The following is a 144179-nucleotide window of genomic DNA, read 5'->3' on the forward strand; positions in this document are numbered from 1 at the left end:
TCGTCTTAGGTAGGGGGGGCACAAGGGGGGCACAGGGTTTCACAGGGGGGCCTCGCCCCCCCCCCCAGGTCCCCTCCTAGAGACGCCTCTGCCTTTACATAGCTTTTTATTTCCTCTTTTCATTTTCGTATTATCGCAATAATAGCTCAGATCGTGCAAAAATAAAACAGGAGCTTTTTCATTTCTGAAAAGTCTCTGCTGCAAAGCACCATGGGAAAAAACAGCTATAATCTTGGGAGAAGGGGGCACCTCGTTCTCGTCAAATATTTAACAAACTACTGGACGAATAACCCCAGACCCTGCCTTGAAACCAAGTCAACGCTCTGTGCCCAAGTTCTTTCTTATTTGGTCCAGTTCCGTCCAGAAGTTTTTGCCCTGCATCGCACAAGCTTTTTTGGGCACTGCGCTGCTCTGGATGCCCAACTTTGCCAATCTGGCAGCATTGGACATGGTTTACACGCTTTGAGACCACTATTGTGGTGAGCTGGTGTAATATAAAAAGCATAATAATAATAATAATAATAATGAAAATGTCACTGAGTTTCACATTCAGGAAATGTTAGTTGGAGAAAGTTAGGAAAACAGAATGTAGCGTGTTTTCTATGATTTCAACTTGTAGGTAAAAAACACAAGATTTGGAGTTTTAATTGTTCTCAGTATTCACAAGCTCACTCACACACACGCGGTCACACACACACTCACTCACACACACACACACATGCACTCACACACTCACGCACTCACACACACACACACACACACACGTGCTAACACACACGCGGTCACACACACTCACTCACACACACGCGGTCACACACACAGGCACACACACGCTTGCTCACACACACACATGTGCTCACGCACACACACACACACACACATGCTCACTCACACACACACACACTCACACACACATGCACTCACACACTCACGCACTCACACACTCACACACTCACACACACATGCACTCACACACACACTCCCACACGTGCTAACACACACGCGGTCACACACACGCACTCACTCACACACACGTGCTCACACACACTCACACACTCACTCACTCACTCACACACACACACACACACGTGCTCACACACTCACATGGATACGGCAAGCCTAGGGAAACTAAGGTGCATACTAAAATCAAATAAACCGATTTTCACAGGTTCCCCACAAGCATGCATTTGGTTTCTTTTTGTGGGCTGCACATTAAATACTGGATTGTGAATATTTAATGAATTCCCTCAACACTGTGAAGAAGGCAGACTACTCCCAAGAACACCCCCCCCCCCCAGGAGTGGAGGTAATGCACAAGACTTAAAAGCTGACAAAATAGACACTAGGTCATGTACTCCCCTCCCCTTAAGCGAGCCCCCGCCCCCATTCCCTGCCTGAACACACTGGCAGCATACATGTACTGCAAAGAGCCACTTGCTATGGGAGGGCTAGCTCGCAGCCCACTGGCCCCTGGGGCCCAGTGAGGGGTCTCCGCCTGGCTTCACCTCTTGCTAGTAGGCCCAGATCCAGGCCAGCACCGTGCGAGTGACTCATCCTCCCCAAATGTACTGCGCTTTCTGGCTGGACGCACTTAAACCACAAACCCTACATTCCTCCCCCGTGCCAGTGTAAAAAGAAACACCCTGGCACCTGCAACATTCCCTTTCCGTGCACAGCAGCACTTCCCCCGTGGCTTTAAACTGAAAAAGGAAGTGCAGGTGTTCACCAAGCTACGAAGCCAGATCTTACAGCGCTGGCGCCTTGGGCCCAGGCCCCTTTTAGGCCCACCCTGTGTGCAGGCAATGCCCAGTGAGATTAAATGATGTGCCAAGGAGCACACACTTTGGGAAAGCAGCGTATCTGAGATCCTTTCACACAATCCTCCAGTTTGTTGTTATGCATTGTGTTGAGAAAGTTTGAACATTTATATTAAATGGGACTTTCCTGTTTGCGTATCTAACTAGCCGATATCGTAGCTGTAAACTAAGCTTTAGAAAGCGAGATTTATAATTGCTCGCTTGCATTGCCTAATTAGAAATTCGGTAGGTCCGTCACTGTTCCAATTACTTCAACATTTACATATTAGAACAGGCGCTGCTAATAACAAAGAAACATCTTTAAAAAGAATTTCCCAGGCTTTCCAAATCTATCCCTGCTCCATCCAAGGACACTAATGGTAACCTGCAAAGCCCGCTTAGGGAAGCAGTGTTCCCGGGAACAGTGGATGCATGTTTGTCCCTCTTTTCTTCTGCAGGGTGGGGGGTCCTGAAGGAGACATTATGGGCACTGTGGCTGGTGGAGAGAGGAGGAGGGAGAGGGCGCTGCTTTCCCCAGCACAGGCTGCAGAAGCTTAGTCCTTTAAGTTGAAATAAAGTGAAATTAAAAGCTTTAATTTTCATCTCGCAACACAGTTGAGTACCAGTACTCTCTTTCAGGCATCGAAAAGTGCAGATACTCAAATGTTCAAAAATAAGAAGTGCAGGTACTGGGGACTGGATACTCGGCTCTTTCTTACTGCATCCTGCCTCTCATGCAGACTGCGGCTGCAGTCAGCAAGTCCCGCCAGCCCCCTGCTGCTGCAGAGGCAGCCCCTAGCAGCAGCCATTGCACTCCACGTGACACAGCTATGACCTTCACACTGTGCAGCAGGTGTCCTAAATCTACAGGACCATTGCGAACATGCAAGCATGCTTACTGGCAGCGTACATGCGGTTGGTGTCTGTAAAGACCGGAGGGGGGTGTCTGTACTCCTGCTCTATATATGGCAGAAGAGAAGCACAGAGGACCCCAGCCAAGATTCTCTATTTGGTAAAACGTTGACGAGCAATCAAGGCTTAGCTCTCAGGAGGTGATGCGGGCTGGTTCTTAAGTGCAGTGTAGTCCCCAAGCCCCCACAAAGGAATGTCCACACACTGTATTAGAAAAAACACAGTCTTTATATAATTAAGGTTCAAGGTTATATACACAATCACAATAACTCACTTTGTGCTCAGTTAATCTACAGTGGCAAATATATACAAGTTCTACGTGGTACCCCAATTACTATCAGATTCATAAAAGTGCATCAGCTGTACTTAGTTTAAATGTCACACAAATCACTTAATAAAGGGAACCAACAACAGACATAGGAGGAAAGAAGTTGGTTAGAACAACTGGCAGAATACTGGCCCCGTTATCTAGACACAGGTCTGTGTGGAGATCCCCCCACCTGGGCAACCTGTAAATAAAGAAATATCGTACAAGCCCAGTCCATATATTGTTCACAAGAGTCTTGTTTCCTTCTAAATAGTCCTACAACCCCAATGTACCTGGAATAGAAGAGTTCGACGTCGGGTCGTCGACAGGTCCATCTTGAGTGGCTCCCTTTACAGCAGGAGCCACGGATCACTGAGATCCCACGAGGAAAAAAGATTGAACACGGTTGTTGCAGCAGCAGCTTCGGTTCTTGCGGTGCTCGTTGACGATCGGTCAAATACGTCCTGCATGCTGAGGCATGTGGTGCACCTCGACGACGAGTGTTCGATGCTGCAAAGAGTTACTGAAGAACTTTGGCCCAACAAGGGCGTCGAGTCGTCCGGCATCTCTGTGGTCTTCGGGTGGCGGGAAACCCACCGGTGGATTCTCCTCGGTGGTCGACGACCTTGACTTTCTCCGGCAGGAAAAAAGCAGTCGACGTTGATGGCCAAGGGAGTCCTTGGATCAAATGTTCTTAGGCAAAGGGAGCACAGCGGCTCCGGTCGGCGACGGCGGTCGGTGATGGTGGACGGCTGTCAGGTACTTCTCTTCATTCTCCTAGGCAGTCCCCTTCTCCGGTCGGCAGCCTGTCGTAGGTCTGTCTACCAGGGAGCTTTGGCAAAGATCAGCTGGTGCACGATGGTCCCTCGTAGCTCGGGCGAGGTCTCCTTACCAGGTCCTCTCTTGGATCAGTGCTTGGTGACAGGACAGCTTTCAGATCAACGAAGTAGAGCAACAGCATCAGTTTCAATGTCAGATTCAACTTCATCTTCTGAATGATTTCTAGCAGTGAGAGGCCCCCAGATATACTGTTCATCTCACATTAATTCTGCTGGGTCACATTCAGGCAACCAATCCCTCAGAAGGGCATTCAGGCCATTCTTCTCCCTCCAGACACTCACAACACAGAATGTGTATTGGGACAAGTACCCAGCCATTCAGCACTCCACACTGCATTCATGCCGGTTTTGGGCAGGGCTGTCTCAGTCATTGTGTCAAACACCAGATACTAGACACCCATGACACAGAATGTGAATTCATTACACACTCCATTCACCCAGGTCCCACCCCACGGGCGTACCCACAACATACAGTCATTGGGAAGGCTCCAGCCGGTCTGGCCTAGACTTCCCCATAACACCATACATGGAACATATACCCAATAGCCAGTCAGGGGGAAGGGACAGAGTCAGGGCTTCCCGGGACTTTGGCAAAAGCAAGGTAACAGGCAATAGAAAGCAAGAGACCACAGGGACCATCTTGTTTCCTATCAGGAATCCACTGATTCCAATGACAGGGCCTGGGTATCCCAAAATGGAGGATGCGCAGGGCACCTGTCAATTCAGAACAGAGCTGCCACCAGCCCGTACCCTGCTCTGTGGGCCACACATGGTGCCCAAGAACATACACTAGGAGTAAAGGGTCATACTCCCACCCATGGGTGCCATAAGGGTATCCCGGGGGGTCTGTTCACCAAACCAAATACAGGAAGAGCCGCACCGCCAGGAGTCCCACGTGAACTCCTGCGCGGAAAACAAGTCAGAACACATGATAAAAAGCAATAAAGGACAAGGATTCAGAGGCCCTGTCCCTCCGATACATTTCCTGCATCACAGTGTCAGCGCAAGTTCAGTGAGTAACGGATGGCCTCATTAGTGAGGCCATGTGTGATGCAGGCAGCAACGCATGGGCTATACTGCGTCATTTCCCCAAGACCCTACTTTGGATGGATTTACAGGACGCAACCTCAGCAGCAGTGCCATGAAAACTGTGCTTCGTAAATGTTGTGTTTGTTTTCAGAAAATCACCATGCCACGGTCTGCCATTAGATCAATTTTACATCTGTTTTATCAAGTGCATTTGTGAATATTGCGACAAGTAACATAATCTGAGGTATACGCAGGTCCCCCTCATTGATGGCTATCAGTGGGGTGCAGTCTGGCCCCCTTCCGATTAGATCTGTGGAGCATGTTTTGAAAAGACCATCCATGTTACCATGGGTTTAAACATGCATGAAAAATCCCTTCTACCGGCCTAGGAGCGCTTGGGAGCCTTGGCTCATCCGTAAGGGGAGATGGTGGTGGGTCGGTGCCCCGCCTATCACCCATTATAGGCCACCAGCCCCTGTGCAAGAGCAGAATGGGCAATTTCAGCCACAGTACACAGAGGACGTACGTAGGGGGCGGGAGCATATGTGCAAATAGCATGCTCTGCAGCTTAGGTCCACACATGCAACATGCAATAGCAGAAGCGCTCTGGGCAAGGCCCCGTTTTAAGTGGAGAGCCCCCCAAGAGGAATTCAGCAAACTCGCCGCCTGCGGGCAGCATCTGCAAGCTTCGCAACAGTAAAACGATGGCCAACACTTTCAGTGGGTTCTTTTGTGCTGCAACCACAACCCTCCCTTTTAAGAAATCTTTTCTGTGGATTCCATAGGTTTGTCCCAGGCCAGGTTAGTCATTATGCCCCAGACTTATCTCCCAGGACTGCAATGGGTTTTTAATTATCTACCATTTCACAGAATTCAATATGCATGGCCTTTGCTCATGTCCGATTGGAGCTTTGCCTTTGTCTAAGCCACACAAACCCACTTTGCCGCCACGTGACCCCGATTGTGGGTCCATGGCCCATAGTCAAAGCCAGTGGCCCCTGCGCCCAATTCATGGCCTCCGCCGTACCCTAGACCCTATACATCCAGCCAAAGTGATCCCTCGGCCTGCCTTGAGGCCAGAATCAGTGGCTACTTCGCCACCAAGACAGGTCTGTGGTCCACTGGACAGGCCACCATGCCAGGGCCGTGGCCCGCCGAGGCCCCTAGAATGGGCAGCTCAGCGGCTACTGCACCCCTAGTGAGAGAGCGGGCAGCAGTGTGATGGAGGCTAGACATCGCCAAAGTGCCACACCCCCTAAGTGTACAAGGGCCAGTTTGAAATGAAATATGTTCTGAAAACCACACAAAAGCACCCACAGCCCGAATTCCTCCACATGCGAAAAAAGCAATGATAAGTCAGTACATGCAGAGTGAACACAGAGGGCGGCATGGCATGAAAAGCCGCCCGGAAAATGCACACAAAGACCCTCAGCCCCAAAACACACACACACCACACGCACACGCACAGTGGGGATGGAGGGGCACATTGAAATATACCAAAAATGAGAAATATTCCACGAGCCAAGCGAGATGCTTTGTCATATCCAATGCTAAGTAGGGCTGTTGTGCGTGCACAGAAGGGACTGGGGGACAAATAAATACATACAAACGTCCAGTGAAATGAAAACTGTTCTGCGAAATACACAAGCGAGATGGCCAGCCGCACCCAACAATCAAGATCACCACAGCGCATGCCCAGCATGGCCAGAGCAACAAAACACATGACAAACAGACTGTGGAATGAAACATGTTCCACAAAACGCACAAGGGGATTGTGCCGGCACAGCACGTTGCAGGGCCCCTGCAAACACACAATAGGGTCGAAGAAGACTGCTCCCCGAAATGCAAACAATGACATGCAGTAGGGTTGTCGAGCGTGTGCCGTAGGTACTGAGGGGCAAACCACACACAAATATACACTTCCCTCAACACACACCTCTTCAGTCATGCACAGAATGTTCAGAGGATCACAAGAAAATGGAAAACATTCTGCAAAATGAAACATATTTTATTAAAGACACAGGGTAAGAGTTCCACAAATACAGGAAGTACATCCCATGAAATGGAGAATGTTCTGGTAATTGAAGAAAATGGCCCACAGCACCCAACACGCAGCAGAGCGGCCGCACACACGCAGACGGGCCAAATAGACACAATGAAAATGAAAAACATACCATGAAATTAAAAAAGATCCACCGAGCACTGAAGATGAGTGGTTTCAACCAACACACAGAGGGGCGCCCAACAAGAGCAGTAGAGTCGGGGCAGGGTCGGACTGGGACAAGAAATAGGCCCGGTCACCCAAATAAAAGTGGCCCACCCCTCGCCTCACGACCCTTGACCTCTGATGGCATCACCAGAAGTGATGTCATTTGACCCCCACCCCAAAGTGACATCACGAGAAGCGATGAAACACGACTTTATTTATTTATTTTTTACATTTATAAAGCGCTCACACAGCCCGTGGGCATCGAGGCGCTGTTACAGGAATTGGGTTTTTCTTTCCTTCTTAGTTGCGTATTTTTTTATTTTTTCATAGTTACCTATTTATAACACGCTTAAACAGCCAGAGGTTTCTAAGCGCGTACCCGGGGATCGAACCTGTGTTGCTTCGTGTTGTCTTGCTTCCAAGACGCGCATGCTGCCGCTGAGCCATTCTCCCGGAATGCACGACCTTTCACTCCTTGACAAAACAGGAAGTGACATCAAATAGCACTGTTCCTAAGTACACTAAATTACTGTGAATCCAAGCAGATGTCCAAGGCCAAATGATTTGCTATTGTATAGCACTTATACATACAATATTACCCAACCTGTGTTGCACTCATTTATCAACTTAAGAAGGATGAAAGGCTTTTTGAAAAAAAAAGAAAATAGAAAAAACGTTTTTTTCAATTTTTTTTAAATAAAAAAAATGTTTCAAACCAGCCCAGGCATGGCCAGAAACCAGCCCCCACTTTCCAGGGACGATTTTGGCCCAGCCACGGGCCGAAAGGCTGAGGGGCCAATCCGACCCTGTGTCGGGGGAGCAAAATTAAGTATACTGCAGAAATGGAAAGAGGCATTGCTAGACTTCCAGGATATCTTTTCAGTAGACTCAAATGACTGTGGACGCACAGCTAATCATTCAACCACCATAACCATGGACCCAGCGATGACTCCCGTATTTGTTAAACAATACTGCTTACCTCTCACGCCCATGGAGTCACTCAAGGAAATTATTAAGAACTAAGAATCCCTTGGGATACTAAAACCCAACGGCCAATAGAGACTATGTGCAGAACTGAGGGAGTTGAACAAATGGTTCCACGTGTCAATATGGCCACTTGCCTACATCAATCAAGGGCTGGTACAGATCCAAGGGTGAAAAGTATGCACAGCTATTGATTTGACCAACAGCTACTGGACAGTACTCGTGAGTAGGGAAGACCAATACAAGCTGGCCTTTACTTTTGGGGGGCAGCAATATACATGTACCAGAACCCCCTTTGTATGCATAAACTCTGGCAATGAATTCAACATCTTCCTACATAAGGCCATGCCCGATTTGGATGAAAGGGGAAACCGGGCCTATGAGGATGATGTTTTGATCAAGAGCTCAACTGTGGGGGAAGATATAGCAGAAATCTGCCATGCTCTTACCCAGTTGCAGAAAGCCGGAGCAAAACTGTCCTTCCAGAAGAAACAGTGGTGTTAGACCTGAGTGTACTTCTTAGGGCATGAAATTACCCCTGAGGGTATTAACACTCAGATGAAAAAGGGGCAAGCCTTATTGAAATTAAAATACCCTACTACACTGAGAGAATTGAGAAGCCTTCTTGGACTCACTAATTATAGACAAAAGTTCATTAAAGACTACGCAGAGGTCCCTCGGCCCTTGAGCCATTTATCAATGGCCAAAGTGAAGTGGGAGTAGGGTCCAGAACAATCCGAGGCAGTTAAACGACTGAAAATAAGCATTTGCCAAGCTCATTGTTTGGCTTACCCCATAAAGAACAAGGAGGTGTTCTTGGAGACAGGATTTTCTGATACTTGCCTAACAGCAGCATTGTATCAAAAGCACAACAAGGTCAACAAAGTCATCTTGTACGCAGGAAAAATGTTGTCCTCTGTGAAGGAAAAATGTAATGAATACGAAAAGGCACTGCTGGCAACAGTGTGGGTGTTGAAAAACGACCACCCATTCATCCAGGGGAAGCACATGATTGTAGAGACTCTACAAAGTGACAGAATCCGGACGGGGAACATTAGTAATTCCAGAATTACTTCCTGGATTCTGTCCTTGCTCGGCTTTCCTATGGAGGTAAGATATGGCCAAAACAAGACGAGTCCCCTAGCGCAAAGATTGGCAGACTTGCATGATTGTGCTCAAGAAAACTCAAGGACGAAAGTATAATGACCAACAACAATATGGAGGTCTACTTAACTTCTCTGCACAAGGTCTATGAAGAAGACACGTGTCAGGGGATACCCACAGTTTATGTGGATGGGTGCTCCTACCATGTTGGTAATAATGGGGAAAAAGAACTAGTGGCTGGCATTGGGAATTGTACCCTGGAACCCTCTGCTAGGTACAAAATAGGACCCCAAAGTAGTCAGCTGGCAGAGTTGATGACCGTATATCAAGCAGTCCTCACTGCAGTACACCACCCACCAACTCAAAGAACTGGTCATAATCACTGACTCCGATTATGTCAGGCATGGGTTCGTGGAGCACCTGATTAACTGGAAGAATCGAGGCATGCTTTGTGCCAACAATAAACCCTAAAGCATGCCAAACTGATCCAGTCAATTGACGATCTGGTGACCTCCAATGAGATGACCATCTATTGGAAGAAGATAAGAGGTCATTCCAAGATAGAGTGGCCAGGTAAGACTGGGAGTGACCTGTCTGACCATCTGGTTAAAACCACAGCTCTGCAGAAGGATTTCATAGACATGTAATCCCTGTGGGGTGAAATCCAAGTCACTGCTGTCACCAGGTCACACACACATGCCAACAGTGAACTCTCGAGTGCCTAGTTGAGTAAAGATATCCAGGATGCAGATTTGATCACTGCACAAAAAGAGGACCCGATTAATGGAAAATGTTATCAACACATTGAAGACCCTGTGAGTTTTTCTCTAACAGAATCAGATTATACTGGTAAAGAGGATCTCTGGGTGTTGATATGGTTTTTCAAGATGTTCCGGATCCAAGACTGTTTGCGGGTACGGAGATCCCTATCTGGATGTGAGCAATAGGTGGTACCTACCTCATTCTGGAGCCTGATGTTGAATCGCTCCCATGACACAGCCAATGCTGGTCATAGGGGGTTTCATACAACATTGGGAATCTTGCATGAGGTTGCATGCTGGCCACACATGGGCCAGGACCTCGACATTTATCTAAATGGTTGTCTTGTGTGTGCTCAATTTCAAGCCAGTTCTCTAACACACAGAGCTGCCCTATAGAAAAGGAGAATGAGAATGCCTTGGTCATATTTGCAAGTTGATTTCATCGGCCAGTGATTCACTTCTCTAGAGGAATCAAGTACATGTTGACTATAAATAGTTTACAAAGTTGGTAGAATGTCTTCCTGCCTGAAATTGGCAGAGGCAGCTGCCGCGCTAATGATCGACCACATCGTCTCTCATTTTGGCCCCCACAAAGGACCGAGGAAGTCATTTTATCAGTGAGGTGATGAGGAAGATGTGGGAGATTCTAGGGGTTTAAAAGAAAACTCCACATTGCGCACCACACGGCCTCGAGCGTGGGTGTTGAGATATACAAGACAATTTTGCACAAATTGAAGAAGTTCTTGGCAGACTCTGGTCCCAGTTGGGAAATCCGATTACCGCTTGTCCTGGTGGCTATTAGCTCTATCTCATCTTCTGCAACTAAAATTTCTCCATTTGAGCTTATCACTGGATGAAAAATGGTGTTACCTCAGCATCTGCTTTATATAACTCTGGAGCAGACTCTGATAAATGCGTCCATAACTGATGAGTTCATTGAAAATGTAAGCAAGCGCCTCCAGCACGCCTCCGCTAATGGCCAGCGCAATGTACACAAGATGGCTGAAGGAATGAAAACAAACTAAGATCTAAAGACCACAAAAAAGCAGTATGAGGTAGGTGACAATGTTTACCTGTATACTTTTCCGAGGCATCAGACCAAGGAACGAAAATTCCTTCCGTCTGAACGTGGTAGCTTAAAATCTCACCTGTGGCCTATATGACCCACATTCCAAAAGTAGAACAGACGGAGGAGAAATGGGTCCATATCAATCAGTTGAAAAGCTGTCATCCCAGGAAAGCTTTAAGACTGATTGAGGAGCCCAATGAAACTCAGGCAGTGGAACCATTTGAGTAAGGAAAGGTACGAATGAAAACCCTGGATGGAAACTCAAATATATATACAGGGAGTCATTCAATTAATGCTCATCAAAAATGTTTTAAAAAATGTTTTTGAAATTGTCTAATTGAAAACATGATAAATGTCTCATCATTTTATGAAATGCCTTGTACATCATATACAATGTTGTTTCTCAAATTCTATGTGATATTTTCCGGGGAAATTAAATGTTGCACAAAATATTTAACCTCTCTTTTTACTCCTATTTAGAATGATGCCTCTCCTTCCAGCCTGGGGAACCGGAGTATTGGAGTCCAAGGAGGACCCCAGAGACTCGGGAAAGGAACCAAGAAAAGAAAAAAAAGAGAAGGAGGGATTCCATGACCATACCCCGGAAACGCAAACACACGGAGGTGGAGGCCAGAGTGTCCATTCCCTAAGGAAGGAAAATGGGCAAGACGTGTTCCATGGAAAAAATGAACAATGAGAAAAAAACCACTCTCCCCTGCTCTTTCCCATGAGTAATCAGGATGAAGAGCCAGGGGGAGAGGGGAGTCTGGATTTAATGACAGCCAGGATCACAAGACCTGAAAGGCCCAGTTAGGCCTCGAATGTGCTGAAATACATTCTTCTTATGGAAAGGCACACTGGCAGAATGAAAAGCCAGCCTCAAAACGCCAACACTGTGAATGTGCCGAGCGAATTCAAATGCATACTTCTGCAGTTGAAACAAGGAATATGCGAAAAATAGAATTAGACTAAGGAACTGGAAAAGGCACATTGTGAACTGATAGATAAAAGGCAGCATTTCACTGACAAATGCCACACATAAAATGCTGTGTACACTATATTCGAGAGGGATACACCTATTCCAAAGGCCCCTGCAAGTGGTTGATAAGGTCAAAAAAGTTCAAGGACGATTCTACATGAAAAGCAGGACTTTGCAAACACTGAAACTACAATGTATATAAGTGTGTGCTTTTTTCCGCTGGAAATAAAGACATGGAGAAAAATGTTCCCTTGCCAAAATGAACATATCATGATGCGGGCTCTGAATAGTTATGGTTAGATGCAAGTTATTAAAAATAGATAAACGGCTTTGCATGAAAATAAATGACACACATTAAAAAGGCAACATTTTCTTTCAGATGCAATCTATAAAAGGCGTTATAGACCCAGGAAATGTATGACTGTAAGTTGTGATTTCCTGAGAAGGAGTCAGTTGCTAAGCAGAACACTCAAGCAGGGATCATAGATGTTTATTGGGGGCCTGGTCTCGGAGATATACAGCAGGATGACCATTAGCCTTGAGAGAACAAAACCTAATGGATTCATTCTGGCTTGAATCAACAATGACGCTGCAGAGCCTGGGGGAGTATTGTAAGAGAACTGAAACCTATATTGTGGAATGAAAGTAAGTATGTGCATATATGTTTGAACATTTCCATTAGTTTAAATGGAGTATCATGGTTGGTCATTTTCTCAGCAAAGATATGTCGCACAAAGGCCATTCTGGTGTCATTTTAAACCAATTATGGTGATGTCATTTGTATGTAAATAAAATTTTTGTAAACAAAATCGAAAAAGGTGTTTATAGCTTCCCTAAAACTTTGATGAAGCCGAAAGTTGTGGAACTGGTGACCTATTAAATTAGATATCTGGGTAGACAATTTCACATTCCTAACCATTATCATTTTTTTTTTAAACTGCGAAAATGTTTTCTTTGTACCTGCAACACCAACACCTGGCACATCTGCACAAAACCTAAAAAAAATGCAAGTCACACAAAACAATGCTCTAAGACCAGCCCTAAGCATCCCAAAAAGGGAGCACATCTCCCAAGCCAGAAAAGAAGCCCACTGGTTACCAATAAAAGAACGTATACTATTCAAATCCATGGCCATCGCCCACAGATGCCTCTCTGCCAATGTTCCACCCTATCTTTCTGAAAGAATCACCCTTAATACATCCACTAGACCCACCAGGTCACACATGACTAACCAGAGATATGTACCCACATTCAAAAGAAGTAAAGCCGGAGAATCCAGCTTTCAACAGTTAGCACCCAAAAACTGGAACGTACTCCCCACCGCCTTAAGGAACGAAAAATCATAACATGCCTTCCTTAGACTACTCAAAACCACGCTGTTCAACTAAGCCCTCCACCCCACCCCACCCTATCTATCCTACTGTATCTCACAACTGTATGTAAATAAGCACAACTGTATGTAAGTATGCAAATATGCTCTGCATTGTATCTATATATACACCATGTATGCTTGTAACAAGTAAGGCTGCTTTCAGCGCCATAATGCCCCTGGGCAGATGTGTGTTATACAAATCCAAATAAATAAAATAAATAAATAAAATAAATAAACATCTTGCCGACATGGGAGTCATGTTGATAAATCCACCATGATTAGACAAATGGGAATATATATAGGGTGTTTATTTGTAAATTGCGAGGTTTTGTCATGTAGTGACATTTTAGGTGAAAATCTGAAAAGTGTAAATGGTAACTCTGGTGGGTGTATTCATTCTTCCCAGGATTTCAGTTCCAGAACTCTAAGAGCCTATCGGCAGAGAGGGGTGCAGCTTGGGGAGCAGTGGGCTGTAAGGTGTCCAATGAAAATGCAAGGCTAATAAGTTAACACCTCCTGATTTTAATATTTCGAAGGTATGGCTCCGAGGGTAAAAGGTGGCTGCGCCAGCCAGAGAGGGAGAGACTTGCTAAAAATCATCTCGGTGAAATACTGAAAGAAGGTGGCCAAATGGAACCTTGCCAGGACAGCTGCCTGAATATCATCTGGGTGCAAGGAATTAATGAATAAGATTGCTGCAGGATTATTTTTAGCTGGGAGACAGCAATTGGGAAATACTGGAGCTGACGGGGCCCTATGACTAAGGAGAGCCAAATAGAGGGATGGATGCTGGTGGCCATCTTTGACTGAAGTGCCTGGCCAGATCCCTGTGCTTCCCTAAAAGAGGAGCCCGGCTGACATCCCCGAGCACCAAAAACAGAGGTTTCCAATGTAAGTAGCTTGTCCAAACGAAATCAAGTATGTGTGGAATCTGCTTGACTTAATATTTTCCCCTTAATGGTGGGTGGGGGGGCAAACTGAGTAGACACGTAGCATATTTTACTGAATGACAATTTAATGAACTCCCATATAGATTGACGCAGCGAGAGCTCGGGGGAGTTGAAACCTCCACCCACTTTCCTAACAGTAATTCAAGTTATAGGGATTCATTCCGAGTCTGGCGGTAACCCTGCCGGTGCTACCGGTGGGTGGCCATCGTACTCGGAATCATTTACCGTCGCCTGACCTCCCGGTGCCACTGCTCATTAGGAAGTCAGGCACCAGTATATTTGCTAATCCCCATTCCCATAGAGTCCTATAGGACTCCTATAGGACTCTCTGGGAGTGGGGGCATGGAATCACTGGCAGCATTGCTAGCGGTGCCTGTGCTTCCATGAAGGGTTGGCCTACCATGATTGCTGCGCCCGGCAGGGTCAGACCTGTTGGACACAGCAGCCATGCAAGGCAAACACGTAGTTTGCCAGTCCAGAAACAAGGGTGTCGGTGAGCTTACCGGCACCCTTTTTTCCAGACCGCGAAACTTAGAATTAGGCCATAGTCTGTTTATGTAATTGGGTACACATATTTCTCCTGTCAACCCCAGACTTCCCTAAAGGAAATGGGTGTCCTTGTCCAACCTTACTATCACCACTTCCCAGAACTGCCCTTTCAGCAGAGGGGTGCAGGGGTGCAGAATATAATTGAAGCCTCGGATTTTGATGCTGGGGCGAGAAGTGCTTTGCCAAGTGAAAGCAAGTGTAATTCTCCATTGAAAAATGCACACTCTTTCCTGAGAGTGGGTAAGTGACCCTGATCACAGAAAGATTTTGTATTTGGGGGTGAAGTAGGAAGGAGGATTCTATCAATCCAGCATATTCTCAAAGGTCTTTGTGACTTCAAAACTGCTAGCATTTTCAAGGGTGCAGGGACATTAAACATGCAAAGTGCTGCATGTAAAATTCTTTTGCAAAACGAAAATGTGCAGTTGTTTTAAATCTAACCTTATCAAGAAGAGCTTATGCTTGTGTGGAGTAATGCTCCAAGGTATTATTTAATTTTGAGATAGAAGGGGTCCACGGGCAAAAGTGAAATTTAAAAGTAACATCCCCAATCTACAGTTTTGCATTGAAGCTTTGTTTTGTGCCACAGACAAGGTGGTGTGTGCATCGTTTGGTGCAAATATTCATTGAACCTATAATTTGAATAAATATATATTCTTCTCTTCCCAAGGCCTGGTTCGTGGCTCATTGTTGGCAGAGGGGGAAGGTTCTACATGAATATACATGAGTCATCGATGTATCAATAGAGGAGCGATGAAGGAGCATGAGGTGAGAAAAAAGGAAGCTGTGGGATGTGGTCAGAATGAGGGAGGAAGGAGAGGTTTTTTCCGGTAAAAGATGAAGACATGCAAGTAGAAGAGGAGGTGAGAGGGAATATCTGGAGCGCTAAGTAGGAGGTGAGGAAAGGTTAGGAGGGGCAAAGAAGAAGCCAGATGAGGAGAGCGAGGAGAATGAGGCTAAGAAGGACCCAGAAGAAGAAAAGAAGAGGAAAAGGAGGAGAAACAAGAGACTGAAGGAGGTCAGAAGCAGACTGAAGACGAGGTGGATGAAGAGACACACGATACGTTGAAGGAGCATGACTGTAGGGGTGCATGCATGAGTGCACAGTGAGGCCTTGAGGAGCTGAGGAACTGAGAGAGGGAGGGACTAGGCGGCGAGGAAGAATCCCCCTCCGGCACCCCACCCTTGCAATCTGTAGAGAGATGGCAGGCAAGGGTGGGGTGCTGGGAATTAGAGCCACGCCCCTGAAAAGGGTACGAGGCAAAATACTATAAACACAACTTTTAGGAAACGCCTGGTTACCTGCTCATTTGCTCTGAGTCTTCGTCAGACTCCACTACACCCTAACGTTTAGTGCTGCATGCGAGTACCAAGGGGGGAGCGGTACCCAGAACCAGCCCAGGAGACAGGGGATGCAGGGTTAGAGGGGGACCCAGAACCAGTCAAGGAGACAGGGGGATGCAGGGTTAGAGGGGACCCAGAACCAGCCAAGGAGACAGGGGGCTGCAGGGTTAGACGGGGGACCCAGAACCAGCCCAGGAGACAGGGGGCTGCAGGGTTAAACGGTAGGTCCAGAACCAACTCAGGAGACAGGGGGATGCAGGTTTGACGGGGGACCCAGAACCAACCCAGGAGACAGGGAATACAGGGTTAGGCGGTAGACCCAGAATGAGCCCAGGAGACAGGGGATACAGGGTTAGATGGGGACCCAGAACCAGGCAAGAAGACAAGGGGATGCAGGGTAACACTGGTACTCAGAACCAGCCCAAGAGACACAGGGATGCAGGGTTGGACGGTGGACCCAGAACCAGCCCAGGTAACAGGGTATGACGGGTTAGACGGTGAATCTGTAAGCAGCCCAGGAGACAGGGGATGTAGGGTTAGAGGGGGGACCCAGAACCAGCCCCGGAGACAGGGGATGCAGGGTTAGAGGGGACCCGGAACCAGTCAAGGAGACAGGGGGATGCAAGGTTAGAGGGGGACCCAGAACCAGCCAATGAGTCAGGGGGCTGCAGGGCTAGACGGGGGACCCAGAACCAGCCTAGGAGACAGGGAATGCAGGGTTAAGTGGTGGGCCCAGAATGAGCCCAGGAGACAGGGGATGCAGGGTTAGATGGGGACCCAGAACCAGGCAAGGAGACAGGGGGATGCAGGGTTAAACCGGGACACAGAACCAGCCCAGGAGATGGGGATGCCAGGTTAGAGGGGACCCACAACTAGCCCAGGAGACAGGGGGTGCAGGATTTGAAATGACCCAGAACCAGCCCAGAAGATACGGGGGTGCAGGGTTAGAGGGGGGGGCAAAACAAGCCCAGGAAACAGGGGGATGTAGGGTTAGAGGGGGACCAGAACCACCCAAGGAAACAGGGGGGTGCAGGATTAGAGGGAGACCCAGAACCAGCCCAGGAGACACAGGAATGCAGGGTTAGAGGGGCACCCAGAACCAGCCCAGGAGACAGGGGGATGCAGTGTTTGGGACCCAGAACCAGCCCAGGAGACAGGGTGTTGCAGGGTGAGACAGGGGACCCAGAACCAGCCAAGGAGACAGGGGGCTGCAGGGTTAGACGGGGAACCCAGAAACAGGCAAGGAGACAGGGGGATGCAGGGTAAGACGGGGGACCCAGAATCAGGCCAGGAGACAGGGTGTTGCAGGGTGAGACAGGGGACCCAGAACCAGCCAAGGAGACAGGGGGCTGCAGGATTAGAGGGAGACCGAGAACCAGCCCAGGAGACACAGGAATGCAGGGTTAGAGGGGGACCCAGAACCAGCCCAGGAGACAGAGGGCTGCAGTGTTGGGGACCCAGAACCAGCCCATGAGACAGGGGGATGCAGTGTTGGGGACCCAGAACCAGCCCAGGAGACAGGGTGTTGCAGGGTGAGACAGGGGACCCAGAACCAGCCAAGGAGACAGGGGGAAGCAGGGTTAGACGGGGGACCCAGAACCAGCCCAGGAGACAGGGGGATGCAGGGTTAGACAGTGCACCCAGAACCAGCCCAGGAGACAGGGTGTTGCAGGGTGAGACGGGGACCCAGATCCAGCCAAGGAGACAGGGGGATACAGGGTTTGTTTGTTTGTTTATTTTATTTATATAGCGCTCCAGACCCGGAGGTAAGAGGGCGCATAGGTAGGCGGTTACAGAATACATTTTGCAGGTTCTACAACAAGTTCAAAGTACATTTTACAAGTTATACATCACATTTAAAATACAGGGCAAGAATGTCAAGTGGAGGAAGGAGAAGGAGGGATAAGGGAGAGAAGTGTTAGTTTTTATTCAGTAGCCATGAGATGACGTGTTTTCTGAATTATTGAAAGGTAGAGATGGATTTGATGTTCAATGGTAAAGTGTTCAACAGTTGGAAGGCAAGGACAGTGAAGCTAGTTCCTCCAGCTCTTTGTAGAGTGAATCTGGGCACCACTAGGCACAGGGTGCTAGTGGATCTTGTGGTTTTCGTGGCAGGGTTCAAGGTAAGCTTGTTGGTGAGATAAGGGGGGGCTTGGTGGTTCAAGGCTTTATATGTGAGGCAGATCGTTTTTAGGTCGATTTGTTGTTGTATGGAGAGCCATTTGCATGATTTTCTAATGGTAGAGATATGCTCTCACCTGGGAATGTTTAATGTCGCTCGTAAAGCGTTGTTTTGGAGTACCTGCAGTTTGTTGATTATGGATTGGTTAGCACCTAGATAAAGACTGTTGCAATAGTCCAGTTTGGACTGTATAAGGGCCCTAGCCAGTGTGAGGCAACTATTGTAGGACAAGAAAGGTCTACACGCTCTGATCAGCTTGCCTGTGTATGCAGTGGCTGAGGCAGTCATGTTAATTTGTTTAGAGAGGTTGGTGTTGGCATCAAAGTCGAAACCTAGAGTTTTTACGCTTTTAACAATGGGAATAGTGTTTTCATCGATGATACTAGTGTAATTAGGGCTGAGTTTCAGGAGGTTGTTGGGAGAGCCGACAAGGAGGAGTTTGGTTTTCTCATCGTTCAGGCAGAGGCCGTGTGTGGCCATCCATGCCTGAATGATGGTGAAGATATCGTTGATCTGGGTGACATCGGCATTGTAGTTACCTGATAAGGTCAGGAATATCTGGGTGTCATCTGCATAATTGGTGTAGGTGACCCCAGATGGTCCAGTGTGTCAAAGAGAGGCTTTCTAAATATGTTATACAAAGTGGGTGAAACACAGGAGCCTTGTGGGACGCCATAGGTGATGGGGTTAGGGTCAGCTGCCGCTGCAGGTGAGAAGACCCTCATGGTTCTGTTAGTGAGGAAGGATTGAATCCACGTGACAGCAGAGGAGGAGAAGTGAGCTGCTGATGATAGGTGGTTGCAGAGGATTTTGTGGTCAACCAGGTCGAAGGCTGCTTAGAGGTCTAACAGAAGTAGGATGGCGGCACTGCCTTTATCTTCAAGTTCATCAATCTGACTTTTGAGGTCGACAAGGCCGTTTCAGTTCCATGTTGCGGTCTAAAGCCAGATTGACGAATTCCCAGTAGTTGGTTGGTCTCTAGGTAATCTTGAATTTGCAGTTAAGCAACTCTATCTAGGATTTTTTAGCAGGAATGGGATGGTGGTGATGGGTCTGTAGTTAGTGGGTATGGCTGGGTCTAATGTTTGTTTTTTAGAAGTGGGAGAACCCAAGATTCTTTCAGATTACTTGGTACTGAGTTGCTAGAGAATGATACGTTTATACGTTTGGTGATGAAATGGGAAAGATCTCTGGCTGCATCTTTTATAGTCTGGGTCGGGCAGCTATCTCCTTTACAGTTGGAAGGTTTCAGAGAGGCTATCATTTTTTTTACTTCTGGTATAGTTACCTTCTTGAATGTGAAGCCTGAATTGGTGTTGGTGGTAGGATGAGTGCTGGTGCTGGAGGCCTTGCTAAAAGTAAGTTGTTGTCATTTGGTTTGGAGCCCTATGATTTTGTTGGCTAGGGCATTCTGGATGCTAGTGCACCAAGGTTTGTCCTTCGTACAGGTATCTACTGGCGGATTAGGGTTTTCTAATTCCTTTAGAATGTTGAATACTTCTCTGGTGCTGGAACCTGCCTGGTTTAACCTAATGTTGTAGGCTTTTTTCTTAGCACGTATTATCTCACTTTTATATAAGGACGTGGTGTTAATGAGATTCGTTTTATTTTCAGTGGAAGGTGTCGTTTTCCAGAGTGTTTCTAGTTTGGCTTTCTTTTTCCTTAATAGCTTGAGTTTGGGGGTGTACCAAGAGTTCAAGTGTGCTCTCGGTTTACCTTTGCGCATTTTCAGTGGGGCGATAGTGTCAATGGCTTTGGCCATGGAGTCATTATAGGTGCTGACCAGTAAATTCAGGCCGGAGGTGCGTTAAGAGTGGGAAGTACCAAGGGCATTAGTGAATCGACCGTAATGTTGCGCTTATTCCTGGTAGGACAGGCTGGTACAATGGGGGATTTTTTTGCTTCTAGGTTATTGATATTAATATCTAGTGAGATGAGATAATGATCAGTCCATGTGAGAGGTGGGGCAACCTTACAGGTGATGTTACAATTTAGCACAGAAACCCAGTCGATAATTCTGCCTTTCTGATGAGTGGGTTGAGCGCTAAGTTGTATGAAGCCATGCTCAGCCAAGGCGTTGGCTAGGGAGGAAGCTGGAAGGTCGTTGGGGTCATTGTACCCAAGGTTAAAGTCTCCAAGGATGATGGTTTGTGCTGATGGTTTAGAATTCTCAGCTATTAGAGAAGTGATATCTTCTTCAAAGGAGCCGGGATGACCTGGGGGCCTATATATTAGGTGAATGGCGATTGTACTTTTGGGAGAAGTCTACAGCTTGATTGTGAGATGTTCACAAGATTTTAGCGGGGAGGAGGTGACTGATCTAAGGTCAAGTGAGGATTTAAAGATGATAGCTACGCCTCCTCCACGAGCATTGGATCTATCAGCTCTGAGGATGGAATAGTTGTCAGGGATAGCTAGGGTTAAATATGGTCCTGCTGCCTCATGTAGCCAGGTTTCTGTTATGGCTAGGAGGTCAAGGGTGTTGGTCAGGATGATATCAGTGCTCTCTGTGGGATGGGCCCCAAGGGACCTGACATTTAGAAGAGCTCCTTTTAATTGGAGTGGATTGGAGTTGTTGGAGGTAGTGCTATTTCTATTGGTTTTAGTAGAGGGTTTGGCTGATGGGTTACTATTCATAGGGGGGAGTCTAGTGCCTAGTCTAATGTTACGGTCTGTGAGGTTCGGGTTGGCAGTGACTATGTTGCCAAGGTGATTAGTTCTAGAAGACTTAGAGATAGGTTTGGGGTGAATGGGATTGGTGCCACCAACCTGGCACAGTAGGCTAGGTCTAGGCTGGTGACATGAGGTTTTGTCAGTATCAGTAATGAGGTTGGCTAAAGTGTCACCGAGGTGGTCACTGGTAGTGTTGTTTTGGCAGTAGCTAGGTGGGAAGGGTGGTGTAGTGGGCAGGAACGGTGTGGGGCAAGGAATGGGGAAGTGTCTTGGGCATGCGGGTTTGACAAGGCCATTGTTGAAAACTGTGTAGTTGTTTCCCTTGCAAGGTATACTATCTGGCATGACACAAAACAGGAACATGATGAGGGTGAGCCAGGTAAGCATGGTAGGGATCTGTTGGTGTGCAGTTGTGGTGTTTAACTTAAAGGTTGGGTTAGAATGCGCACAATGGGCAGATTCGATTACGGCAGGGGTGCATAAAAATAGGCAGATTCAATTTGGCTAGAGTGCATGCAACTAGAGTAGTATAGTACAGCAACAAACGACCATAGGACCAGGCTAGTACAGTGCAGCAACAAGCGACCACAGGGCCAGGCTGGTACAGTGCAGCAACAAAAGGTCATAGGGCCATAGTACAGTACAGCAACAAATGACCATAGGGCCAGGCTGGTAAAGTGCACTAACAAAAGGTCATAGGGCCAGGCTATTATAGTGCAATATCAGAGGCTAGTATAGTACATCATTGAAGACCATATGGGCAGGGCTTGTACAAAGTGGCGACATACAGAGTGCATTACTTGTGCAGGAATATGTTGAAAATGCAGTAGGCAGGCATGAACAACAACAATGCAATGCAATTGTCATAAAGGGCATTGACTTAATTAACCGACAACTCAGCACTCTGAGGTATGATGGGCCCTACACAGATAGTCTAATTTCAGTCATTCAAGCACAAGCTTTGAGTTAGTTCAGAGGATCTGTGTTGCCATAGTTTGGATAGAGTGAGTCAAGGGCATAGCATATAATCATGCATGGTTAAATAGCATGCGTATTGTTCCGTAATTATTGGATCTGGGCACAAAGTTAAGCGAATGTGGGGGACAACAGTACTTATGGTTGCTTAGCTCACTGGCTGCCTTACGTATTGGGATAAATCCAGATTATCCACGGTGCCCACGGGCGAACAGGGGCGAACAGGGGCAAACAGGGTCTGTTTCTGGCCTTTTCGTGGCCAATTGAGCTTCTCAGTTGCTAGGCAACATGAGTAGCCTCAGTTTCATCCCGAGTTGCGCCTGCCATTTTAGATTCAGGCGAGGCTGCAACCAGGAAGTCAGGCGTATTTTCTTTGTGTAAACCGGTGAACGAGGGATAATCACGGCCGTAGCACAATGAGATAGGCCAAGGCAAATGCTGCCACTGAAGAAAATCTCAGCGACGAAGCTGAGCTGTGCAGTGCAGGGTGATGGTCATCTGGAGTGTATGCTGCATGGGAAGGCCTGTTGGTGCGCAGCTCACGGTCGCTATAGACTCTGGTCTGCTGGGCCTTCTGTTGGTGCGGTGGGGGCTCCTGCCCTCTCCACTGAGGCGATCGTGTAAGTGAGGGTGAGACGGGGGACCCAGAACCAGCCCAGGAGACAGGGGGATGCAGGGTTAGACGGTGCACCAGAAGCAGCCCAGGAGACAGGGTGTTGCAGGGTGAGACGGGGACCCAGAACCTGCCCAGGAGATAAGATGTTGCAGGTTGGAACAGGGGACCCAGAACCAGCCCAGGAGACAGGGTGTTGCAGGGTTAGACGGGGACCCAGAACCTGCCCAGGAGATAGGATGTTGCAGGGTGAGGCAGAGGACCCAGAACCAGCCAAGGAGACAGGGGGATGCAGGGTGAGACGGGGACCCAGAACCAGCCCAGGAGACAGGATGTTGCAGGGTGAGACGGGGACCCAGAACCTGCCCAGGAGATAGGATGTTGCAGGTTGGAACAGGGGACCCAGAACCAGCCCAGGAGACAGGGTGTTGCAGGGTTAGACGGGGACCCAGAACCTGCCCAGGAGATAGGATGTTGCAGGCTGAGGCAGGGGACCCAGAACCAGCCAAGGAGACAGGGGGATGCAGGGTGAGACGGGGACCCAGAACCAGCCCAGGAGACAGGATGTTGCAGGGTGAGACGGGGACCCACAACCTGCCCAGGAGATAGGCTGTTGCAGGTTGGAACAGGGGACCCAGAACCAGCCCAGGAGACAGGGTGTTGCAGGGTTAGACGGGGACCCAGAACCTGCCCAGGAGATAGGATGTTGCAGGGTGAGACAGGGGACCCAGAACCAGCCAAGGAGACAGGGGGATGCAGGGTGAGACGGGGACCCAGAACCAGCCCAGGAGACAGGATGTTGCAGGGTGAGATGGGGACCCAGAACCTGCCCAGGAGATAGGATGTTGCAGGTTGAGACAGGGGACCCAGAACCAGCCCAGGAGACAGGGTGTTTCAGGGTTAGACGGGGACCCAGAACCTGCCCAGGAGATAGGATGTTGCAGGGTGAGACAGGGGACCCAGAACCAGCCAAGGAGACAGGGGGATGCAGGGTGAGAAGGGGACCCAGAACCAGCCCAGGAGACAGGATGTTGCAGGTGAGACGGGGACCCAGAACAAGCCCAGGAGATAGGATGTTGCAGGGTGAGACAAGGGACCCAGAACCAACCCAGGAGACAGTGTGTTGCAGGGTTAGACGGTGCACCCAGAACCAGCCCAGGAGACAGGGTGTTGCAGGGTGAGACGGAGACCCACAACAAGCCCAGGAGATAGGATGCTGCAGGGTGAGACAGGGGACCCAGAACCAGCCTAGGAGACAGGGTGTTGCAGGGTTAGACGGTGCGCCCAGAACCAGCCCAGGAGACAGGGTGTTGCAGGGTGAGATGGGGACCCAGAACCAGCCCAGGGGATAGGATGTTAAAGGGTGAGACAGGGGACCCAAAACCAGCCAAGGAGACAGATGGCTGAAGCATTAGTTGAGGGACCGGAAGAGATCTGATCAAATCACACAAGCACCAGGGGCTCTTCTCTGTTAGTGGGGAGCATTCGACCCCTCTGGGTTGTGGATGTAGCTGTGCTTGGCTGATCCCCGACTACCCAGAGAAACTACACATACCTGAACAACTGTCCAGACACCCAAGGGGACCTCTCAAAACTGGCTTCCCCTCTATTCGGAGGAGATAGATCCCTTCACTCCAAGGTTCATCCTTCTGGAACTCTCCACCATTGTCAGCACTTTGGGTAGAACCATAAAGGACTGTGCACAGTCTGGGCTTCAACTAGCATCGCAGTGTGACTTCTTCCCAATTCCCTTTGTCACATCTTCCTGCTACATCCCCTCCCAATTGATGAAAGGGCTTTGGAGCAGCTGAGATGGCAGTGCATGCGCTGCACGTTACCAAGAGGTGCACGTGCGCTGCCGCCATCTTCTCTGGCAGCCACGCCTAGAGGTACTGCTCAAGGCTTGTTTTCGGTGGCGACCTGGATGTTATTGTTTGCCAACCTGTTATGTCTGTTCTCTATTTTTCGCATTTTGCTGGATTAGAAGAACTCTTTCTTCCCTCTGCCATTCTGTGGTGTGCACAATCTACTTTGGTTGACCACGAGGAACAGTCTGGAAGAACACACAATAGTGTCCTCCCTGGTGCACACAAGTAACCTCTATTGTTCTGCCAAACAACAGCACTACAGCTAACTTCCGGGATCACGTGTCACCAAATTTTATATCTACAAATTTGAAAGGCATTCCATTTTTTGGTTGTCAAACTAGAACCATACTTCGTGGCAAAATTAATGGAGTTTAATGTTTAGGCAAAAGGCAGCGATGGTTTTGAGTCCAGAGCTGGATAAAACGGGTAAGAAAAAAACAGTTTCGTATGCGTGCATCCATGGTGCGAGGCAGGGTAGCCGATTTATGAATTTCCCGGGGGATGCCCAACTATAGGAAGTGACATCACCAGCAGTTATATGACCGCATTTGCACGTAGTCGCCAACTTGGTGCAAGAGGGCTGAAGGGGCGAAGAACAGTGGAAACATTGGCTAGCATGTACTGCATATACTAAAGTCAAGTAAGAAGGAGTTTTCAGCCTTCCAGTTGCATTCCAGTAAGACATCACTGCCCCTACTCCACCCCTCTATAATCATCCAGGTTGTAGTAGCCCTCAAAAGGCAGAGCAACACAAGTAGGATGGGAGAACGAAATCCCATCCCATCCTGTGAGTGTGTCAATCCTCAGAGCAATGACTCTGTGTGTGCCTCCTACCTTGGAGCACAATCTCACTAATTTGGTGCAGATCTCGCAAGTGGGAGCATGGGAATCCCATGCGTGTGTGTGGGCTTCAGTCCCCAGATCATATGCTCACTTCTTCAGTGAGCAACTCTGGCAAAGGCTCTTTGGGCAAGCATTCAGGATGGGTCTCACACCTTTAAACGGTGTGATATATTGAGTGGGCACATCATTCATTGGAGCATAGTATCACCCGTTGCTGGTAATCTCACAACTGAACGTACAGTTTCACTCTTGGTCATTTCAGAGACCCCATATATATTGATAGAGTCAGTCTCCCATCTGGGAAGACAATTATATTTCTGTTAAAACACTCTGAATTCTCATTTCAGTTTTCTCGATCTATAGATCCATACCATATTAATTCATTGTGTTTGCAGGGGTGATAACTTGTGTCTGAGACAGCTCATTCATTCAGGAGAGATAAAGGGATAACAACACCCTGTTTGTGGGATCAGGCTCATTTTGCCCAATTGCCCCTCACTGCAGAATGAGTGAGCAGGTTTTAAGACTCTGCTGATTCTGCTATCCTACAGGCTGGAGCCTTCTATCCCTTGCCCCATCACGGCTTCCAACATTCTGAGTGCATCTTATGTAAAGCAAGCAGCTCGGGACATGCCTGTTGCCAATTCAATGTAGCCAGATCTACTATTTAGATACTGGGAGAGTGCCACAAACCCACATTGGTGGTGAAGAAGCACTCAACATACAGAACACAATGGTATAGTGTTGCAGTCCTGCGGAGAATTGACAATTCGGTCTGTTTAAATGTAAAGCAGAGTGGCTGAGAAGTACACGCACTGTGCCATTAAAAATAAAGCAGCTGTGGTGGGTGGAAGTGCTGCTTCGGTGGCATCAAGAGTATGCAATTCCCTGCAGGTAGTGTTGGTAATTTCCTATTGAAGTATAGCAGCCCTATTGAGAAGTGCCATTAAAGGTGAAGCTGTCCAGTGGGCTGGATCAGTGCTGCCCCATAAAAGGTGTAGAAGCCTCTGTGAGAAGTGGCAATACTGTCCCAATGGGTGAGAAGTGGAGTATTTTCACATTAACTATGCTTAAGCACTTTGGGTTATCGAACAGTGCTGCTACATTCTGAGTAATTCCATCCCTTTAAATATATTAGCTCTTGTATAACCACGACAGTGTTCAGTTATTCTGATGATGATGAAGATGATGTCAGACTTGCTCAATAGTTCTGGTTTTGTATCATTAAATGTACTTAAGCTCTTCAGAGTCTCGGGAGGATAGCTCAGGGGCAACATGCTCACCTTGGAAGCAAGACGACATGGAACAGCACAGGTTCAATCCCTCGGTCTGCGAAACACAGGTTCGATCCCTCGGTCCGCGCTTAGAAACCTCTGGATATTACGCGCATTATAAATAACCAATTAAAGTAAAAATAAATAAATCTGCTGAGAAGTGCTGTGGCCTTGTCAATAAGAGTGTAGTAGCTCAACTGAGAAGTGCTGATGTTGTCTCATCAAAAGTATAGCAGTCCCATTAAGATGAACTAGCATTGCCTCAACAAAAGCATAGTATTACAATTATAGAAGCCCTGTTTAGCGAGCTAACTGTAATAAAGAGGCACACTGAAATGGAGGTGAGTAACAGCTTTATTCGAGGCCCAGTGGTCACAGTGGAAGCACCAACTGGCGAGGCACTCTCAAATGGAATATACATGCACGAGGTTCTAAAGAGACTCGTGCATGTATTACCATAACATCTCCCCCACCTGAGGCAAAAAGAAAAAAGAAAAACAGGGGGGGAAAAAACAGGAAAGTGAAAGGGGAAAAAAGGGGGGTCAAGTGGGAGAGGCAGAGGGAAGATGGGTAAACTGGGGTACATTAGTAATAGACATAGTGATTGTTGAAGTTTTGGATGATTTTGCGGTTCCTTCTGGACATTCTTCCAGTGGGGACTCCTTGATGCACGGAGTGAGGTCTATTATTGTCCACATGTTCACGGAGGGATTCTCTTAGGGAATGTGAGGTGTGTTGTGATGGTCTGTCAGGACTGTTGTCCTTAGATATGCTGGTCTCTTGGATGTCTTTTGTTACTTTTATGAGATCATCTCCAGACCATCTCTTTCCATCATCGAGGATGACAGACTTCCCATGACAACTCACAACTCTCTGTGGTGGTCTGAAGATGGATTCACCCTTGAGAGTTTTCTTCGGTTCTTTGACACATACCCAGTCTCCTTCACGAACCATCATCTCTTTTAACCATGTCTGGAGTCGTATTGTCTTTTGTATTTTGCTTGTTTTTCTCTTACTGTCTTTTGAAGTAGATCCATGTTCACCCTTGCTTCTCCCGTGTATAAGAACATCCACGCTGGTCTAAATCGGTTGGTTGCAACCCTACCTCGCATGAGGGTGAAGGGCTCTATGTTTGTGGTGGTGTGTGGGGTTGTTCTATATGCATGTAAAGCTTCTTTGAGGGTTTCTCTCCACGGGAGGTTGTTGGCCGTGGCCAGTTGAACTACGCTCTTCACGAGCCTGTTCATGCTTTCCACAAGTCTGTTGGAAATTGGATGGTACAAAGATGTTGTTATGTGGCTGATGGACCTTTTCTTGAGGAATTCCCCAAATTCCATAGACATGAACTGAGACCCGTTGTCCGAAACCACTTCCTTGGGGTCTCCCTCCCTGTTGAAGATCTCTGTCAGGAAATCTGTGACTTTCTTTGAGGTCACATTGTCCTCAGCTATTCCCCATTCTGTCCATTTAGAGGTGTAATCGACAAGTACTATGATATATACTTTGACTGTTTCGAGGTTCTCGAATGGACCCATGATGTCGGTTGCCAGTTTAGACCACACATGTTTGGGAGGTTCAATAGGCTGTAAGGGGGTCTTTCTTAAGATCTTGGACTTGTCACTCATGGCACACGTGGAGCAATTTTTGACCAGTTCTTCTGCTTCTTTCCACATTCCTGGCCACCAATAGTTGTTTCTCAACTTGTTTTTCGTCAAGCTCCTTCCTAGGTGACCTTCGTGTGCCAGATGGAGTACTTTTTTTCTGAGTTGGGTGGGTGGGATTACTCGATCGCCTCTGAAGATATGCTCATCGTCCATGGATAACTCTTCCTTGAAGGGAATGAAGGTAGTTAAAGCCTCTCCCGTTTCCACCCAGTCATTAGCTATCGCTTCCCTGATTTCTCGCTGTTCCGGATCAGTATTGGCATTAATTTCCCATTCATCTCTCGAGATGGCAGGGTTTACGACAGCTATGATGTCTTCATCTGGAGATGCAATCTCAGTGTCGATGTTGGTCGATAATCTGGAAAGACAATCTGCTACTTGGTTTTGTGGACCAGGAGTATAGCATAGTTGGAGGTTGTATTGCATGATGTCGAGGAACCAACGTCTTATTCTCGGTGATATAAGGTGAGGGGTTTTGGACTGAAGGACATTTACTAGAGGTTTATGGTCTGTTTTCAGTATGACGGGTAAGCCCCAAATTAGGTTCCTGAAATGCTGAAGAATCCACCTCAGACCCAGAGCTTCTCTCTCAATGGTGGAATAGTTTAGTTCGGCTCCCCTCAGTACTCTCGATGCGAATGCGATCGTCACGATGTTCTTATCTTGTTGCTGTTCCAGGATACCACCCAGTCCGGTTTTACTTGCATCTACGGATATGATGGTTTTGGCTTTACAATCGAACATTCCTAAGGCTGGAGCTTGGTTAATTTGGAATTTGATTTCTTCGAATTCGTTCTTACATTCAGTGGACCATATGAATTTGGCTGCCTTCTTCAAGATGTTCCTCCTATTTTTGGTCTTATCAGCATAGTTGTTTATAAACTTGGAGTAGTATTCTGTCATCCCGAGGAAACTCCTTAATTGGTCTTTACTTTGAGGCTCGGCGATATTCATTATGGTGTCCATGAGTTTCCTCTTGGGGCTGATGCCGTTGGCGTCGATGGAATGGCCCAGGTATGAAACTCGGTTGCACTTTATGTTGCATTTCTCTAATTTGAGTGTGAGCCCACTTTTTTGTATGATCTGTAGGACACCCACAAGTTTTGCGTTGTGCTCTTCTTCTGTACCGGCTGATATGAGGATATCATCTTGGAAGCAGTGTATGCCATCAAGTCCTCCAAATAGATGTGACATATTTTGCAGGTTTCATGGTCGATAGGAGTTCAATTATATTGGGAAGTGGGTGTCTGTCAACCCATATGTTTTTGTTTAGGTCTCTCAAGTCGACGCACATTCTTATGGAATCGTCCGTTTTTTTTACTAAGACAATAGGGGCAAGCCATTCTGAACTCTCGATGGGCTGTATGATATTTTCATCGCAGAGGTGATTAAGTTCTTTCTTCAACGCCTCTTTTGTTCCAAAGGGAATACTGCGGACTCGGTGGGCCACTGGGACAGCACCTCTTTTGAGGATTATTCTGTGTTGGAAACCTTTTAGGAGTCCAATCTTGTCGCAGAACACCTTGGGGAATTGTTTTGCTAGATTAGATTTGATGTCCATATCATTATTGAGCACACTCAGCACGGGGATTTCTTCTCCAGGGTGTATTCTTACTCGAAGGGCGGCTTGTTCTTCCCATCCCACAACGGAGGAGCCATCTTTGGCTACAAAGAGTTTGCAATATGTTTCTCTGTCATGGAACTTGAGGTTCACCCACACATATCCCATTATCTCGATGGGTGTTTTTCCATAACCGGTAGCTCTTACACAAGTGCTTCACAGGTCATGTATCTTGCCAGAGAGTACACTCAAAAAGGTCTTGAGATCCACGATGGTGTAGGGGGGGCCAGTGTCTACCATTACGGGTAATGATATGCCGTTGATTTGCATTTTGACCCAGGGACCGTTGCTCTGTTGTTGGGATGTTATAGTGAGTATTTGTACCGTTTGTTGCATTGGACTGATAGATAACATGTCATTGTGCTCTTGGTTGCTTTCAATGACTCTCACAGAGGACGGTCTGATGAAAGGTCGCCTGGTGAGATTGCCATATCTGGTTGTCTTTCCCCGTGTGTTCTTGCAGACTTTGGCAAAGTGTCCAATCTGGATGCACTTATAACACTCCATAGCGATTGCGGGGCATTCTTTGTCCGGATTTGCATGCTTGTACCATCCGCACCACTGGCAGCGCGTTGGATTCTGGGAGTTGTATGGCCTCGCTCTGTTTGAGCCAAATTTCGAACCCCTTGATGGCGGAGCCTTTCTTACTGCTGCTACTAGAGGCTCGTAAGGTTCGGACTCAGGGCTGACACATTTGATCTCCACACTGGTTGTGTGGTCACGTCTTTCCCTCATGCATCGATCTCCCAATTCCATGCTCCTTGCTATCTCCGTGGCTTGGTCCAGGGTGGGATTTTTGGTTTGCCACAATTTATGTTGGATGCGTGGATCAGCCACATTCAGCACCAATTGGTCTCTCAAATACTCATCACAGACACCTGTGAAACTGCAGGTTGACATAAGCGCCCTGAGGGACGCTATGTATGAATCAATAGACTCGCCTTTGAGCTGCTTTCTGGAAAAGAACCTGTATCTTTCCAGTACTACGTTGGTCTTGTTGCCAAAATGACTGGTGAGTTTGGCCAATGCTATGTCAAACTTGCGGTTGCCATCTCCTCCTATGTTGCCGGGTTCGGGAAGGGTCCTGAAAAGTCTCAGTGCTTCTGCCCCTATACAGTTCACGAGGGTCGCCTCCTTGAGGTCATCATTGAATTTGCTGCCCCCAATGGCTCTGAGGTAGATGTGGAATCCATCGATCCATTGTTCCCATGGGCAGGTTGTGCTCCCAGGGCATGGAAGAAACTTGGTGGGAGGCGGAACGCCCTGCATGGTGGTGTGCCTGATTCTATGTTGTAAGTGTGGGGAATGGCGTTGAGTGGCACCAGTTGCTCTAGTGTAGGCAGAGGTTTTCAGTACTGTTGGCAGTTAGCAAGGAGGCGCTGGGATACAGTCTTTATAGAATTGCTTGCATGGCAGGGTGGGACCCGATTCAGAGAATGCCCAGGTGTATCTGTACTGCAGAGTCTTTAGGCTTCAGTGTATGGATGGTCCTTAGTACAGATTGTGACCTCACAATGGGCTGGGAGCACAGGTTGGCTGGTTCAGGGAAGACCTGATGGAATGTTCAGTTGTGATGTCACAATGGACCAAGATAGTGAGTGATTAGTCCCGGAAAGTCAGAGTAGCCATTGAGAGAATGAAGACTGCTAATGCTGTGTGTGTGTTGCTGGGCAACAGCTAGCAGCTTTTGAAAATGATGCAGGGTTCTGCTCAGGGCAGCGGTGAGGGTTTTACACAAAAAAATGCCAGCAAAAGGAAAGCGCACGTTTCACCTCGTCCGTTTTACACATAAAATGCCAAATGAAAGGAAAGTGTAAGTTTCACTTCGTCCTCCCCCCTCCTCTGACCTGATAGATGGACAGCTCCTGCTGTCTGAAGCACTTTTGGAGTAGGGCAGGAGTGCAATGTGCGCCGCTCTGAACTCCCAGCGGGGAGGAGCGGCACCCTTTACAGTGTAGAACTGAAGGTGGGGGGAAAGGATGTCGAGGCCTCTCTTGACAGCGCCGGCAGCGGCCTGCCTGTCAGCTGTCAGCAGAAGTCGGCGGCAGCGAAAGGGGGGGGGGCTGTGCTCGCAGTCAGGTGGCATGATACGCTCCCGGGGGCCTCGGGGTACGGTGCCTCGTCGCCATTGTAATAAAGAGGCACACTGAAATGGAGGCGAGTAAGAGCTTTATTCGAGGCCCCCGGGGTAGTCACAGTGGAAGCACCAACTGGCGAGGCACTCTCAAATGGAATATACATGCACGAGGTTCTAAAGAGACTCGTGCATGTATTACCATAACACTAACTGAGGAGTACCAGCATTGCCCCAATTCAAATATGGCAGCTCTAGTAGAAAATAGATTACACAGCCCTGTTGAGAAGTGCTGTTACTGTCTCTTTAAAAATATAGAAGCCCATTAGCTCTGCACCATAAGGCCCTGCAAGTACTGTCCCATTGGATGCTATTCCACTGAACACGGTCAACAGTATGGCAAGGTCCACACTGGGTTCTATGTGACAATTCTGCATTTTGAAGAACAAATACAAAAAAGACCAATTTATTTCAGTCGATTTGTGTGGTCTTCAAAAGGCCGAATTATCACATTTTACTGCCCGCCCACCTGCTAAACCCCCCAATGTGATCCCACCTAACTCCACACTCCCACCCTCTCCCACACTTTTACCTTCCTTACAATTCAGGGGAGTTACCTCCCTCAAAGCCTCCGTTCCCCGCCCATAGCATAGCATTCACCCTCACCACGTACACACTCAGAGAAATGCAAACAGTCTCATTTGCCCTCTCCCTGCCACCTCCCTCCGCAGATGCAATGCAAGAGAGGTGCACAGCTGTACAAATACATCCAACTCAAAAAGATTTTTAGAAATTGAGGTACAGACTTGCTTTGCATCTGTGCCTCCATTTCTAAAAATCGTTTTGGGTTGGGTGTACCTCTACATCTGTACACCCCTCTAAACAAGAGGGGTGCACAGATGTACAAATGCATCTAACCCAAAAAGATGTTTAGAAATTGAGGGACAGACTTGCTTTGCCATTGTGCCTCCATTCCTAAAAATCGTTTTGGGCTGGATGTACCTCTACATCTGCGCACGCGGGTTCACAGATATAGAAGTATACCCAACCGAAAACGTTTTTTAGAAATTGAGGGACAGATGCAAAACAAGAGACTCTTGCTTTGCATCTATCCCTCAATCTTTAAACATAGTTTTTTCCCCGGCTTTTACCCGGCCCGCCAGAGAGAGACACAGTATGGATGGAACAAAGGGCCATCCATACTGCGTCTCTTAACTCTGGCCCGGGGTGGCCTCAGCCCCGACTTCATTCTGCCGGCAGGTGCCGGGCCCCGGAGCACCCACATACTCGGCGTGCCTGGTGCGAGGCAGTGTATGTATGTATGTATGCGTGTATGTGTGCACGCGGGCAGTATCTGTGTTTACAGTGAAAGTGTTCCTATGAATGAGAGTTCAGCGTGGATGGTGTGTACGGGTGTGAGTGCGCAAGTGAATGAGAGTGCAGCGTGGATGGTGTGTACGGGTGTGAGTGTCCGTCTAAATGGTTGTGAGAGAAACTATGAGTGCATGACTGGTTGGTGAATGAGCAGGTGCGTATTTGTGCACGGAGAATGGACATTTTCTCACAGTGACATTTTTACTGCCATTTTTGGGCAACGCCACCTAGAGTGTTTTCACATAGAGGGGGTGGGGTGGGAGGAGGGTACTGCATTGGGGCAGGCAACCTAGATGTTTGGCAGGGCCTTTTCTACTCACATTTGGGGCAAAAGCAGCATGATGACATATTTTACACTGGGCTGGGTGTATTTGTGCAGCTAGCAAGACATATTTTTGCACTGCAGCATCAGCATGGCATTTTTTATGGGTGATACGGGCAAAGCCAACAAGAGTATGTTATTATGTGGGAAAACTGACATATTGACAGAGCCAGCAAGGATATGTTTTCTTACTGTGGCGTGGCTCTTATTCACTGGCATTAAGTGCAAAGCCATTGTGATGGGGTTCTTCCATGGATTAGCTGCATTTGTGCAGGCAGTAAGGATATGTTTTCTTACTGGGACATGGCATTTTACTGGCATCAATGGTAAAGTCAACTGAAGTATATTCTGACCTGGGGATTCAGACATGCATTTGAAGAGCCAGCAAGGACATGTTTTATTTCTTTGTGTTGGAATTCCTCACTGCTATTGATGTCAAAGCAAACCTGGTGAGTGCTCTTACATAGGGGGGCATTTGTTCAGTCAACAAGTTCATGTTTTCTTAATGTGGCATGGATTGTTCTACTGGCAGGAAGGGCAAGCCAACTTGATGAGTGTTCTTGCATGGGGTAGAGGATACAGTTATGAAGTCAGCAAGGATATGTTCTTTTACTGTGGAATGGCATTTTGTATTGGCATTAAGGACAAAGCCATAGGATTATGTTCTTACATGGGGATAATGGCAGAGCCAGCATGGACATGTTTTCTTATAGTATCATTACCTGTAATATAGGCAAATTAAGCCTGATAATGTTCTTATGTAGTAATATTTGCTTATATTGATGCAGCAGCCTAGAACCGTGTGTACACAGTGAGCAAGAACATGTTTAGATGAGCAGAATACTAGCATATTGTGAGGAGTTCGACCATCGGGGGAAGAGGGCGCTCACCTGGGCTTTTTCTGATTTTTTAATAATGAAAAGGATTGATGGGAGACCAACCTCTGAGGACTGTGTGAGGCCATTCCGCACATAGTCCATCTGTTCCCAGCTGAAAATGCACAATCACATTTACTCCGGGAAGACACAGCCTACAGGCCCCGTCTTCCCCTGTCCTATTGAGCTGTAATGTGACAGCCCTGGGTACATCAAAGCATCTCAAGGAGGTGGCAGGCACACCTTCCTCCAGCATGGGTGGCCTAATTTAAATAACAAATGCCCCATGGATCTGTTTGCCTTTGTTCTCCGGCTAGTGACAGTGCATATTAATGAGAGATATTTGAAGCAAGCCTAAAGGGGCTTGGTTGCCAGAATAGACAACATGAAAGGTTGGCTAACAACCCTTTGGTATGCAATGTGTTAACTTGAAGCTTGTTTACACCCCTCTGTATGAAAGGCAGTGAAATGCATGTTTCAGCCCACTATTTACTGTAGTCTAGAGGGGTACCAGAACCCCATCCGCCCCCTCAAACTGAGCACAGATAACATTTTAGGTTGATCAGTGGTTCCAGTATTGCAAAAATCAGATTTATAGTGCTTTTAGTTTTTGGTAAAATGTGTATGTGAGGTGACACATTTTTTGGGGTCAGTATGACTCAGGAAGTAAAGGGTGTCTCCAATATTACTCACATATCATGAATATGTAAAAATATAATCTGAAAACTGGATAGAAAAGGAGTTATGCTCAAAAGTAAATAACAACTCACTGTTGGTAGCCAAACATCGAGGCTGAACAGACTGAAATAGGTTTTAAAATGGATGCTAAATACAAAATGGTGTCTTGGGAGTAGGTGTTAAAAGGCCTGAATCATGCTGATGATTAATTTTCTTTGGCAGCAGTTCACTGTGAGATAAAGTACATCTGGGATGTTATATTTAGAAATATTGGCAAGGAAAGCAGACAATCATTGATAGTAGATTAGATAAAGGCATGGGAAGGCTACCAATTAGACAGAACAGCTGCTTGGCAACAAATAAAATGAGCTCATGGCATTTTTCACAGTATGTGCTGGCAAGTAAATTTGGCAGGACCTCGAGAACCAGATAAGGGCTGGTTCTTGTCAGGTGTTGAAGGATAAGTAATTAGGTCTGGTTGGGTCTCAAATAAGCTTATCAGTCTATGTGTCAGTGAACCGGTGCTTGCAAAAATGAGCTAATGTGGGCTTTGTGAGTGACAGATAAGACAGCCAATCAAAGGAAAGGAGGGCTTATATTAAAGCATTATGTCATTGGAAAAAAACACATATAAAAGCAAGCTGATTGTAGCAGCTCTGTGTGCCTTCCAGAATGTCTTTTTAAACCTGTAATAAAGATGGCTGTGAAATTGCATCTGGGCTTCAGTTTCTCATGTATCCCTGTCCCAGTGCCAGAGTCTTCAGATGTCAAATCTGATGCAGCGCAGAGGGTCCCCCTTTACAGTAGGTAAACCCCTGCATATATGACCCCTTTGAGAGGGGAGAAGATTGTGGTTTGGGGGAGACAGGAAGTCTACTCCCAGCACAAACTTCAAGGGAATCCTGTGCTTTTGTCAAGAGTCACAGAGGGCTCAGTTAACCAGAGAGAAAATTTGATCTACAACAGACAGGGAAATGGGTGGGACTTAGGTACATGTTGTCACTTCCTTCTCTGTCCTCTTGCAGAGCACTCTGGACCTGGCCTCATGCATAACAGAAGATAGTTGGTGGGGACCCAGGATTGGTTCATTAAGGTAGGCTTAGTCTACACCAATCACAGGGGCCCATTTGACTTTAAAAGAGGGCTGAACTCCTCACTTATCAGATCATCTGAAGGCTTTGAAAAGAATAAGAAGAAGACTCATTTGGACCCGAGCTGAAGGTACAGCCCACCTTACATCTTCTGCCAGTGAAGGAAGGCCAGGAGGTGCAAGAGGGAAGCAAGATCCCTCCCCAAAACATCTCCTAGGAAACAGAGGGAGATACCAGACTTAGAGGACCCGTCCAGCCGCTCCAGAACCGATACCCAGCCAGCACACAGCATGCCCTGCTAGGTTCTGCCAGCAAGCATCCTAGGTGTACAGTGCGGGAGAGTATCTGAACTAAGGACAAGGGTGTTGCCTGCAATTACTCTCCTGAGCTTTGGCCCGTCCACCTTAAAAGGACACAAGCCCTGCGAAGAAGCCAGAAGTGCCACAGAAGCATCATCCAGCATCTATCTTTTAAGGACATTTTTGAGACAGTCGAATCCTTGAACCAAATCCGGCGGCACCGCTGACTGTTGTCACGCTGCAGTCACCAGAGTCATCCGAGACGCCTCAACCAGCATCCCAGATCTGCTAACAAGCACAGAGACAATGATTCTTGGCCCGAGCCGCCATGCCGGACAGCCCCGCAGACATCCATCCAGCCTCCTCGTTTGCTGAGCTGCCTGCCGCCTGGTACCCACAGCTGTCTCCCACCACTGACTGTCTCAAGAGCTGCGAAGCACCCTGGAACCGTCTCAACGGTGTTGAGCACTAAGAACTTCTTCAGCACCAAGTACATTGTGTTTCTGTCTCCCTGGTCCTTCTCTGAAGGCCCCAAGAGACAGTTAGGACCTTTTGTCCTCTTGATACTTTAACCGAATAACCGTGAACAGTAATACTATTTACGAACTACCCTCCTGTCAGTATCCAGAGTGCATCCCTTTCCTTCGTGAAACTGTCTGTCCCCTGTGTTCCTTTACATGGTGGTTGTATTTTGTAGTGTGCTAGAACTGTGTGTTGTAGTAATATTGAGGTAGATATTTTTATACAACCTTGACTGGACAGTCCCTTTTATCATTGGGTGATACTTGTATTTTTGCTGTGTTGCAACTAACCAACGATCCACGACCTTGCGGAGATAAGCCTGCCGGTCCGTCCACATTACCAAAAATTGGACAAGGAGGTCTTACAATTCACTTGTATTCCAATCTGTTCAGATCCCTTATGGTGTACTATACGTGTGGGGCTGATTAATCATTTAGAAACCGATATTCATCCCTGGACCACTGGTGCCCCGGAAGTTGATTTGTCACACATGTAGTTGGCAAAGACATCATGAGAATGTGTTAGAAAAGGCTCCTGTGCACTGTTGGTGACTTGGCATCTAATGGCATTTTTCATTTGCAGCCTTCAAATCAAAGCTTCCCCCTGTGCCCCTTGGTTTGTTCGTGGAAAAGGTTTTCACAGCTTCAAATAAAAAAATCCACCAGCAGCCAGATTAGCTTCAGGCCCCTCTTGTTAAGCAATCCCGCTACAGCGCTCGATCGGAGCTTGTGGCGCTGGAACAGTGAGGTGGTAAACTGGTGTGGGGGGGGAGCACTTGGCACAAAGGTTAGTTTTACAATCCTCATTAAAAGGCATCACAGAAGGAAACGTGTACCTACTCCTAAGGGCACACTTTTCCTGCGAAAATAAAATGGAATTTTGGAGACTAAGAGGTGGCACCCTATAAGGGACGGTCATTGAGTAACGCACTCCTTGATTCTGAAAATAGGGAGGTTATTAAAATGAATGTTGAAAACAAGGAAAGGGGGTGCTTGCAAAAAATAAGGACGAGCATGTGTACCACTTAAGACTCAAAGCGCCACGACCGGTTGCGGGCATGAGGCCAGCTTCGAGCCACCCCACCCCTCCCCAACCCCACACAAGCCTTTTGCACAGTTTGGGAGACCCAGACACAAGATGACTATAGTAAAAAACAGTGAGAAAGCGCAGGAAGCAAAAGAGTTTATGCACTGATCCCCCCTATCCAAAAAAAAAGATGTGTCGAGGGCCAGAAAAGACAATGGGCCTGATTATAAGTATGCCGGTCCGGAAAGAACGGTGCAGGTAAGTTCACAGGCACTGTTGTTTCCAGACCGGCACACTATAACTTTCCCGGGCGGGTGTCCTCCCACCTGACAGGTCAGACCTGCCGGGCGGGAGGACACCCACCTGCAGAGTTTTCATGGGAGAACCGGCGCCGTTATTAACAGTGCCGGTGCTTCCTGGCTCCATTTTCATAGAGTCTTATGGGGACTAACGAAATTGCTGGCGCCTGACTTCCCGGCCGCCGGACTTGGAATAGCCCAGTGGCACCGGGAATTCGGGCGCCGGTAATTTTTTACGGTCCGCCAGCAACCCGGTTCCGTAGTGAGGCCCTTTGTTACTGTAGCCGTTAAAGTGGACTTGAGGCTCCTCCTGGTAAGATGTGCCAGGCACTACACTCCAGTGACCGCTCAACGCCAGTAATCCCTCCATAAATATATTTCAGTCAATGACCTCATCAATGCGCTACCAACCTTGATGATGCAATGGTGTCACGGCTGCGCTATTTTAATTTCACCCTCATGCTGCATAGGGAGTTCCTCCTGGCACAAGTCTATGTCGCCTAGCAACAGCGAAGGACTAAAACCCTGGGGGGGGGGGCGGGGGGTTGTCATTTTAAAAAAGCGTGTTATAGTGGCGCAATCCCATTGAAAAACGTTTTCGAAATCAGGCCCGGAGAGTCAAAAGAAAATCAGCCCTAATCATGCTAGCTCGGTGGGTATGTGCTTGCTGTCGAAAATGTGAAACCACTTGAGAAAAGGCGAAATCGCACTAGACACTTCGCTTTGTCGCTTTCAGCAAATGGGGAAACGTTTCTTCATTAAGTGTTATTTAGCAAAAACGTTCCACGTGGTTTTGTTTTAGAGCTGGGGGGGGGGGGGGTGATAACACAGGGCGGTAAACGCCTGACGTCGAAGGCTCCCTTCGCAAGAGAGTCGGGTTCACACAGAGGCGGTCCCTATTCACCCTAAATACATTGCCCAGGGCTCCCTTCCTTCAGACACAAGTCATTGTCTACAGACTGGCGATTTACATTTCTAAAACATCACGCCCCAGGGAGGGCTTCTGCTCCCCCCCCCCTCCCCTGCCCTCCCCTGCCCTCCCCTTCTGTGGGCTGTTGACAGCTTTATAACCAGCTGAGACGTAAGGAAGTGACGGGTTTACAAGCCATTTCCCTTTCCCCCCTGAAATGCTGCCGGTGTCAAAGGTCAGGCGCTCTGTGCGCCTCTGACCCTGGGCTTGGCGAACTTGAATTACCCGCAGCCTCGGGGTGAACAGCCTTTGTATTATTCGGAAACACGGAGAGAGCTCAGTCCGAGGGCCACGGGGGCCCGACACTGAAAGTATGGACCACTTTTCCGGGCCCCAACGGCGAACTATGGACCGAGCGTTTGGAGGCAGCTGGTTTCCTAAACAGAGCATCTGGCGGCCCTACATACAGTTACACATAATGAGAACCCTTTTTTCTATAGGGCCTAATGCGGTATTCATCCTGCTTCTAAACGCTGTAATAAAGTGCTATGTTTACCCATGTTAATGAACTCCATGCATGGGCCTCTAAAGATTCTCAGCTGGCTCGGTCAGAAACTTGTGAACTGCAGGCTGATTCCATGTCTGAGGAAAGCACTTAACTCACTGAGCTATCTCACCTACAGTCTTATAAATACACATTTTTTTTAATTACTTGGTTTCATTGTTTTTATGCATTCTTTACAAGGTTAATCAAATGTCTTCTTTCATCTATTGTTAAATGAAATCACTGTCACGATAGCCCTCACGAGTTGGAAACCTTTCAGACTTTTAGACCCGGAATTACTCATGCTCGAGTCCGCATCGATTTCCCACTGTTAAGATTTGTTGGACTAGGCTATCCTGTCATTGTCGAGCCCCGTTCATAAGGTGTGTCCAGCAGTGCTCCTCACCCATTGTCCCCGTGTCTCTGAAAAGCTGGGCCATGGCAGTACGTCTTTTGGGTGATGCTCCAGGGCAGGAAAGGAGCACATGTCTAGTGTTTCCACGGTTTCTATCCATTCACAAAACCGGCCGCTGTTCTCGTTCAGGGCCCCACGTACAGTCAAGATCTCCTTAGGAGATTCAAACGGGCCCTTAGAAAAAATCCTCTCAGCTTCTTGTTTGGGAATTTTAGCAAGTGTCCCATTGGTGTGTTAATTCTATGGCAAGACAGGAGGCTCCTGTTATGCATTTCAATCTTTACTCTGAACCACAGCAGCAAAGAATAAAAAACTTTGTAAAACGGATTTTTTTTTTTTTTTTTGTCAATAAACATAACGTTATAACAATGCAATGGGAAACATCCCAGTCCAACATGGTGGGCAGGTCATGCCCTGGGGGTAGCCAATAGGGAGCGAGCCAGTCCCAATATAGGTCCATTCCTTTAATAACTCCCCCTCTTTCTTTGCTGCTGACCCACAGCTAAGTCACACCTCTGGTTTTCTCTTAGACTGTGTGTTCAAAGTGTTACTTGTATCACTTGGTTTCAGGAAGCAGAGTTTGGGAGAACGCGTTTCTTTTTTCTTGTTACATTGTGTATATGTTGTGACTTTCCTCAAGCAGGCAACGGAGCGTTTGTTTATCTCGCCCGCGTTCGCCTGAGGTGATTTATTCGAGCGTGGCGTTCGCTCGCATTGTTGTTGCACTCTTCGTGACCTTTCCTTGGGGAACGCTGCAGCGTTCTATTTACTCGCGCGCCTGTGGCAAGGCCGCGAGCATTTGCTTTGTTGCACGCGTCGACCGGCTCAGAACAGTTACATTCTGACGGACGACGCGCGTAGGCTAGGGAGCTCTGTGGCACACGCGGTAAGCGTGCTGCTAGTGAAGGGCAGGTTTAGCAGTTCGTGCCTGCTCTCCGCCACAAAAATTTATATTTTTTTCGTAATATGTTCCATTTCCTCTTATAATTTGGTAATAATGTTACAGTGTTTTGTATGTTAAAAATGTTGCTTCTTTGCCCTCACACGCTGCTCGCGTGTTTGTCTGTGGGAATTCAGACACTGCCCATGTTCTGCCTTGGTGGCCCTTACCTAAGGTTTGGGGCACACTATTGACTTGAGACCTTACAGCCTGCTCGGCTTGTGTGAGTGCAGCTTTGACCCGGCTGTGTTTAAATAACGGTATATATATATATATATATATATCTATTTTACCAAAGAAATTGGTGCTGTCATGGACAAAGGAGTGCTTCCCTCCTCTGCAGATGCCAGCACTCAAGTGCGCACTGCCAAAAAAAAAAAAGTGAGAAGGTTGTTGAAAACATTGGGGATCAAGCCTGTCATTCCCAGCCTTTAGTGGCACAAGCTATTCAGTCCTCTTTGGACTCCGCTTTAACTGATTTGAATAACACTTTGGCGTCAGCCTTTGACAGATTAATTACCCGCATTGCGGATTTTCATCCCTCCCAGGATGCTGTCCCATCTGTGGCGTCCGAGGCACCCAGAAAATGTAAGGTTAAAACTAAACATACCCAGGGACAACTCAGTCCCCTAGTGGCCATATCTCCTATTGCTTCCCCTAAGGGTAATTTAAAGCGTGGGTGGGAAGAATCTCGGCCTATCTCTTCCACCCCCTGGCTGGCCCCCGTGCCTTTAGCGTCGGTGGAGCCCCCTATTGATGTCTCATCCTCTGACAGTGCAGATGATTCTGATTCGCCCCCTAAGAGGCAAAAAAGGAAGGTGGCCTCAGTAGCCCCTCAGGGGGGTCCCCTGCTGGATGGTAGTGGTGTACCTTTCTTTGATCCTGCCCTGATACAACACCCCAGGTCTGCTGAGTGGCAACCCTCTGAAGAGGTTTCCTCTTTCCTCAAGTTCTGGATCAGGCGCCCTATGGCCAGGGAGGATCGTAATAAATTACGGGCGGAATGTCCTAGACCGTTGCTCGCCGACAAGGTAGCTTTAGCGCCAGAAATAGACCAGTCTATGGCGGCTTTTCTTTCCCAGAAAGGAAAGGACCCCAAGAAGGGGGTCGATAAAGCGTGGCGTAGTTGTCAAGACAGACTGTTGGACATCCTGGGTCCAGTCACGCAGATTTTTGAAATGGCAGAAGAGGCGGCGTCCTCTAATACCCCGATAGATGTTGACGCATTAAGGGGTTGGATCCAACGTACGGTATGCCTGCTCGGCAATGCTAATGCCTCCATATGTAGGGAAAGGAGAAAATCATTATTAATGAGGTTGGATTCCAAACTGGCAGACATGTCAGAGAGGGAAGGTGGCCCTGCAGCTCAGGGTAATTTGTTTGGGGATTCTTTCCTGAAAGATTTGTCAGTTTATGTTCACACATTTACAGCGCTGGACAAAGCGCAGGTTAATATAAAAAAGGTTTTTGCCCCAAAGGTTTTTAACAAGGCTGGACGAGGTAGGGCCCGCTCCTCCGGCCGTTTTTCCCAGGGCTCCTCCCGCCCCCGACAGTTTGCGCCCCGTGGCGCATACCATACCTCCTCTGCTCGAGGAGCACATAATCAGTTCTATCCGCAACAAAACTCCAGTTGGAGAGGACGTGCCGGCAGGGGAGCCGGAAGATCAAGAGGGCCAGCAGGTAATTTCCGAGGTGCTAAAAGTTTTTTCCCTCAAAAGTTTAGGTGGCAGACTAGCCAGGTTCCTTCCACAGTGGGAGGCTCTCACTTCGGATCCTTGGGTGCTACAAACGATTCAGGGTTATCAGATAGAGTTCTATGCCCCTCCTTGCCAGTTGTCCATTCCCCTTCCTTTGGTGTTCGACGAAGTCAAACAATCCCTTATAGATGGGGAGGTACGGGATCTCATCTCCAAAGGGGCGGTAGTCCCGGCCTCTTACAGGGCCTCTCAGTTCCAGAGTACCATTTTTCTAGTTCCGAAACCGGACCAGGGGTTTCGTCCAGTAATCAACCTGAAAGCTCTCAACTCTTTTGTGGTTTATCACCACTTCAAGATGGAGGGAATTCATTTGCTCAGGGACACTCTTCTCCCTGCAGACTGGATGGTCAAATTGGACCTCAAAGACGCTTACCTAGTGGTTCCCGTCTTTCCCCCACATCAGGAGTATCTTCAGTTTCAGTGGGGGGGTCGGGTGTGGCAGTTTGCATCCCTTCCGTTTGGCCTGTCCTCGGCCCCATGGTGTTTCACCAAGCTCATGCGCCCTGTGATGGCTCTTCTCAGATCCAGGGGGATTCGGATCATAGTTTATCTGGACGACATGTTGCTCCTAGCCCAGAATTATCAAACTCTGTGTTCTCATCTGAAATTTACTGTGACCCTCTTACAGGATCTAGGTTTTGTGATAAATGTAAAAAAATCCATATTGAAGCCTACGCAATGTATCCAATTTCTGGGCTTCAATATAGATTCAAAGCTTTGCATCCTTCTTCTCCCAGACAGCAGACTGTCCAAGATAAAGAAGGAAATTCGTCTACTCCTCAGGAGGGGGAGGATCTCCCTCAGGCAGTTGGCCAGAGTTGTAGGGATGTTGTCAGCATCCATTCAGGCTATCTTCCCTGCTCCCTTACATTACAGAGCACTTCAACGCTTAAAGGCCAGGCATTTGCGCAAGTGTCTCTCTTACTCCCAAATGGTGGAATTGCCGCCAGAGGCCAGGTTGGAACTTCTGTGGTGGCTCAGGCACATGGAGGCCTGGAATGGCAAGGCAATATTTGGCCCATTGCCGGATGTCGTTCTGGAGTCAGATGCGAGCAGATCGGGTTGGGGAGCCAGATTGGGTCAGGTTTCCACAGGAGGGAAATGGTCGGAGTCAGAGAAACTACTCCATATCAATTGCCTAGAGTTGTTAGCGGGGTCTTTTGCTGTTCGGAGTCTCCTCAAGGATCAGGGGAATTGTTGTGTTCTCCTCCGCATGGACAACATATCTGCGGTGAGGTACATCAATCACCTGGGGGGTACCAGGTCCAAAGTCTTGGCGGATTTGGCGAGAGAGTTTTGGCATTTTTGCCTCGACAGGGATATTCTCTTGAAAGCGGAATACCTCCCAGGGGTCAGCAACGAGGTTGCAGATTGGAACTCCAGGCACCTGCAGGACAGGAGCGATTGGATGCTGAACAGGTCTCTTTTCGCCCGCATAGAGTCCCTCTGGGGTCCTCTGATGATAGACTTGTTTGCCTCCAGACTGAATTGTCAAGTTCCCAGGTTTTACAGTTGGAGACCAGATCCGTTAGCTCTAGCCACCGACGCTTTCCTCCAGGATTGGTCGGGTCAGTTGGGCTATGCCTTTCCTTCCTTTGCAATGATAGCCCGGGTTCTGGTCCAGGTTCGCACTCAGGCGGTGTCTCTGGTTCTGGTTACCCCCTTTTGGCCTTCTCAAGTTTGGTTCCCGGCCCTTCTAGAATTGGCAATAGATATTCCCCGTCTTCTCCCTCGCGATCCCCTGTTGCTGGTGGATCCGGAGGGTCTCCCTCACGAGTTGGTCTTGCAGGGACACCTTGCCCTTATGGCTTGGAAGATTTCAGCTCTTCCTGGTGCTTCAGAGGACTTTCGCAAGACTCTATGGCGGTCATCAGGGACTCCTGGGCGCCCTCTACGAAGGCAGGGTATTCCACAGCATGGAACAGATGGGTTAGCTGGTGTGTGGCTAAGCACCTCAATCCCGTTTCTGCCCCTTCTGTAGAGGTGGGTAATTTTCTTGTAGAATTGTTTAAGGAAGGGAAAGCCTACAGGACTGTTAATGGTTTTCGTTCAGCTATTTCAGCCGGTCACCTTTTGGTTAAAGGGGAACCAATGGGTAGGCACTTTTTAGTGCGAAGGGCCCTCAAATCTATCCGTATTAAGATTCCGCCACAGCCGAAGTATTCGGTTCTTTGGGATGTTAATGTGGTGCTGCAGCTCTTCAGGTCCTGGCCTCTTAATGAGGAACTGTCCCTGCAGCAGTTGTTTGCCAAACTTGCTATGTTACTATGTCTGGTGTCTATTAAAAGGGTCTCTGATATCAGAGCTCTTGATGTGGATAATAAGATGTTCACCCCTCAGGGGGTTACTTTCTTTATCTCACGAAGGACTAAATGCATGACTTCATCGATATCCTATCCAGCTTTTCCTGAAGATTGTAAACTATGTGTGGTCAACTGTTTGAAATGTTTTGAGATTATAACTGACGGTTTTAGACCTCCCAATACCTCTCAGCTGCTGATTTCCTACAGGAAACCCCATAAGCCGGTCTCCCCTTCTACTTTGGCCAGATGGATCAAATGGGTTATGCGGGAGGCGGGGGTTGACACATCCTCTTTCGGTCCCCACTCAGTCCGAGGCGCTATGGCCTCTAAAGCAGCCTTTCTGGGGGTTAGTTTGGAACAGATCCTAAAAGCAGCTGACTGGTCAAGGGAATCAACTTTTAAGACATTTTACCATAAGCGTATTGCCCATGTAGCGGTGAATGTAATGCAAGGGCTTTGAACTTGCATAATAGGAGCCTCCTGTCTTGCCATAGAATGTCTAATCCCCCACACTAGCGTGAGATGGGGGTTTAGATTCTATAAAAGACAAGGAGGCGAGTATTATCCCACCCACCCACCCTTACTGGTGTCGGTTGTTGTTTCAGAGGGCAGTTGATGACTTCGATGCAGGAGGAAGTGGGAGATTGAGCTCCAGGTTGCAGAAGGTTTCAGCCCCGGCGTCTCCATGGGAGTTTGTTCTTCGTTCTACGTGGAGAAGGTGTTCGGTGGTCATGTGAGACAGATCAGCGTCAGAAAGAGGGGGAGTTATTAAAGGAATGGACCTATATTGGGACTGGCTCGCTCCCTATTGGCTACCCCCAGGGCATGACCTGCCCACCATGTTGGACTGGGATGTTTCCCATTGCATTGTTATAACGTTATGTTTATTGAAAAAAAAAAAAAAAATCGTTTTACGAAGTTTTTTATTCTTTGCTGCTGTGGTTCAGAGTAAAGATTGAAATGCATAATACTCGCCTCCTTGTCTTTTATAGAATCTAAACCCCCATCTCACGCTAGTGTGGGGGATTAGACATGTTTCAAAGCGCCCACAGGGCAGCAGGGAGGGACTTGGGATTGAAAACAATATATACACTGGAGGATAATGACGGACCTACTAGCCCTTGTGAGCATTCAGAGCGTGCAAGCGCAGAGGGAGGAGGGAGAGGAGGGGGCAAGTGGAGAGAGGGAGGAGGGAGAGGAGGGGGCAAGTGCAGAGAGGGAGAGGAGGGGGCAAGCGCAGAGGGAGGAGGGTGCAAGCGCAGATGGAGGAGGAAGAGGAGGGGGCAAGCGCAGAGGGAGGATGGAGAGAAGGGGGCAAGTGCAGAGGGAGGAGGGAGAGGATGGGGCAAGTGCAGAGAGGGAGAGGAGGGGGCAAGCGCAGAGGGAGGAGGGTGCAAGCGCAGATGGAGGAGGAAGAGGAGGGGGCAAGCACAGAGGGAGGATGGAGAGAAGGGGGCAATGCAGAGGGAGGAGGGAGAGGATGGGGCAAGTGCAGAGAGGGAGGAGGGAGAGGAGGGGGCAAGTGCAGAGAGGGAGAGGAGGGGGCAAGCGCAGAGGGAGGATGGTGCAAGCGCAGATGGAGGAGGAAGAGGAGGGGGCAAGCACAGAGGGAGGAGGGAGAGGAGGGGGCAAGCGCAGAGGGAGGAGCGAGAGGAGGGGCAAGTGCAGAGAGGGAGGAGGGAGAGGAGGGGCAAGCGCAGAGGGAGGAGGGAGAGGAGGGGGCAAGTGCAGAGAGGGAGAGGAGGGGATAAGTGCAAAGAGGGAGGAGGGAGAGGAGGGATCAAGTGCAGAGAGGGAGGAGGGAGAGGAGGGGGGAAGTGCAGAGAGGGAGGAGGGAGAGGAGGGGGCAAGTGCAGAGAGAGAAGAGGAGAAGAGGGAGTGGACTGTTTGTAGTAACCTGGATGTTGGCATTCGCAATGTTTCTAGATTTCCCTTTTTATTGGTAATAAAGCATATTTGTGTGTGTGTAAATATATACACGCAGACACGCACTGACACAAACGTGTCATATATATATATATATGCAAATCAAGTGGGCAGATGAAGTGTTCCCAGGACACCACCTTAGAGGGACGCCCTGCGCGCTCGCACAGGATATTTGGTGAACGCAACAAAGCCACATTCCTGTTATGTGGCCGGACACCTCCTCGAGGATGAAAGCAGCCTCCCTATCTCTAATGAGAGGCTGCCCCCCCTCCCTTATTTGAGGCTCTCCATGTCATTGGGCCTCATCAGGACTTTGGCGGTAACCCTTAAATCCGGCGGTAACACTAATACCGCCAGATTTAAGGCCCGCCAAAACAGGACTTCGGTGGATTTCGCCCCAGCTCTTAGCTGGGGGAAATCCGCCGAAAATGTGCGCTATTACCGCCAGTGGGAAATCTGCCGGCGGTAAGAGCGCAAATTTTCCCCATTGAGCCCAATGGGGAATGGGGCATTCCCGAATGGGCTCAATGGGGAATGGGGAATTACATTACAGCCGAACTCGTGATCCGGCGCTAATAGCGCCAGGGAGTTCGGCGGTAGGGCTAATACCACCGGCAGTAATACCGCCGGCGTTACCGCCAAAGTCGTGATCAGGCCCATATTCTGGAGTTGCTAGGAGACCAAGGAAAGTCTGTGACACTTGGTGATGGCACAGCTTAGAATTCTAATTAAGAAGTGGTGTTCGCAGAAGCTGCATTTTAGTTGTAGTGACAGTGACATCATTGAATGTAATATGATGGTAACATCAAATGTATGACAGCATCACAATGACATCATAAAGGACAAAAAGTAAGATTTTGCTGTAAAACCAATACATCATTTAAATATAAAACAATTCTAAAGAAATGTGGAGAAGCAAATGTATAAGTCACTCATGGAGCCCAACCCCTCACCTCTGTCATATTGGAAGAGCAGCAAGAAAGCACTGTGCATAACACCTGGTATCGTCCCAATACCGCATCAAAAATATGAGAGACTTTATGCACTCAGACAAACGTATCCAATGCATCCTCGAACTGATTTGGGGGAAGGAAGTCTGCAGACACCACTGGACGTAGAAGAGTTATAAGTGAAGTCTGACAAGTGTAAAGTGATGTCATGAAGAGAAGAGACGAGGACGCACTGGAATGATATGTGAATGCTTAAAGAATGAAGATGTGACTGAAGTGATAAAGTGAACATACATGCAAATATGAAAAGATCATATATACTGAGAAAATAAGTGAGAAGAGATGCATTAGATGTATATATGCAGAAACGCAAGGAAGATAAGATATATAGAAGCTTGCTGCAGTAGAAAATATAACACAGGTAAAGCAGTCATGATGACAAAATGGACGTCGCTCTGTATAATAGTAAGCAAAATGCCTGAAGGCACTGGAATACAAATTCGTGCAAGAACAAAGGATATTTTTTTTTTTTTTTTTTTTTTTGATGCTGCAGTTTATTTGAAAACTTTTTCATCATTTACTTGATTTAGAATCGGTTTTTAACTTTTATTTGTTTAGTTCGAGTATAGAAGATAGGAAGAGAGCAATTGTGTAGGTGTACTTGTTGTTGTGGCCACTTAGGAGAGCGGTCCATCTTTCTTGCGTACACATTTGTGTCGATGAGAGTTGAAAGAATGCACCGAATTCTTTGCGTTGTGTGGCGAGTTCGTTGCATTCCATTACGAGGTGAAAAATGGTTTCCTCGATTTTTTGGTCTTTACAGAACCTGCAGTAGTTGTCTTCGGGCTTGATCTGTCTTTTTGTGTATAGGTATGCTTTTGTAGGAAGAATGTTTAGGCGAATTTTTAGGAATGTTGCTCGAATGGTTTGGTCTGGGAAGGTTTGCAGGTACGCCGGTGGTTCGTGGATTCTCCTATTATCTTTTGTGCATTGTAGGTTCTGTTTGTAGGTATTTTTTTGTTGGATGGTCTTTATCCAGTCGTTGTGCAGCAGTTTTGTTTTTGCGTGTTGTGGACGAAGTGTGAGCAGTTCTTCTGTGATATTTTCACTATCCATTTCTTTTCTCATTGTATCTTTCCATTTTTCCAATATTGTCGTGTTGAAGGTGTTTTCTTTGTGTCGAAGTATTTGAATTGCTGGAGTTTTCCCATCTGTCAATATTTTCCGAAAAATGTCTAGTCTTTTCCATTGTACGACTGATTCGATTGATTGAGTTGCCAGTTCGTAGCGTATTCTTGGCATTGGAAATGTTTGCGGGAGTCGAAGGACTTTGCGCCAGAAAGTCGCTTCATATTTTGTCCAGTTGACTCTCTGAGCGTTCAACATTGCTTCGGTACCGTAGGTGAGAATCGGAATATACTTGTGTCTGTAGTAGGAGATAATTGGCTTAAAGGAGAACTTGCCGTATTTTCTGTGAAGGAGGCAGCCTTGTCTTGATAGAGTTTGAGATGTTTGTTCGATTTTGTCTATCCACTGCTCTTCTGATTTTGACTGGTTTATTGTGATCCCTAGGTATTTGAACGATGTAACATTTTCTATTTCTGAGTTGTCGATCGTGAAGATATATTGGTTTGTTCTTTTTTTTGATGGTTTGGTGAGGGTCATTGTCTTTGTTTTTTCCGTATTGATCGTTAGTTCGTTTTTTTTCATGTAATGGCTTAGATCTGCTAGTGTCGTTTGTAGCCCAGTCGGTGTTTTGTCTAGTAGCACAATGTCATCAGCGTATGCCATGATTGGGACTGGGATCGAGTTGATTTTGGGGGGATTGGTTTTATGTGATTTTAGATGTTCTTCGATATCGGCAGTGAACAAGTTGTAGAGTGTCGCTGCAAGAGGACAGCCTTGTTTAAGTCCGTTTTCTGTTGGTATGGCAGATGTTGTAGCTCCTTGTCTCGATAGTCTGACTTTTATCGTGGTTTTTGAATACAGCAGGATAATTGGTTCTAGGATATCAGATGGACAGTTCCATGTTCTAAGTTTCGACCATAGTTTTTCGCGTGAGATTGCGTCAAAAGCCATTTTTAGGTCAATAAATGCTGCGTAGATTGTCGAGTTGGAGTTGATGGCTTCATGTTTGATTGCTTGTAGTAATATCAGGTTGAGGTTTGTTCCAACATTGGCCGTGAATCCTGTTTGTCTGGTCGAGAATTTATTGTTTTTTATGGCCCACGCGGTGAGTTGGTTTAGAAGTACTGCTGCAAATAATTTTCCTAGCGGATCGAGCAAGGCGATCGGTCGGAAGTTTTGGGGGTCTTCTCTAGGGCCTTGTTTGTGGATTGGTACGATTACTGCTGTTCTCCAGGAGTTTGGTATTCTGTGCAGTTTATTGATCAGTTTTGTGATGTGACACAGGAGGGTTGCCCAAGCGTTAGGATCTTCTTTGATTATGGCATTGGATAGTCCGTCAGGGCCTGGGGCTCTGGAAGTGTTGAGTTTGTTGATCAGGAGGATGTAATCTTCAAATTCTGCGTGTACTTTCCATGTTGGGTCTGTTATGGGTTGTGTGTTCTGTTGAACCGTTTCTCGTGATGCATAGATGGTAGTGAAGTGCGTTATCCATTTTTCTTGGGTTACGTTAGCTGTAAGCTTCTGCTGTTTTTGTTGATTGTCATTGAGTAAGTTCCAGAGTTCTTTTGTATTGTGGGATTTGTGGATTTTCAATATGTTCTCTGCATCTGCCTGCTGAATGAGGCTTTTTTGTGATTTAGTCCAGTTTCGATGGTTGTTTTTCAGAGCTTTGATCTGGTTTGGGATATCGAGAGCTGGGGTTTTCTTTATCTGTCTTATTGTCCGATTTAAGGCTTTTTTCCTTTCGGCAATTTCTTGGTTGTAGAAATGTTGATGGTCTTTCTGCGGGCGATTTTTACTGGTTTGTCGGAACGGAATTAGGATCCATTCGTAGTCAATTTTTAGAGCATTTGTCAGACTTGTCTGTAGGAATTTTTCCGGTAATGAGGCTAAGGATGCTTGTGGGATTCTCAGTCTTGTTGTTGTTCCGTTTAGTTCTAATAGAGGAGATGGTAGCCCCGTCTCTATTTTTTCCAGTGCCGCTTCAGAGTGGGCGGTAAGTTGATTATGGTCGCTCCTATCTGTTAGTATCGTCTGCACGTTTGTGACTGATCGGTGACGTTTTTCAGATAGGAATATATAATCGATGATCGCATGGGATGAACCTCTGCTCCATGTTGGTGTATAGGGTTTCGAAGTGTTCCCTTGACTCAGAAGGAGTAGGTTGCGTATCGTGGTTTCTTTCATCCATCTCTTTGCGTTTGCCGATAGGTCTGAGTGCTTTAAGAGGCCACCGTTCTTATCGTATAGTTTGATGTTCAGATCGCCACATATTATTACTTCCGATGACGGATGTTTAGTTGTGGCCTCATCGACTGAGATGAAAACTCCATCTAGGAACATATCTGTTGATATTGCTAATGGGTTCCAATAGAGATTTAGGATTAGGATTGTTGAGTTGTCTTTCTCTTCTCGTTTTTGCTGGTTTTTTGTATATATTATTGTGGTCAGTTGAATCCAGGGGTTTATGTTTTCGGAGAGTATTACTGTGCTGTGAGGGTTTATCTTGATTAGGGTGAGTAAGCCTGAAGCGGGTCTTCCTTGTTTTTGTACGATAGCTGGGTTTAGGAGTGTGATAAAACCATCACATGCTGGTGGGTCGCTGAGCCAGGTTTCTTGGAGGCATATGAATTGGTATTGCTCTAGCTCAGCAGCTGAGTCCGTAAATAGATGGAGATTTCCTCTGGTGTTCCATGAGCACAGTGACCACGTAAATCCATTGTTCGTTAATTGTTATGAGTTAGAGTTCATTGAGTATTCTGTAGATTCTGTTTCTGAGAAGGTGGTTTCGAAGTCATAGATTCTTCTAATTGCATGGGCATCTTTGTCTGGTTGTTGGCTTCTTATTGAGTCTTCTATAGATTCAATGTCTGATGAAGGAGTTTCAAAGCTTGTTCTGTTAGATTTGTTATTTCTGTTTAGGTATGCTTCTTCTGAGGCACGATTTGAGTTTCTGTCGTCAGTTGCCTGTTTTTGTTTCCTTTGGTCGTTGTTTTTTCTTTCGTATCTTGCTGTTGTTTTATATTTTGGTTTGCTTGGCATTCTTGTGGATGTTGAGGCCCAGCATGAGAAGCCCAAATTGTGCAATTGTCTTCGTGTTGATATGATGAGTTCTTGGTTATTGGGGTCCGAAAGCTCTATGACGATTTTATCCAAGTTTCGATCGTCTTTAAAGGTTATCAGATCAAGGTCTTTTGTTGTGAGTTTTTTCAAGCAAGGTATTACGCCAAAAAGGCGTAGTAGATTTGTTCTATTTAGGATTACCGGTTCCAGGTTTTTATTTGCATTTTCAATGTGGATTTCATATATTTCATTTTGTCGTAGTGGATTAACAAATGTTGGTCGCATCTGGGTTTGTTGACTGGAGTCTTGTGGTGTTGTTGTTATCGAGATCGACGAGATGGGGTCGTAAGCTTCGTCTCTGGTTGTGGATGTTGAGATGTTTTCCATTGATAGCATCGAAATTTCTTCTAGGGAGAGTTCAGTAGAATTGTCTTGATTTTGTTTCGCATGTTGATCAAGGATTGTGGTATATTCATCGATTATTATGTAACTCGTCTGGATTATTGATTGCGAAGCCTGTTGATTGTTTTCTGATGGTTGTTCTTCGTGGGTGGTCATGTTGAGCAGTTCCTCATCGATCGGCGAGTGTGGCAGGATAGGTCCCGCTAGTTTGGGTTTGGTCTGGGCTAGATGAACTTGAATGCTTTGTGTGTTGGCAGCTGATATTTTCTTCTTTGGTTGTTGAACAGTTTGGGCGTTCTGGTTTATATTTCGTAGAAATGCTCGAGAGCTCGTTTGTCGTTTTTTGTTATTTTTCTGTTGGGTGGGTTTTGTTTCATTTGTTATTTTTTCTTTTTCGAAAATCTGAAAGTTTTCATTTGGGTTCTTTGTTATGTTACTTGGGGTGATGGTTTTTGTTTTTTTGTTAATAATATTTTGACTCGGTTCTTTTGGTACTTGTTGGGCGAGGTCCGAGGTGGTTTCAGATAGTTGTTGTGTCTGAATTGGACATTGTGACGCTTTTAGAGACGGCGGGGTTTGTAGTCGTTGATCGTTTGGTCTGGTTGCTTGCTGGTGATGGTGTTCTTTGAGCATCTGTACTAGTTCTCCTGTAAGTTTTGTTTTCTCTTGTCGGTCTCCTCTCGCAATCTCGGCTAGTCTTTGTTGCCACCGGTGTGTCTCCTCTGCTTCTATTGTGAGTCTTGATTCCACTGTCGAGACAAAGTGTTCGATGTGTATCTGTTTTGAGTGAATTAGCGCTAGAAGGGTCGCCTGATCTTTTATTGCATCTTTCATATCTTCATGTAATTTCAAGAAGGGGATCATCGACTGGGAAAGTGTTGCGATGAGCATGTTTTGCAAATCTAGCATTGTTGTTGGGATTCTTGGGTGTGGGTCTTCTTCGGCTTGTTCGTGGTTGTCGTTTTTCTGTTGGGGGTCTTTTGATTTTTGATTCTTGATTACTGGATCTGGAGTATAGTATGATTCATCTGTGTCATAGTTGAATCGGGATGGGGCAGTTTTACGTTCATCCAATTCTGGTTGACGTTCTTTTTTCATCAGCTTGTTTTGGTTGCCCTGGGGGATACATGGTGTTGATGTTAGTTGCATTGGGTTTGCTTCCGTTAAGTCTCCAAATACTTCTTTTCCTTTTTCTGCAGTAGTCATGATTGACTCAATTTCGGTGATGTCCAGTGATAATTTTTCCGGTCTGTTTCTTGTTTTTGATGTTGTTGGTTCCACTGGGCTGGTGGATTTGACGGAGTTGTGGGTTTTAAGCCACGCAAGTCGTGCTAATCTTGCTTTTTCTTTTTGCTTCTGTTGTTCTGGTGTTGGGACTGCTGGTTTTGTAATTTGGTCTTGTGTTCGTTCAATTTGTTGGCAGTTTGAGGTAGGCTTGAAGCCGATATGTTGAGCTGTGCGTTTTGGTTCTTGGTTGTTAGCAATTTCGTGAGGATTGCTGACTATTTCGTGCGGTTTCTTCAGTTCCATGGATTGTTGATTTCGGATTTGTTTGTCCGGTGTTAGATCCTGTTTTGTGGGTGTCTGCAACTGTTTGTTTGTAAGGTCCACGGGTTCTTTATTGCTGATTATAAGATTTGTCAGGGTGTCTTGTGTCCTGTTGTTTGGAGGGTCTTGTTTTGTGGACTGGTGGGTTGTGTTCAGAGCAATTGGAGGATCGATCAGTTGCTGTTCAGGTTCGAGTTGAAGAGCCGGTGATGATGATACGGACATGGTGGTTTGTCCAGTTGTTGTGATTGGATTCTGAGCTTGAGTTTTAATGTCCGGACTCTTCATCTCGGTTGAGGTAAGTTGCTGATTTTCAACTGTGCTGTGTGATTCCGCTAATAGTCGAGGGGATATCACAATGGGATTAGCAGATTCAAGGTTTCTTTCTTTGAAGTCTTCTGAGTTCTGTTTAGAGTTTGAATTCTGTGTCAGGGACTTTGGAATTTCTTTATACAAAGTCACTTTCTTGAAGGATTGCTCCAGTGTTAGCTGCAGTAAATTTTCGTCCGTTGTGTTAGCGCTCACGGTCTTGGCTGTTTGTCTTGTTTTTGGACGTTGAGTTGGGTGTTGTTTGTTGGTGCGAATTATTGTCATTGTTTCCAGTTTGTAGATTGCAAAGTTTAGGTTTTGGGGGGTTCTTATTTGGTTTCTTAGAATACTGGTCCCCTGGTTGCGGCTTGCTACTGTTGTCTATTTGATGAGGTCAGGATCCAAGGGTCGAACCCTTTCGGTCTCCTGATCAGCGGGGCTGCGCAGGTTTGTCTTCGTTCTGCTTTTCTGTAGAGGGTCAAGTTGCGCTTTCAGGATCCAAGGGTCGAACCCTTTCGGTCTCCTGATCAGTGAGGCTGCGCAGGTTTATCTTCGTTCCGCTTTTCTGTAGAGGATCAAGTTGCGCTTTCAGGATCCAATGGGGGGACCCTTTCGGTTTCCTGATCGGTCAATGGTACGGGGTTGTGCGATCGTTTTGTTCCTGTGGGGCGGTTAGAGCTAAGTTTTCGGGATCCAAGGGACGAACCCTTTCGGTCTCCTGATCAGCGAAGATAAGCAGATGTTGGAGTCGGAGTCCTGACAGGTCTGGTATAGGGTGTTGAGGGGGCTGCTGTACAGCTGCGGGTGTCGGGAGTCAGCGCGTTGAGTGGCCGGGGCGGGGCTGCGAAGGCACACGCGGCAGAGGACCCTGTTCGGTGTTAGGTGGATGGAGCACGAGTACGCCAGGCACAGGCAGGCTCCGGTGTCAGAGGAGAGTCAGAGGGGAATCGTTCAGAGGGGTCGTTCAGCTCCGGGCCAGCCGATACGGACACACGAGGGGACAGCGCAGCTGTCAGCGGCGAGAGGCAGGTCACTTGCAAGGTTTTGAATGTCTTCGAGTGACTCAGTGGGCGGATTTTTCTGGGGGGGCGCCGCGGAGCCTGCAGAGCCTAAAGACCAAAAGACTCTGCAGCAGACTCCGCGGCCGCTCCGCGGTCTTCTGGGTATTTTAAAGGCACCAGGTGAAAGCAGGTGAAACAAAAAAAGGACAAGAAGCAGGTCCTCACAGGGTTCAGGAGCAAAAGCTGTAGAGTCCTCTCGCAACCGCAGCCAAAAGACTCTGCAGCAGACTCCGCGGCCGCTCCGCGGTCTTCTGGGTATTTTAAAGGCACCAGGTGAAAGCAGGTGAAACAAAAAAAGGACAAGAAGCGGGTCCTCACAGGGTTCAGGAGCAAAAGCTGTAGAGTCCTCTCGCAACCGCAACCAAAAGACTCTGCAGCAGACTCCGCGGCCGCTCCGCGGTCTTCTGGGTATTTTAAAGGCACCAGGTGAAAGCAGGTGAAACAAAAAAAGGACAAGAAGCAGGTCCTCACAGGGTTCAGGAGCAAAAGCTGTAGAGTCCTCTCGCAACCGCAACCAAAAGACTCTGCAGCAGACTCCGCGGCCGCTCCGCGGTCTTCTGGGTATTTTAAAGGCACCAGGTGAAAGCAGGTGAAACAAAAAAAGGACAAGAAGCAGGTCCTCACAGGGTTCAGGAGCAAAAGCTGTAGAGTCCTCTCGCAACCGCAACCAAAAGACTCTGCAGCAGACTCCGCGGCCGCTCCGCGGTCTTCTGGGTATTTTAAAGGCACCAGGTGAAAGCAGGTGAAACAAAAAAAGGACAAGAAGCAGATCCTCACAGGGTTCAGGAGCAAAAGCTGTAGAGTCCTCTCGCAACCGCAACCAAAAGACTCTGCAGCAGACTCCGCTCAAGCAAAGGATATTTGCTTGGCTCTGAATCAAGGATGCCACAGCAAGAAGCAACTGCAAGCCATGAAGACAATCGAAGAGGATAAGCCATGTACGTTGGACATATTTCTCTTACATTAAGCAAAGGAGAAAACATTTGCGAGTGCCAAGTATTGAACAATCAAAGATGCAGAAAGCACATGCAGGATGGAGCAAGCAAGTTTCCAGAGGTCAAGCAGAGTAATAGCACCCAATATAATTGAATCAAATAGCACTAAATCGCCTAAATCGACAGCTGTGGCACCCATAAGACGCAAACTCGGGTTGCTCTCCATGGAGGCAGTTGTCGCGCAGAGTACGATTCAGCTCTACAGGAAAATACGAAACCAAGATAGCCTGGAAATATACAAGATGATCTCCGAAGAAATATCTAAGGGAAGCATTAAATCCCTAAACAACTGGGCTAATAAACAAAAGCTTACGCTGCGAAAAATAGCCCGTTCAGAAGAGGAACTAATCCAGAATCCCATGAGAATAAAAACAAAAATGGAATGGCTTGATTGGATAAAAACAAATGACAACTCTGTCTCGAACAAACTATTATCTCATCTGCCACCAGTCCACAATAAACTAAAACAACCGATGGAATACTGCACGAAATATCCTAACAAGCGCCTCATGAGAACTCTGCTGATAGCCCGGTTAAACCTCCTACCTACCCAGGAAGTCCTGGCAATTCGGGCAGCTTCTAAAGAAAAATCTTGTAGACTTTTGAAGAGACCCGCATGCCACAGAAACTATCAATCATCTTTTGATGGCGTGTCCGTCCATTGACCTTGAAAGAGAGGCCTTCCTCTGCCCTTTGTACAAATCTTCATACGTTGTCGACAACAACATCTGGTGGAATCGCCTGATCATGGGTGCCAAAACGAGATGGCTAATAGCGGCTACCAAGCTAATAACCATCGCTTTGGAGAAAACTCTGCAAATTCAGCAAAGTGAACTTTTGTCAAACACTTGTCTGTGAAAGCGACTTGTACACAGCAAACAACACTTCCTTCTTTTAGACAGCAAAGAAAGTTTTCTTCATTTGTAAAAATCTAAATTGATTAAATACAATAAAAAAACCAAAAAAAAAATAGCATTAATAGGAGAATAAGATGGACAAAATCATGGTCTCCTCACACATGTATAATTGTCTGGTCTGTTTTTTTTATTGATTTTAAATTTTATGTGAAAGTGTATATCAATTAAAATATGTTTTTCTAATTGAACCCGGTGTATGGCTGTACATACAATTGTTGACAGCCTGGCTGTGCCCTTTGGGGTTTGTGTCACTGACTACCACGTGTATTTGGAAGTAGGGTAGCTGGTTGCGGAACCTGTTGTTTTCTCATATTGTTCACCTCATCTGCAAAATCCCCCTGTCAAAAAAAGAAGTACCCCCTTTGCTCAACTCTTTTCATCAACAAATGGATAAAGAAAATTTGAAATGTAAATTACCTAGTTTGACTGCAGGTACCAGAAAATTGATCTATGAGTTAGAAAGAATGACAGCGGAAATGACGTTAGCAGTGCGTGACATGAAAGGCCTATTAGCAGCCATCATATGGGAAAGAGCTGATGACATTTGGAGATGAGCAGGACAGAGTGTGACAGCGCAAAACACAACACATGATGGAATGCCAATTAATAATTGTAGAGCAGCCATATGTAGAGCCCTTAGAGTACAATATCCTGACACATCAGACATGGGTGCAATTAGGACACGGAAAATGGGTAAGTATGACGATCCTGTTGCTTTTATTCAGGAGATTCAAGAATGCTGGCGTCTTGAGAAAAGGGAACCATGGGATCAAACAGTAGCATTATTTTATCATATTCTATGTCAGGGACTGCCCGAGCCAGTGCAACAGCAAATGAAGAAACAGGTAGCGATGGAAGTGAAGCCATGGCTAGAAATACAGTTGACTATTGTACACCATTGTTGATTGTTACAAGAGAAGAAAAAGAAAAAAGCTGAGAATAGAAAGCAGGAGGAAGCAAAGTCGGTTCAGAAAAAATTGTTGATGTTTACTATAGAAGGAGCAGTACTGACGAGTGGTGAATGCGTGGCCACACAAGAGTTACAGCCAGCACAGCCGAGCAATGCATGGTACCCTATAGATCAAGGTGGGTACACATTTTGGCCACAAGGTAGGGGGAATGTACCTAAAGGACTAGGAGGCAGATTTCAAAACCCTCAAGGGTAGGAGGATTTAATGGAGAAGAGCCTCAGTGATGCTGGAATTGTGGGAGATCTGGACATATGGCCCACACGTGTACAAGCAGAGGGGGCATGCAGCAGAAATGGCAAGCTCCAAGGGGAGGATGGGATATTCTCCACAGTATAGTACAGAACAACCACAAGAATATTATGCCCAAGATCACACGCATAATCAGACATGTACGCTGCAAATACAGCAAACACAGCAGATCCAGCTGCAAACACAATCACCACAAGGGTAACCACAGCAAGCGCCTATGCAAACACAAGTACAGGCACAAAAACCACAGTACACTCTGATGCAACAAGCAACAGTGAAGAAGGAGTCCTGAGACCACCCTTCCGTGCCCCCAAGTTCATGTCAGGACAAAGAGCTAGAAATGCTCGCCGCCATTCATCTTATGCTGGCCGAATCCCAAGTGCTCCAATGATCAATAAATACACTGAAAGATATCCTCTCGGCCAGCCATACAGACCAAATACAACGCAAGTCTTCCTGTGTGTTGGAGAAGAGCCAGTGATCATAGACAGGCAAACCTATATCGACAGCCTCGACTAAACACCAAGAAGCCATGTTACTGACATCATTAGTGACACCACGACATAGCAGTGTTAGACATGAAGCACGTGTGCAATTCGCACTGCACCACTTAAACACTATGTCAATGCTTTTATTATTTTGTCATTACACAAATGCAGTAATGCAGAACCGCAAGGCACAAGAGAGCCTGAGCAAGATTGCTGATGCTTGGAGCTAATGTTTGCATGGGCATACAGGAGTATATATGGAACCTGCTTAAACCACGTATAGCTAACCCATAGGGAATATAGCACAACATGGATGATGTAGAAACCACATTATAAGATTTAGGAAAATTACAGCAGGCCTGAGCAGGAGATGAACAGAGCTGACTAAGGCTGCAGAGAGAGCAAGACGCGTGAGACAAGCCCACAGCCAGGTCAAGATATGAAGACACAGTCCAATCCCCAGATGACAAAGGGACCAGCTGCAGAAAAACACAATACATCCTCATAATTGTGAGTGACAGAGCTCAAATTCATGGTCTCTAAAAACGTGGTGCAGCCCCGCAAGACAATGTACAGTCTTCCACAGTGAGAAAGAGGAGCGGGTCTCAGCAAACCAGACGCATATCGCAACAACTGTTCTCATAAGGCAGGGTGGTGTACACAAGTTACAGGACAGACACTGTTGTTGACATCACCTTAGAGAGGTGCACAGCGAGCTGAGAACACAATCAAGTCCCAGGCCTGGGGGCAGCAGCTCTAACCAATCACAGTTTAGTATTCCTTGTGTGGATGGCAAAGGGCATGAAGCAATGGTAAGCCCATTACTCTGCAACAATGTAATAGTTAGTTCTTGGGCATGGGAGAGGCCAGCCATCTGACATGTGAGGACAAGTAGAATAACACCTATAGGGTGGTCAATCCCGCATGGTTATAGGTTTTTAGGGGAAGGGCCCGAGTGATGATGTAACAATGCAAGAAAACCGGCCTGCGCACTGTGGATCCTCAAGCTGTACCCGACTCTTAATGTGTTTGTGTACTGATCCCTGTTGTGTATATTTGCAATAAACCGCAGTTTGTACTTGTCATCTGACTGAGCCCTCCATTTATTCTGGCGATGGTGTTAGACCCTCCGAGTCTGTGGACCCCCAGCATTGCTCTGGCATACCTGGGAGTCCTACCTAATAACGCTGCCACAACAGAAGGTGAATACAAGAGCCCCAGAATTACCCACACCCAGGATAGATAGTGTGACAGTAGTGGGAGGAAATCCTTTTACAGGTACAGGTATAATTTATATCCACAATAAGAGAGCCCACAGAGAAACTTGATGGGTTCAGTACTATCTGTGACACCAGACCCACAAGAGGAACCAAGGGTCAGGGTAACGATAGGAGGAAAGACATTTTTGTTCCTTGGAGACACAGGAGCAACTTGTTCCTTTGTTCGAGAGAGAAAGTACCCAATGTCTGGGATCACCATGGATGCACAGACATTCTCTGGGGCTACGAGCTTGGTTCCCTTTACTGACAAATTACCACTTTCCATAGGAGAACATGACATGTCCATACCACTATTGTATTCTCAGCAGACACCAGTTAGCATATTAGAACGTGACTTGATGACAAAACTAAACATGACAACATCTTTACAGGCCAAAAGGCATTATGACGGGTTCCTTTAGACACAGAAGTATTTTTGTATTGAGTAAACATTTTGTTAACATGGCTTCCTAGACTGGTAGGTAAATTGTTGAGAATACCTGACAAATGTTTATTTAGGCCAGAAATACCCATGGATGATGAGGAAGGACAGGTTAATCCCATAGAAGTAGAAGCAGCAGCGGTAAGAGAAGAAAGGGTGGTTGTTCATGGGACAGATGCTGAGGGAAGAGGATGCAGAGCAGTAATAGCTAATGGTGAAGGGTACAGACTAACAGACCTGACAGATGAAGAATTGTTCAGAGATGATTATTCAGATGACAAATTCATATTTTTCATAAGTCTCACTTATTGGATTAAAATTGGGAATAGGGAGATACCACAGAGAATGGCATTGGTGAAAAAGAAACTGTCATTTTTCCGGGAAGATTTAGAAAAGGTACCAAGCTCTCATGGACCAGCAGTCTATATGAAGTGGCTCTATTGAGTGGAGCAGGACCAGTTAAAATAAAACTGAAACCAGGAGCAATTTTTCCACGACCAAAACAGTACAATAATTCAGTGCGTAGATGACATATTAGTGTGCAGTGAGAGAGAAGAAAGATGCAGAGAAGATTCAGTTAGACTAATGACAGTACTAGTAGACAAAGGAACACAATGTAGACAAAGAGAAACTCTAACATTGCCAGGAAGAGGTCCTGTATATAGGACAGTTTATCCCTCAAGTGGGGAGAATGGTGACGCCTGAGAGAGCAGAAGCGATCATGAAAACCCCAACACCTAAGACAGTAAGGGAAATGTGACAATTATTAGGCCTATGTAATTATTGCAGGGCCTGGGTTTTTGATTACTGTACATATATTCAACCACTTTTAAAAGGTCTTAAGGAAGCACAGATAGGTAAAAGTAAAATTACATGTACAGATGAGATGACTGAAGAATTACTGAAGAATTCGAAGAATTTAAAAAGGCAATTTGCACAGCCCCTGTGTTAGGAATTCCAGACTATAAGGAGGAGTTTAACTTTTTCTCACATTCAAATGGAGAAGTGATGACAGCAGTACTCACACAGAAAACAACATTAGGACATGGACATAAACCTTTAGCCTACTATAATAGGATTCTAGACTCAGTAATGAAAGGACATTACCCTTGCGAACAAGCATCAGCTGCTGCTACTTTCGTGATTGAAAAAGCTGCAAGTATTACAATGGGATGTTCAATATTGCTATTCATCGAGCATTCCTTATTTGCCATTTTAGAAAACCCCAAAAGCACACTGACTATTGTGACGAATTACCTTCTGGGGCATCAATGGTCCAGGGGTGAATATCGGTTTCCAAACCATCAATCAGCCCCATACCTCTAGTACACCAGAAGGGATCTGAACAGATTGGAAACAGAAGCAAATTATAAACCTCCTTGTCCAATTGTGGTAACGTGGATGGAACAGCAGGCTTATCTCTGCAAGATCATGTATCATTGGTTACTTGCAACACAGAGAAAATACAATTATTACGGAATGATAAAAGGGACTGTCCAGTCAAGGTTGTATACAAATATCTACTGTATTATTATCACAACGGACATGTCGAGCACACTACAAAATACAACCCACCCTGTAAAGGAATGCAGAGGATAGACAGTTTCAAGAAGGAAAAGGGATTCACTCTGGATACTTACAGGAGGGTAGTTGGTAAAGTAATTAATCACAATAGTTCAAGGATACCTGGTTTCAACACAAAGGGAGCAATGGTTCATAAAATGTCACTAGGGGCCTTCAGAGATGGACCAGGACCAAAAGTTACCTTGTGTTTGTAGAAGTTCTTGGTGCTCGACAGGTTGAGTCAGTTTCAGGGTGCTTTGCAGCTCCTGTGACAGAGTTCAAAACAGGAGACAGCTGTGGATATCAGGCGGCAGGCAGTTCGGCAAGCAAGGCTGGATGGAGGGCTGCAGGCTGGCCTACACAGCAGCTCGGGGTCAGGAATCATTGTCTCAGTGCTGGTTGGCGGGTCTGAAGCATTGGTCAAGGCATTTCGGATGAGGTTAGCAACTGCAGCATAACAGCAGTCAGCAGTGCAGTTGGTTGCAGCTCGAGGGGCTCGACTGGCTCACAAATGTCCTTTAAGGTGGACACTGGTTGAAGCTTATCGATGCACGCCTCCTAGTCTGTTCACTGGGTTTGTGTCATCCTTTAAGGTCAACGGCCCAACGCTGAGGAGAGTGTTTCAGGCACCAGCCTTGTCCCTGGTTTGGTTCAGAGACTCTCTGGCACTTCACACCTAGGAAGCTTTCTTGTGGAGCCTAAAAGGGCATGCTGTGTGCTGGCTGGGTACTGGTTTCTCGAGCTGCTGGAGGGTCCTCGGGATTCAGTATCCCCCTCTGTTCCCTGGGAGATGTTTAGGGGAGGGATCTTGTTTCTCTCTTTGGAAATCCTGGCCTTCCTTCAGTGGCAGAAGCTGTCAGGCAGACTGTACCTTCAGCCAGGGTCCAAATGAGTTATTACCATTAATCCCTGTGAGGTATTCAGATGATCTGCCCAAAAGAGGGTCTTTTAAAGCTAAATGGGCCCAAGTGATTGGTCTAGGCTAAGCCTACCTTAATGAACCAATCCTGGGCCCCACCAACAACCTCCTGAATGCATGAGGTCATAGCCAGAGTGCTTTGCAACAGAAAAGGCAAAGGAGTCAAAACATGTAATACTAAGTCCCACCCATCCTCCTGTCCGTTGTGTATCAAAGGGTCTCTCTGCTTAATTGAGCTCTCTGTGGCTCCTGATTAAAGCGGCAGGTTCCCTTGAATCTGTGGTGAGACCAGACTTCTGTTATCCACCAAACCACATACTTGTACCTTCTGAATGGGGTCCCCTTGCGGGGATGGCTACTGTAAATACATAGTTCCAGACATGACAGGTCACTGCCCTTGATACTGAGAGGCGGGAGCTGGCTTCAGGTTGACACACTGCATATCAAAGGTTGTTGGGGTTTTCCTGTCCTTTGTTAGTCCTGCAACCATGCCTCCAATGGGCAATGGGCCTATTTGAATTAACTCTGATTAGTAGGTGAGGCTGCCACAAGCAGCTAACAAATGAAAGGGAAGATCCATGGTGCCTTTGTTAGCTAATAAGGCTGGCCACGGCAGGAGGAAGGTTTTGCCTTCCCCTTTCTGAGATACCTTGATGTACTCTTGGCTGTCCTATTCCAACTAAATATGACAGGGGGGGCGGCGACTGTAGGCAGTGTCCACCCAGAATACACAGGTCTATGTCTATGTTGTACAGTCAGTATATGAAAATGTGTATGGATTAGCCCCACACATTTTCCACAGGCTGATCTACCATCATTCAATTTCATTTATAAAAAATGTAAAACCCAGCCGAGCCTCCCACACTATGCGGCTGGTCAAATTCCTCACAACTACACAAAGAGCACCAGGGTACGAAGACATTACTTCAAACCCAGCAAACAAAATTATTAGATGTAGAGTAGTGAATTCGGCGACATTCATAGCAGAACCAGTAGGGAAGGAAGACTTTGGGCCTCATTACACGGGTGGCGGTAAGGGATTACCTGCACTGGTAAGGGCACCGGTGCCGGTAATCCCTTACCGCCCTATTACGAGGTCCCTTTGCTGGTCCATACCTTAACGGCTGGTTTTACCAGCCGTTAAGGACGGGACCCGCAAAGGGACCTTGGAGGCAATTACGGTACCGCAATTTGCGGTACCGTAATTGCCGCCTTCCCCATTCCCATTGAGCCCTATGGGGGCTCAAATGGGAATGGGGAAGGACCAATGGTGAATGGGGAGTTACCGCCCCGCCAACCTTTGAATGGGGCGGTAATTCCACCATTCACCATGGCGGGATCGGTAAATTACCGGCGGCAACCATGGCGCTAATAGCGCCATGGTTACCGCCTTCCGTATAATGAGGCCCTATGTACATGACTGCACAACGTATACCGAGTTTTACAACGATATTCCCCATGTTAGAGAAAATGCTGTTCTATTCATTGACGGTTCTTTGAAAATTGATCAAACGACAGGAGAAAGGCATACTGGATCAGCAGAAGTGAAATTAAAAAAGAATAGTGAATTTGAAGTACTGACACGTGTAATATTGCCTTCATATTGTTCAGCGCAGGCTGCAGAGTTAGTGGTGTTTATCGCCACACTCCAGAGATATGAGGATGAGGCATTGACAGTGTACTCTGACTCCACCTATGTGATGTCAAACGTACACGCAGGATTGTCATGTTGGAAAAGGAGGGGTTTCCTCCATGCAGATGACACACCAGTGCAACATGTGCCGCCATTGGACAAACTCATTAAGGTATTAAAGCTCCCATTGGCTATCGCCGTAGTGAAATGCGCAGCCATTACTAAGAGGGCAGAAATGATTTCTCACAGTAACAAAGCGACAGATGTTGAAGCAAAAAGAGCAGCATATTTTCCAAATATTTCTAATTTTGAAGTAGAAGATGTTAAGAAGATATTAAGCAAAAGACAGAACGTTGCATGCTGATAAAATAAGGTTTTAATATGTTATCCATTGTACAGTTACTTGAGCTACAAGGTCGAGCTTCACCAGAAGAGCAGGATTTATAGAAGAGACGAGGTGTTTTTTATCCCCCACAGAGGCTATATGGAGACAAGAAAGCACTGGAAAGTCAGTTATGCCTCTAACATTATTGAACATTGCACTGGATCAGCTTCACTCTCCTGCACATACAACCAGAGAGTATCTTGCTGCCATGATTGCAGGGGACTCATTTCCACCAAATGTGTTTGAACCTGTTGCAACGCACAGTTTATTGTGAACTGCATTGTTTGTCAGAAGTTCACAGCAGGGCATACCTTGCTAACAATGAGAGGAGCAATACCCACACCCAATGGTCCTTTTCAGCATCTACATATAGATCATGTGGAAATGTTGCAAACATCCAATTGCTACAGATACATGTTATTGGTAGAACGTCCCTTTTGCAGATGGGTTGAGACAGGTCCATGTACGCACCCTGATTCCACATGTGCTGGCAAGTTTCTCATACATGAGGTGTTTCCTAGATGGTGTGTGTGCGAAGTCCTGCGGTCAGATAATGGGCCGCAATTTGTAAATGAATTGTTCAAACAGATAGCTCTTCTATTAGGCATAAAGCTTAGGTTTATGTCTGCCTATCCCCCACAGGCGAATGGTATCTGTGAGAGGCTAAACAGACTCCTTAAAGAGAGGATAGCTAAGATCAAAATGACTTTGAAGAAGGGATGGCTACATTGCCTACTCCATGCTCTGTTTTCCGTGTAAAATCAGCTTGGCTCAGATCACCACCTAACTCCTCATGAGTTGGTGACTGTACGCTGCATGAGAGTACCTCTTGCACCTCCCACTTGAATACAAACTGATGCCCAAAGTGTAGTGAAAATATTAGGCAATGAGATGCATGATTATTTGACAAATATGACCGACAGTGTTTCTTTTATTTCTCAACAGGTCAAAAATTGGAGGGACGGGTCGAAGAATATTGATGAATACAGCCAAACAGTTGATCCTATAGACTTGCTGAAGCAACCTAGTTTATACCCTGGGGACCAAGTGCTTGTAAAGAGTTTCATCAGCACTTTTAATAAGCCCCTCTTTGAGAGACTGTACCTAGAAGAGGGAGTCACTCCTATTGATGTAAAACTCGAAGGATGAAGAGCTTGGGTGCACTGGAATGATGGAAAACTTTACAAAGAAGAGACCCTTACCCCTCCTGCACCCACTGACAATGAAACAAGAGAAGAAGTTCTGCAAATGCAGGCGAGATTGGCTATCAAGAGCCAAAACAAAGAACAGATGAAGTAAAAACTATTTGAACTGCCGACTACTCCCAAGTTTATAGGGAAACAAATGGACTTTGCAGTGTTTAAGGAAATTTTCCAGTTAGGTTAAAGAGACAATGGGCCTCATCACGAGTTTGGTGGTAGCCCTTAAGTGTAGCAGCAGCACTGTTCCCACCGCATTTAAGGGTCTGCCAAATCACGGCTTTGGCTGATTTTCTCCCAGCTCTGAGCTGGGGGGAAATCCACTGAGAATTTGCCGATTTTTGGCACGTTTACCACCGGCGGGAAATCCGCCAGTGGTAAAAGTGCGAAATTTCCCCATTGAGCCCAATGAGTAATGGGGAATTCCCGAATGGGCTCAATGGGGAATGGGCAATACCTGTTCCGCCAAACCTGTGATCCGGCGCTAATAGCGCCGGTGGGTTTGGTGGTAGGGCTAATAACGCCAGCGCCATTAGCGCCGGTGTTACCGCCCAACTCGTGATGAGGCCCAATGTGTTGAAAAACAAAGAACACGAAGACTGCATATGACATTTGATGTTCATTAAAACAGTACATGCATTTCTGCATGCTGTTTTTGTATACATACTTGAATCTTATCCAGCTCTAGTGAGGCGGCACGCTGATATTGTCAACATTTTGGGAAATCCTAAAAACAGTCCTATTAGTTTCAGGATTATCATTGCAATAATATTACAATTTTTGTTATACAAGTGTGGTGTATAAAAGTGACAGAAACTGAATGATTGAATTAAAGAGAATGGCAATTTTCCAGTTCATAAAAGACACATTTCTAGCAGGAACACCAATTGACACATAAAATGCAGTAAGACATATGAATTATTTTGCAATCTTTCTTGTGGCTACATTTTGTACAATATGTAATTTTTATTTCCTTAATATCATGTCATTTTGACTAATGATATTCTATAATACAGATGGAGTGTTTAGCAATGAGTCATCTATTTCTATTCCTAACAAAAGCCTGAGTGATATTTTCCCTGATATTTCCAAACAAATTACCTGGTTTAAGAGAGATGTTGGGGAAGATCATGAGGATATAAATTCATATCTTGATAATTTGGCCTATTTAAAAAACAACATGTGGACCAGCACATGAAGGAAGTGGGGAGGAGAATGAAAGATGAGAACTGCTATATGTGTTCTCTCATCCCTTATGCCATAGGGGCAGTCAGAACAATAATTGCAAGAGAAATACGCATACATTGTGTGAAGTGTATCAGCCATCTAGCAGCATGCACAACAAGATGACAATTTGAAGGAAAATGGGCAGCCCTACGATGGAGGTCGAAAAGGATGTTCCCATATGAAGATGCTTACATAAAAATGCAGAAAATGGAAAAAGACCCCGGTTAGAAAAGTAGAATGCTCCTATATTGATTCAATTGTATGATTGGAAAACGAATAAGGATTATTGAACAAAAGAGACTGCATTGTGCAGACACATGGGAAACACCAGGATTGGCAGGATGCTGGGAGAGGCCTCAGCTATTGGTATACGGATGAGTAGCCACCAGTACAGGATGGGAAGATTGAATGTTAGCATGCAGTGCACACTTTTCATGACAGCACCAGTACAGTTCGTGCAAATAGTGAATGATGAATGCCTAAAGGAATGGGCCAATATTCAAAACTATTAATATGGGTTGATAATGAAGCAGGACCTGTGTCATACTACCAATAAATAATGCAACAATGTGTTGCAAAAACAGGCACAATTTCAGAAACAGGGGGCTGACGACAGTTGGAGAAAATAAAGGATGAATGCACATAATCTAACTATCAGAAAAGAATGGAGGAACTGCTGTCTTAATGGATCACTATTGGGCCTGTGGATCCAGCGCTTATATGCAGCTACCTATGAATTGTGGAGGAAAATGTTCTATAGTGATCATGCATGTCACTGCACTGGTGATTCCCCAAAGTGATCTCCATATAGACAGCTTTTTGAAAATGGATGCACATCAAAGGAAGAAGAGGTCGCTCAACCTCACAGACAGAAGAGAGATCATTACTATTCTGCAAAACCATTAGAAGCATAACATGACATTCCAGATGAGCACAAATTGTTCAGTAGGACAGCAGTGATATTTATACCCTTAGTCATGCCAGGAATTCAAACTGCAGTGAACGCCAAGTGGTTACGAATCACTAGGTGGGAACTGATGCAAACCATTAACACAACAATAAAAAGGATTTAATGTGATTAGAGTAGAATTGAGGGCCATCAGACTCATGACCCTCCAGAACAGGTATGTCCTGCATAGCAATGGAAGGAGGTGTGTGTGCCAAGATTGGGCCTTCTTGCTGTACACATCCTGTCTATGATGGAGAAAATTGAACCCTGACAAAGGCAATAACTATGCTTTTAACCCTGCATACAAAGATGGTGGAAGAAGTAGATGAGATCGAAGATGAATATTGGGTTTCATCTCTATTCTCGTGGGTTCCAACCTGGATGGCAAATGCCTTCAAATTACTGGGAGTAATACTAGTGTTAGGGTTGCTAGGCTTATGTCTCATAAGAATAATCATGGGACAATGTAAGAAGACAGCAAAGAAAGCCATTGGGATGAAGATAATGATCGACGTAAATGCTGTGACTGGCAAGCACACACAGACCGAAAACACCTCCCCGTGAGCATCCGAAAGGATGTAACATGGCACCCCCAGGAACAAAGTTCCAGTATCCTAAGGTTCATAAGAACTATGTCGGACGTGTATTCTGTCAACCAATTGGAGAGTCTTGTCATATAAACTCGAGTGTGGATGAACACATAAAGAATGCAGGTGACCTGAGGGGGTGACTAAGATATGCATTCTGAAGAAACCACAGTGTGAAGAAAAGGTTAAGAAAATTGAGGAGGTGGTCGAGGACTCAACCAGACAGGGGAATGTAGAGAAGCAGATGTACACGACACTCGTGGACTCCTCTACCTCACCTTTGTCATATTGGAAGAGCAGCAAGAAAGCACTGTGCATGACACCTGGTATCATCCCAATACTGCATCGAAGAAATGAAAGACGCTATGTGCTCAGACAACTGTATCGAATGTACCATCAAACTAATGTGGTAGAAGGATGTCTGCAGACACCATCAGACGTAGGAGGGCTATAAGAAAAGTCTGACAAGTGTAACATGATGTCATGAAGAGAAGACAAGACGATGTACTGAAACCATATACGAATACTTAAGGAATGAAGATGTGACTAAAGTGACAAAGTGAACATATATGTGAATACGAAGAAATCATATATACTGAGAAGATAAGTGAGAAGAGATGTAGTAGACGTATATACGCAGAAACGCAAGGAAGATAAGATATGTAGAAGTTTGCTGTAGTAGAAAATATAGCACGGGTAAAGCAGCTATGATGACAAAATGGACGTCGACTTTGTGCAATAAGCGAAATGCCTGAAGAAGAGAGACCAAGGCTGAAGAGCTAACAGGCACTGGAATACAAATTTGTGCAAGAACAAAAAATGTTTGTTTTGTGCAGGATCAAGAATACCGCAGCAGGAAGCATCTACAAGGCATAAAGGGAGTCAAGAGGATAAGCCAGGATAAGAGTAGGACATACTTCTCTCAGATTAAGCAAAGGAGTAAACATTTGCGAGTGCCAAGTATTGGACAATCAAAGATGCAGAAAGAACATGCAAGACAGAGCAACCAAGTCCCCAGAGGCCAAGAGGAGTATAATGGAACCCAGTATAATTGCATCAAATAGCACTAAATAGGAGGATAAGATGGACAAAATCATGGTCTCCTCACACTTGATACAAGATCAGAAAACAATTGGGTAATCCTTTTTTGTCCTTTTGACCCTGACTTCTTTAAGGAAGAGGGGTGTCTTTGTTCTTAAATCAGTCCAATCTTTTTATCCAACTTTCCGCTAGCACAGGCCTATAAGTGGGGGACAGCGAAAATCTTAAATTCTCAAATCATACCAATTTTTACTATCCAGACTCGCCAACACAGGCCTTTCAGTGGAGGGGGGTCTGAAGTTCAAAAATGTCCCAAATCTTTCCAATTTTTCTATCAAACTTCCCCAACCCAGATCACAGTAGGGGGTCGGGGAAACCAAGAGCTAAATCACCCTGTGTTTATTTTAAAGCGAACGTGTGGGTGAAATAACAATCACCATATGCCTTTGCACAAATTTGTAAAAATAAACTGCTAGCTTTTAAGGGTGCAGGAGAATCAAAATTGCACAGCACTACATTTATAATTGTTTTGGTTACTGTTCAGTTTCATTATTTCTTGAAGTGAAATTTGTAGAAAGTAAAGAATTGTGATTTGTGTTTTTTTTCTTAACCAATTTGTATAATTGATTTGTGTAATAAGAAGTTAATGGTGAGCCACAAAGAAGGTTCCTTGTGTAGTTGTGCGATTTCTATTACGTTTAATTTAAATAAATACAAATGCATTTCCTCTACACCGGCCTGGTTCTTGGCTCACTGTTAGCCGAGGGGGAGGGATCCAAGGGGCCTGACATATGTCTGAAGAAGGGCTGGATAAAAGAATCCATTAAAACGTTTGTTGCGTGACACCTTGAGTGGGGAGGGAAGGAATTCCCTGTGTTGAGGGTGATCTCTCAATAAACAGTTACATATTCCATGTGCCTGGGATCTCTACATGCAGGGACATGGGTATATTCCTTGGGCCTGGGGCCTCTACATGCAGGGACATGGGCATATTCCATGGGCCTGGCGCCTCTGCATGCAGGGACATGGGTATATTCCTTGGGCCTGGGGCCTCTACATGCAGGGACATAAACATATTCCATGGGCTTGTGGGCTTCTACATGCAGGGACATAAACATATGCCATGGGCTTAGGGGCCCTACATGCAGGGACATGGACATATTCCATGGGCATGGGGGCCCCACATGCAGGGACAAGGACATATTCCATGGGCTTGGGGGCCTCTACATGCAGGGACATAAACATATCCCATGGGCTTGGGGGCCCTACATGCAGGGACATGGGTACATTCCATGGGCCTGGCGCCTCTGCATGCAATGACATGGTGACATTTCATGGGCCTGGGGCCTCTACATGCAGGGAAATAGGTATATTCCATGGGCCTGGGGCCTCTACATGCAGGGACATGGGTATATTCCATGAGTCTGGCGCCTCTGCATGCAGGCACATGGGTACATTCCATGGGCCTGGCACCTCTGCATGCAGGGACATGGGTACATTCCATGGGCCTGGCGCCTCTGCATGAAGTGACATGGTGACATTCCATGGGCCTGGGGCCTCTACATGCAAGGACATGGGTATATTCCATGGGCCTGGCGCCTCTGCATGCAGGGACATGAGTACATTCCATGGGCCTGGCGCCTCTGCATGAAGTGACATGGTGACAATTCATGGGCCTGGGGCCTCTACATGCAGGGACATGGGTACATTCCATGGGTCTGGCGCCTCTGCATGCAGGGACATGGGCACATTCCATGGGCCTGGGGCCTCTACATGCAAGGACATGGGTATATTCCATGGGCCTGGCGCCTCTGCATGCAGGGACATGAGTATATTCCATGGGCCTGGCGCCTCTGCATGAAGTGACATGGTGACAATTCATGGGCCTGGGGCCTCTACATGCAGGGACATGGGTACATTCCATGGGTCTGGCGCCTCTGCATGCAGGGACATGGGCATATTCCATGGGCCTGGGGCCTCTACATGCAGGGACATGGGTACATTCCATGGGTCTGGCGCCTCTGCATGCAGGGACATGGGCATATTCCATGGGCATGGGGGCCCCACATGCAGGGAAAAGGACATATTCCATGGGCTTGGGGGCCTCTACATGCAGGGACATAAACATATTCCATGGGCCTGGGGCCTCTACATGCAGGGACATGGGCACATTCCATGGGCCTGGGGCCTCTACATGCAGGGACAAGGGTGCATTCCATGGGTCTGGCGCCTCTGCATGCAGGAACATTGGCATATTCCATGGGCCTGGGGCCTCTGCATGCAGGGACATTGGCATAATCCATGGGCCTGGGGCCTCTACATGCAGTGACATGGGTGCATTCCATGGGTCTGGCGCCTCTGCATGCAGGGACATGGGCATAATTCATGGGCCTGGGGCCTCTACATGCAGTGACATGGGTGCATTCCATGGGTCTGGCGCCTCTACGTGCAGGGACATGGGCATATTCCATGGGCCTGGGGCCTCTACATGCAGTGACATGGGTGCATTCCATGGGCCTGGGGCCTCTACATGCAGGGACATGGGTACATTCCATGGGTCTGGCGCCTCTGCATGCAGGGACATGGGCATATTCCATGGGCCTGGGGCCTCTACATGCAGGGACATGGGTACATTCCATGGGTTTGGCGCCTCTGCATGCAGGGACATGGGCATATTCCATGGGCCTGGGGCCTCTACATGCAGGGACATGGGCACATTCCATGGGCCTGGCGCCTCTGCATGCAGGGACATTGGCATATTCCATGGGCCTGGGGCCTCTACATGCAGGGACATGGGTACATTCCATGGGCCTGGGGCCTCTGCATGCAGGGACATTGGCATAATCCATGGGCTTGGGGCCTCTACATGCAGGGACATGGGTACATTCCATGGGCCTGGGGCCTCTGCATGCAGGGACATTGGCATATTCCATGGGCCTGGGGCCTCTACATGCAGGGACATGGGCACATTCCATGGGCCTGGCGCCTCTGCATGCAGGGACATTGGCATATTCCATGGGCCTGGGGCCTCTACATGCAGGGACATTGGCATAATCCATGGGCCTGGGGCCTCTACATGCAGTGACATGGGTGCATTCCATGGGTCTGGCGCCTCTGCATGCAGGGACATTGGCATATTCCATGGGCCTGGGGCCTCTGCATGCAGGGACATTGGCATAATCCATGGGCCTGGGGCCTCTACATGCAGTGACATGGGTGCATTCCATGGGTCTGGCGCCTCTGCATGCAGGGACATGGGCATAATCCATGGGGCTGGGGCCTCTACATGCAGTGACATGGGTGCATTCCATGGGTCTGGCGCCTCTACATGCAGGGACATGGGCATATTCCATGGGCCTGGGGCCTCTACATGCAATGACATGGGTGCATTCCATGGGCCTGGGGCCTCTACATGCAGGGACATGGGTACATTCCATGGGTCTGGCGCCTCTGCATGCAGGGACATGGGCATATTCCATGGGCCTGGGGCCTCTACATGCAGGGACATGGGTACATTCCATGGATCTGGCGCCTCTACATGCAGGGACATGGGCATATTCCATGGGCCTTGGGCCTCTACATGCAGTGACATGGGTACATTCCATGGGTCTGGCGCCTCTGCATGCAGGGACATGGGCATATTCCATGGGCCTGGGGCCTCTACATGCAGTGACATGGGTGCATTCCATGGGTCTGGCGCCTCTGCATGCAGGGACATTGGCATATTCCATGGGCCTGGCGCCTCTGCATGCAGGGACATTGGCATATTCCGTGGGCCTGGGGCCTCTACATGCAGGGACATGGGTACATTCCATGGGCCTGAGGCCTCTGCATGCAGGGACATTGGCATAATCCATGGGCCTGGGGCCTCTACATGCAGTGACATCGGTGCATTCCATGGGTCTGGCGCCTCTGCATGCAGGGACATGGGCATATTCCATGGGCCTGGGGCCTCTACATGCAGGGACATGGGCATATTCCATGGGCCTGGCGGTTACTATTGCCATGAAACGTGGGCACTGCATGGATCTAGGCTTCATATCTACAGGAGATGGGCAAATTAAATGGGCCCTGCTTCGGCCCGCACAATGTGCACACACTACATAGGTCTGTGGTTTTTATCTGCAAGTTTGCAAGCTCGATAGGCCTGTGGTATTTATGTTAAGAGTTTTCATACTGAACCATTGCTCTGCGGAGTGGTCTAGCAGCACCCAGGTGTACCCAGGGGTGGTCTATGGTGACCCCTTTATCTGCACGTTTGCAGAATGGACAGCCTGGGGTTTCAACAACAGGACATTGCCAGATTAAATGGGCCTGATGTAGTAATGAAAAATGTACTCTTCAGGTGTACGTACAGCATGTAGCCTATGGAGGTGAATGGTGCTCCAGTTCTGCAAGGGGTATCCTTACTACCAAACACATTAACCACACACACAGGAAGAGGGCCGGGATACTGCACACCTCCCTTACTACCAAACACATTAACCACACATAGGAAAGGAAGGGTGGGATACCACACACCTCCAAACACATTTACCACACACACAGGAAAGAGGGGCAGGATACAACACACCTCCTTTCTACCAAACACATTAACCGCACACACAGGAAAGAGGGCCGGATACTGCGCCTGCTTGTGCCATATGGACACTGGATGGGCCTGTGCTGCTCGCCTGCAGGAATGGACTGGCTGGATGGGCCTGGTTGCCCCTGTTGCTGTATACTTTTTATACCAGAGACTGCACTATGCCTCTAAGTGAATATCGCATTGATGAAGAAATCCAGGATTTACGCCTCTTTTACACCGACAGATAAACCCAGATTCGCGAGGCCTACCTATTTGACGGAATTCCCTGATCCAGTTATAAGAGTGAATTTTCTGAGATTTCGTTTAAATTTGCTACCGACTTTGGAAATCCAGAATATTAGGGAAGCTGTTACGATATCGATTCCTAGGTGCCTAAAATGCCATGAGCATGTGACCCAGTACTTAAGACATCTGATGGTTGATTGCCCTGGGACTATTGAGGTGAGAACTCAAAGGTTGGCTAGGTTTGCCCCCCACAATTGGTGCTGGAAACTGACTGTTTCTGGGAAGGACTGGCACCAGAACACGAGGTCTTTCCTACAGGGAAAGCAGTGTTGTGAGAATGGAATCGCCTGAAACTGGTTACATGATTAAGGGAAAACACCACGGCTGAGCGTTTAATGGCGTGGGTCTACACGTGTCCAGCTCTTTTCTTTCTGGCTCAGTGCAAAGTCTGAGTTTTGCTGGATATAGTTTTGATATTTGTTAACCCCAAAGCGTGTCCTTCTTATTTTCTGTTTGTTTTAGTTTTCTTTTTGGTTTCTTTTTCCTTCATCTTATTAGTTCATTATTATGTAAATGGTCTTAAAGGTTTATTACTGTTTCTGAGTTTTGTGAAAAGTCAAAAGTGTACTTGATTTGTTTTGACTATATCACAAAAAAAAAAGAAATAATAATCTATTGACCTCACGTGCCCCCATTATGCCATCCCTTGCCACTTGCCACACATTACACGTGTGACAGCTTGAGGCATCCCTGGCTTTTTGGCCAGTAGGACTTGTCCGATACTTGCAGCAGCTCAATAGCAAAGCAGGGAAACTACAGGTTCCAGAATGCAAGGGGCTGTTTGCGGAGCAGCTGGAATCGGCAGTAGGTGTCACGCTTGATGACACGGGGTCACTTGGCAGCTATGCCAGGCTATGCCCACCGCTGCCCCGCGTGCGCCCCCACAGTGCCCCGCGCATCTGGGGCCCTGCTGCAGCCCCTCCCAAGGCGCAACTCTTCCTCCTGGTTTGTGCACTTCCTCGCAGCGGCGCGTGTGTTTGTGTAGGTGGAAGCGCCCGCGTGTGTGTGTGTGCGGGAGGGGGGGGGGGGGTGGGGAGGGGAGGCACATTCACCCATTCATCATCCTGACAGCTGCAAGAGTCACCTGGAAGCCATTAGCGCACACACGGCGCACTCTGCTGCTGAGCACTCGGCATTTTTACATCTGATGGCTTCCATCCCCCCAGACCCTCGGCTTTGTTTGGTTTTGATATGTTTTAGGGTTGAATTTAATTTCCGATGGCCTTTAATCACCGAAAGCTGAAGAAAAACGATTTGCTCTCAGCTGTTTGCCTTTCCCTGCTAGGATTTCCAGCCCCTTAATTGGGCTTTAGCTCCAGGAGGGAGGTTGATGGGGCGGTGCCGCCATCTCCTGGCCACAGGCGGTAGCTCAGCCAGCGAAACCTTGCAGCCCTCTTTGCAAGACAAAAAACCCCAAAGCTACTTTCTGCAATTTTCATGTCCGGTTTTTTCTGTTTATCCTGAGAAATATCCAAAGAGGTGAGCTACCAGTGCTTCGCCTATCTGTGTGGACATTTGGGTGTCTGCCACTGTTTGTTGCTCTGGTGGTGTCTGATAGTATCAGTTGGACGTTGCGTGTCTGACAGTGTCTCCTTGTTTCTGGATGTCCGATAGGGATAACTCTTCTATACTATGGTGTAGAAGTCATTTGGTGTCTGATAGTGTCTCTGGGTGTCTGATAGTGAACTCTCCTCTGTACTATGGTGTAGAGGTCCCTGGGTGTCTGATAGTGTCTCTGGCTGGGTGTCTGATAGCGACTCCTCTCTGTACTATGGTGTAGACGTCCCTGGTAGTCTGGCAGTAGTCCTTGCACTTCGGGTGTCTGGTAGTATCTGTTGGTGTCTGAGGGAATACGTTGGTTATTCAGAGTCGTATAGTGTGTACTGGTGTCTATTGGTTTCTGATAGTGGGAACTCTTCTTTTGCTACACGACAGGAGTCAATGGTGTTTAGGTGTCTGACCAGTATTCCCGATTACTCCTAGACCTTCTTGGTCTTCCTCGTCACCGTGCATCGCTATTTCTGGTGCATCTGCTCCCGAGATAAAGGCAACAGACTGGACATCAGGTGCCCCCTCCACCCAGGTTTCCCGTCCAGGGTCCTACAAAGGCAAGGTGTCGTAGGATTTCCTGTCAATTACACGAGCCACCCACCAGAAAGCGCAACACTGGTGACGAAGGGCAAGGGACAGGTCCTAAAAGGAGGAGAAAGAGAAACACTGGCCCTGAAAGACTGATCCACGCCCTGAAGAGACTGCCGACCACCACAGGGTCTCTGGAGGCCTCAGGGTAAAAAGAGTGTGTCTGAGAAAGCCCCAATCCTGAGTTACTGCCCTCCCAACTACTCCTATCAAGCTTCTTGCCAACACTGGCCCTTTCCGCAGCGGGGAGGTCGAGCTCATGTTACAGAGCGCTGCTGCACGATCTACCATGTAGAATCAACTCGGCGTAAAGTAGAGATTTACTGGAAGGAGCACAGGCCGAGTACCAGAGCTCACGAGACATCACCGGTGGCCAAACCCTTCATGGCACAGAATCGCGAGTGGGGGGTTTAGATTCTATTAAAGACACAGAGGTGAGTATTATGCATTAATCTTCTTATCTACTTGGCCAGCAACAGAGAAAAAAGACACCTTCAAAAACTTTTTAAAGAGTAACATTAACAATTTCGTAATGAGAACATAAATGGAGCTCCCCAGAAAGTCAGGGTAGTGACCCCAATAACAGCCAATCAGCACAGGTCCAAGTCTATGAAACTGCCTGCGATGAGTTCACTTCCTTCTTCCTTTAGCTCTCGGAAACAACAGTAATTCCTTTAATGAAAAACAGGCTCCAGGAGATGAGTATCAAACCATCCAATAGAAAGTCCCAGCGTCTCCTCCAAACTCTGTAACATCTCAACAGCTTCTGAAAACTGAGGAGAATAAACAAACACACTCTGTGGGTGGTAGTGATGACGCTCTAGACATATTCCTACTCTATTGTACTAACAATCTAATGGAGTACAACAGAAAGTAACATGAGACTGTGTTATAAGAAACTTAGTATCTCCCCCCACCCCCCCCCCACAGGTATTGAGACATTTTACCTTAAGTCTGAACTGTAGTTGGGCAATAGTCCAGTCAATTGTGAATAATAAAATTGGAAATAGTCGATTCAGATAAGTCATATTACCATCGTGGAAACATCCAAATAATGGAACAGTATATCATCCTTATTCATAGGAAGAGTAAATACAAAAATGTCTTAGTTTATGGTACAAAGAAAATGAAACCTTTAAAGTTACCTCTAAGCAAACCCTGCCTATATATTAAACAAAAGTATAAAAGAACAAGACCTTGTGAAAGGAAGTAAACACTGACTTATCGACGGAACCGTATCTAAGGAATATTTCACTTTGCTGGGGAGCTTGATTCTCTACACAAGACTGGCACTAAAAGGACCTCATTACACTAACGCGACAGTCTGCAGAGGATCAACCGCTTCTTTCAGCCCGGGGAAAGGGGAGGATCTCTTATAAAGAACCTCTGATCTCATGGTACCGTGCCAGACTTGGGAGCCAAGCTCTTTAAATGATTCGTGTCTGCACCGCCGAGGATCCCAAGGGCTGATAAGCCACAGGGAACTTAGTTATCACTCGCTGAAGCACTAAAGTGTTATACTAGATACATAGACAGGAAAATATACAGCATTCTAGAACTTACTTTGAAGCGTCAGGAGAATGGTGCAGGAGGACCTGTTAGGGAAGGGTACAAGGGTTTCCATTAGGAACTAAAGCAGACCTCAGGAGGCTGGGAATACACAGGAGGACGCAGATGGAGGCCTACAGTGCCTTCCCGGGCACATAAAGTCCCAAGTGCAAAACTGGGTAGGGAAAGAACCTGCAAAAGAACCCCTCTGCTTGGATGCTGTCTATGGCATGGTGTTGACATTGGGGAAAAAGATGATACATTCTTTCCATGGGAAATGGCAAGTTGAAGACAACAAGGAGAGACCCCGTAAGGCCCACCATGAGATGATGGCATACATACATTGGGCCAATGTTCACAAAGGTATTTCCGAATAAGGGATAAGCTAATACTTACCAAAGTTTTATTCAAAATATAAGAAAAAAACCCAAAAAGATATACAATATTGAAAAAGGAGACAATGGGCAGGTTTCCCTTAAATCCAGGAGGCTCTAACGAGATGCCTGTACAGGATATGACAGTTTGCATTTACCTTGTCTGTTCTTTGGAACTACCAACTCAACTACTGAATAACTGTTGCTAGGTAACCATGAAAATATGTATATATGTCGCATCATATATTAACGCTGACACTCGCCCTCCCCTCAACATTCATTTGAGAGACAAGCCAGACTGGAGGCATGATGGTTAAGCAGAGGAACTTTGGGTGAAGCTCTGCGATGCCAGGTATTAGGGACACACATTGGAAAAGAAAAACCTTTTTGAAAAAAGAAAAACCACCTTACTTCAATGAGGAAAATTAGGGGTGTATCTCTCTGATACAAGCGGGAACTTCTATTGTTATCGCAGTATTTATTCAGCGCAGACCTAGCTTTGAGGAGCGCTCTACAGTAGTATCCAACAGTACAGATGCATAACAGAGCGCTTTTCAGAGGGCTTCTACTCTTTGAGTGTATTGGGGATATAAACAACCACTTGAAAAGAACAGAAAAAAACCTACCCCCGATGACCTCTGCACTACGTATCATGAAGCAAAAGCTGGTAAATGAGCGTGCCTGGTGTTGTCAGGAGAGCCAGGGAAAACATTGCATTCCTTGTTCTTGGCAATACTGCAGGTACAAACCAGTAAGCTAAACTGGGTGGGAGGGATAATACTCGCTGACGTGTGTTCAATAGAATCTAAACCCCCAATCCTGTTAGTGAGGGTGGGATTAGCCATTGTATGTCAAGACTGGAGGCTTCATATTATGCAAGTTAAAAAAAATGATTAAAATCCCCAAGAACTATAACGGTGTGTTACAGAAGCAACACTACGAAGAGTATAGACACCCTTATGCCTTCAGACGCTATTCTTGATCTCTTCTAAGCAAATCCCAGATGTTGTGACATAACGAGGATAGGGATGATAGAAGGCAAAATCTAAAAGAGGTCGGCGTTTCCACCCTGCAGAACAGAGGGCACCCAGTGTAAGAGAAAAAAACAACACCTCAGACACAGAGCTTCAAAAGGGTCAGTCAAATCACTGTTACATCTGCACTATGAGAAACCCTGTAACTAAAGCAGAATCATAAGAACTTGGGAGAGAACTGGCCAGCGAAACAATCAAACTGTGCTTTACGACTCCTGAAACAGCTGTGAACTGTTCCACTCATGACAGGACTTGACTATTTAAATCGAGGAGTTGGTAGCCATAACTTGAAAGTGAAAACAAGCAACTATTGGATAGCTTGCCACCATGCAGACATTTGTTATTAGTCGAGGTACCCTTTAATGAACGACAGAATGGGGGCACGTTTACCCAGGAAATAACCTTCATTAGGTTTGTGAGTCTGTGCTGCAGATAAAGGACGATAGGGCCAACGTGTAGGAAGGCTATGAAAGCTGGTCACTAATGTGCAGCGCTGGTCGTTGGGCCGGCTCTCGCCGGATCCGAGATCTGGCACCGGATGTGTAGCCGGATCTCCCATTGGTAGGCCATCAGCCACCACATACCCCAAACCCATGCTCTGCGCTAGGTAACATGGAAAAAGTATTGAAAAACAAACACCCGCGACGGCAGAGCGCTCATGGCGGCAATGAGCTGCTGAGCTGCTCTGCCCCCCTACAGGCTTTGATCCAGGTCACAGCTGCAGGACAAGCAAACTGTAACTTCCTCTGGTGTCCCCATGCGAGGGGTCACCAGTGGAAGTTACAGTCCTCGGCCACGACCCGGTTTATTTATTTATTTATGTAATGTTTGATGGATCCCTGGACCTATATTATTTATTTATTTATGCAAGGTTTGCCTGATGCTTGTATCTGACAAACCTTGCATAAATAAATAAATATACAGGTTTCCACAAATATCGCATGAATAAATAAATAGCCCTATTAACATTGGAACAATGACACACGATGCAGCCACCCAACTGCTGTCAGATTTTTTCATGAAATGGGATGCAAATTGTGTATTTTAAATAATATTTACTCAGCAAAACTGGTCAAAACTATTATCCGCTCAGTGAAGTAACTCATCCCCAGTGCCATGGAAGGGGTTTAAAGTGGAATTTATATATAGAGAGAAATTGCGCTGTTTTAAACTATTATTTTGGACGTTTACTTTGATCGGAGGTCAACTGCCAGCTGCGTCCCCAACCTCGCCTCCTCAGACACCGCCCCCCAAACTCTGCCCCCACCCGGACCTTGAGGGATCCCCCACCACATTTTTTCCATTTCCACCACTGCTAATGTGACTATGTTTTAACAAGTCATTGGGGGGAAGGAAAAGGGTATCCCGGGAAAGCAGGCCAGCATATTACTCCCTGTTGCGAATGACTCTGCTCAGAGCCTCGTGGCACTTCAGTCTCAAAGCCCTGGTACTATTGGAATGGGGGTAACAGCGCAACTGACTAGACTCAACTAGAGCGCCTTGAAGCCCAACATCTAGACTCAACTAGAGCGCCTTGAAGCCCAAAGTCATGTTGCATTGCTTGCATGGCCGTTTGATCGCAACTGAATAGACCCAACTAGAGCGCCTTGAAGCCCAAGGTCATATTGCATTGCTTGCATGGCCGTTTGATCATTAGCGAGCCGGTAATGCATTTGTGCAGTTCACCCTAAAAGGATGCAAGTGCCCAGAACATTGCTATAGGAATACTTACCATCCCACCCCCGCTACCAGATTGTGAAACTACTGTGGAACAGTGGCAGATGTTAGGCTAACCCACTGGGGAAGGAGAGGGGAGAAGCAGAACCCGGATTTCAGCATGGAGCGAGCAGCTCCTGCACGCTTTGGGCGGAAATGTTACACGCCCTCAGTGGGGAGTTCACGTGGCTGAGGTTTCCTCCTCCTGCGGGTAGGTTTCCTTTTTCTCCACGCACAGCACCTTCTACCACCAGTATTATAAGCATGGTCCGCATGCTGTAGAATATGCATGTGCATGTGGGGAGTTTTAGATAAAACCCCCGAGCAGGGTGATGGCTCTGGGTGGGTACGAAGAGCCGCAATGCCTGTTGTGTACGGCGTACACTGTTGTACGCATGAGCGAGCCTCAGTGAAGTTCGCGCATGCGCGTTAGAAATAAAGGCGGTGCCCACGGCAGTTCGCGCCGGGGACCGGGGCATCAACACGTCTCCGGCGTGTGTTCTTGCGTGAATGCCTGCGCATGCATGAGAGCAAGTGCGAGGGGCCCCAGGCCGTGTGCTACCCCGCACCAGCACACAACACTGGCGACGAAGTGGGATCGGAGTCGGTCTCTGCTCCGACAGCGTCGGAGAGACGGAACGTTGCCCCGTGATTACGGACCCGCTTGAAAGGACGGCGGCCATCTTGGATTTTTTTTCATTCTCATACGCAGCTGCAGTGGTTGCGGCCCGCGAGGGTGCTCGTGCGCCATCTGCCAGCTGCAATTTTTTGGACCCTCCACAGCCAGCTGGTGCAAGGCTGTGGCACTATTTGAAGAAAGAAGAGGAATTGTGAACTCTCTGGCCATATTACACGTCGAAGCCACACCACCTCATCACTTGGTGGCAGCAAGTGAGAGTACCGGTTGCAGTAATGGGGGAGGAGACAGATGAAGAGCGTGCTGTTGCCCCGATACCACGTAGAACGCACAGCACTCTAGCCCCCATGCCTGAATTTGATACCACAGGGCCCCCATCCAAACTGGGCCCCAAGTGGCTTTTGTGGGTCAGGAAACTGGAAATGTTTTTCAGAGCTTCGGGAGAAAGAGATGATGAGGCGAAGATTGCCATTGTGATATACTCGGCAGGGACTGAGGTCCACAAGATATATGACTCCCTCAACATCCCCAGAGTAATGTATGATGCAGTCAAGCAAGCACTTCGGGACCATTTTCTTCCCATGGCTAATGTGGATTTCGACAGATTTGTCATGGGTGCCGAAAAACAACTGGATGATTGGTCGTTGGACAAGTTTTGTGCCCGCCTGAGACACCTAGCGAGCTCCTGCAGATGGGCAAATGAGGCGGAAATGGTTCGCAACCAGCTACTGCAAGGGTGTAGCTCAGGCAAACTGAGAAGACAGGTTCTGAGAGAGCCTGGACTGACTCTACAGCAGATTTTGGACATGGGGAGAGCGTATGAACTGGCGGAAGCCAGAGGGGCCAGGATGGATGCTGCCACACATTCCAGGAAAGATGAAGAGGCATTCACAGTAGGACGATCCGCCCCTGGGAGAGCGAGATGGAGTCCAAAGAGAGCAGATGGCCCTTCAACGTCAGGTACCACTTCATCGTGCTCTTACTGTGGGTATGACCTTCCGCACGGTGGCGAATGCCCGGCGAAGTCGAGGGTGTGTGGCCGGTGTGGCACGCCAGGACACTATGCGAGAGTGTGCAGAGCCTCCGCACCTGTAGCAGCGTCGAGAGGGCCAGAGAGAGTTGGAAGGGGTGGTACTCGCAGAGTAAGAGGCATATCGTCTATTGATCAGGACATGCAAGACCTAAATATCGCTGAAGAGGAAGAGGAGGAGGAAGAGATTTTCTTCATTTCCAGCATTGTGAAAGGTCCTGGCACAAGACGCCAACCCACATGTACCGTCAACATTGGTGAAATTCCCACTCCTTTCCTCATGGACACGGGTGCGTCCATCTGTGTCTTAGCAACCAAGGACTACAAGGCACTCGCAGGCCCACCAGACCTGTCACCATCCAAAGCACAAATATATGCATTTGGGGGAGATGCGCCCCTGCCCATCCAAGGTGTGTTTGTGGCTCCGGTGACCCATGAACAAATCACCATTAAAGCGAGGTTCTTTGTCACCAGCGTAAGCCCGCACTCCCTTCTAAGCTGTGCTGCGTCAGAAGCGCTGAACATTGTACATTTCACTCTTGCGGTGTACCACACTGATCTGGACTGTCTGTTACAACGATTTGAGACACTCTTCGAGCATTGGAAAACTGAAAGCCGAACCCATACGGCTACACATTGATGGGTCTGTGAGACCGACTGCGCTCAAACATCGCCGCATTCCCTTTCACTTGAGGGCACAAGTGGAGGAAGAGCTGCAGCTACTGGTGGATCGTGACATTATCGAGAGGGTAGAAGGGCCCACTCCCTGGGTCTCTCCCATTGTGGTGGCCCCGAAGCCCAAACAGCCCGGGGCAGTACTGTCTGTGTAGATATGAGGTTACCCAATGTCGCAATCAAAAGAGAACGTCATCTCACACCCACCCTAGATGACATTGTTGGGGAACTCCAGGGAGCAAAAGTTTTTTTGAAACTGGATTTAAGATCAGGTTACCACCAGTTGGAGCTCCACCCCGAGATACATTATGAGATTCACAACTCATGAGGGGTTATATCAGTATAAAAAATTAAGCTTTGGGATCTCATCTGCGGCAGAGGTTTTCCAAAATGCCATCAGAGGAGCCCTGTCCGGACTAAAAGGGGTCATCAATATGTCGGATGATATTTTAGTCTTTGCGAGGTCTGAAGCTGAACACCTCAAGCGATTGGAGAGCACTTTTGAAAGGTTACGCAGCGTGGGGCTGACTTTGCACAAAGAAAAGTGCGAGTTCTTGAAGGACAAATTGGAATTCTTTGGGTTCGTATTTCATGCCGGTGGCATCTCCCCGGATCCTGAGAAGGTGAAAGATATCAAGGAAGCCTCCCCGCCAACATCACCGGCAGAAATCCGAAGTTTCCTCGGGATGGTTAATTATTGTGGCCGTTTTATTAGAGACTTGGCTTCGTTGTCAGAACCCCTAAGCGCGCTCACAAGAAATGAGATAGCGTGGTCATGGACGGAAAAGGAGCAAAGGGCCTTCACGGCCATCAAGGAGGCCTTGTCTGAACAAGAAACCATGGCCTATTTCAACCCTGGCCGTGATTCTGAAATTGTGGTTGATGCCAGCCCGGTAGGGCTGGGGGCAGTCCTCATGCAAGCAGACGGACAAGGGGCCATGCGACCCATTGCATATGCCAGCAAGGCCCTCACCGACACAGAAAGGAGATACTCCCAGATTGAGTGAGAGGCCCTGGCCATTCTGTGGGGGTGCACGTATTTCAGAATATACATCCTGGGTAAACCCATTGTAGTCGTCACCGACCACAAGCCTCTAATACCTATTTTGTCAGGCACCTCATCCAAGCCACCCCCTCGAATAGAAAGGTGGATGCTGTCGCTAATGGAATACGGCGTCAGGTTGCTGTATCGCCCAGGGACCCATAACCCAGCAGACTATCTCTCCCGCCACCCAGGCTCAGGACGCTCCAGGGACTTGGCAGAAGTAGCGGACTGTGTGGATGTCATTCGCATGGTCATCGAATCCGCAATGCCCCTCGCTCTGTCAAGACAGGATATTGCCGACGAATCCAACTCCGACGAAGCGTTTCTAAGAGTGAAGAGTGCAGTGGCCACGGGAGAGTGGCGGGAGATCCTTTTGAACAATGCTCGAAGGAACGTGGAGGTACAAAGAGATCTACAAATTCTCTGGAAGGCTCGAAACGAGTTATCGGTGACAACAGAAGGGCTGTTGTTGAGAGGACACCAGATCGTAATACCCAGTGCATTGGTGGCGAAAGTCCTTCAACTGGCCCACAAAGGACATCAGGGGATGGCCAAGATGAAAACGCGCCTCAGGCTTAAAGTTTGGTTTCCCGATCTGGAGCATAGAGTGGCAGAGTTTGTGAGGACTTGCATTCCCTGCCAAGCCACATGCCCGGTGGAGAGAGGGCCGCCCATTCAGACCATGGAAAGGAGCAATGTACCATGGGGGACGGTACACACGGATTTCGGTTCCACAGGCAGAGGACTATACTTCCTAGTGATTACCGACCAGTGGTCACGATATCCGGAGGTGGAGCTGGTCGAATCCACAGCTAGCGACCACACCACCCTGGTGATGGACAAAATATTTGCCACACATGGTTTCCCCTTTGAGATATGCTCGGACAATGGTGCACCCTTCCGAGCACAGCAATTTGCTAGATATTGTGAAGAAAGGGGAATAAGGCATCGAAGAGTCACGCCGCTCTGGCCGATAGCAAATGGTGAAGTATAGCGCTTCATGCGGACGCTGAATAAGGTGTTTCGCATATCGGCAAATGGAGGGGAAGACCTACGGCATAACCTATTTGAGTTTCTCCATGAGTACCGCACCACTCCGCATCGATCCACTGGGATTGCCCCCGCTGAGGTGCTTTTCAAGAGAATACCAAGAGGACTGATTCCTGAAGCCGAAGGGAGAAGCCCGGGAGTGATCGACAATACCCAGGTGGAAGCAGAGAGAGCGGACCAGAATGAGCATGAGACAGCACGGCAAAGACTACCTGAGAGAGAGATCGCAGTGGGAGACACTGTGCTCGTCCGCAATAGGAGACCCGAAGGAAAGCTGTCAATGACATACGAGACACAACCACTGGGGGTGACGCACGTAAAAGGGTCAATGATCACCGCTGCCAATGCCCGGGGCACCGTAACGAGAAATGTCTCATTCTTCAAGCGCATAGGGCCAACGACATGTGAGGAAGCACCCCGTCAAGGCCCGGTTCAAACTACTGAAGCACCGCTGGAAAGTGACGCACCGCCAGAGAGGCCAGGGACACCCGAAATCCCCGATGGCGAGGCACGCAGGTACCCGAGCCGAGTAGGGCGAAGGCCCCCGCAGAGGTTCCAAGACTTTATCATGGACCCGGCACCGTGAACGGTGACCCCTGACAGTGAAAGTCTTGAATAGAACCACGTTGGTTCGCCAGTTGTCCATTATTTGTTGTTTGGGGGGAAAAGGAGGGATGTTGTGTATGGCGTACACTGTTGTACGCATGCGCGAACCTCAGTGAAGTTCGTGCATGCGCGTTAGAAATAAAGGCGGTGCCCACGGCAGTTCGCGCCGGGGACCGGGGCATCAACACGTCTCCGGCATGTGTTCTTGCGTGAATGCCTGCGCATGCATGAGAGCAAGTGCGAGGGGCCCCAGGCCGTGTGCTACCCCACACCAGCACACAACAATGCCCCCAGGACACGTTGGAGGTGTCCAATCCTCAAACTGTGACTTGCCAGCAGCAAGCAAAAGAAAGCATTCCCAGTAAATATGGCACGCCTTTGCAAAGCTGCTCAACAATCCACTGACCGGGGAGGGGTGGGGGGGCAGGCATTAATGGGGTAATGATGAATGCGGTGCCCCCAAGAAGCCATAGTGGCAAATGCCAAAACAACTGTAGACTGAGCAGATGCGAGCAGCCGGTTACATGAAGCCTCTGTAAGCCTTCTTCAATAAACACTGAGCAGCTGGTGCAAAATGATAAAGCCACGCCCCAGTCCATATGTGCCCAAAATTGGCGGCCTTGCAAGGAGCTAGTGAAATAATCTTACCAATAAAAAATGGCGGTGCCTCTGGAAGGGTGTTTACCAATTCACAGAGCGTGTGGTGGGAACAGGCATCCAATCCCAATCAGTAATGGAATATATTTATATATATATATATATAGATGCAAGAAAAAGAAGTACAGGACTCGGCGCCATCAAGATAAATGTGTATTTGTTCTTAAAGCACAGTTATACATGAAGAATGGAGCCCCAAAATCGAAAGTAACCTATTCCTAGCACTGTTGTGCCTGTAGTAATAACGGGGTATTATCCACAGTCACAATCTCTGTTCCTCCGTTCGATTGTGATTATCAAACGGAGGAACAGAGATTGTGACTGGGGATAATACCCCGTTATTACTACAGGCACAACAGTGCTAAGAATAGGTTACTTTCGATTTTGGGGCTCCTTTCTTCATGTATAACTGTGCTTTAAGAACAAATACACATTTATCTTGATGGCGCCGAGTCCTGTACTTCTTTTTCTTGAATACTGTTTCAGGGACGGTTAGGCTTTCTTTGCCGTCCAGTTACAGTGACCCGCGACATCCCGGTTCACATCTTTACTGACCAACAAATCAACAGAAACTCCCACTCAATATTTTTCTGTTTCATTAATCCAAGGGATTGGAAGGTGTCGCCCTGCAGAGCAATGGACTACAAAGCCACATTGTTGTCAATCATATATATAGATGCCCCTTAGGCTGTTGGGGGTCTGCACTGCAACATAAAGCCAACCATTTAAAAAACGTACTGCCGCTGTAAGCAAATTATAAACCTCCTTGTCCAATTTTGGTAACGTGGACGGAATGGCAGGCTTATCTCTGCAAGGTTGTGGATCGTTGGTTAGTTGCAACACAGCGAAACAGAATTATTACCCAAAGACAAAAGGGACTGTCCCGCCAAGGTTGACTCCACATTTATCACAACAGACAGTTCTATCACAAAACGAATGCAACCCACCCTGTAAAGGAATGCACAGGACAGACAGTTTCACAGAAGGAAAGGGATGCACTCTGGATACTGACAGGAGGGTAGTCGGTAAAGTAAATAATTTCAACAGTTCAAGGATACTTTGCTTCAGTACAAGGGGAACAATGGGTCTTAAAATGTCACTAGGGGCCTTTCGGAGAAGGACCAGGGGGACAGAACTGCAATGTGCCTTGTACTTTTAGGTGTTCTTGGTGCTCGACAGGGTCAAATCAGTATCAGGGCGCTTTGCAGCTTCTGTAACAGAGATCAAAACGGGAGACAGCTGCAGGTATCAGGCGGCAAACAGTTCGGTCAGCAAAGCTGCACGGATTACTCCAGGCTGGCCTACACGGCAGCTCAGGGTCAGGAATCATTGTCTCAATGCTGTTTGGTGGTCCTGGCCTTCCTTCACTGGCGGAAGATGTAAGGCAGACTGTACCTTCAGCCAGAGTCCAATCATGAGTTGTCCTTGTTACTACTTTGCAAATGATTTAGATGAACTGGCCAGAAGAGGGGCTCAGTCCTCTTTAAAAGCCAAATTGACCACATGGATTGGTGTAGGCCAAGCCTACCTTAATTATCCAATCCTGGGTCCCCACCAACAATCTCCTGTATGCATGAGGTCATAACTAGAGTGCTTTGCAAAAGAAAAGGTAAAGGGTTGAAAGCATGTAATACTAAGTCCCACTCATCCTCCTGTCTGTTGTGAATCAAAGGGTCCCTCTGGTTAATGGAGCTCTGTGTGGTTCCTGATTAAAGCTGCACGTCTTTCTTGAAGCTGCGGCAAGAGCAGACTCTCTGGCTCCTGCAAATCACATTATTGTACCTTATGAATGAGGCCCCCCCTGTAGGGTGAACTATTGTAAACCTGCAGTCCCAGAAATCACAACTCACTCTCAATTGATACTGAGGGCAGGAGCTGGCTTCAGGTTGACACAGTTACATATGAAAGGTTGATGGGGTTTCCTGTCTCCTTTGTTATCCTGTGAAGCCAGGCCCCATGTGGACTTGTTTTAAGTACACTCCATTAGTATGTTAATTATGTTAATTGCTGCCACTACCTGCAGGGCCCAACACAAGAACACGGCGGATCAATGGAACCTTTCTTAGTTAATTAGGCTGGCCATAGTAAGGGGAAGGTTTGGCCCTCCCCCTTTTGGAGATGCATCATGTACTCCTGTCATATCCCAACTAAATATGACAGGTGGGACTGCGCCTGTAGACTGTGTCCACCTAGAGCACACAGGTTTATGTGGATGTTGTGTGGTAGGCATAGGAAAATGTGTGCGATTAGCCCAACACATTTTCCAGAGGTTGGTCGATCATCATTCAATTTCATTTAAAATTTTAAAAAAGCCCAGGCGAGCGCACACCCACCGTGCAGATGGTCCAATTCCTCAAAGTCACACGAAAGGGTTCCAGACTGTCACTGCATACAGAAGGACAGTCATCTGGCTCTTCTCTCCCTGTCTACCCTGTATATCCACATCTGTCTTTCACACAGTCTAATACACAGGGAGCCCAGGCTATGTTTTCCCACTATCGAAGGCTGGGAATGACTGTACTCGGATAGCCTGCTCCCAAGGAAGTTCCCACCCTGCCTCACTGTGAACTAAAGTCAAATCTAGCATGACATGATGTGGAACAAACTCTTAATAGGAGCCTTTCTAACATCAAGGTGTCCCACAGTTTCAATGTTACCATATTTGTTGAACCACTCCATATGCATATCCCCCTTTGCAGAAGTGTGGTACACCTAACAGAACTGATATGCACCCAGACGGTCTTCCCCCACTGCATCCCACCCTCCCTGTGTCCGTAGAATCTTTATCGCAGTTTCCCATCCTTTTATCTACACTTTTCTCCTTTTCTTTTTTCCAGCCTGTATACTCCTGGGGGTGCAGAAGGGTGAGGGCGCAGTATGACACTCCATCGACATGCCAAGGTACCCGGAGGTCTACAGTGGTCATTTGACATGGGATTTAGGTATGGGTTGGCTGCCCCTCAGTTTTGTTACCGGGGTACAGTAGAAATCAAAGGGCATGGCAGAGTCCCCAATCAAGGAGTGGTATAGTGCGCGTGTAATGCATTCTGTGTAGGATTTTCAGTTGCACCAGAATTAGCATGGACGATATTGTGGCCTCCTGCGAGAACCTAAGTGCCTCGGTCCATTCCTCTGCTTCGAGAGCCCCTATGTCAGTTTCCCATTCATATTTAGGATGCGTTACTGTTTGCAACATGAATGACATAATGGCCTGGTACACCGTCGAGATGGCTTTTGGATTGTACTTTCCCAAGAGAACTATATTAATCTCCAGGTGAGTATGATGGAGTATCGTGAAAGTCCCTTTTGTGACAGTGCAGAGAGTGAGTTAATTGGTTATACTGATAGTGTTCAAACATAGGCAGATCATATTTAACTTCTAGAATGAGAGAAGCCTCCACCTTCCACAACATCCCTCAAGACTAGGATATTTTATGGAATCTACAATGAGAGGGAATCCATCTTTATCATTTCGGAAAGGTCTATATTTGGCCATAATGGATGCAAAAGTGTGAATTTGTCTGCCCATCCAATACATCTCGTGGGCGCTCTCCTAGTCTTAATGACCTGTTGCGTGACCGTAGGAATTGAGTACAAACCCTTCCCCCCCATATGGGATTTGCAATGGCATGGCTCCACTCATCCATGCAGACTGTGGGGTGATTGGGGGTCTCCATGTAGTACACGGAGCCGGGAATGAGAAGCGTACACAGAGAGTTCATAGTTTTGGCTTTAAACCTTTATTCAAAATGAAAGGGGGTTGGGAAATGCTTAGCAGTCCCTACCCTAAGAGGTATTTCTCTACCTCAACCAAAAACTAAGGGTCTGTCCCATGTCAAGATGTCCAAAAATAAAATGTCCTCTGTCCGAAATCCTATCCTAGCACTCACGCTCTACAAGTAATTCTAATGTGATAAGGATAATGTCTTTGGGCTTGAAAGTGCACAAATGTTCAAGATCAAATGAAAAATGTAACTCCAACGCACAGGTTCACAGTTCCAGGGGGTGGCTTCCTTCCCCAGGTTTCTCTTCACCAACACAATGAATCAATTACACAACCAAAGTTCTTTATAGCCCAAGAGGATAACTCATGTCTCTTGGCATCGCAGTTCACTCCTGAGGATCTGTGTCCCTTCCACAGGTCTCTTTAACCCAATTAGAAACTCCTAGGGGTATGAGTGTTCCTTGGTGGTTTCTGTGGTTATCAAAACCACTTAGACTTGACTTTGCCTTGTATACTCTCCTGCCAGGGCCTTTCTCAATATGATTCACCTTACACACTTGCAAACTGGACTTTGCCTTGTATACTCTCCTGCCAGGGCTTTTCACATGTGAGTCACTTTACGCTCTTGAAAACTTGACTTTGCCTTGCATTCACCTTGTTATACATTTCTTGCATTCACGTTGTTATTATTCCAAAGATATCATCTCTCAAATTACCTTTCATTCACTTTGCTTGCTTTAATCTGTCCTCGATAACGTTTCTGGAGAACCCCTGTGTCCCAGTTTCCCTTCTCGGGACTCACTGTATTTCCTTGGTGTTCTCCAGCTCTTCTGTGGTAAATGAGTTACAATGCTCCAGGGTCTCGCTTTCCTTTCACAGGCTTGTTGGTTTCGTTCAGCTGCTCCCATGTACCTTGTGGCTCCCACCTTGATGTGGAGCCCTTCTACGTGTTTGGGCAGCTTCAGTACTACTGCTTGGCTCCCGCAGCAGTCAGGGAGACTTCCCTCTTCTTCCTGTCATGGCTCTGATACGGTGAACAAGCATCTGCAGTCTTATTTCCGTCACTGCCCACCTTACCTTGCTGGCTCCATGTTCTGCTTTGTGCTATTGAGGGAGAATGACCCCCTTCTGCTGGTCTCTGGATGGTGTTCAACAGAATGGTCTCTTATAAAAGGATTGCTAGGGGGAAAGTAAGGAGGTCATTCGCATATAATGACACTCTATCTTCATGTCCCGTGGACCATGTGAAGTCTTGCCATGTCGGTTCAGATCTTAACCAGATCGCCAAGGGCCAGAGACCACAACTCTGCAGTGGGAATGATTTGGAGGATGTTCCATCAACAATGACCTCTGCTCTTAGATTCTCATATAGCAATCTGGCCCACCATATGAATTCACTAGCAAAACGGTATCATCCCATTACCTTCCATAGAAAATTCCATATCACAGAGTGAAAAGCTTTATCAAAGTTGATGGAAAGGAGCGAGAGTGGGCATCGAAAAAGCAGAACCCTGTCTATAGCCACATGGAGTCGTCTAATATTAATTTGGGTGGATATTTCTGGTAAGAACCCACTTTGCAGAAAAACACAAGTGGTGATGGCTGAAATGTTTAGAATCAATCTTAACCACTGACATTTCTCTGGGCAACCGTCCAGACAATCATTGTTCGCTGCCGAACCATTACAGAAGGAAAAGACCACATGAAAATCAGGCTTGATTCCATCCAAAAATGGGCAGTCCAGCCCGAACTGCTAGGTCACATCCCTTCTGCGCGAGACCACAGGCATCCCCAGACATATGCCGGCCTTGTTGGGCCTCATCAGTGTGGAGTAGCTTGGGTCTTGAGGCACAGCCGGCACGGGACCTATGTCTTGGCATACCCGTCCCACTCGAGGTGACTTCAGCAAAACACAAGAACCTGCATTGATCAGGGTGAATTACTGAAGGGATAACCTGTAATAGTCAGTTGGACAGGATCTTGGCCAGTATTTTGGCTTCACCATTGATAAGCGATATGGATCTGTATGACGACCATTCGATAGGAGTTTTTTTCTGTTTGAGGATAACCACTTTTGTAGCTAGACGAAGGTGGGAGGCACTTCACCCCAATCCCTGCTTTCCCGAAAGTGATCCAGCATGGATCCAGCATGGATCAAGCATGGATCCAGCATGGATCCAGCATGGATCCAGCATGGATCAAGCATGGATCCAGCATGGATCCAGCATGGATCCAGCATGGGCTTTGTTATTTCGTTGCATAGATTCTTCCACAGTTCCATCAGGAATCTGTTTGGTCCCGGTGTTTTCCCAGAATGGAGATCTTCTTCCGTGATATCACAGTCTAGCACAGTATTATGGTGGCCCATGATCTGCGGCAGCGGGAGAGTGTCAAGGATGTCTGAGTCATCCAGGGTATCTGGGGTTTGGGGATTTGGGCACAGTGACTCATAATATTGAGCACATTCCGCAGTTATCTCCTTATCGTCTGTTATCCTCCTCCCGTTCCATCTTCCAATTCTCTCCCATATCTTGATTCCTCATGCCGTCTTCCAAGTGCCGAATGGGATTACCACATGAAATGACCAGAGGCCTAAATAACCGGACAGACTCAAAGAATATGGCAGAATAATGCATTATTATCAATTCAATAAAGTAGGGAAACCTGGTGAACAAACCGATTGTAGCTCACACACTCTCAATGCATTTCAGTTACGCAAAAGTTTTTATACCTCAATATACGTCAGATATGATATGATAAGTCATTTATAATGCGCCTGTACACAAGTGTTTCTAGGCACGACAAGACAAGGAAGGGGAAACAGAAGGAGGACAAACAATGATCTTACTAGGCCTTGTGACATTCAGATGGTGCAAGTGCGGGGAAAAGGGGTGTGGAGGTGAGGAGAAGTGCTGGTGACTCAATAAGTGCTGATGTCATCCTACGTGGCTAACACTAAAAACCTATCAGGCGGAGGGATTGGTTAAGGGAACATATATACCTATATTTCACATATGTGCCAATATCATCATTGGCTGCCCCTTATCTGGTAGGCACACCTTGACCAACCCGTAACTACTTAAAATACTGATAATAGCATAAGAACAGCAGCGGGTAGGCTTCTGCCCCAATGGGCCTCATTTTGAGTTTGCTGCTCCGGGAACTACGAGTTGTGCTCGTGGGTGCCTTTCTGCCTGCCAGGTCAGACCTGGCGGGCAGAAAGGCACCCGCGAGTGCAGCATGTCGGATGCACTGGCATCCGACCTCCCCATTCCCATTCAGCCGAATGGGAATGGGAGCATCTTTTTTGCCGGTGAATGCAAATGGGCAATTACCGGGTCCGGCAGGGCCTAATGACCTGGTAATTGCCCATTCAGGGGTGCCAGAAATTTTCAGAAGGTTGGCGTCAGCCTTCCGGTTTTACCAGCAAGGCTACTGCCAAACTTCTAACGAGGCCCATTGTATTTTTCGCCATTACATAGGCCCTCAGGATTGGCTGGCACTCTCTTCCAACCTTGGAGATTCGGCTCATTAGCAGCATGTAAGCAACGAAACTCAGGTGCACGGGAACAACGTCAGACAACTGCCCACTTGGCTAATTAGCCTGCCAGCTCTCATCAGTTAGGCCCTAAACCAAGGCTTCTTCTTTGTAGTTGACCCTGGTGCATGTTCTCTTCCTCAGTTCATTAAAGGAAGTAAAGGAACATTGCTATCTTCGTCTGGGGCCTCATGAATAGGCCTTGTTTGCTGGTCTTGCACCGTGTGTGGGGAGACCATGATTTTGTCCATTATGTCCTTATGTTGGTTATTGGGTGCTATTACTCTCCTTGGCCTCTGGAGACTTGGTTGCTCCATTCCGCATGTGCTTTCGGCCTCTTTAATTGAACAATACTTGGCACTCACAACTGTTCACTCCTTTACTTAATCTAAGAGAAATATGTCCTGCGTATGTAGCTTATCCTCTTCAATTCCTTTCAAGCCTTGCAGTTGCTTCTTGCTGTGGCATCCTTGATTTTTGCACGAATGTGTATTCCAGTGCCTGTCAGCTCTGTAGCCTTGGTCCTTTCCCTCTTGGGGCTTCTCGCTTACTTTTAAACAATGCCGACGTCCATTTACTCAACATGGCTGCTTTACCTGCGTTCTATTTCCTACTATAGCCAACTTCTACGTTGTCTTGTCCACCTTGATTTTCTGCATACATACCTCTACTACATCTCTTATTACATATGTTCTTAGTGCATATGGTTTTCTTCATATTTGCATACAGGTTTTGTGCTCTAGCACCTTGAAGCGTCTCTTGTGCTAGATGGAATTACCAATAAAGATCTCAGATCAAATAATCAGACAGACTCAAAGAATATGGCAAAGTACTACTTTATTATCTATTCAATAAAGTAGGGAGGCCTGACAAACATCGGACTGATGCTTGCACTCTCACACAGCAACTTCATTATGTAGAGGTTTTATACCCCAATATACATCATCTATGACATCATTCTACGTGGCAAAATGCAAAACCTATTGAGGGAAGGGATTGGTGAAGGAAACATATCTACCTATAGGACATATAAGGATTAGTGCATCATCGGCTGCCCCTTATCTGTAGGACACGCCTTGAACTACCTCTAGGTATGTATAGCACTGATTGTAGCGGACAAAACAATAGTTATGTTATGTGATCAGAATGTATTAAGCGCACCGGTCGCTCATTGGCATCTTTGTGCTAGAGACCAAAAGTAACCAGCAAGGAGAGGGTCAAATCTGATTTAAAAAAGAAGAGTCTTCAGGGAGCGGCAAAAGGAAAAACTATTATCCATTGAGCAACAGGAAAAAGGGAGGGAGTTCCAAGCCTTTTCTGCAGCAACAGAAAACGCACGGCCACCTACCCGGGAGTATTTTATCGGGGGGACCCACATTGTTAGCGAGGATTGAGAGCAATGTGCTGTGTGGGGAATGTAGACACAGAATTCCCAATTTATAAAAAGCTCTGTGGACAATACAAAGAGATTTAAACACCACTCACTTTTGGACAGGAAGCCAATGCAGCTGACTTAGAAATGGAGCCAGAGGATGAAGCACAGATCCAACAGCCATATTCCGCCATAGCTGGAGTCGACCAATTAAGAAGGCAGGCTGAGCCCAATAGAGGCATTACAGTAGTCGACACCACTCAAAACTAGAGCACAGACAACATGAGCGTGGAATTGAAAAGGAAAGTAAGGCAAGACCTTACGAAAGGTTCTTAATTTAAAGTGGCCAGCTTCACAGACAGCTGTCACCTGACCAGACATTGACAACGATGCTGAGATTTAAACGACCAGATCTTTCACCACACTAGTCGGCACCGGGCACACTCCGAAACTAGCAGGCCAAAAGTCTGGAGTCCAAAACAGGGAGGCGGAAGCAAATCACCAGCCCCTCTGTCTTCTCACCATTCAGTTTCAGCCAGTTCCTGGTCATCCATCCAGCCACGGTCTCCAAGCACTCCCCAAGCTGGACAGGCATATTAAGGTGCGGCAGATCAAGGCGTTCAATAATCTGTGTTTCATCGGCATAGGAAAGCAGAGGAAGCCGTTGGAGCAGATGAGACCAGGAAGTGGCTGGGTGTAGATATTGAACAGGATAGGTGACAAAGCGGAGCCTTGTGGGACCTGCAAGACAGAGGTACTGGTTTGCATGAGAAGGGGGAGAGAAAGACAGAATGAGTGCGACCAGAAAGAAAAGAAAAGAACCAAGTAAGCACCTGGGTGGGGTGTCAAACGCTCCTGAGAGGTCTAATAAAATCAGTTCTCCCACCCCACCCTGTTCAGCCAAATAGGCCAGATCATCCAGCACCGAAACAAGAACAGATTCAGTGCCCCGACCGGGGCGAAAGCCAGATTGAAAAGTACCAAAAAAAGAAGAAGAAAGGAACTCAGTAAAGGAGAGACCAAGGATTCAAGCAGTTTCATAGAGAAAGAGAGAAGGGAAATGGGATGGAAATTGGACAGAACTGCAGGATCCAAAGAGGTTTTTTTTAACAGAGGGATCACCACCGCATGCTTCAGCTCATTGGGGATGAAGCCTGAGGAAAAAGAGTAATTCACTGCTGTTCTGATCCAAGAAATAATATCAACCAAAATATTTTTGATAATAGAGAGAGGAATAGGATCCAAAGGCCAGGCAGATTTAAGTTTATTGATAGCTGACAGAATGTCTGAGAAGGAAAAGGTCAGAAAAGGGGACCAATCAGAGTTTTGGGTGGTCATCAAGGAAGGTGCAGTGGACATAGAGAGAGGAGAGCAGGACACAACAATCTTGCTCCGAATGTTAGCAATCTTATCATCAAAAACAATTTACAAAGAGTCACAAAGATCCTGCAACAGAATACCATTTGAGTGAGAATGGTGGATTCATCTATGCTACATTGCATGTTAGGTTGTCCCTCTACCCCACTGATTGGTTGGCATACCATCCCAACCTTGGACTTTTGGCCCGTTAGCAGCACGTACGTGAAACAAAACCTAGGTGTTTGAATCCTATCAGACTATTTTCCATTTTCCCAATTAGTTCATCATCTCCCATCGGTAGGCCATCAGCCAAAGTCTTCCATTTGTAGTTTGACCTTGTTGCCTGTTCACAGTTCTGGAACATTCATGGGAGTGTGAACACACCACTATCTTAGCTTAAGCCTCTAATGAATAGCCTTTGTTTTCGACTTCTGAGTCACATGTGAAGAGTCCATGAATTTGTCAATTTCAGCCGTCTATTTACTGCTATTTGATTTAATTATGCAGGGTGCAATTTGATTGGAAATATCAGGGAAAACGTCACTCGTGCATTTGTTAGGAATAGAACCAGATGTCTCATTGTTGGGCACTCCATCTATATTATAAAACATAATTTGACAAAATACTATATGAATAAGGAAATAAAGACAACACATTGTACAAAATGTAGTTACAAGAAATAGTGCACATTTTTTTGATGGGCCGTACTTCGTTTTGAGCATTAAGCAGCCTGCTTGCTAGCAAAGTATATCTTACAAAATGTAAGATTCCCATTCTCCTTTATAAATGTTTAGTTCCTGTAACTCTTTATAATAATCACAACTTTTTTTATAACAGAAACTGTAAAAATATTGCAATGATGATCCTGCGGACCTAATAGGGATAATTATGTCAACACTGAAAAGTTATTTGTTTCCCTTAAAAGTTGGGAATTATCAAAAGTTCGAATTGTTTTTATTTTGATTACTCCTGTTGGCCCTTGGAAGCCGATCTGGTCAGCATTTGCAGAACTTCTTCTCTTGCATCACTGTCAATGGTTGCTGGAGTGGTAGGGGTCTCTCCTTTGTAGAGCTTTATGTCATTCATTCACATGCAACCAAGCATGTCTTCCCTGAATCTTTATAGCAGTGGGGTGACCTCCTCTACCAGGTAAGGTACGGTCCTTCGAAACAGGGTTTATGCCAAGTATGGATAAAGCTTTTAATGAGTTATTGGTCTCCAAGATACAAACTAAGTGGTTTCAAAAGTTCTGTAGTGTTGATAGCTTGGCTGTCTTCTTCAATCATCATCGACCCTTCCCTCCAATTTTGGATCTGTTGGGAAATTAAAAGAAACCCTAGTGGTCATATTTGTTAAGTAATTATGCATCTCATCCCCAAATGTGTTTGCTACACTATGGGCATCAGTTTTTATTTGGTGAGAGGAGCAAGGGGTACTCTCATGCAGCATCCAGTCACCAACTCATGGGGAATCGGTTGGTGGTCTGAGCCAGGCTGATTTCTCAATGTAAATAAGGCAAGGGGTAGCCAATATAGCCATCTCTTCTTCAAAGACATATTTATCTTGACTATCCCCTCTTTGAGGAGTCCGTTTAAATGCTCACAAACACCATTCACCTGTGGGTGATAAGCAGGTGAAAACGTATGCTTTATGCCTAATAGAAGTGTAACTTGTTTGAGCATCTCATTTACAAAATGCAGCCCATTATCAGACCGCAGGACTTCACATACACCCCATATAGGAAACACCTCATGTACGGGAAACTTGGCGGCACATGTGGCATTGGGGTGATTGCATGCATACGGCCTCAATCCATCGGGAAAAGGGACATACTACCACCAACATATATCTGTTACCATTGCATGTTCACAACCTATCCACATAATCTATATATAGATACTGAAAAGGACCATTGGGATGGGGTATTGCTCCTCTCACTGTTCACAAGGCATGCCATGCTGTGAATTCCTGTCAGACAATACAGTTCACAGTAAATTGTGCAATGTGTTCTAACAGATTAGTCAAAAACCAGTCTTCTGTGATCATGGCAGGAAGATTCTCTCTGGTTGTATGCTCAGGATAGTGATTCTGATCCAGCACAACTTTCAATTATGCTAGAGGCATAACTGGCTTTTGACTACTGTCTTGTCTCCATATAGCCTCCGTGGAAGATAAAGAACACGCCTGTCTTTTCCATAAATCTTGTTCTTCTAGTGGAGCTCGGCCCTACTGCTCAATTAACTGTACAATGGATAACATATTGAAGCCTTCTTTCATCATCATGCATCGTTCTGACATTTGCCTAACATTTTCTACTTCAAAATAAGAAATATTGGGAAAATATGCTGCTCTTTTTGCCTCAATGTCTGTGGCTTCATTACCGGGAGAAATCACGTCTGCTCTCTTAGTATGGTTTGAACACTTTACCATGGCGATAGCCAATGGGAGCTTTAATACCTTAATAAGCTTGTCCAATAGCGCAGCATGTTGCACTGATGTGCCATCTGCGTGGAAGAAGCCCCTCCTTTTCCAGCATGACAATCCTGTGTGCACGGTTGATGTCACATAGGTGGAGTCAGAGTACACTGTCACTTCCTTATCTTCATATCTCTGAAGTGTGGCGATAAGCACGACTAATTCTGCAGCCTGTGGTCAACAATAAGGCAGTCTTGCACTTGTCACTACTTTAAATTTACTATTCTGTTTTAACTACACTACTGGCAATCCTGTATGTCATTCTCCTGTCGTTTGGTCAAATTTCAAAGAGCCATCAATGAATAGAATTTCCCCCCTTCCTAAAGCATTTTCCTTAACGTGGGGAACATTGTCATAAAACTCAGAATATGTTGTGCAGTCATGTTCATTATCCTCCTTTTCAACTGGTTCTGCTCCAAATGTTGATGGATTCACTACTCTACAACAAACTATTTTAATATTTGGATTTGAAATGTTTACCTCATATCCTGATGCTCTTTTTGTAGTCAACATGCTTTTAGGTTTCTCCAAAATGGCGAATAAGGAATTCTGGATGAATAGCGTCATTGAGCACCCTATTGTAATATTTGCAGCTTCTTCAATTGAATAAGCATCAGCAGCTAATGCTTGTTCGCAGGATTAATGCCCTCTCATTACTGGGTCTAAAATCCCACTGAAATAAGCTCATGGTTCATGTCGATGTCCTAATGTTGTCTTCTGCGTAAGTACTGTGTGAGGATAACACAGGGGATGTACAAATCAGTCATTTTAACTCTTCAAATCCTTCTGTTAGCTCGTCTGTGCACACTGTCTGACTTTTACCTGTCTGTGCTTCTTTGAGTCCTTTAAAAAGTGGTCTAATATATATACTTTAATCTATAACACAGGCAATACAATGATTGCATAGGTCTAAATCTTGCTGCATTTCACTCACTGTCTCAGGTCTTAGAGTTTTCATGATTGTTTCTGCCCTCTCAGGTGTCACTTTTCTCCCTTCTTGAGAGATTAGCTGTCCTATATACAGGACCTCTTCCTGGCAATACTGTAGTTTCTCTTTGTCCACTTTGTATCTTTTTTCTGCCAAAGCTGTCATTAACTGGACTGAATCTTCTCTGCATTTTTCTACTGTCTCACTACACACTGATGTGTCATCTACATACTGAATTATTTTGCTCTCAAGTTGTATATTACCTAAGGCCATCTGAAGGACCCTATTAAAGGTCGATGGGGACTCACAGTACCCCTGTTGTAATCTTGTATGTTTCCACCGATGATTTCTATATGAAAGTAAATGAGATCAAAATCTTGAGAGTCCTTATGAAGGAGAATTGAAAAGAAGGTATTCTTTAAATCTACTACTCTAAAATATTTGGCTTTAGCTGGGCTATTATATAATATCGTAGCTGAGTTTGAAACCAGAGGAAACTCTGCTTCAACAATATTGTTTAGGGGGTGTGGATTGTGAATAAATCTTCACGACCCGCCTGTTGATTTCTTTAATGGGTAAGCAGTCATGTTACATGGGGAATCTGATGGTACCAACATTCTCTGTTGTATGAAAGCAGAAATCATTTCAAATATACCTTCATCTGCTTCTCCAGACATGGGCTACTGTTTCGCTCATGGTAAAATTGCTCCTAGCTTAAGCTTTATTTTAACTGCTCCTGCTCCACTCAATAGACCAACATCATATGGACTACTGGTCCAGAAGATGCTTGGCACCTTTTCTAAATCTTCATGAAAAAATATGGCTTTTTTCTTACCTGTGATATTTCCCTATTCTCCATTTTCATCCAACAAGTGAGACGTATGAAAAATATGAATTCATCGTATGAATTCTCATCTCTAAACAACTCCTTGTCTGTCAAGTCTGTTAATCTATACCCTTTGTCAAAAGCTATTACTGTTCTCCATGCTCTTCCTTCGTTATCTCAGCTCTTTTTCCTCCCCCATTTCTATCTCCACCTGTGGCGTCCCCCGGGGCTTCAACTTTTCTCCCTGGCTCTTTAACATCTATCTTGCTCCACTTGCACACCTAATTTCCACCAGCTCCCCTAACTTCCAGTGTTATGCAGATGAAACACAATTCTTCTTCAAACATTCTTCTGATCCTCTCCTTAATTCCTCCTTCATTCCTGACTGACTATCTGCCATACAGTCCTGGTTTGCCTTCAATGATCTGTGCCTCAATGCCAGCAAAACTGAGATCCTTCCCATTGAGACTCCTGCCCCCTCTTTCTTCCCTTCGCTCTGGCCATACTCTATGGGTTCTCACCCTTCTCCTTCATTTGAAGCCAAAAACCCTGGAGTCATCTTTGACTCCTCTCTTTCCTTCCTCCCTCACATTCAGGACCTTGCCAAGAAGGCAGACTTTCAAATCCTCCTCCTCAAAGGAATCCTTCCTTTCTTCACTTACCCCCAGAAGCTCAATGTCTCTAGAGCTCTGGTTCTCTCTAGGTTAGACTACTGCAATAGCCTCTCCCTTAATCTACCCTCTTCTTCTCTACGACCCCTCCAACTAATCCAGAACAGGGCCGCAAGACTTATCCTTGGCCTCAAGCCCAGGGACCACATCTCACCAGCCTTAAAATCTCTCCACTGGCTCCTAGTTGCTGCAAGGAACACATTCAAATCCCACTGCATCATCCATAAATCTGTCTGGGGCCAGGGACCATGCTATCTACAAATGACTCTCACTAAATACTCTCCCTCCAGATCTTTACATTCCTCCGGCACCAATTATCTGTGTGTTAAGGGCTTCACTAAACAGTGAGCTGTGGACTGATCTCTTTCCTCAGCTGGCTCACTCCTATGGAACAGCCTCCCGCTTCCTCTATGTCTTGAGCCAGATCTCCTCACATTCCGGAAACTCCTCAAGTCCTTCCTTTTCACCTAGCCCCCCTCCTCTGAAAATTCCACAGTTGCTGAGATTGGCAACCAGGGCCCTTCTGTGTCTACCTGGGTCCTGGCCCCACACACCCAATTGCTGTCATACTCCACCCACTCCCAGCGCTTGCCTTGGCTCCCACTGGCCTGTTCTACCTAAGTTCTGCCCTTACTTATTTATTGGCAGTTGACCACTCTCACCAAGTCACTTAACAGCTGCTTGCCCCCTAGCACTTACCCCTGAGGTACACCCAGCATTTACCACCCTCACTTACCCTGAGGTACACCCAGCACTTACCCCCTCTCCCTCACACCTCCACTCTCTCTGCACTTGCAAGTTCTGAATGCTCACAAGGCCTAGTTGGACCGACTTTATCTTTCATTGTTATATTTGCATTTAATTCCCATGTACCCATACCCGTGGCCCTGTGGGCACTTTGAAACACAATTCACTTGCTCTATAAGCGCCTTCCAAATGCACAATAAATAAATCTGCCGCACTGACATTGCTCTGGGCAACCCTCCAGACCATCATTTTCCGCTGCCGAACAATTACAGAAGGAAAAGACCATATGCAAATCAGGCTTGGTCCCATCCCAAAAGGGGCAGTCCAGCCCGAACTGCTAGGTCACATCCCATCTGCGCGAGACCACAAGCATCCCCAGACATGCGTCGGCCTTGTTGGGCCTCATCAGTGGGAAGTAGCTTGGGTCTCTAGGTCCAGCGGGCACGGGACCTACGTCTGGGCATACCCGTCCCACTCGGGGTGACTTCAGCAAAACACAAGAACCTGCATTGATCAGGGTGAATTACTGAAGGGATAACCTGTAATAGTCAGTTGGACAGGATCTTGGCCAGTATTTTGTTTTTACCATTGATAAGCGATATGGATCTGTATGATGACAATTCGATAGGAGGTTTATTCTTTTTGAGGATAATCACTTTTGTAGCTAGGTGAAGGTGCGGCGGCAATTCACCCAAATCCCTGCTTTCCCGAAAGTGATCAAGCATGGGCTTTGTGATTTTGTTGCATAAATTCTTCCACAGTTCCATCAGGAATCTGTTTGGTCCCGGTGCTTTCCCAGAATGGAGATCTGAAATCACCTGAGTGGCCTCATCTTCCGTGATATCACAGTCTAGAACAGTATTACGGTGGCCCATGATTTGTGGCTACGTGAGAGCATCAAGGATGTCTGAGTCAACTTTGTCATCTGCCTCTCCACGTTCCCCCATCTGGTCGAGTCATCGACCGCCTCCTCAATCTTAACATTTTCTTCACATGTGGTTCTTCGGAATCCATAGTCTCGGGAGGATAGCTCAGGGGCAATGCACTTGTCTTGGAAGCAAGACGATGTGGAGCAACACATGTTAGATTCCCGAGTCGACGCTAAGAATCCTCTGAGTATTAAGCGCATTAGAAATAACGAATTAAAAATGATCATTATATCTTTGTCACCCTCCTCAGGTTGAAGGGGCCCCTGAGGGACCCTCGTGTATGGAAACAAGGCACAATCACCACACACGAACTGATACACCAGACACGAGGTTGTTTTCCCAAAATCTAGGGTTCATTGCAAAGCAAATAGTCTCAGTTGGCCAACTGGTCCCACGCCCCGCGACGTGTGTCTACCAGATCTCAGGGGACGCAAGAGCAAGAGAAATTCATACAACAGTTACATATATACAAAACAAGCATCTAGTAATCAGTGGCGTCACAATTTACGCCGCCCCTATTGCATTTCCTTTGAAATAGGCATGATGATTGACAATGGTGACGAGTATGACACCTTCAAACATTCATTTAGTAACAGTTTGCAATTTTGCAAGCTCACAGACATAAGTCTTTGTTTTAAAGAACACAATGCTTCTGTTTCTGCAATCAAGCTGTGCGTAGGGAGAGACACATTCTAGGCCTTGCTATCTCCTAGTTTCTATTTGTGTGCCGGGGGGTCAACTTGCTCTCCAGGACTCTAACGGGCTCAGGGAAGGGGGGGCCGCAAAGAAGAGCATAATTCAAGTCTTTTAATGTTCGCTCTAGCATTTCTACTGTGCTTACCGAGACTAGCTGGCACCTGTTGTACTGATTAGAATGCCTTGCTGCTCCCTGTCCAAGGATATGCGAGGGAGGGGACTGGGCATTTCTTTCTGGGTTACTGCGTTATGTTTCAACATGCCACTTGCATTGTGCACCAGTGAAGCAGAATAATATTCCAGCAAAGCAGTTTTACATGAGGCAAAAAGGCAACGTTAGAGAAAACAAGATGGCAATTTCAGTCGCTTTTAAAATGGCCACACCTTAGTCAAGCTTATGGCTATATATTTCTAATACTAAATGCATGAGACGGTTGGTCTTCGGCCAACATAATACATAGCCTTCTGATCGAGGGGTGTCTATTTTTCTAGATCGACAAACCCTCCTTTTGGCCATATGCCAAACGTCTCATCCGTACATTGCATCCTCTTCCGACCAAGTATCTGATTCGGATTCTGAATCTTGGGCATTTTTAGTTTACTCTTCATTGTCATCTATATTGATGGACATTAATTCTTTTACTGTTCTTGATTCATCATTACCATGAGCATTTGATTTAATAGTGCTCTCTCTGTCTATCATATGTACACACTCTTCACTTATTTCAGTGCATATTACAGGTAGTTAGTGTATGCAGCAACATGTCATGAATATTCCTAGCACTGCTGCTAGGATTGCAAATAGTTTCCATCCCCATGAATATAATTACTCCCGGAACCAGGAGCCTATATCCCAACCTCCTTCTTGGGTATGGAGTTCGGAGCTCAAGACATGTAGCTTTCTTATCGCTTCAAAAATCGTGGGAGAGGAGTCGTTTACGAATACACAGCACGCTGATCCCACAATTTTGCAAACACTGCCACGATCAACCAGGATTACATCAAGCGCCATTCTGTTTTGTAGTATCATTAACCTAATCCCTTTCTCCTCTAACGTCATGTCGTATAATATATCTGTTGTTCCATTTATTGTTTTTTCTAAGCTTCTGGATAGTTGTCGTATATTATAGGAGTTTATTGCTTGGGCCAAAAATGGTATAAATGATTTTGCTACGTCCTCCGCTATTAATCCGTCTTCTTTACTCCTCCATGGCCTAGATCTAGCTAGTTTGGCTTTGTCTGTTGTTTTTAAAAGAAACACTCCCGGGAACAAAAGTCCCAAATAACAAGTACCTCCCCAATTTCTAGGCAACCAGGGATACGCTTTTTCCCCACATATAAAATATACAGGGTCACCTCCATACACTGCTTCTACTTCCCTATTAAGAATCACTGTATTCATACATCTATTGAATGTCCATACTGAATAAGAGCCCTTCTTCTTTAAGCAAAAAGGAACAGAACGTGGGCTGTAGTTTACCGTATAGGAGGGAGGCACTGCATCTTTATTTCCTTCTGATCTCATACGAAATATGATTACAGATGACTTTTCCGGCACGAACAATCTATTGTGTGGCATTGGTTTGGGCGTAGCTTTCGGCATTATCATTCGTGCTCTATGAAATATGGAGCAACCTATGGGTCTCATAATTATCTCCTCCAATGCATTCATGTTTGTGCTATCTAACTGACCCGTTTCACTTTTATTCCATTTCCCATGATATAATGTACTCAGGGATGCACTGCATGCAGAACTCAATGTCAGTGGCTGTACGTACCAACCTATTCCTTTGTCACCATGCTGTGGCAAGTGAGCACACACCCAACAGTTATTCTTTTTCAAAATTGAATGTGTCATATTCCTTATTTGCAGTAACGTGTTATTTCCACAACCTTCCCTATGTTTTTCTTCCATTGGGGACAGAGTGTAAGGAATTACATGAACAGGGCTTTCAGTGGTGGAGATGTTTCTCATGGGCAAGAAAATTTCTAATGGGTGCATTTCTTCTAAATACCATAATACCAATACTGTCATTATTGGGGCCAATATACTCATTATACACATTATTATCGTTAAGCTCAGCATACAATTTTTTTGACCATTTCCTTTCTGTGACTTTCTATGCGCTATGTTTAATTCATTATCAGCAGTGGTGCAGGAGGAGGCAAAAGCTGGTTCCGGCATTTTTCTCTCACGGTCCTTCTTCTTCTGCAGTGTTTTTCGTGAATGTCTCTCGTCGTTGCATTCGTTGGAATGTCAATAAGTTCGATGAATGTCAACAGTCTGTTCTGCCAGTCCTCAGCAGCCTGGATTGCTACACGTTGGGCAAGATCTCTGTGCGTCCGCACATTGCTCAAAAGAACTCCAGAGCAGTTATCAATTGCCTTCGTACCATGTGCGCCCTGTTCGTTTATACGGGTTCAGGACACATGGATTTTATGTTAGCACCGAGGAGCCACGTTTATTGGACTGTCTGATTTGCACAACCCTCACGCCGCTCTCCTCTAGACCTCCGGTTCCTACTTCATCCGAGAATAGGAAAAAGAGGCAACAAAAAGATCAACAGAAATGCAGGTTTGATCGCTCCCTCTTTCTAGGCCGCAAATTGTATCGCCTTGCTCCTGGTATCGTGTGATCAATGAATAGTGCGGATGCACTTCCAGACTCAAGCTCAGCAGATGATGGTGGGCGCCACAGTGATGATGCAGCTTTCCTTTCAGGCTGCAGGACAACAAAAGAGGGTGGGCGCCAAAGAGCTACACGTTCTGTGTTTGCCAGCAGTGATGCAGATTCTGCTGTGCAACGTTGGGGCACCCATTGCCCTTCCTCTTTCACAGCAATCTTTTCAGGCTTTCTTTCAGGGTCAGGCAGATTTTGTGGCAAAGAACTGGCAACCGTGTCTTTCGTTTCTCGGACCGTTGTCTCTTTCTGGTCGTCTCGATCAGTCAGTTTTTCAGATGGTGGTGGGACCTTCTTGGCGTGTGTCGCGTGTATCCATGCCTTCCTCCCATCCACCCGAATTGCCGTTTACGTAGTCAGGAGGATCAGATAGGGTCCACGCCATCTGGGTGCTAACGATGTCTTTCGCTCAAAAGTCTTGACTAGCACCCAGTCTCATAGCTCCAGTGCGTGTCCCGGACTAGTGTATCTTACTGGCAATGCCTCCTGCACCTGCTGATGAATCAAACGCAATTTTTTAATTAAAAGATTGCAGTAAATACTGAGCAGGGTATTCAAGTTCCTTTAGACTTTTCGGCTGAGGTGCACACCAAACATTTGCTGGCCTCCCCATAACGATTTCATATGGGGAGAGCCCAGTTCTTGCCTGCACAGATGTGCGCATGCACAGTAACGCTAGCGGTAATGCATCTATCCAGCTTAACTTGTTTCCTGCGCATATCTTGCTGATGTTAGATTTTAAGATACCGTTGTGGCGTTCAATAAGACCGGCTTGCATGGGGTGTCTAGATCAATGGAATCGCTTATCAATCTGGAGACCTGCACAAATCTGTAATATTACTGCACCCACAAAATGTGGACCGTTGTCTGACCATATGACACGGGTTAGGCCAAAACGGGAGAAGTATTCCTTTAACATTACTTTCGCCGTGCTCATGGCAGTGCAGTCCTTCAATGGATACGCTTCCACCCATTTTCTAAATGCACATATGACCACCAGAACATACTTCAAGTTTTGGCATCTCTCCATCTCTATGAAATCAAAATGGATTACCTCAAAAGGCATAGAGGCATAGAGGTAGGGCCAAAACTGCCTTTTGGAGTCACCGTTCCCTTCCCCACATTGTGTTGTAAACACGTGATACAATTTTGAACCAACCTATTGGCATTTTTCTTTATGTGCGCATTCTCCCACACTGTGGCTAAATGTTGGACTATCTTTTTGGCACAAATATGAGTAGGGTTGTGGGCCATCATGACCATTGCAGTTACATAGGAATTGGGCAGCATCCAGTTTGTACTCTTCTTGTCTACCCAGCAACCCTCCAGATCTAATTCAGCAGAGCCCTCAGCCCACCCTTTTATTTCATCGGCAGTGGCTTCTGCCTGCATCTCTTTGACAGTGTCAATTACATTCTCTATCATGCAGGGCACTTCCTCAGACTGTACTGTTAACATTTTGGTATTTAGGTCAGTAGCAGTTTGTTTCGCAATTCTGTCTGCAAATGCGTTTCCCTCTCCCACTTTGCATGTTACTTTTTTATGCGCCTCGCATTTTACTATTGCCAGGTGCTTTGGACACGTAAGTGCAGACAACAATCGTACAATCAAAGGGCCATGTTGTATTCTAGCCCCATGTGATGTTAAAAAACCTCTCTCAGCCCAAAGTCGGCCAAAGTTATGAACCACGCCAAAGGCATATTGACTGTCAGTATATATGTTTACACTCAGATTTTCAGAAATCTCACAAGCTCTGGTTAAGGCTACTATCTCCGCCCCTTGTGCAGAGTTGTAGGGGATTCTTTTACTTTCCACAATACTTTTTAATGTGGTGATAGCATAGGCAGCAGTTGATGTGCCATCCGGCAATTTAAAACAGGAGCCGTCACAAAACAACTCTCCATCTGGCTCTTTTTGTGGGGTATCTGTTAAATCAATTCTCCCCTTCGTTTCTTCCTCAGTAACCATTAAGCAATCATGGGGAGGTGATTCATTCCCATCAAGTTTTCCCATGGTTAGTGGCATTAATTCAGCAGGATTCAAAGCACTACACTTCATAATTTGGATGTGTGGCGCAAAGAGGACAATTTCATATTTAGTCAATCTAGCAGAGGTGAGGTGTCGCGTCTGCGTTCTATTGAGTAGAACGTCTATGGCATGTGGCACCATCAAAATTAAGGTTTGCCCCAATATCATCCCTTCCGTTTGTTTCACTGACACAGCAGCCGCTGCAACAGCTTGCAAACATCGTAGTAGTGCGTGCGCTACAGGGTCCAGTGCAGAAGAAAAATAGCCGCATGGCCTATTTGTTCCACCTTGTTCCTGTGTCAAAACAGCCAACATACAGCCTTCACTCTCGTGTACAAACAATCTGAAAATGTTTTCAGAATTTGGTGTGCCCAAAACTGGAGCAGAACACAGCGCAGTTTTCAGCATCCCAAATGCTCACTGACATTCTTCATTCCACTGCAAAGGCATCACAACATCCTTCTTTGTCAACTCCACCATTGGCTTCACAATTAGAGCAAAATTCACGATCCACTGCCGACAATAAGAAACCATGCCTATTATAGCTCTGACTCCTTTCTGCGTTTTTGGAATAGGCATACCAGAAATGCTCTCTATTCTCTCTGGCATCAGTCTTCTCCCTTCTTTTGAAAGTAGGTAACCCAAATAAGTCACCCCCTATCGAGAATATTGAAACTTCTTTAAACTCGCTTTGTGGCCATGTGCTGCCATGTGTGTTAATAGTAAAACAGTACCCTCTTTACAAATCTCTTCTGTATTTGCAGCGATCAACAAATCATCTATATATTGGAACAATACACAACCGGCTGGTAACTCTAGCATGTCTAGTTGTTCTTTCAATGCTCTGCTGTAAATACTCAGACTTTCTGTGTAGCCTTGTGGAATGCGCGTGAATGTAAACGATCGTCCTCCTAACGTGAAGGCGAACAGATATCTGCTTTTCTTGTGCACTGGAATGCTAAAGAACGCATTCTTCAAATCAATAACACTAAAATACTCAGCTGAGGCAGGAATCATGGTTAAAATCATGGTAACATCTGGGACTAACGGGAATTGAGGATCTACCACCTTGTTTAAGGCGCGCAGATCAATTATGAAATGGTACGGTACCTCATTACCTCCTTTCTTATACACCGGGAGAATGGGACTGTTACACGTGCTGCCTGTAATCTCTTCAATCACCCCCAATTTTACCAAATCAGAAACGATACTTTTCAATCTTTTCTCTCCTTCTACTGAGATTTTATATTGCGGAATACGCGGTAACGTTACTCCTTCTTTCAAAACAATTTTCACTGGTTCTATCTTCAAACATCCAACATTATTGTCAGTTATAGCCCAAATACAAGTTGGCAACTCACTCAGTTCGCCTGGCAAAGGTTTAGACACAAATTCGGATACTGGTACATTCTGTGGTGAAATGGTCAAAAATACTCCATCTGGTGTACAGTGGATTACTGCACTCAATTTCTTCAATAAATGTAATCCCAAAAGATTCTCCCCACAGTTCTCTTTTAAAAGGAATGGACAGTATTCAGTGAATGGGCCTAATGTCACTGCTACTAGTTGGGACACTGGATTTATCACTGGGGGGCCTGCGAACCATATTGAAATATTTCTTTGCCCTGACAGTGCTATTTCTGGAACCAAGTGATGATCTATCGAACACTTTTGTGGCCCCGTATCCACGAGGAATCTGTGCTCACTATTCCCGACTTTCATTTCTACATAGGGTCCTTTCTGATTCACAGGAATAGACACTGGCTCCAACCCCTGTCTTGGGCTGTCCTATTGGGGAAACAACACATCATCCGATGTGTAATCGCTGCTCTTATTATAGTACGCATTTGCATGAGTATCGAAAATGTTCCCACCCCTTCCTCTATTCCCATTTTGCATATTCTGCTGGCTCTGATTCTGATTAGAGGTTTGATTCTGAGCTTGGTTCTGATTTTGGGTACCATTCCCTTGACTATTTTGGTGCTGCTGCATGTTATTTCTGTTATGCCCATTTGCTCCTGGATGCCCCCTATGCTCTCTTCTCTGGCCGTACCCATTTCTATTTTGCAAGTGTGGACATTGTGCTCACCAGTGACCTTCCTCTCTGCAATACGTGCATTGATTCAATCCCAGGGGCCCTCCTCGGTTACTGCCGAAGTTATTTGTTTCCCTTAAAACTTGGGAATGATTGAAAGTTTCAATTGTTTTTAATTTGATGACTCATGTTGGCCCTTGGGAGCAGATATGGTCTGCATTTGCAGAACTTTTGCTTCACTGTCAATGGGTGCTGGAGGGGAAGGGGGTCTCTCCTTTGTAGAGATTTACATCATTCTGATTCAATCAAGCATGTCTTCCTTGAATACTTATAGCAGTGGGGGTAACTGTCTATCATTGCATTTGTCGTAACTGCTTTAACCTATGTACACACTGTAATTATTGTACAGCACTGTAACTAAGCTGAGAATAACCTTGCTGCTCCTGCGCCCTTATACCCTCGGGTCTGGGATGCAATATAAGTGAATAAATAAACAAACAAACTCCTTAACTAGGTACGGCCATTCAAAACAGGGTTTATGCCAAGAACGGACAAACCTTTTAATGAGTATTTGGTCTCCAAGATACAAACTAAGTGGTTTCAAACGTTTAGTAGGATTGATCGTTTGGCTGTCTTCTTCAATCAACTTCGACATTTCCCTCGAATTTTGGATCTGTTGGGAAATTTAAAGAAACACTAGCTGTCAAATTTGTTTAATAATCATGCATCTCATCCCCTAAAGTTTTGGCTACACTATGGACATCAGTTTTTATTTGTATGAGAGGAGCAAGGGGTACTCTCATGCGGTGTCCAGTCACCAACTCATGAGGAGTCGGTTGGAGATCTGATCCAGGCTGTTTTCTCAATGCAAATGAGCCAAGGGGTAGGCAATATAGCCATCCCTTCTTCAAAGACATCTTTATCTTGGCTATCCCCTCTTTGAGGAGTCCACTTTAATGCTCACAAACACCATTCACTTGTGGGTGATAAGCAGATGAAAACCTATGCTTTATGCCTAATGGAAATGTTATTTGTTCGAACATCACATTTACAAAATTCTGCCCATTATCAGACCTAAGGTCTTCGCATAAACCCCATCTAGTAAACAACTCAAGTATGAGAAACCTTGCAGCCTGTGTGGAATTGGGGTGCTTGCATGGACCTGCCTCAATCCACCAGGAAAAGCGACATACTACCAGTAACATATATCTGTAGCCACTGCATGGTTGCAACCTAGCCGCATAATCTATATATAGATACTGAAAAGGACCATTCAGATGGAGTATTGCTCCTCTCACTGTTCACAAGGTGTGTCCTCCTGTGAATTTCCAACAGACAATACTGTTCACAATAAATTGTGCAATGTGTTCAAACAGATTTGGTGAAAACCAGTCTTCTGCGATCATGGCAGCAGAATCTCTCTGGTTGTATGCGCAGAGTAGTGAAGCTGATCCAGCGCAACTTTCAATAATGCTAGAGGCATAACTGGCTTTCAAGTGCTATCTTGTCTCCATATGGACCCGGTGGGGGATAAAGAACACCCCCGTCTTTTCCATAAATCTTGTTCTTCTTGTATAGCTTGGCCCTGCAGCTCAATTAACTGGACAATGGATAACATATTGAAGCCTTCTTTCATCATCATGCATTGTTCTGACATTTGCTTAAAATGTTCTACTTCAAAAAAGAAATATTGGAAAAATATTCTGCTCTTTTTGCCTCAATGTCTGCGGCTTCATTAATGAGAGAAATCATGTGTGCCCTCATAATATGGCCTTCACATATCACCACACAGATAGCCAATGGGAGCTTTAATACATTAATAAGCTTGTCCAATAGTGCTGCATCTTGCACTGCTATGCCGTCTGCGCGGAGGAAGCCCCTTATTTTCCAGCATGACAATCCTGCATGCACGTTTGACATCACACAGGCAGAGTCAGAGTACATTGTCACTTTCTTATCTTCATATCTCTTGAGTGCAGCGATAAGCGGCACTAATTCTGCAGCCTCTGCTGAACAATGTGAAGGCAATCTTGCACTTGTCACTACTTTAAATTCACCATTCTGTTTTAACTTCACTACTGGCGATCCCATATGTCTTTCTCCTGTCATTTGGTCAATTTTTCAAAGAACCATCAATGAATAGAATTTCCCCCCTCCCAAAGCGTTTTCTTTAACATGGGGAATATTGTCTTAAAACTCAGTATACGTTGTGCAATCATGTACATTATCCTCCTTTCAACTGGTTCTGCTACAAATGTTGCTGGATTCACTACTCTACATCGAATGATTTTAATCACTGGATCTGAAATGTTCACCTCATATCCTGACGCTCTTTGTATAGTCAACATGCTTTTAGGTATCTCCAAAATGGCCAAAAAGAAATGCTCGATGAATAGCGTCATTGAGCACCCCATTGTAATATTTGCAGCTTTTCCTATTGCATAAACAGCAGCATCTAATGCTTCTTCGCAGGGGCAATGCCCTCTCATTACTGGGTCTAGAATCTTGCTGTAATAAGCCAATGGTTTATGTCCATGTCCTAATGTTGTCTTCTGCATAAGGTCTGCTGTCATCACCACTCCATTTGAATGCGAGAATAAATAAAACTCCTCATTATAGTCTGGAATCCCTAACACAGGGGATGTACAAATCGCTCTTTTTAACTCTTCAAATCCTTCTGTCATCTCGCCTGTGCACATTATCTCACTTTTACTTGTCTGTGCTTCTTTGAGTCCCTTTAAAAGTGGTCTAATATATGAACTTCAATCAAAAATACAGGCCCGACAATAATTTCATAGGCCTAAACATTGCTGCATTTCACTCACAGTCTCAGGTCTTAGAGTTTTCATGATTGCTTCTGCTCTCTCAGGTGTCACTTTCCTCACTTCTCGAGAGATGAACTGTCCTATATACAGAACCTTTTCCAGACAATGCTGTAGTTTCTCTTTGTCCACTTTGTGTCCCTTTCCTGGCAATATTGCCATTAATTGGAATGAGCCTTCTCTGCATTTTTCTTCTGTCTAGCTGCACCCTAATATGTCATCTACATACTGAATTATTGTGCTTTCAAGTTGTACATTACCTAGGTCCATCTGAAGGACCCTATTAAAGATTGAGGGGGACTCACAGTACCCCTGTGGTAATCCTGTATGTTTCCACCGTTGATTTCTATATGAAAATGAGGTCAAATCTTGAGAGTCCTCATGAAGAGGAATTGAAGAGAAGGCATTCTTTAAATCTACTACTGTAAAGTATTTGGCTTTAGCTGGGTTATTACATAATATTGCAGCTTGGTTTGGAACCAGAGGAAACTCTGCTTCAACAATATTGTTTATGGGGCGTAGATCCTGAATAAATCTCCATGACCCCCTGTTGATTTCTTTACTGGGTACTGTGAGAAACCAGAAGGTGTCTCACCCACAAGCCCCCAAAGATCTGCCATCCAGGTGACCAGGACATGGCCATTGCTTTGGATCCAGTTCCTGGAGGTGGACCAGTGCTGGAGGATCACCTGGGTGAGGGGTCTTTAGGGTGTGAGACACTGGATAGTGAGATGTGGTATCCCCTTCCTTATAGCACCTTTACCCCATCCCAACAGGTAGAATATTTAGGATCTCACCCCCCCTTTACAACACAAACACTTTCTCACACACAGCCCGCTATGAGAGAAAACAGACTAACACCCGAGCAGTATACCTGACTTGTCCCAATACAATGGTCAGGCGAGGTCAGGCAATTACAGACCATCACACACACCTGACTTCCATTATACTTCCCTACACGGTTAAAAGGCGGAGCATGAGAGCACAATCTGAGTGAGGCATGGCGCATGAGGTAACAGCAGTGGCATCATTGTGGCATCATTGCCTGTAACATCAGAGTATAATATTGTGTCTGTACTTGTGTTTGCATAGGCTCTTGCTGTAGTTGCTCTTGTGGGCACTATGGTTGGAGCGGAATCTGCTGTGTTTGCTGTACTCGCGGCACATTTGTCTGATACAGTGTGTGATCTTGGGCATAATACTCCGGTGGTTCTCTATTATACTGTGGGAAATAGCCCGGCCCCCTCTTGGAGCTTGACAGTTCTGCTGTTTGTCCCCTCTACTTCCATACATTCATGCCATATGTCCCATAATCCCACAATTAGAGACCAGCTGCGGATGTCCTCCATTAAATCCTCCTCCCCCTTGAGGGTTTTGAAATCTGCCACCTCGTACTCTAGGTCCATTCCCCCTACCATGTGGTCAACAATTATACCCACCATGATCTACGCGTATCCTACATTGATTGGCTGTTTAGGCGGTCACACTTGTGTGACCACTCCTTTGCCGCTCGTCAGTACTGCTCCTTCTATAGCAAATTTTGACAACTTTGCTTCCTCAAGCTTCCTATTCTCAGTTTTTTTCTTATTCTTTTCTTGTAACAATCTACAATGATGTACGATAGTCAACTGTATTTATGGCCATGGCTTCGCTTCCTTCCCTACCTGTTATTTCCTCTGCCTTTGCACTGGTTGCGGGCTGTCCCTGACATAAATTGTGTGTCACAGGTTTCCCCCCTTCTCACCTGTTGCTGTTGTTTACTGGAGCTCCTGGAAGGAGCCTTCTTGCGCACAGTCCGGGTCTTGTATAGTCCCGTGTGGACGTCTTCGGGTTCCAGCGTGCGATCAGCGCTTCGACTCCTGGAATGTTCAGTAAATCCGGGAAATCCGGGAAATGATGAAGTGTACTCGGAGACGGGTACACGGGGGTCCCGGATACAGGAGGTAATGAAAGGAATATAGAGTGGGCTATGTCCGACGTGGAAGCTGGTAAACAACGTTCCGTGTTTGACGGCCGTGTTGGTAGCACTACTGAGTGCAAGCATCGATGTGGCAGGCACCAGGAAGTCCAAGAGGGACGCGTCCGACGGTCCATGGCAGCATGCCTCCTCCGAAGACCCGTCCCTCTGGGTTTGCCCAGGTGTATGAGATGATACCTTCAGAGTAATCAGGGAGCATTTAGATTAGAGATTGGTCCCCAGGTCGTTCACTAGGAGGGTACCCTTTCCACTCAACCAGGTATTTTAGCTGACCATGTTTGTACCAGGAGTCACATATCCTGGACACTTTGTATTCCAGCTCGTCATCGATAATTACTGGGTTAGGCCTGAAGGCAGTCCAGGGAGGACTGGATGTATGGCTTCATTAAAGACGTATGAAACACTGGGTGGATCTTCTTCCAAGAGTCTGGTAGTTTGAGCTGGAAGGCCACTAGATTAATGATTTCCTTTATGGAAAAGGGGCCATAGTACCGGTGAGCCAGCTTATTCGGTCGTAGATGTTGAGGCAGTAGTTTTGAGGATAGCCAGACCTTATCACCCACTGTGTAGGATGGTCCTGGTCTTCTTTTGGGATCCGCATAATGCTCGGTGTGGGTTCGGGCCTTTTCTAGGTGTTCCTTAGCTTCCTTGTGTACATTGATGAGAGTTTTGATCCAGGTGTCGAGTGTGGGTACTGGTGTAGGATGTGGGAGAATGGAAGGTAGGACTGAAGGGTGGAATCCTTGGCTGCAGAAAAAAGGGCTGGTCTTGATTGCTGAGTGGTCCAAATTGTGGTAGGCGAATTCAGCCAGGGGTATTAGGAGTGACCAATCGTCCTGTACCTTGGTAGTGAAACAACAGAGATACTGCTCTAGGGTTTGATTCACCCGTTCCGTAGCTCCATTGGTCTTTGGATGATAACCTGAGGAGAGGGCACGTTGGATCCCTAGTATTCGGCATAGGTGTTTGCAAAACTGAGAAATGTATTGGGGCCCTCTGTCTGATATAATCTTGGAAGAGAATCCATGAAGTCGGAATATGTGTTCCAGGAAGATTCCAGCAAGTTCTGATGAAGATGGTAGTTTATACAGTGGAGTAAAATGAGCCATGTGAGTGAATAAATCAATGGTGACCATGATGGTCGTGTATCCCCTGGAAGGGGGTAATTCTACTATGAAGTCCGTAGCAATGACTTCCCAAGGTCTTGTCGGTAATGAAGGTTGATGTAGGAGACCCACCGGCTTCTTATTATCATGTTTATTCTGATTGCAGACTGCACAGGCTTGGATATACAGCTGAACATCAGTTTTCATTCTTGGCCACCAGAATTGTCTCTGTATCAGACAGAGGGTGTTGGTGATGCCACGATGTCCTGAGTGAAGGGTATCGTGACAGAGATTTATGATCCTTTGTTGCAGTTTCTGTGTGGGAATTACAAGGCTGTTATCCTTAAAGAGATACCCGTCCTTAGTTCTTAGACTCCAGCGATTCTTCCCTGTGAATTCCTTCCAGAGGTCAGAGGACTGGGTTTGTATCCGAACATCTTCCAGGAGACTGATTGCTTGGGCTACAAAACTTGTGTTGGGAAACATCTTTGGGAAGCACCGATGCTCAAGAGTTTCATAGTCGGGATGCCGGGATAAGGCATCAGAAATTATGTTTTGTGTTCCAGGGACATGGTGGATCTGGAACTGATACTGGGAAAAGAAGAAGGCCCAGCAAGCCTGACGGCTGTTTCTACATTCCAGGGACTGTAAAACTTGAAGATTCTGATGGTCCGTGCGGACTTGTTCAGGATGCTTTGCTCCTAGAAGTAGATGACGCAGCTCTGTGAAGGCTTGACGGATGGCTAACAATTCCTTTTCCAAAACGGAATAATGGGTTTCGCTGGGAGTTAGAGTTTGGGAAAGGTAAGCGATGGGATGTTCTAATTTATCCTCAAATTCCTGCTTTAGAACAGCTCCAATGGCGTAGTTAGAGGCATCCATTTCCACTAGGAATGGTCGATTGATGTCAGGTTGAGCCAGGATGGGGGCTTGTGTAAACTTTGTCTTTAACCGTTGGAATGCCTCCTCTTGGGATGTGGTCCAGCGAAAGGGAGTATCTTTTTTCAACAATGTAATGATCGGTTGAACTATCTCAGAAAAGGAGGGTATGAATTTCCGATAGAAGTTGGCAAGCCCCAGGAAGGATTGGATCTGTTTCACAGTAGTCGGAACGGGCCAGGATAGTATAGTCTTTACCTTTGATTGGTCCATTCTGATTCCTTCTGGGCTAAGGACAAATCCTAGATAGTGAACAGTGGAGACGTGAAAAATGCATTTCTCGGGTTTAGCCAGGAGATTGTGTTCACGTAGCCGCTGTAATACTGCCTTAACATGCTCTTCATGCTGAAGATGGTCCTTAGAAAATATTAGGATATCGTCCAGGTACACTATGACGAAGAGGAACAGCATATCAGAGAACACCCGATCCATGAAACGTTGGAAGACCGCTGGGGCACTGGCGAGCCCAAAGGGCATGACCAGGTACTCAAAGTGACCCAAAAGGCGTTCCAAAGGCCGTTTTCCATTCATCTCCTTCCCTAATATGGATCAGATGGTAGGCACCTCTGAGATCCAATTTCGTAAAGACTACTGCTCCTCTAACTGCTTGCAGGATGTCTGAGATTAAGGGCAATGGGGCCTCTCACACTGAGCATACTTACCTGTTGGGCACCACGATGACCTCAGCCCTTCACGTAGACACCTCGACCTGGTATGCAGTTGATCCACACACACCAGCACTGTCATCTTGCTCCAGTGTTTCTTCACTCACACGTGCCATAGCTATAGCACGGTGCACCACTGCACATTAGTCCTCCTCTAGGCTCAACATTGAGCCTCATTTTTATTGTATCCGCATTGATGACTCCCATGGTATCTCCCGGAATTTAAGCCGTATTGATTACACTGCCTGCTACTAGAACTTCCTCCTATCAACAGGCTCTCAATAGGTAAGCCTTTCTCACCTATATTACCACAAATTGCCACTAATAGATATACCACAGCTATTCATAGCCCCTTTTGCCTTTCCTTGATCTCTCCTGAAAGGAATGGGCGCTCTACGGATAATGAAACCTCCTCAGTGTACATAGACACTTAGATGCATTGAGCCACTGTCCTCTCCAGATCCGGTAAGCTCCGGTATCTCCCTGTATATATTTACCTCTCTACTGCTAGATTGCCTAGAATTGACTGACTCCTGATATACTCTCTGTCTGTTTAATCCAATAGACCGCATAGGATACCTCTCCCACACGAATATCCCATCCTGATGAAGGCCTACACCACCAAAGCTCATTTAGCTTACCCTTTGGCCAAAACACTGTCGTGTTGACTTGTTTGTTTTGTTGTTGTTGTTCAACCCTACATTGTGTTGCATGCAATAACGCCGATGACCATGCTATTACTTCATTAAATTCTCTACTTTCATTCCCAATGAATACATAGAGAATGTAGAAGCAATAGAATTTTGTCTTGCAAATATTCAACATTTGATCATGGACTTAGGTACTATACCTTGTAATTTATAAATGTTGAAATATCCTATGCTCTAGAAATTCAAGTGTATTTGAAACACCCACTGCAAACAAGTTAAACATGTTTTGTGCTGTTACACCTGCATATCCCACTTGTCCCCAAATGTCACCAGCTGTCACCTCTAGGATAGCTGCTAGTAGGCCTTTTATGTCACCCACTGCTAATGTCATGCCAGCTGTCATTCTTTCTAACTCATAAATCCATGTACCCGCTCCTGAAGTCAAACTAAGTAATTTAAATTTCAGATTATATTTATCCATTTGCGGCCATGGTAGGTATTGTGGTCATCCTCCCCCTTTTTCAAATAACGGGAACTGTGTAAATCCTGTTCTACAATGGAATCCACCCATGCTTCCTGTGTTTCAGGTGGGGCTGGTGCTGGTTTCACCTGCCGTCTTCTTCCTAGCAATGACCTTGTTCTACTTAGGTAAGGTGAAGACATTTCCCCTTTGCTATGTGACCGTCCTAGTGGTCATTCTGGATATGATATAGGTTCTGGTGTTTTTCCTTCCAGTTCTTCTAAATCTGACCATTTTACCCCTCTTTCTTTGTTTGGGTCTGATGAGAAGCTACATGCACCCTCTCCTTGCGCTCTCTCATTTCTTCCCTTTCTTCGTCTGACATCCTTATACCCCAACTGGTATGGCTGTCATCCCTTTTCTCGCATCATCAAGATCTCGTCATCAAGATCTAGTCTGCTTAGGGACAGAGCTCTATACTTGTCCATCATTATGTCATCCGATCTGCCTCGTTTTTTCTCGGTGGAGATCCTTCGATAATCCTTTGATCTCGTAACCGTCTTTTCCCTCATTTGCCTATATAATTCTCCAATCCTTTTCCCTATGCCTTCTTCCTCATGCTCATCAGCCCATGGCAGTACTCTATGTAGCTCATGCACCTCCGTGTGGGACGTTTGTGACCTTCTCTCTTCTTCCCATCATTCTCGCTCTTCAACTGGTATTACACATCTGTTAAGGTTGTGATCTATTTTGTCCTCCCTTTGTTCTCTACTCCTTCTCATTTCCTTTTGCGCTTGTTCTTCCCGTCATCTCATCTCCCTCTTCTCTTCCTTTTCTCACCTTCTCTGCAACCTTCTTTCTTTCAATATTTGTGTTTCTATTTCCTCCCGCTTCTTCTTCTCCCCATCCTTTCTCTCTCCTTTACATGCTCTTCCTACCTTCTTCGTTTGTCCTTTCATTTCCTGTCTTTTTCCATCATATCTTTATATGCCTTTTCTCTTCATTTTCCTTTCTTTCCCATTCCTCTCTTTCTTCTTTTTCCTTCCAATCAACAATATGCTCTCCATCTAATTTGAGTAGTATCTGTCCTGCCATCCACTCATTCTGTACAATTGTCACTTCACTGGCTTTATCTTTTGCTCCTTTTCGTCCCATTGTCTCTTCTTTCTCTATCAATCTGTCCCTTCTTTTGCTATGCTTCTCATGATCCTTACGCACAGACATATATTTGTGTTCTTTAGTCTTACTTTCCTCTGTACTGTGTTCACTACTATAAGCAGGGGGCACATATATCGGATTACTGTAACCCGCTGCTGCTTTTAACTCCTTTAAAGGTTTAAATATTTGTTTCTCATTGGTCGTACTATTGTCCCCAGAAGGAAAAAGAGGAGGCGAGGGCGTTGTGCCATCCACTACATGCTGATTAAGTATCCACTCCTTCTCAAGTGGGTCTTCTTTCTCGCTCTGGTACATTTTCCGTAGCTCTAAAATAGCAAACTTTTTTTGTAACTCTTTCCCTTTATATGCAGCATGTAAATATGCTGTCATGTGTTGCAAGACTGTTCTTGATAGGGTAACCTCTTGAGGCCAAGGCGTGAACATTTTGTCAGCTGTGCCTCTTACCCATTCAGCATGCTATTTCCTAATCTTCGGTGTGTGCCTCTGTAATGTTTTGCTCAAGCGTAGAAGGGGAGTGTCCCCCAAAATGGCAAGTCATTTTTAACTGCCAATACCTACTGGATCTTTTATTCTGTTATTATTTTAATTAATTAATATTATATCAATGTTTTTCTTTCCTCCTTTAACAGTACTTCATATACCACAACAATTCGGGCAAGCACCATCAATCGCCGCCCATTCCTCCAAAATATTTCCCAAAAAACCTTTTCAAGGCTACACAATAATATGCTCTTTGCTTCTTTGTTATAGTTCTATTGATTCTCACTATCCTGTTGTTTTATCATTGACGATTTAAGAATCTTGTCTTGTTATATTTTTTATCAACTGGCTCCTATGATTGGCGCCAATTGCTTATCTATTTAGGGTCTTGATAAACAAAAAATGATTACTATTGTTCTTTGTTTTCAGAATACAAGCTAAGTTATCACAACTAATAAACAACATGTGTCTTTTCCAACCAAATCAACTTCTTACACTGGCATATTCATAACCCCAAACAAATGTGCACAACAAATTCTACAATCCTCTTTCTACCTGCCTACTAAAAAGTATCTCATCTCCATTTTACCCCATTTTGGAGTGTAAAACACATACTTCCTCAGCCTTGCCACAGGGATCCTTAATCTTAATACTCCATTACGGAGCATGATGTGTTTTCTTCTATCTCCTTGAGAATAGGTTTTCGAGGTATCTCTTCTGAAATCAATCCTGTTACGTTTCCCCACTATATATATTTTCACATGCAATACAATCCCTCCACTTTTATTTGACACTTTCGATCTTCTAATTACGTCCGTTGCTCAGTTCAAGCCCTTCGGTATCGACTCTTCCCTTATCGACCACTTTGCCTTCAATCCGTGGGGCCCCAGTGGGGACCGGACAGGAATTTCTTCAAAGAGGCACCTGCCGACCGTCTCGATTTACACACATGATTCTTATGCTCTCCACAGGGAACTCTGTGATCTTCCGGCTGATGGCGGATGATGTATAAAATCTGAGAGTCTGGATCTGAACCATCTGCACCGCTACCAAATGTGCACTTGCACATGGAGCGTTCCAAGTGACGATTACCACAATCAATGATCTCAGGCCCAAATAACCGGACAGACTCAAGGAATATGGCAAAATACTACTTTATTATCCATTCAATAAAGTAGGGAAACCCGGTGAACAAACCAATTGCAGCTCATACACTCTCAATGCATTTAAGTTACACAAAAGGTTTTTTACCTCAAATATATGTCAATATATATGTCAGCTATGATGTCATCCTACAAGGCAAACACTAAAAACCTACTGGGTGGAGGGATTGGTTAAGGGAAAAGTATACTTACCTGATAGGTATGCCTTGAAGCACCTCTAAATATGTAAAATACAGATAATGTAATACCAGCAGCGGTTAGGCCTGTGCAGCAATGTATGGTCCACCATCAAGCAGTACACGGCCAGGCAGCAGAGTTCCTAAAGAAAACAATAACCATCTACCACCTGACAGGATTTCTCAGATCAAGGCACAACATTTGCCTAGTTCCAAAATCTTACAACAAAACAAAACTCAGAGGATCATCTTTCACTCACCTGGCAACCTTAACCTGGAATAACCTACCAAAAAACATATGCAACAGAAGGGGTCATTTGGAATTCAGAAAACTACTCAAAACCAGGCTCTTTGCTCCAGATTCAGGAGGAATAAACTTGGATAAAAGGACCAAAACGAAACCATGAATACCCCGGTAGGAAACCATAATACCTATGCCTCCCCTCCATCATAAAATCAGGGGTGGATGCGCACTAACCACCCAGACTCACACAGCACCACTCCTAAAAGGCACTTGGATAGGGGGGGACAACCAACAAGATGGACAATAAGGGAGAAGTCCTGTGACCAAAATGACACCTGCCGCAGGATAGGGAATGTAGCGGAAAGGAGCTAGATAGACAAGCCACTAGAGCCACACAAAGAGAGCTCCGACTACGCAGCATGCCTGCCAACTAGATGATCAAGTCGGAGTACCGAAAACACAGGATGGACGTGTAGGTGGGGTGCAGAAACGCAAAGACAAAGTGGCTAAAAATGGACAAATACTTGAAAACCATTATAACCATACCTTAAAAATTTAAACTTTCCATATACTCAAAATACAGAAACTCACACAAACCACCTCTCTGCACAGCAATCCGCACAGACTTCACCACATTGCAACAACAGAATAACAACACATAACCCACCACAACAGCACATGGGATTTCTGGCACCGATCAAAAAGCGCACTTAAGCTCAGCGAACGGTGCAAACCGAACTGAAGTGGCCAACAAGACATCACAACTCTCACTTTCCTACTCCCACTACCCCCTACTAACCCACCTGTACCTCCTCTTGACAGCCTCCTTTTCAGATCCGCCAGAGCACTTGGGGAACACAGCAATGGTTATGGTGTGTGATATAAACACCTTTAACATTAACATTAACCATTACCTAGACCCTCATGATTGGTTGACAATCTCTTACCAACCTAGAACATTTGTCTTGTTAGCAGCACGTAAGCAATGAAACCAGGTGCAAGAGAACAACGTCAGACAACTGCCTTTCTTAGCTAATTAGCCTACCATCGCTCATCAGTTAGGCTCTAAGCCAAGGCTTCTTCTTTGTAGTTGACCTTGCTGACGGTGTTTCTTGGAACTTAAAAGGGTGTGAAGGTACATTGCTATCTACTTCTGGGGCCTTATGAATAGGCTTTGTTTTCCAGTGCTGCATCACGTGCGAGGAGACCATGATTTTGTCCATTTTGTCCTTCTATTTAGTGCTATTTGATTCCATTATATTGAGTGAAATTAGTCTCCTCTGCCTGTGGAGACTGGGTTGCTCCGTTCTGCATCTTTAATTGAAGAATACTTGGCATTCAAAACTGTTCACTCTTTTACTTAACCTAAGAGAAATATGTCCTGCATATGTAGCTTATCCTCTTTGATTCCTTTGAAGCCTTGCAGTTGCTTCTTGCTGTGGCATCCTTGATCCTGAGCCAAGAAAATACCTATTGTTCTTACATGATTCTGTATTCCAGTGCCTGTGCAGCCTTGGTCTTTTCCCTCTCGAGGCTTCTTTCTTACATTTACACAATGCCGACGTCCATTTTCTCAACATGGCTGCTTTACCAGCGTTCTGTTACCTACTTTAGCAAGATTCTATGTTGTCTAATCTACCTTGCGTTTCTGCATATATACATCTATTACATCTCTTGTCTCTTACTTTCTTAGGGTATATGGTTTTGTAGTGGGACAATTATTGACAAAAGAGCATGTGCAGGCTCTCCCCCGTGCCTTTCTCAGAAGAAACACAATTATAAGATAAGAAAGGACACATTTGAACCTGCACTTCTCCTGTAAATGCATCTGGCACAAAGGATAGTTATTTTGCACCACACAAATAGGGAACAGACAAGGCATTAGCTTGCACAATTAGTGTGTTTAAAAATATAATAGATTAGGTGACAGGAAGGTTTGTACACAGGATAGGGCCTCACTACATAAGTAGGGCAGAAAAGCTGCAGGCAGATAAGGTTGCTGATAACCATAGGGAGAAATATAATGTGACAGGCATGCACCAGGAACTCGGTAGATTGCAAATCAAATGCAAAATAAATGTGTCCTGCAGAGGAAAATAACCTGACAAGCAGTTGCCATTTTAAACCTGCACAGCAGAGAATTAAACACTGCAGCTTTAAGAGAGTACCTAGCTAAGCATGCTATTTGAACAAATGCATTTAATTCAGGAAAATGCTGTGGCCAGCTAGATGGTAGCTGCCTCGAAGGAACGTCAAAGCTCAGGATTCCATAAGGGAGGGTTACATGGAGGAACAAGATACCATTCTGTGCATCCAACTGTCAAGGTAAATCAAGTTGCGATAACAAAGCAGACTATGGGATGAACTGAAAATCCCAGGAAATCTCATAAGTAGTTGGCAGATTAATGTCTAAGCGATCGGCTCGGCATGACAGAGAAACGTGGATACGGCTAAAAGACAAATAATTACCTAGCACATGGTGAAAGCAGTATGATTCATAATGACAGTATTCATAAATGTGTCAAGAACAGAATGGTGGTTACTGGTGCAAGGATAAGGAGAGCTGGAATTATTTGAAGTTGATCCTTGAAACTCAGACATTACGGCTGAGATAACATGGGCTTTTTCATTTAATTAAGAACAAAGGCAATATGCTTGTTCTCTCCTCCCATCTACATAAAGCATGTCATCATGCTGCCAGTTCACAGAGAGTGTGACTGCATGTTAACTGATAAACATATGCCTTTTTCACTGCAGAAGTAATTTAGAGACTACCAATAAAATTCAAGCATGATGATGTAGCACATTTTATGGGATGCTTTATGGGTGGGATCTTAGATGAAGGATTGTACAATCATTATTGTTGGACATACACAATTATGTATGTACCTTAGTAGAGAGAGCCAATGACCAGGAGCAATAGGTTTTCAAAACTATGACATCAAAATGGCTATAAAAACTGCTTTTTCCTGTTGAGATGTGGAGAGAAATCTTGAGTGAGAGCTTGGCTGTTCATCTTGTTTCCCCCCAGTTTACATTGTAATTAAAGGTGGGTTAACTTGCATTTGGCATACCACAATCCACTCTCTGTTGTCTCTTGATTGGCAAATACCAGTTAGAGGGCTATTCGGTTTTTGACCTCTGTTTCTTCATATTCGCATATACGTTTACTTTGTCACTTCAGTTACATCTTCATTCTTTAGATATTCATAAGTTGATTTCAGCGCATCCTCGTATCTTCTCTTCTTCATGACGTCACACTACATCTGTCGGTCTTCACTTATAGTTCTTCTATGTCCACTGGTGTCTGCAGACTCATGTGTACAGTATCAGTTCAGGGATACATTCGATACAGTTGTGCGAGTGCATAGTGTTTCTCATATCTCAGATCTGATAATAAGATGAAACCAGGTGTCATGCACCATGTTTTCTTGCTGTTCTTCCTGTACGCCTGAGGTGAGGGGGCGGACTCTATAAATTACATGTACATCTGCCTCTCTACAATGCCATTAATTTCCTGGCTTTATCCCCAACCTCATACATTCGGAATATCTTGTCCCAGTATACTTTGTGCACATTATCCTGAGCGAGCGCACAATACTTCTCCCTAGTCTTTAAAAGAGTTCCATGAGTGTCAGTGATGTTTGTAGAGAGAAACTTGCTTTCCAACCATATCAGGTCCATCTCAAGCTCCTCAACCAAGTTGTCTGCGATTTAGGGATATTTCCTCTTATCTCAACCAGTAGCAGTGAATGATCTGAGATGCCCCTAGGTAGGAATCGCGCTCACGTAAGCCTATGCATTTCACATTGTGGTATAAAAAAAGACTCTAGTCATGACATGGAGCAATGTGCCCCGAAATGAAAGGAGAACCTCTTAGTCTGAGCATGTAGTGATCTTCATGCGTCAGCCATGCCCTTTGCTGAGGCAAATGTATCCAATTTTGTGAGGGCAGTTACTGATCTACCCCGCAGGTGTATGCACTTCCATTCATAGCTTATCACATTGTTGATGTTTCCCCCCTTCGATCCAAATATCAGTTGGGTGCTGTACCAGTAAGGTGTGGAGTTCTTGTAAAAGTTCCATAGTTAGAGGAGGTGGGGCGTACACATTCAGAATACCAGTCTTCTCCCCCCATATCTCACCCATCACCCACACAAATCTTCCCCAATTATCTTGTAGAACAGTCAAGAGTGTAAATGGGAAATGCTTGTGAATTATAACCATCTCTCCCCAGATCCCCTCAAGAAAACCTGCGTGAATAGTATTTCTGTAATTGGATCTTCTAAAGAATGTACATTCCGTCCCTGCTAAGTGCGTCTCCTGAAGTAGGATGATATCTGGTGTGTGTCTGTTAATATATTGTAGGAAAATCCCCCTCTTTATTCGGTCGCACAGGCCGTTAACATTCCAATTAAGAAATGAAAGCCTCCTTTTTTCAATGGGTAACTTCTGGGGTAACTTTTAGTTGAGGTGTAAGGAGAGTGTGTGTGCTCAAGGCGGAACCAATCTCCTAGAGGTAGTCATTCAAGGAACATCTAGTAGCCTGAGTAACCCAAATCAACAGGACTGTAACCCATTTCCCCCACCCTATACTTCCTCCTGACTCGAAGTATCTTTCGCCAAAGCTTACAACCTGCCAGCATGACTAACAAGTAACAAAAAATGTCAACTTTCAGGGGGTCATCACCACAGTTAATCCCGCACAGCTTTGCACGAATGGCCCAGATGTTAATTTCCAGAAGAGTTGTCCAGTTTCCATGACTGTCATAATTATGGCAGAGATTCTCAGCTCATATTCCAAGAGGTGTTAGCCTGTCCATTTGGTTGATCCGTGGATCCCTCAGATAGAAAAGGTGGTGGTACTGGTCTTTTGGGGTCAACTCTTAGTGTAATCCTACCCTCTCTCTGCTTGATTTCTTTTACCACCCTCTGCCTGTGTTTCTAGCCATGTCCATGCTTCCTGAGGATCCGTAAAGAAATGTCTTTTCTCATTGAGATACATTTCTAGGTGACCCGTAAAAAAGAAGGCATATTTAACATCAAGGGATTAATTTCTTCTTAACATATTCCAATGACTAGCAGGCTTTTTGGACTGCTCTGGTGTAATCCAGGAAAAGGGCTATCTTGACTCTATTGTACTGTAAGGGCCCCTTATTGCGCACCATATGCAGAGTCAAGTCACAATCTCCATAATTTAATAACTTGGCCATCACAGTTCTCGGTGGGGTCCCGGGCATTGGCGGGCCAGGTGGTGTTCAGTGCACCCGTTCTATGGAGAATACGTTTGAAAGTCCTTTGGGTTTCATCAGCTCTGCCAGACACTGTTCAAGGAACAACTTCATGCTGGGACCGTCAGATTTTTCAGGGAGGCCAAGTATCCTGATGTTGCTTCTGCAGGATATGCTTTCCGCTTCTTCAATTCTGTCGTCCAGTAGTTTACGGTTTTTGGACTTATCAGCTATTTGGCATTCGACTGTACGTAGGGGGTCTTAAGACTCAGAAATGTGTTTCCCGGCTGCTCCCATCCCAGATGATACTTTTTGGAGATTGTGGGACAGGGGTGTTGCTAGGTCTTGAAAAGATCAACTGCTACATTAATGTAGGGCTTGGTGGGCTTCAGGGCTAGCTATATCCTTTTGGTTGTAGCCCCTGAGCTTCTATCCGGGCCTACAACCAAAAGACCTGGGGTTATAGCCCCCTTAGCCTCCCCTAGCAACACCTCTGACGTGGCATAACAGGTGCACGTACAAGCTAAGAGTCCATTTGCCTTCCAAGGAAGTTCGGGAGTCAGTGATGGCCTTCATCACATCTGTCAGCAAGAGAGCGGTAGGTGGAGCATAGTCCCCATCTATGTCACCCAAAGGTAGTAGAGCTTGTGCAGGGGCAGAGTGGGGCATTGTATATTGGTCCATCTTCCACTGCCATCTTGCTTTTTCACCTTGTCTTTTGCCATATTCAGATATCTTAAATGGCACTAGTCAAAGCGCAGTGTATGGTCAGCGGGGGTTGGGCTCAATCCGGGCATCACAGAGCCTTTTGTAGGGCCGCCCACCCGGCCACCCCTTGCCTCCTACCTCCCGGTGTCACAGCCACCGCACCTGCACTCTTAATCATGGTTTCCTGGCACTTTGTCTGCCCCACGTCTGGTTGCCTCTCCATCACGCCCCACAGCCCAATGTTCAGAGTGGGGAAGCGGAAAACCCCCAAATCCACCAATCCAGTTGGCCTCTCTCGTTGCTGCTCCCTCTATTACTTTGGTGCGGAACACACACCATGGTACCATTCTTCACCATCGCGAGGGACGCTGATCAACTTTCTTTCACCAAAGGGTTACCACTGAGGGGGGAAGATTCCGTTTCCATCCCGGAACACGATGCACTGGGAGTTCAGAAATGTTGTAGTTGTAAACGAATGTTGCGGAAAGGATGTCTCAGGGTCGAAGCGGAGCCTCAGTAGCTCATGTCCACGTATCTCAGCCGTGCAACAGCGCCCCATTATGATTTTTGAAATTCACGTTATTGGCTTATTTTGTCTAGTAACATTTTCTATTACTGTTTCATTACATTTTATTTTTTGTATATGATTTACTATAAAATGCACATGTACATTTTTGCATGTTATAGACATATTAAAAAATCGTTGCGTTTTTTAATCCATACTGTTGATATTTCCATAAAATGTTATTTGTTCTTTGGATTAAACTCTCAGGTTCTACATCAACAGTGGTCATCAAAGCAACTATTCCTTCCTTTTTTCGTGTATTTAAGATATGGTTGAGTCCAGTACAAATTGAGAGTTTTATATCCTGGAATGGAGAGAAGGCAGCCTCTAGTTTTGAACGCTCCTGTGCTAAACTCTATTTGTTAGTCGTGTAGTCCTAATCTTTTGTGCGAGGTCACAGGTTGGTAGAGGTGAAACCCACACCTCATCGTAGGAATACAGAGACAGTCCTGAATACCTCGCAATGGGTTACTTTGAAAATTCTGTATATAAGAATTGATTCCCACGCTAAGTGCAGTTGGTACAGTGAGATTTTAATTACAGTGTAGAGTTGTAGTGTTGTGGTGGTCAACCAACACATGTTTTGTCCTCGAGGGGTCTTTATCAAGGCAAGGTATGAGATTAGCGTGTGGGGATGTTGCCCCGGCTCGAGCCCCCTCCTATAGGTTCCCAGTCTTGGGTCCTCAGATTCGCCTATGGCTGTAGTTAGAGTCCCGACAAAGCAGTTGCAGTACTGGGTTTCTCTTCTGTGGTCTTGAAAATCTAGGGACCGGAACTTCAATTTGTTACAAGGCTCCCTAAGTAAAGGCCCCAACAGTCTCCTATTGAACCTTTAAGGAAGTCACTGCAAAGCCTTTGTGGAGCCCTCTGAAAGGAAGTCAAGGATGAAAGAACAAGTGGATGACAGAGGGTGCCACTGTCTCCCTTCACACCAATGTTAGATGCAGACCTAATATTTAATGTAAAACGGCCTACTTAAAAGGTACCTATACATAAACACTGCCCCAGTGACCTGGTGTGAAAGGCAAAAGTACTTCAGTCCCTGCTTCCCAACTTCAGGAGCAGCAGCTTGAGCTGGCAAAGAGTGCTGGTCCATAATTTAGGGCTCACTAAGGGTAAGGGTGCTGACCCAAGATCCAAACTAAGTTGTGACTATTTCCAGTGAAGGGGGATTCAGCAGCACCCTCTTCTCCGGGGATTCCCTTTATAGCTGCGACTGTAAATCTGAACCTATCTCTGGAGGCAGGAATCCCCCTCTTGTAATCTCCCAGACTTCAAGCCCAATGATCTGATATGAACCCCATTAGAGCTTTGATATGACTCCTTGCCCAAGGCACCATGACCACCAAGGCAGACATGTGTTAAGACTTGATGGTCGTGTCGATGATGAATCCTCTGCCCCAAGTACCACACGGGCAAGAATAGTATTATAACTGCCCGTGCAGTCTTTGAGGCCACAGGTGTGGAGTACCGTCAGCCTGGAACCAGGAATGCCGGAAGAAAACCCCCTGACCACTGTAAGGCAAGCAACGAGGTTAGCGAAAGGAAGGCAAGACAGTGAATGGTTGAAAAGGACAAATCACACTTAATCTTACCCCAATGCCAGTGGTCAGATACCCTGGGTGTAGTACTGGGCAGGGTTCTACAATGGTTGACGGCGGCAGGCAGCAGATGGTGATATGGTGGTACTCTTGATGGAGATTAACACCTGATTTCAGCCAAGAAACTTGAGCAAAGTACTGTGATGGGGAAATCCGTAATCAGTCCAAGATACAGTCCGTGGTCGGAAACCAGCTTGTAACGTCAACAACAAGGGATGATCCAAAGCAAGTCCAGGTGAAAGCCAAGTTCGTTGTTTTTTCCGGAAGTGATCGACAAAGCAGAGGTACCAAGGAGAAGCAAGAGCGGGTCCGTGAAACAGTCCGTGATCAAGGATTCCAGGAAGCAGAAACAAGGTAAAAGTTCAACGAAACTTGCTGTAAGCAGCTGTGAAGCGATGGGCGAGCGTTCGCTCGATTCTTTTGAAGGCAGGAATGGTCATGTGAGCGTGTCACGTGAGTTACGCTCCGATCACGTGATGCGTGCTCCTTGTCTCGCGTACCCATTCGGGCACGTTATTTCCTGATCACGTGTCGCTTAACGTAGCGAGGCCCCAGACTAAGCCTATGACCACGATGTGGCGCGGAAAGTCGCCATGGTAACCGTCACTGAAGGTAAGGAGTTCGTACCGGACATGAGTCTCTCTTGAGTTTGCTGTGCCGCCAATAGCTGTAGCCCAACCGCCGTCGGGAGTTACATGAAGACATGTGGGAATGTGGAGAAAGACTGTTGGCAGAGCGGTGTGTCACCGGGGACGTGACAACATGCAACCTTGATCAATTAGCCAATCCCTGACTGATAGGACAGTTTCCTTTAGAGGTTGTGTCCGGCATGTTAGTGTCAAGGACCTGGATATGAGAAGGAAAAGTTTCCAAAGTCTGTTACAGTAGCGAGAGACAATTAAGTAGGCATCAGTCCTGATCTCTTCAGGAGGACTAATCACTACAAGGGAGGGGACACTTGCTAAGTGTCTGCTCTGGTCCTGTTGCCGGAACTGGCACTGACTAACCAGTCATTCGGCAAAGTACGGATAAACATCCATTGTCTTTGCAGACGTCCAACGACTAGGGCCACCCTCTTTGTGAAGACTATGGCAGCTGACGTCAGCCAGAAGGGAAACACAATGAAATGGAAGTGAAGGATCTGCCCAGCGGATCAGAGAAGTCTCCATTGGTTCCTGGCTATGGGGATAGAAGGATACCTATCCTGGATCTCTATCACTGCCATGCAGGATCCTGTGGCAGTCAGTGGTGCTATGATTTCTGCTGCATCTCTCTTGAACGTGACGATTGGGAGAACCCTGTTCCATCTCGTCAGGCTAAGGATGAGACTGCGACCTCTGAAGGACTTGTTCACCAGGAAAGGTCTGGAGATTGTGAAGGGTCAGGAATGAAAGTCGGACACACTTTACACATGGTTTTGGCTTAAGACTTTTATTGATTAAAATAAAGAGGTTGGAAAAAGGCCTTGCTGTCCCTGTGGTAGAGGTGTTTCCCTACCTAAACCAAAAACAAATGATCTGTCAATCACAGGGTGTCCAAATCAAAACTGTCCTGTGTCCAAAACACAATTCAGACCCTCACATTGTAATGAAATAAATCTTGAGGTGAAAAGAGTAATGTCTTTGGCCTTCAGAATTTCAGAAGTGATCAAAAAGAAATAAATAACTCCAACATAAAGTCTCTTATGGATATAGTTCTTCAATTGAGAGGGTGTCATCCTTGCCTGGATCCTCCTTCACAATTCCTTGACAATAACTCTTTTCTTTTCCTCTTGTTCAATATCAAAGACACTTCTATATATATCTTTCGCCTTTATATTTTCAGGATACCTGGTATGCTCTCCTGCCAGGGTTTTCTCTGTTTCTCTAGTTTCACACACTTGGGATTGCCTGGTGGACTATCCTGGCAAGGCTTCTTGTTGCACAAACTTGCAACTGCCTGGTATACTCTCCTGGCAGGACTTTTTGTTTCGCACACTTGCAACTGCCTGGTATACTCTCCTGCCAGGACTTCTTGTAATTGTATGCTTCTGCGAGTCCACCTTTATTATTTTATCACATTAGCTCTCTTGGCTAATTTCTTTATTTCATAGTCTATTTCCTCATTTGTGCTTTCCTTCATTGCTTCCAATTGCTTCCAATCATTCACCACAATAGCATTGTGGGTCAATGTGCATTGTCCATTAAATATTCCCTCGTGAGGCAAACATGCTTTTAACTTCTTGCTTTCAGTATAAAGAAACGATTTATCTGACTTGCATTGTTCAATGTTTAACATACAGCGTGTTTGCCAATACGCCCCGGTGCTCCCTTCATCCCAGCGTGGCCTCACCAGCTATTTATGTCGTCCCCTGTTCTGTCTGTGGCTCACTGATGAAAACCGCTGGATTCTCTCTCCTTCCCGCTGCTAGGCTTTCAGTTTCCATGTCTCTCATGGCACTGGCTGGGCTTCTCCTCTCCTTGCAGCTTCCCGGTAAGCTTCTCTTTGCATTCTTCCACTGGCGAATGCCCAGGAGCACTGATCTCGCTTCTGGCGAACCCAGGTGAAAGCTTCTCTCCGTCTTCCTGTTCTTCTCACTGCATGAGCCGGTTGGCTGCAACATGCTTTTTTTCAGATCTCTGGCTTTTGGGGAAATCTCTGGTCCTCTAGGGAAGAGGACGAAACTTCCTGCAAAATCAAAAAGGGGTTTCCTGCATTGGGCAAAAATAGATGCTTTGACTAAAACGTATTCCAGACACTGACATGCATAAGGCTTTGTCAGTGAAATGAACCACTAGTAACTAAACTGACAAGGATATGACGATAACACCACAAGGTTTCGGCCAGTATAATTTTGGATTCCCAGAGACCACGATGTAAAAACTAAACATGGCTTATATTTACATTTTAATCTGCCACCAGGCTCTGGAAGCACACAATTGTCGAATTTTGGATCAGAGCTGCCCACAGTTAAAGGCTCTTGGAACTTTGGGCTGCATCAGGATATTGGCAGGAATGCCCATTGTAGTAAGAGGCGCAGGACATAAATGATACTTATGATGACTTAGGTTTATTGTTTATATAAGTATAATGCTACTCTTAAGTATATATATATATAAAAGGGAATAGGGAAGGAGTCTCTGGAGGAAGCTGGTACTGTATCTCCAACTGTCCCTTGAATGCATGCATTCCACCTCCACATTCTCCTTCTGGAATCCTTGTGGATTCCATATCAGTGTAGCACAAGATGCACCATGCTACACATCCCCTTTCTTTCCAAGCGTATCTTCACTCGCCATAGTCCATTAATCGTTCCGGTCTTCGGTATCTCCTCCCGAACCTTGACATCGGAAGCTGTGTACCATTCAATGCATGTATGGAGTTCATTGGAAAGGAACATTTCTGATTCTCTTTAATGTCACCAATATCACTTTTGTCACTGCTTTTGTCTGCACCTTCACCATCATTCTCACCTATCACTCGCATAATTCTTACATTATTCCATACCCTTCCATCACTTGTTCTTGTGGCATGCTTAAACCCTTCAATAATTTGAATGGGATCAGACCACTTAACGCCTCTCACTCTCAAAGCTTCTGGAAGCTTCACTCTGACTAGACGCCCAATTTTAGTTATTTCATTACACCTGAATCTCTTCTCATCATACTCAGCTTTGTTCCTACATTGTCTCTGCTTAATCCTGTCTATGGCATTACTGGTTCCAACTTTCATATTTATCACTTCACCCATCCATCCGGGACAGAGCTTGGTGATTGCTTTTCTACCTCTGCTCAATTCAAAAGGTGATATACCTGTACAACTGTGCGGAGTAAATCTGTGCGTCATTATGACATTCTTAACTGCTTCTTTCCAGCCTACACCGTTGGCCCATGCCCACCTAATGGCATCCTTAAGAATCCTGTTGTACCTTTCAACCACCCCATTAGTTTGTGGGTGATAAATCGCACTAGTCACATGTTTAATCAATCTTTTTCCTAAATAGTCTTCCATTTCTTTCGAGACAAATTGAGGACCATGATCAGATAATATAACTCCAGGATATCCTTCCCTACGACATACTTCTTCCATGAAATTAATAATGTTTTTGGTGGTGACACTTGGCATCATTTTTACTTCTGCCCATCTTGTTAAAATATCTATCATAACCACACAAAACGTCTGGCTGCCTTCACTCCATATGGGACCCATAATATCAATTCCCACTTTCAACCATGGTCTGCTCGGCACATCAGTCATAACCATTGGGTAATCGTTACTCACACGACCCTTATCAGATTTATTACAAAGGATACAGTTTCTTGTGACTCTCTCGATCTCTGCATCACATCCCGGCCACCAGTATGTGTTTCTTATTCTGGATTTAGTCTTGGAAATCCCTTGGTGGCCTTCATGACCTAGATCAATTATTTTCTTCCGTGGATCTTCAGGTGGAATTAGTCTATCCCCTCTGAGCAAGTATCCATCTTGTACACTCAATTCATCCCTGACACTCCACAGTCCTTGCACATCTGCCTCTTTGATCTTGTTGAGAGGTACTTGTCTCTTATTTATATTTTCCATCACAAATTGTAGCTTGGCATCTTTACTCATTCCTTCAAGCCATTCCTCTTTATCAACAGCTGTGTCTTGTACCAGACATATCATTTCCTGTTGATCCCCTTCACCATCACTTTTGTTATTTTCCTGGATATTCGTAAGTCTAGATAAACAGTCTGCAGCATAATTCCTCACTCCTGGAATATACTTGACCACCACATTGAACTCCTGCATTCTGTGTACCCATCTCCGTATCCTTGCCGACACTTTGTCCAAACCTTTGTTCATGAACAGTTCCACAAGTGGCTTGTGATAAGTGTTTACTTCAAATTGCGTTCCCCAGACAAAACTCCTGAACTTGTCCACGGCCCACATGATGGCTAGAGCCTCCTTTTCAATAGTCGCATATGACTTTTCTGCTCCTTTTAATAGCCTCGAGGCAAACGCAATTATCTTCTCTTCTCCATTCTGCATCTGCGCTAACACCGCACCTAGACCCACATTACTGGCATCTGTCGTGATTACTGTTCGCTGACTCCTTATAAAGTTCTTCAGTGCCGGTGCAGTCGTGAGGGCACTCTTTATGTACTTGAAATCTCTCTCACAGTTCTCATTCCACTCATATGTAACATTCATCCTGGTGAGATCCCTCAACGCAGCCGTATGATCAGCAAACCTCCTGACGTATTTAGAGTAATACTCAGCCATTCCCAGGAAGGTTCTTAGTTCTTCTTTGTTGCTGGGCTGAGCCAAGTCATTAATTGCAGACAACAAATCTGGTTTGGGTGTAATTCCCTATTCCGATATTACATGACCTAAATATTCAATTTGCTCTCTGTAAATTTTTGATTTCTCTCTACTCAATGTCATGCCCATCTTATGCAGTTTCCTTAATGCTCCATCCAGAATCTTATCATGCTTATCATGATATTTTCCCCAAATATCAGGATATCATCTTGAAAAAATATAATCCCCTTATCACCATCAAAAATGTGATGCATGGTCTTCTGAAACACAGATGCTGCTGATATCAGACCAAACGGCATTCTCTTATATTGGTATAAACCATCCAGGATTATGAACGCTGTCAAATGTCTTGAGTCCTTGTGCAAACAAATTTGGTGATACGCTGAAGTGAGGTCTAGTGTTGAAAACACTTTCGCAGGTCCCATCGTAGATAACAATTCCTGAATATTGGGAAGCGGATGTCTCTCGGGGATGATGCACTTGTTCAGCTCTCTGAGGTCGATGCATACTCTTACCTTCCCCGAGCTCTTCCACACCACAACCAAACCCACTCTGAAGCATCAATCTTCTCAATTATACCCTGTTCTTCCAACTTTCTTAATTCACTTTTGACCTCATCTCTCATTGCTAACGGCACATTTCTCAGCTTCTGTGCAACTGGAACACGGTCCTTCTTGAGCTGTATTTTATGCGCAATCCCCTTTGCACAATCTATTTCATCTCTGAATACTACCTTCTTCACAGCCTCTGTAGACGTTTCACTGGATTCAATCATATAGACAGACTCTTCCGCACTAGCATCTAATTGGACTTTCAGCCATGCCTGATGCGTCCAGCTAAGTAGAGGTGTTCCTCCTTTCCTTGATACATAGACTTTCACTTTAGCAGTCCTATCTGTGAAGCCTAACTCCGCCTCAAACCATCCAAGAATGTCTATTTTAACTCCTCCAAAAGCGTTTGGCTTAATGTCAGACTCATTCAGCTACCTCGGACCTATTTTCCTCCAGATTCTTTCCCGTAATAACGTGTATTTTGCTCCCGAATCAGTCATCATTCTAACTGGTTTATCATTTATCTTGATGATGGTTTTTGGACTCTCCAATCCATCTACTGTGCTACTGACGGCAAATACGCATTCTTCCTCATTTTCTTCTGCTCCACCAATCCAGTTCATATTCGCCTTATCCATTCTACAACATTTCGCCAAATGACCCTTGCCATTACAGTTCTTGCAAATGACTTGGAAGGCTGGACACTCAGGACTGTTAGCCCAGTGCAGAGAACTGTCACACCTGAAGCACCTCCTGACTCTTCCTTGTTAGGCAGAAACCTGTGCAGTTCTCTCTGAGACCACTGCAAAAGATTTAGGACTACAGGTGTTTGGCAGTAAACCCACTTGGTAGCAGTCTGTACCACACAGATTCACTTGGTAGCTGTGGCTGAGCAGTCAGACCTCTCTCAAGAAGAGTTAGGCAGTATGCAAAGTATACACAATAGGCACTCGGACACAATAATACAAGCAAACACTGACCAGAGCTTTGGTATCAAAGTATATAATTATTTATTGAAAACACACTCTTTGAAACACTCCAGCACTCTTGTTGTAAAATATTCTAAACACAGTTACTATTGTAATATATACACCCCTTTTTCCTTATCAGATAAGTCACAGTAAAACACCACTTATTTTCATACAGAGGTGAGCGCTTAACTAGCTGGCACTCCAATAGGTTTGTGAGAAAGGGAGGGAAAAAGACAGAATATGGAAAGGTACACCACTCTAAGATTCAGGAACACTTTTAGCAAGGCAGAAGAGCAAATGTCACTGGTGAGCCAAAGTCCAAAGGCTGGGCCCACTCTTAGAGAGAGCAGAGCACAAATGTGCCCAAGATCACACAGTTACACTAGGCTTAGAAAGTCTTGCAGAGAGTTCAAAAAGAGTTTAGTGGGGCTTAGGAAAGTTTAGCCAGGGTGTCCCAGGCTAACCCAGGTTCAAAATCCGGGGGCTAAATCTACCCAGTACAGTCGGTAGCAAGGGAAGCCAGGCGGGACACGGTACCTTAAGTGGGAAGGATCCGCCAGCGGTGGCAGTTGTTCCTGGCAGTGGGTGCAAGTCACGTCGTCGTCCAGGGGAAGAGAAGATCTCGACTTGGAGGAAAGATGAAGGTCGTTGCAATGCCAGAGAAGAAACCAGCCGGGGAGTTTTCCGGTTAAAGGTGGTACCTTTGTTTCGCGGCCGTGGTAAAACGTGGTATCCCGGTTGCCGGAGTGCTTGGCACAGGCAAGGCGGCCACGAGTTACGTCGGGAAGGTGAAAAGACGGTGAAACTGGTTATCCCCACCAGTCAAAGGAAGAAGACTCTCCTGCGGGAGATCTCCTCTGTCGTTGGGAAAAGTGGTGAGACGGTCCAGCAGGGCTCCACCGGTGGTGGCATCGTGGCAGGTTGGCTCAGCTTCTCCCTTGTCAGATTCTTAGGTCCTGTGGCGACTTCTGAAGTTCCAGTCCCCAAAGCCCTGCTTTTATGCAGAAAACCCCCATTCACTCAGCCTAGCTGTCACTCAAACATGCTAAGTGGTGAGCCGGCCGGCTCACCACTTGGGCCAATCAGGACAGAGTGTGACTTGAGTTGCCTGGGCAACTCAGTCCAGGGTGCCTAAATCCCCCTCCACCCCTCCTAAGTACCCCAGACAGAGTGGCACCACTTTGGAGGGCTTCTGTGGAGAAGCACGCCAAAAAGTGGAACAAAGGGCTCGACTTGGGTTGGAGTCACAGAAGAGAACACAAACGCCATTTTAGAATCAAGTTTTGGCAAAAAATACCAACCGGAGAATCATTATTAATTAAATAAACCGGCGGTATGTTCGAGGCTACCGTAAATAATTAAATAAAGATAGTAGCCTAAAACAATGGGAAATCCCATAGGAAAATATTCTAGTTGAATATAAAAAGTAGTATCCACTGCCACCAGCCAAAACTCGATCAGGGGGGACAGAGAGGTGCCCCCTCGACTAACAGACCCCGGGGCAATTGAATTGCTCCAGCCAGTACGTCCACAATATGATGGTTTGTACTGGTTCTGTTCAGAATTTAAGACTAGAAAAGTCAATGGTGTTTTTGCACGCCCTGGGAGACAGTAGTCAGTCCCAGGGTATGGAGTCTATACTGGGGGGTCACTATGACACCCCTGTGTTACTGCACTGAGGGTGCATTGTAACACACATCACAAAAACACATGAAGCCCTATGGGGTAAAAGACCCCATAGCCCATTAAACACATCTAGATTCAAAGAAACACACTCAAATCATGTCCAGGAGTGAGGGTAAAAGAGTCTCACTCTTGGCAGGAGAAAAAATAAACCCCAAAAATCCAGCAAAGCTGCTGGGGGACTCTCTAGGTTAGGAAATTCAGCCTAAACAGAGAATTCTCCCTAACACTCCTCTACCTCTCTGATTCACCTGAGGGCGTCTATTATTTACATATCGTCCTCTGTTGTAGACTCCAAATCCACGTGCAAATCCTCTGCTCCTTGTATCACTGTTACTTCTCATATCAGTACCATATTTATACATGCTCTGTGTTCTAGATTCTTCTTTCCGTCTCACCACAGTATTTTGATTACTGGATTCATCAGCTTTTGCCAATTGAATTGCATTGATGGAACTCTCCGCCCTTACTGTAGTATTGTTCACTCTTTCCTCTAGTGTCTTGACACAATTCTCCATATGCTCCACTTCCTTGGCTATGCGTAGTACTGTATCTAGATCAGGGTCATCTTCTCCCCATAGTCTCTCCCTAATCTTGGTACTAATGCACTCCAACATAAATTGATCCCTAAGCCTTTCATCAAGCTGTGGTCCAAACTTGCAATTCTTTGCTAGTTTCCTGAGAACCGTTATGAACTGCTCCACACTCTCTCCACTTTCTTGCGCCCTTTTTCCAAATGTATATCTTTCCAAAATAGTACTTAGCTTCTTTTCATAGTGTTTGTTCAATTTTGCAATGCACTTTTCATATTCATTCAAATCCCCTTCATCATCCCCAGGCAAATTTGGCAAGTCCTCATATTTTTCTTGTCCCTCTGGCCCAAACAGTGGAGTAATCGTGATTTCTTTCTCTCTACGCTATAGTTTGTTCCACATACAACCGAAGCATAATGCTCAAATGATTTCAACCATCTCTTCCATGGCAGATTGCGTTCTCCAGCTTCCAATAAAAACATAGCCGGTAGTGGAACAGTGTGCATTGTCATAATGACAGCAGGATGTCGATCACCTGCTCCTCTTTCTTCAATTGTGCCCACAGACACACTGGTAGCAACCTTCTATGGTTTCCTATTGTACGCCTGAATGGTACTATGTTACTATGTATGTGTATAAATTATTGGTCCTTATACTGGTACTGCGACGAGTAGGAGCATGAGCAAGCAATCCTACTAATCCTCAGACATGTGGTAGTGCGCCGAGTAGGAGTGGGAGCGGTCCGGCTAATCCTCAGGCTGTTTATTCCTTTTTTAAAAAACATTTATTCACTTTAATTTTCTTTCTATCCACATATATATAAATATCACAATTTACATGAATGCAGAAGCGTGGCCACAACGAATAATCTCTGCCACTTTATCCGCTTTTGCAGAGCAGCGTAACTATGTATGTAACAGGAGCCCCGTCACCATAGTAACGCTCCTTCACACATCCAACGTGCCCCACGTCACGGCATATGGGGTCCTTTACTCTAAACCGCTGATTCACTTCATAGCGCGAGCACGCGATCAGCTCACAGCTGTCTCTTTACGTTCAACCTGCAGACAGCAAGGCTCGCACGCACGCAACTTCAAACGTGAGTTCACATAAATGAATCCATATGAATGTAGACAACTTGACATGCCGGACACAACTCAATCCGCCAGTATTCCTCAAACACGCAAAAGGCAGGGTCTAAACAGCTCACCTGGTGATTTCTCTGTTGTGTTCACCACGGCAATCGAAATGCAGAACTTCCTCGTCGCCAATTTTAGTAAGAGGCGCAGGACATAAATGATACTTATGATGACTTAGGTTTATTGTTTATATAAGCATAACACTACTCTTAAGTATATATATATAAAAGGGAATAGGGACGGAGTCTCTGGAGGAAGCTGCTACTGTATCTCCAACCGTCCTCTGAGTGCCTGCGTTCCACCTCCACATTCTCCTTCTGGAATCCTTGTGGATTCAACATCAGTGTAGCACAAGATGCACCAGGCTACACCCATGCCACTCTGTAACTTGCATGTTGCCATACTATAAGGCAGCTGCTAGGGGAGGTCAGTAGACAGGCTCAATCGAGTAACGAGTTACATGTTTGCACTATGCTTTTTAGCAAGGCGCGTTATGTAAGTAAGTAAAATCAAAATAGCTCAGGTTATTCCGCCCTCAATGATGGCATTCTGTCACAACATGGACCTGATGGGACCTATTCTCGTCTGCCGTTGAGAGTCTATCCATTAGGTTTCCTTCAGAGATTCCAATTACATGATGTCTAAAGATGTGAAGGCAGGCGCTCTGTTACCAGTCTTTAGCTTCTCCTCCTAACGCACGTTTTCATGACTTCATCAATCTTCAGGGAGGCTGAGTTACTTTGATTTTTCAGGCAGGTCTGCATTTCTGTTTCAGGTGTAACAAATTAATTAGCTCTGAGGATTCTGGTACTTGTATTTTTCACACTTGATTTTGCTGGCAGGTGACTGGAAACAACTCCCTCCATAGCACAAATCTTCCCCTTGATGGGGGGGAGGGGGAAAGCCATGGTTGTGGCTCTCCAATGTAAGGCATGAAACAGAAATGCAGACCTGCCTGAAAAATCAAAGTAACTCAGCCTCCCTGAAGATTGATGAAGTCATGAAAACGTGCGTTAGGAGGAGAAGCTAAAGACTGGTAACAGAGCGCCTGCCTTGACATCTTTAAACATTGTTACAGAAATCCCGGGAAAGGCAGTGCAGCAGGGCCATCATGCCTTACATTGGAGAGCCACAACCATGGCTTTCCCCCTCGCCCCATCAAGGGGAAGATTTGTGCTATGGAGGGAGTTGTTTCCAGTCACCCGCCAGCAAAATCAAATGCGAAAAATACAAGTACCAGAATCCTCAGAGCTATTTAACTTGTCACACCTGAAACAGAAATGCAGACCTGCCTGAAAAATCAAAGTAACTCAGCCTCCCTGAAGATTGATGAAGTCATGAAAACGTGCGTTAGGAGGAGAAGCTAAAGACTGGTAACAGAGCGCCTGCCTTTACATCTTTAAACATTGTTACAGAAATCCCGGGAAAGGCAGTGCAGCAGGGCCATCATGCCTTACATTGGAGAGCCACAACCATGGCTTTCCCCCTCGCCCCATCAAGGGGAAGATTTGTGCTATGGAGGGAGTTGTTTCCAGTCACCCGCCAGCAAAATCAAATGCGAAAAATACAAGTACCAGAATCCTCAGAGCTATTTAACTTGTCACACCTGAAACAGAAATGCAGACCTGCCTGAAAAATCAAAGTAACTCAGCCTCCCTGAAGATTGATGAAGTCATGAAAACGTGCGTTAGGAGGAGAAGCTAAAGACTGGTAACAGAGCGCCTGCCTTTACATCTTTAAACATTGTTACAGAAATCCCGGGAAAGGCAGTGCAGCAGGGCCATCATGCCTTACATTGGAGAGCCACAACCATGGCTTTCCCCCTCGCCCCATCAAGGGGAAGATTTGTGCTATGGAGGGAGTTGTTTCCAGTCACCCGCCAGCAAAATCAAATGCGAAAAATACAAGTACCAGAATCCTCAGAGCTATTTAACTTGTCACACCTGAAACAGAAATGCAGACCTGCCTGAAAAATCAAAGTAACTCAGCCTCCCTGAAGATTGATGAAGTCATGAAAACGTGCGTTAGGAGGAGAAGCTAAAGACTGGTAACAGAGCGCCTGCCTTTACATCTTTAAACATTGTTACAGAAATCCCGGGAAAG

The sequence above is a fragment of the Ambystoma mexicanum genome, chromosome 14 (assembly GCF_040938575.1).
Source record: "Ambystoma mexicanum isolate Mex_15411 chromosome 14, UKY_AmexF1_1, whole genome shotgun sequence".
In the NCBI taxonomy this organism is placed as follows: domain Eukaryota; kingdom Metazoa; phylum Chordata; class Amphibia; order Caudata; family Ambystomatidae; genus Ambystoma; species Ambystoma mexicanum.